Genomic DNA, 124,031 nt, shown 5'->3' on the forward strand with positions numbered 1-124,031 from the left:
TGTAAATGATGTCATCCATAGCACACACACACACGCATACACACACTCGCTCAAGGCCTCTGTCGTCTCTCGTGTCGAAAAGTCCTGTTAGTCAGACAGATGGAGAATTACAGCCCTGAAAACTGTGGTTTGCCTTCATTCTGCAAACAGTCACTCACATGAAAACGCGCTTTGACTCGAGTCGGACGAAGACGTTGTTTGGAGTCAAACACAGGGTGAGAAACTCCAAATACCTTTCCTCCATTCCTCTGTTCCTTCTATAATATTAGGAATTAGCTCTTTTCCATTACACCTTGTTCATGGTTTATTCATTAAGATGTTAATATTCACAGGTACTCCATCCAGCTTCCTCTTCCTCTGCAGGGAGGGTACATTTTTGATCAAAAAAAAAAAAAAAACCTGAGTGTGCAGTCTGGAGTGGGGGGAAATGTTGGCACCACTGCAGAAGAAGAAAGTGCCAACTCCACACAAACCACTTGGCCAGCAAAAATAACCAACCGATATTGTTATAAAGCTCAAAGAAGGGAGTTGGCGGCACGGAAAAACAACACCAGCCTCTTCTACGAGGCCCGCCGGGAGATAAACTCACACACTGCCAATGCATATATGAATTCAATCCTACTGTAAAAAAATGTCTCCTGAACAACCTGTTGGCTTAAGTGCTGGTGCAGACACACACAAGAGAGGACACATAATATAGAGAATGGAAAGCAAGCGTGATCAAGCACACGCACACACACACAGACACAGAAACGGGAGCAATCAGGCAGGCAGGCTCACCTTGCTGTGTACTCTGTGAATGAGATGTAAATGTGCTGCTCACCTTGCTACCCCAGGATCCCGCTGTGATCAAAGCGCTTTTTTAGAGACATGACGGCTCCGCTCGCTGCGAAAACCTGCTCGGGAGAATATCACCGCGGGTGGAGACACGGGCATTTAATGACATTGTTTGTGTCAATTATGAATGCGTTCGTGCGTGCATCTGGCGTGTTTCGCGTTGCGGCATTTTCCGCGAAGCACGCGTGTGTGTTCGTGCGCATACGTTAGCATGCTAAAGTGTGACTCCAGGCTGTCAGTGGTATCACAAAGAGGCAGGTGGATCACTTAGAAACATCTTTTTTTTTTTTTTGCAGTAGCAGCAGACACAGTGCTCAGAGGCTCAGCCACCTGCTGTTTACATTACAAGCCTGCAGACCGTAAAGCACGTCGCGCGGGTCTTTGTGTCAGCATATTTAACAATATTTCAGACTCCTCAAAATGCAGCATTTTGGCCCCTCTGACATATTTTGCAGTTCACCTTTGCAAATCCATTTGAGTGTGAAAGGTTGTGTGAAATAGATCTGGGCGGTGATGGATATTAGCAATTTCATAAATGGTTTATGACACAGACACAACAACAGTATATGAAGCCCATGACTCAGAGAGAGAGAGAGAAACTCTGCGGCGTCTTGAAGATAGTCAAACAATTTTCAAGACCAGCAACTTTCAAGTCTATAAAAATTGATCTGTTTGTCATGAGAGGAGACCCATTTGGGATTCCTCAGGCGTGAAATCTTCGTGAAATGGGTGTATCAATCAGAAAAACAGAGAGACAGAGATTGAAAGATGATAGAGGGAAAGAGGCAGAGATGAGAAAAGGAGGAGCGGGTGGAAGAGCCAGAGAGGGAAGAAAAAGAGACGATACCGCCTTAATTTAGTCGTTGTTCCAGCCTTCCTAAATCCTTTCAAGAAGAAAGGCGGTGTCTCTCTGAGCGGAGAGCAGCTGAATATCGCCGCTCTGCCACAGCAGATGTGACTCCGGCTCCATGTACAGGTGTATGATAGCTTGTATCTTCTTTATGTTCCTGATATCACTGTATTTTGCAGTGCTGGGCATGCCATCGTTTGGCATCCGATCGACTGGGACCAAAAGCAGCTCAACAAGCTTCTTCTCCTGCTTGCAAAGCTGTCAGATAACATTATTCAGCGATAAAGTCCCGTTTCTGACTCAAAGACACCGCCCTCCAAACTCTTTAAATACACAGTATCGCTCTTATTAGAGTCCCATGCACACGGCTTCAGCACGTGGAGACTTGCAACGCTTGATACCTGCTGCGCTGTGTTACGGATGCTAACCTGTAATTGGATAATTGCTGTTTGGGGCTGGGGCTCAGCGAACTGTCAATTACGAGGACTGGAGTAAGTGTGGCTTTTAAGTGCATCGTGGATTCCAACAACTTCATGACTTACGGGACAGAATGTGCAAAATCAGTGAACATTTCGAACCTGTGCTGCAGATGTGACGTTGTTGTTGAAGACAGCTCACCTAGAAGCAGCTTGAGATATGAGCAACTCATGATCCTCACTGTTAACCATCTGAATATTTTTGTCATGATTTTGAGTTTGTGGGTTTTGAATATCTGTTCATTGTTGTTTTTATACTGAATCTATGTTGATATTTGATATTTGAACTCTTTGTATTTGCACTCCTGCTTTGTACTGCCACTGCTGCACAACAATTTCCCCCCGGATAAATAAAGTTATATCTTAGCAATCAAATGTTAAGCACTTCTTTGTGCAGAATGAATATAAACCCTTTATTAACACAGTGATAAGTAATCTGCCAGTCTGTGGACACAGCTGCTGCGTTGAAGTTTATACTCATGCCATGCATTGTTGGAAAGATAAGATTCTGGATTCAGTTGATGGAAAGTGTTTCAAGATACAGTCACAACAGCAGGTAAAATCAACACCGACAACAAACAAACAAACGACTATAAAATTGAGACAACTCCCCGATGTTTCCGGTTACAGTGGCAAAAGGTCCAGATGATCCAAACCAGTCATATATTTTGATCAGAACACAATCATAATCCGCAGAAATCTGTTTTATCCTTTCAGTTTAGCAGCCATTAGCTGCTATTCTTCCATGTTGTCTCTGTTTTAACTCGGGTCAGCATGCACTGCGCTCTGACCTTTCAATTGAAACCTCGCAATTAGGAGCTTCCATTTCATCTACACAGCCGACAACAAGAGTTTACGATGAACGGAAGGGCCTCGCTCTCTTCTTTTGTGTAAAGATGCTGCTTCAGTGGGAAACTTTACAGTCAAAACAAGAAATTCAGTGCAAAGTGCGATATTACACAGGGCTGGAAATTATAAATATACTAACGGGCTTCATATAAACATACTGCATGGCATAAATATAAGTATAGATACCCAAATCTGAATATAAATTGCCTAAATATAGAATGGCTGAATAGAAATATAGATATGTATCTAGATAAATATGGCTTTTTTCTATAGAAGGTCTAGACATGCCATTAGAAAAACATATGTAAAACATTCATTTGCTGTGGTATAGTTATCAGATATCCAGTGTGAGGCCTCATGCTGTGGTCCTATTGTGTTTTCCACCTAATTAGGCCCAAAAAAAAAAAAAAAAGATTCACGCAGAAATAAAAACCTTCTACTTCAGTGTGCTCAGACTTCTATTACTCAAAGCCAGCAGCACTTACAGTGATTCTGACTGTTGGGGATAAAAGTTCAGAGTGTTACATTTCAAAAGAGACCAAAACCATGCATGTACTCCAAATGGTTGAAGAGCAGCTTTCAGCTGACTTTGGCTGTGCCTTGGAGAAGCGTTTTAGATTTTATAGGAGCAGGCAGGGAGTCTAAAAACCGCATTTCAACTTACTTTAACACATGCCATCTCTTTATCTGTCTGGTATAAGAACCTAAATACATAATGTTTGTCTCTTTGTTGTTGCTCTATGCACCAATTAGCACCTGTCACCACTCAAGACAAATACCTTTAGCAGAAGAAAGACATGGGACAACCTTAGAAAAGGCAACAGCTGTGGTAATTGTTTGAGATTTGAATGTGCTCTTGGTGTTGTATTGTTTGATGCAGGGAGGTGCTGCCATACTCTGGCAGGTAAACAGTGTGATTCATCCACTTTTGCTTTTCAAAGTGTGGCCAAACCCTGACAAACCCACACGGTGTAAGGCTGCGTGCATGTTCATATTTTGTGATGTGAGAGATCTTGTACCAAATGTGTTGTTCACACGATTCTCAATGCGCCGTGTTAATGGGTTCAGAAGTTTGACACCAGCAAACAACGTGGTTAGCGGGGGTTGTTATTCTGAAACGAATGACAGTGCTGGTCCTTTAAAGAAAGAATGTGCTGGATTTTGCTTGGCAGGTGCAGCATAATGCAATCCAACCTTAGTAGGAGAACAAGGAAGAGCAAAGTTCTCTTTTGAGCTGGAAACTGACTCGAAACAGGACTGACTGGAAACTCATTCCTTCATCAGCATGTTAGCTTTCAGATTTGCTCACCTCTTAAAGGAATCAAATACTTTCAACCACATCATTCAGACTCTGAAAGGCATTTTGTGCCAACAAACCTGAAAAAGCAGCCAGATGACCTGCATGAGGTGCAGCAAACCTGCTCTACAAAAACAGCGAGGCACTAAGTGCTTCATGAGGTCAGGTAAGACACTGAGGCACTATGGTGCTTTCAGGAGACATTTCGGACGGTTGGATTCTGGACTGATGATATCCAAAATCTTTCAACATATGTGTGTATGTCATTATCAAATCACACAGTATTTCCTGCAATTCAGGATTTTTACATCAGTCCATCAACGTATCATCATGCATACGCGGAGAAGGATGAAGACAGACAGGACAAGTATTGCCATTCCTGCATTCGATTGACACTCCTGCTTTACGCTATTCATGAGGACTGGCTGTGGCCTTCTGTGCTGCCACACGCTCTCTCAAGGTTGCGAATGCGTTGGCAGGATCAGCAGTGTGATGGTCACATCCTGCTTCTGTCCGAGAGGAACATTCAGCCAGTAACAACACATCCTCACTTGAAGCAGACAGCGAACTGCTGTAGACGTAATGAAAAGCCACAAGTTCCAGCCATTGTGGTCACAGAGAGCATGAGATCTTATAAACGTTCATGCAAAATGGGTTAAATGGACACATTGCCGCGAATTAAATGGTCAATTCACCCAAACTCCCACCATAAGCCTCAACACAAATACAACAGTGGTGAATGCTTTCATGTTTTGGGTGAACAGACCATTTAACTGGTCTGTTTGCAGGGACAGAGACAGTGACGGGGTCAGTCGCAGGCTGGCAAAGGTGCACAGCTCGACCGGAGAGAGACCTCTGAGGAATCAGAGTATGACCGGTCGCCCCGTCACTCTGAAATGTAGCCATTTACTGTGATTTGAGGAGCGAAGAGCCGCAGCTAGAGCCCTGCAAACTGCCAGTGCCTGTGGTCGGCGCCGCTCCCCCACCATAACATGAGCTCAAATGAAGCATGATCCCCCCCCACCCTTACTCAACGCCACCATCACGCCATCAGCACCTGCAGCTCTGCTCCTCTTCCTCCATTTGTCATCAGCCTAGAAGAACAGAGAGAGAGAGAGAGAGAGAGGGAGAGAGAGAGTACCTGAAAATGAGTGTGGTGGTAGAGATATAATTGCTTTCTTGTCTTTTTCGGTTCCCTCCCAAAAGGAGGAGGCATAGCTGTGAGTGACTGAGGTTATCTTCACCGCACTATCTGCTGAAGAAGCACATTAATGAATAGTGCATTAAAAGTTTGAGCCTGTGCTGCACGAAAGAAAAAAACACACACAGACACACACACACACTATCCTGCAACTACTGTAATTTAAAAACCACAATAGCCACTATACAATCTTGAAAATGAAAAATAAAGGCCTTCCGGCATTGTGAGCAGAATTTCTTTTTATTCAAACAAAGCCGAGAAAACGTAACATTCACCTATCTGTGGTTACAGCCTAATTGATTCATTTCACAGTTCTTAGGTTATTTCACGAGTACACACTTTCCTTCAGTGAAACACACCATATAAGCAAATACACCTTCGGGTAAACACGGAGATTACCATATGGGAGCGAGGCCTGAGAAAATAATTCAAACCACGCAGGGCTGCAGTGGGGATCCAGGTTAAACACATAAAAACATGAAAAAGAAATCCTAAAACTGTGAACAGAGGTGATGTGGCTCCGTGTACAGCACGTTGAACCTTGGGTGGAAACTGGTTGGATGGCTTTCTGAGCTAAAAACCCAATTACTGTAGCGTGAATGCTTGTTTAATTAGCCTTGTATGATGGGCTGCCCATCCATTACGTGGCTAATTGCCATCCTATCAGACCAAATAAAACACGCTATCACACTCCGGAGTCTGCATCATCGCGCCAGATGATATAATTTCCCTGTGAATCATCTGGATAGCGAAAGGAGAGTGACTGACTGAGCAGGGGACTAAATGTGAGCGTGTGTGCGCTTGTGCATGTGTAAGATGGACTGCAGCGGGAATCCAGAGCTATAACTCAAGGCCTCGAGCCGGTTTGACAAAGTAGCCATAGCAACGGCTAGCAAGAAGTGCTCATCTGTCTTGATTGAGGACGGCTTGTGTTTTCTGTGCGTGGCCTGGGTCCACACCAGAAGACCTCGCTCTCCTTTCTAGCCTCTCTGCGGCTGGTCGCGTTGATTTTAAGCTCATCTGAAGCTAAATCCGCACTGCACAAGCCCGTCGCACGCACACTCACTTCATCTCCGCTGCAGCCGCCGCTACCACTCAAAGAGAGGAACTGCACACTGTTCATTTAGCCTCACGTAGGTGCAAACCAAAGGCACCTGCCCTCGATTCAGTTTACGTCCCCTCCTTAAGCCCTGCAGTCATTTACTCCCATATTTGCTCTTTTGGGGTGCCACCGGTGTATTCTCCTGATGAAATTGAAGCAAAGAACGACTATGAGTAGATTTTCGCATTGGCCAGCCCATGTGAAGTAGAAGAGACTGTCATTATGCTGTTCAGTGGAGCAGTAATATCTCTAGCTGCTTGGGGACATTGGGTGCCTCAGCATAGCCGGCCTGCCCTCCTGCCTGTCTGCCTGCACACCTCCATCTGACTGTCTGCCTGTCTGCCTGCATGGTTGCATGTGTGTCTCTCTTTGCTTGTCAGATTATCTGTCTGTCTGTGTGTGTAGTTGTGTGATTTTACCTGCGTGTGTGTATGTGTAAGTGTGTGTGTGTGTGTGTGTGTGTGAAGAGCAGCACAAGCTGTACCCCAGGGATCGGGCTCTCTGCTCGGAGACAGCATGGCAGATAATAGCAGCTCCTGTGGAATATTACCGGGCCTTGTTCTGTCCCCATCAGCCTCTCAGTTGCTGCTAAGGTTGTCGAAGCAATTAAACCGGCTCCCTCTCTGTCATAGTGCCTGTCACCTTCTTTATTTTTATTTTTCCTTTGGCTCGCTCTCCATCTTTCTCCTCATCTTCTCGTGCTACTTCAGTTTTTTCATGTACTGTGTATAGGTTGGCAAAAGTTTCAGCCACTCGTCCTCCTCCTTCTCTTCATTCCTCATCATCCTCTCCTCTCTCCCCATCGCCTGATCCTTCTCCTTTATGTAAGACCTTCCTCATAGAGAAAGCTGCAGCTCTGACTTAGACAAATACAGATTCTGTCCAGTTCCATGATGCATTTTGTGGCAAAGACTTACTGCACAGAGGACCTGGTGAATGATCACTCTATGTGAGTGTGATTACTGGCTCTTGTGCTAATGTGCTGCTTCTGTATCTGCTTTGCAGGACTCTGTAAGAACAGTCTGCCTCACTTACAAGTAACATTAGAAAAAATATCATATCAGACATTATATTGCATGGATCACGTGACTAATTTCATGTGCAAGAGGTCACTCGTAGTGATGAACCCACATTTTCAGTTTTTCACCAGCCTCTACAGTTCCTGTCAGTTCTGCTTTATAGTGACTCTGCTTTGGTTTTCAGGTCCACGAATTCACTGTTGTAGTTCACTCTCACTTTCAAAGCTATTTTTAGCAAAAGGCTCTAAAAACAAACTGTGCGCGACCTGCCCAGCACCAGATGGCATACAGACAAAGTTAACAAGTAGCTGGTGGACATACAGTAGAGGAGCATTTGGCAGTTAAAGAGCCAGATATTTCCCTCAGGAAAAGGTAGAGAACAAAAACAAAGCTGAAAAGGAGAGTGAGTATCAGCGTTATATTCATTTGGCGGCCAGAAACATGAGTCCCAGTGAATGTTCATGTTGCTCTGTTTCTGCTGTATGTGTAAATAGCCAGCTAATTAGATAAGGAGTCTGACCGGTGTGTAGTCTAGTGGCGATGCTGCAGATTGCAACCAACTCACCTGAGCGTGTAGGAAACACGCTGAAAAATTTGTGAAACGTACTCTCCAGAGGCAATGTTAGGTTTGTCCATTCTGGGCTGCTGTAGAAACATGGCGGACCCTGTGGAGGGGACCTGCTAAAACTGTAGATAGAAGGAGTTCATTCTAAGGTAGCGAAAAAACAACAATTCTTATTTTAAGGTTTAAGTGCATTATTGTTGTTGTTGTTGTTGTTGTTGTGTTGTTATGGGAAATGTATGTCTTTGCTTTCTTGTCAGAAGTTTTATGAGAAGATTGACACCACTCTCAAGTCTGTACATTAACTGTGGAGCTGGGAGTTAATTAGCTTAGCTTAGCACAAAGACTGAAAGTAGAGGGAAACAGCTAGCCTGGCTCTGCTAAAATTCCAAAATATGCTATGTTGTATCTTATGTTTTAACCTGTATAAAATCAAAACAATAAAAGGTAAAAATGCTAAATTGTAGTTTAATGAGGAGTTACAGAACATGTTCGAACTATGTTTTGGTGACTAGCAGCCAAATCCAGGAAGCCACTCCACCCAGACCAGAACTTCAGAACTCATTGACTTGCAGGTTTTATGTTTCAGTTTGTGTGCAGGTTTGAACAAACGCGATATGTGTAAATTACTGAGCTTTAGAGACACTGGTAGGCAGTTTCCCCCTGCTTCCAGTCATTTTGCTGAGCTTAATGACTCCTGCCTTCAGCTTCACAGTTGATGTGCAGGCATGAGATGAATATCGATCTTGTCATCTAATTCTCATCAAGAAAGCTAATCAGCATATTTTCCAAATCCACATAAGTGTTTGAAATAATGTACAAGTACAACTGTAAGCATTATTACAAAAAAATATTTAACACTTCATTTTGAAGACAGTTTTATTGGTCTTTTTGCTTTTTTTAAATCTTTGCTGTGTTACAGTGAAAAGTCACGGCAAAATGCACAAACGAGCAAAGAAAAGAAAAATGTCACGACATATTAATTGGTGAAATGATGGATCAGCAAATCAATCATCCAAAAAAGTGGAATTAACTGTGCTGATCACTAAAAAGGATAATCGTATTACGTAGCGTCCTTTATTCTACCCAGACCTGTCAATGTCCCTTACTGTATATTAGAAACACTTAGTGAAATGAGGATTAACTAATGAAACCAAAATTATGGAAAATCTGCACCAGAGGCCTTCACAAAGTAAATTGTTTATCCACCAGGGCTGAGATTACATTTAAACGGATGAAGCGGTTTAAATACAGCTAATTGAGGTACTGTTAGTGAAATTAAAAACAGCTCTTTTTAAAACAGACTTAAACTCATAGTGAGTTTTTTTTTTTTTTTTTTTCCTCTACCCCTAGTGCTAATCCAGGCCCAGTGGTCCTCATCGTGACAGCCAATGAAATCGAGCCTGGCACCCACAGCCCAACGTTATTAGCAAATGCACAAGAAACTCTGCCTTTGCCTGCTGGGTCTGTCTCTCCCTCCATCTTACTCTCACTCAACACACCAGGGCTGCAATTCCCTCTGACAGCTTTCCAGCCCCGGCATGTGTGTGTGTGTGTGTGTGTGTGTGCGCGGAGGAGGGTCTGGGTGTCATGTGTGCCGTGATACTTAGAGCAGCTCTTTTGCTAATTGCAGCTATTAGGCCTCCAGAGACCGTCTCAGACTCTAGCATGTTTAACGAGGAGAGCACAGTGAGATAAATGAGACATTGTATATCTCATGCTGGAACAATGATTGAGTGACGTTGGATGTGCGGTCGAGGGGCACTTGGAGCAGTTATGTCGCTCGTGACCCTTGTCCCAGAAGCGTTGAAGAGGTATTGCTCAAAAAATGTTCCTGAATAGCAGTGATTAAGGTTATTATTTCCTTTTTGTTGGGCTCTGATTAGATCTTTGTCCTCTCGATGGCTCAGAGGCTACAGTGATATGTACAGTTGTTCCTTTTCATAGTTGCCACCGTCTCTTATGTATATCCATGGAAACTATATATGTGTGAATGTACACATATATGAGCGAGCTCTAAAATGTTCATTTTCAGGCAGAAAAATGATTTGTCTATCTTATGCTGAATGGACTTTTTGAGTTGACTTAGTGGGGTTTGAAAGAGTTGTTAAAGCCGAGATTTGTGAGATCTTAAAGCAGCGTATGATCCTTTACATAAATAGCGTCTGTGCAACCCGCTAAAGGTGTCCCCTGGTAGCAGCAGTGCGACAGAAGAGAGGATGACATGTCATTACGATGCTGAGTCGTGTTCTACATATTCACACGAGGACGGTATATTATTGGATCGTCTGTGCTGACATTAATGAATGAGCGGCCTTTTGAGGGTTCCCCTGGACGCGCCGGAGCTCTGCGGCAAATGAGTGGACTTCCTGTGACAAGGTGATCACGATGCTCGCTGTGCGAACACGCGGCAGAGTATGTATAGGTGCCGTGTGTCAGGGCGGTGCAGGAGTGGACGAGTATAGGTCTAATAAGCAGGGACATAGGCGGCTCCGGGCTGCTAGAATGCACAATTGAGCCCTTGGGAGCTGTTGGTGGTTTAATTCAATGGAACACGGTGCCAGTTTGATAGCCTCGTGACATGTCCGCTTCTTTAATCCCACATCCAAGTCAGTTCTCGACATGCAGTAGGGGCACATGAATAGACTGTGTGCTGCTATATACTGAGTTTTATCTCTAGCAGAAAGTGAAAGCCTGACAAACGTAGATTTAAATTCCAAGTGAAATTGGTGTAATATTGATAAGCCGCTGCAAATATTGTGCATAATTTTGCAAGTAAGTCAAAAAAAAAAAAACACCAAGAACACTATTTCATACCAAAAATGGATTTCAGTTTCAGCTAAATTTATTCCTTGCAGACATTTTTTTTTCTACTGCCATCACCTTCACCACTTTCTCCTAATCACAGTACAGACAGTATAAACAGCGTCGTCCCTCTGTCACACTACCTCAAACTACTGTTTACCAATAGAGAGGAAATAAGAGATTGTTGTCCAAAGGGGGCAGATGTGTACTTTCATCTGCGACTCACAGCCCCTCAAATGAAATGAGGAAATGGGACTGAGGTACTGACATCTCACAGTATATACTTACATTTATGCAAATTGCTGGATGTATAGAAATGCTTAAAATGCATTTCTGCATATGAGGGAAACTGTGACAAATTACCCTCTGGGGACCAATTTGCAATCAGCACTCGTATTACCCCTGTGCGACGGATGCTCTTCAACGATGGTTTCAGTGACGACGATAGCCGCATGGTGAGCCATTCATCCATGTCCCTATTGTCAGTCATAATGAAGCTGTGCTCTTTATTGTAACTGTGGAGATTGGCAAACATGAAAGATCTGCTCTTTGTTCCATCTCAGCTGTAGATGAATACATTCCTTCATTCCTCCTCAATCTGCTCCTTTTCTCTCTTGGCACTTCCTCTCTGTTCTGCATCTCTTTCAGGCGCAAATCTCTTTGCCGTCGTTCTCTGCTCGCTAATGTTCCTCTGACACTCGCCACCGTTTGGGATTTCCAGGACAAATCCGTCCTTCCCATCAAAGACCTTTTTCTTCTTCTTCTGCTTCTTCTTCTTCTTCTTCTTCTTCTTCTTCTCGCTGTCTTTTCAAGGCTTAATCAATACCTGGACGCAGCAGGATGTGAGGCTGCAACAGACAAAACTATTTGTATTTCTTAATTCCACTGAGAGGTCAGCGGACTGGAGGCTTGATTTTTCATCCTCTGGCCAAACAAACCGATCAGTTGAAAGGCTGGCGTGACAGACAGGGCTGCCGTTGATCAAAAGGCCTCATTAACATTTCAATCTGCCACTGCCCAGATAAGACAACGGCGGCCATTTTGAGATGGGCGCCGTCTGTCAGACGCGCTGGGTGGCTAATAATGATGGTGATATTTCATGTATGTTATCTCGATCTCCATGCGTCTATCTTTCAAATAACAGATGCCACAGGCTTAATGTGTCTTCCTTCCATTTTAATGAAAACATCGGTTACCGTGGAGGCCGTGTGATTTGCAAGCAAGCAAGCAAAGCTTTTTTTTTTTTGTGAATTCGGAAGATAAATTGAGCAATCAGTGCTTTGAAGTGAAGGTGAACATGCAAACATTAGCCCGGCTTTCACGGGCCTTTAAAATGTCGAATGCTCGTGGATTTGAGAAAACATAAATCATGAATGCACGTCAGCCCTCTGGACTTCCTTCCATCTGAGGATCAATAATCCGCATCCTGAGAGGAAAACCACCGAAAACATTTTTGCAGAGTTATGGCTTTTTGAATCTTTTTCCTTCACTGAAATATCTCCACTTGACAAGGTCAGGAGAAAAACAAGGCTATGAAGTTCAGTTTCATTCAAAGCCTCAGAGGAGTCAGTGAATATGCTGTCAGATTTGTGCGTTAAGGCGGTACTGTACGAGCCACATGTGGTCATTTCAGCAAGACGTTACTTCTGTTTCATCCACGAGGCTGTTCATTGAATATAGAGGCATACCAGGAGGCATGGACAGCATCCCTGCTGCAGCTGCTGACAGCCACATCCAATGAGTTACCGAGACCCTTTCAACACCAGATCACGCCCTCGTAATTGCGAGGATGGACAGGGGGCATGTCATAAAAGGCGAAAGAGAGAGAGAGAGAGGGCAGGATGTGGAGGAGAGGAAACAGAGGTGAGAGGTGTGTGAGGGAAAAAAAGAAGGCAGGGAGATGAAAAATGAAGAATAACCTGACAAAACAACACCTCAACGACTCAGCCCTGTGAGTAACAGAGATAGGATTTCACTGACATGTTAACCAATGCAATTATGAGCGTGTGTGTGCGCGCATGTTTGTGCTGGCTGGCTGCCGCTCAGCTAAAGTGAGCAAGTCTCACTCAACACAGTAAGAGCAGGCCGAGACGGCGCGCAGGGCAATTGATTGCAGCTCGACTGGTCGGACGAGCCGAGCCGTCCGTGGAGGTGATTCAGTGTCACCTTTCCGGGAATCACTTGAGAAAATGAGCAAAACATAATGGCGTCCGGCGGATCTGTTGTGGTGCGGGATGTCGTCCTGACATCATTTAGCTCTACGCAAAAAGACCAACAAGTTAGACTTTTATTGCCCCGTGGAAGAGAATGACCTGATGGGGGTCGATAAGGGCTGGTGATCAATACCGGTGACTCAATGATTGCTCAACCGCGAAGGCTAAAAAGCCTTTTTCATGAGCTCAAAAACGTTGCTGTGCACGGCGATACATCAGCCCCTAAACAAACACATCTGTTGAACTCCGCTTTAATAATCTTATTCCTGTCATCCGTGCTGCTTCTGTCCATCTTGTCAGAATTCCCGCCGATGACAACCATAATGGGTTGTAATGGGACACCGCACCATTATGAGCCTTTAGACCAGATTTGGCATCAGTTCTGCCGTCCTCTTGACTCTCACTGAAAGGAGTTTGGATCGCTCTTCCATTTTACTGTAAATCCTTCAGTTTTAACGTCCTGTTGACAGTTTTGGTGACAGAGGAAAATACCGTCTGTTCAAGCTGTCTGCTGTGATTATCTCACCAAAATTGAAGGCAATAATGAAAGAAATGAGTAAAAGTTATTATTATAGCTTTGTTTGATATTGTGTGTATTTTATGTTTTGACAGTGTTGTTCTCAACAGTCAGCTGGGAGAAATGTGCATCCCTCTGCAGTTAGAGCTGCAGATACAGCGTATGACCGAAGATGTTTGATGAAGGCAATGTAATTGGTTTAGTTTGGATGGGTGCATTTTAAGTTATTGAATTTTTCAAAATCTAGCTTTAACCAAACTCGCGTAAACACGTCAGCCCTGGAACTGGTCTTGATTGCCCCCCGTCACCACACAATCACTGAAATCAGTCCAATCACGCCAGTGTGCAGCAGTTAAGCAGGAAAGCCTGCATTTAGTGGGTTTTTTTCTCATTTAAATTATAGGAGCTGCTGTGGCGCTGTGAAGGCTTCACCATCAGATTCAGTCAGTGTAAGTCATTTCCAAGTGTGTGCCTACGTGGGTGGGGGTTCGTGCTCGCACGCACATGCGGCCGGCTCGCTCTTTTTCCAAACTGACATATCACACTGCTATATTTGGGAGACAGATTCTGGGAGATGCGAAGAAATCGACGTATATTTCAGCATGTGAGAGTTTTATTGATCTCTGTGGTGCTGCATTTCACGCTACAGGCAGGACTGTAAACCAGGCAGCTGAGCGCTGATATATTAGTCTCAGCAGATGTGGTGTCGTTGGTGGGGGCGAATTATGAGTGTCAGCATCAGGAACAACAGAAATACTAATTACTCCACAGCAAAACTGAGAGCTGCGCTTCTCTTTTCATTACTAAAAGTGCCTTTAAATAGAGCCTGTATTTAGGTATAGAAATACGAAATATGACAGTCTACAGATGAGAGGCTTTGTCTCATGATAAAATCTCGGCCCTCACACACCCCCCTGAACTGAACCCATCTGATTCTTGAATGTCGGCTTAATGGTGGTGACGGTTACCATCCAGCTGAGAACACACAACATGTAATTAAGACAACTCTGGAGTTCCCGGAGGCGGCATTTCTTCTCCAACCTCTGGCCTTACGCCAAGATATGCAGCACGCCTGTGAACGAGAAACCAAACTGATACCAAACCTCTATCAAACTCCTGGTGACATAACAAACACTGACAATTTAGAACTGTGCTGGAATTACTGAAATCAAATTGTAATCCTTTACACTGCTCTTTACTGAAAACTGTAATCACATTACTGTCACGTGTCACCACTGCCCAACACTGCATGAATGGATACCCTCAAGAGGGAGAAACAGAGCAATGGTGCACGCTAAATCATGGTGTAACAGTAACAGGAAGTAGTGCTTTCTTTAAAGGTCAGATCAGCCTAAAGTAGCTAACATTAGTCATCATAAGCTACTGGACAAAGTTAGCCTGCAGTGACAAAACTCCTGAGGATAATGAATTGACCAAGATCAACCTGAATTTCAGAAGTTACCTCGTCTCTCTTTAGATGTGCTTTGTAGCCTCTGTGTGTGTGTGTGTGTGTGTGTGTGTGTGTGTGTGTGAGCAGAGTTCAGGGGCTACAGTGTGTTTGTGGAGCTTACAAGTGATTGGATGCATCAACTAAATCAGCTCCTGTCCGTCCCATTTTCCCAATCAATCCCACTTTGGATACTGCAGCAGCCCTCCAGATATTTCCTCTGGCTGTGGATCAATAGTGCGATTGAATGATTGAAGACTACTAATCCAATTTACTTTTTTAGCCCCATTTGACCACGACCATTCAGAGGCCCTGAATTGTTTTCCCTTGCTTTCCTTAATTTCAAATGGACTGAATTACAGATAGAGACAGGGGGTATTAGTGTCTTTGGGCTTGATTGTTATCGCTGGCCACAGAGTACGTCTGCGCTTGGTTTGAATCTATCATTGTACACAGACTCTGTTTTTCAGTGGTATCCATTTAGGTGAGCGCTGTTACAAATCAGCTGGCCTTCCTTCGCATTTACCTCGGCACAGCATCCGCTGCTCTGAGACCTGCTGGACGCTGTAGGCGCTTCCTTTGAATTCAAGCCGCTTTGAAAGTCTGCGAGATGGAACACAACAGGGCCCTGAATCTATTATGTTCGACAAACAAGCAGCAAACACGAGCCCTGTCGACAACCGTGTCAACCTCATCCCTATTTTTCTGTGAGAGTCGTCCATATTTGGGCGGATGGAGAACGAGGCGCTGCGGTTGTTAGGTGCTACCGTTGATATTTTAACATTCAGAGAGACGTTGGTCTCCGTTGCATCACTTGGGATTTAAAAGAAGCGCTTAAATTTGTCTGTCCTTGTGCGACAGAGTCCAAGACCTTGGTGGCTCCCAGTAACCCATGTGAGCTGGCCTCGCTTCATCCTCTGCATTCTGAGTTTTCCACTTGCATTTTGTCGGCGACAAACCGTCGGCGGAAGGAAATGAGATGCGGCGGGAGGCCTGAGAGAAAGCTTTTTGCCGGTTTAAGATCAGCCACAGGTATTAAGCTGCTCTCAGGGCCCGACAAAGCTCCAGCAAAAAGCCCAGGCAGGCAGGTGGGAGCTCAGACAACAGGGAATCTGATAGAGAGGAATCATTGAGATACACTGAGGCTCTGTAATCTGGGGAAAACAGAGAGCTGAGGCTTTAATGCTTGTTTTGTGTTCAGAGGGAAATTAGCGTCGGGACGTTTTACCATTTGATGTCAGAATAAAGGATTTTTAGATGCTGATACTGAATTCATGTTCTCTCTGATACTACCATCATCATGTCTATCTCACAGCTTCATCTGACTCAATTCTCAGTCTGCACCTTTAATCCCACCTCCACCCCCTCCCACATGCCGCCCCGCATCTCACATACTTCAGAGGTTTTTTCCCTTTTTCTTTCTGGGAAACCGCTGGCAGGTGGCAGGAAACGAACCCTCTGCCATTTTCTTCCCCCGTGGCGTTTTGAGTTCGTCATCAGTCTAATGCAATCAAGGCCGGCCACCTGCCCTGGCCGCCGCGGCCCACCACCTATTACAACAGAGCTTTTGTCTTTACGCACAAAGACACAGAGCCTCTGTTTTTAGAAGGGCTGGGATGACACAGTGGAAGGAAAGAGAGACGGCAGGGAAGGTAGAGAGACAGAAACTGAACCCAGCGCGGGTTTGTGCGGCCTTTGTGTTCAACTGAATGGGATTAAGTAAAACATTATAAGCACGGCTAATTCACCAGAATTTCATTTCAAAGCTCTTTTACATTTTGCTGCTGTCATGTGAAAACCTTTCTTATGTTTTAAATTCAATTGAAGGATTACACGCCCTCCATTCGGCACCCTAGAGCACACGAGGCCGTTTCAAAGAGAAAATAACTGTTATCGCTGGGAGAAATTAACATTTTTTACAGGTGACATGCCCTGTGGGTTAACAGGATGAAGCCAAAGGTGTGCTCCTGAGCGGGTTGATCCATTAAGGGTAACAGCTCAATATCTACAACACGAGCAGAAGCAGCTTTAGTCACTGCAGTCTTGAGGGAAATAAGACAGGAGTGGTTTTGTGCAAAGCTGAATCAATATGTCCTTTGAACGGCAACACGGGTCTTGCATGCGCTGTACATTTGATCGCGTTAGCAGTAATAGAGTCTGATGTATATGTTTTATGAGGCAATAATACCTCAAGGTTTGCCAGACTGGTCGTATCCTCCTCCGCCTATGCTGCAGCGAATGTCATAAAGAAGAATACCGTAAAATCATAAAAACAATAAAATTATGGATGCACAAAGCACAGATATAAAGGCGTGCATGTTTCATGGCTCATATCACCCAGCATTAGGGAGTACACTGGAACATGTGGTTCATGTGGTGTCATTTTTTAACACACTTGCCGTCCCTAATGCATTTGCATGGTGAAAAAAAATCTGTTTGCTCGCCAAGGTTTGAGGAATGGATGAGGGTCAGACTTTATCGCCCGGCATTCGATGAGGAAAGTTGAGGAGAAACGTCCGCCCCTTCTTTCTGTCGCTCCCCCGTTCAATAAAGCGCCCATTGAGGGGAGGAAAAACAGCGGACGCGTCTTTTCTTTTCACCCTGAGGGAAAGTACCTCACATCGAGGCTATCACCGAAAGGTCAAGCCTCTCCCAATCTCATGGAAACTCCATTCAGGACACACGCTTCCTGTGCCACGCTGGGCTCCGTCCAGCTATCATCTCTGTTACAATAACATTTCCATGACCCGGCGGGGGGACGTGAGCTCCAGAGGTGTGGAGAATGTCAGAACAACACTCTGACCTTTTGATTTTCGTGAATATAGACGGGCATCTAACACTCTGTTGATGTCAGAAATGCAACCTGTGTCTTTTGCATTTACAGTGCCCTTTCACTCTGTCACTGCTCTGTGTGTCTCTTTAACATTTTCATATTTTTATTTTTTGTAGCAGCTCGGAAAGGCGGGATCACAAAGTGCCTGACGAAGCAAAAGGAGAAACAGCAATAAGGGTCAGCCATTATCAGGTCAGGGTTATTTAGCTTTATTTTGCGTAAACGGCGAGGGTTGGGCTACGCTCAAAAAGAAGTGCTTTGCACAATGTCTTGTCTGATTGTGTCGGAAATCAAGTGCATATTACGCCTGCTCCAAATGTGAGTGAGTGTTGCACTTGTTTGTTCACCGAAAAGTAGTGTCGCATGAAAAAAGAGAGCTTATTTTCTCACCTCTGCACAGCTGACCAAACTGGGTGAGTACAGAAATGGTCGAACACACACTTCTGCAATCCCGACATCAGAAACATGTCGGGGGCGGATGTTTTCCTGAAGCTGTTCGACCATCCGACAAGCAGCTCGGGCGGAGTATGCAGGCGGCTTTACACCTGGCTGTCGCTGCCAAGTCACTCCCTGCGTCTGTACACAGAACTGGTCCAGTGACCTTGTGAGTTACTGTAACAAAGAGGGCAATTCTCTCTGTTCTCACAAACTGGAGTTTCCTACAACAAAGCACTCTAACACAAAGTTTATCTTGATACAACTGCAAGCCAGCGAGCAGCCCACACAGATAAAAATGTTGGCAGTGACACAGACGTTTGAAAGAATGGTGCATTGTTGATCAATTCGTCACTGAGTGGCCGTTTGGTTGAATAGACCGTTAAAATGGATCATAAAAGAGGCTACAATATAAAAAAATTTTGTTAAGTGTTTGTATGGATTTTATAACCCAGAAGTGCAATAACTCGCTGGAACAACATCCTCAAAATACACTTTATACACCAAAATCTCCCTAACTGCAGTTTCGTGGCTTTGCGGTAGCTTTGCGGTTGCACGCTGCGTGTGAGTCTAAAGCCAGACTTGTACCTCCAGCAGAAAAACAACGACAAGTGCCTCTCTCGCCTCGTCTGTGGCTGCTTATCCTCCCACACAGTCATGCCCATGTGAGTGCGGGGCAGCGTTGCAAACTGGAGCCCACCACCTCTTACAGAGCTCATGTATATGCAGACATTTCGTGCGCTTCTGGCTGACAGTGATGGCACTTTGTTGACGCGCCGCAGCAGCAGCGAGGAGATGAGCGAGAGGGAGAGAAAAGCGGGGACGAGATACGAAAGTGAAAGAAGAGTTAAGAACGTAGTGAGAGGAGAGGGGCCCTGTGACAGGTGTGCAGTTGGGAGCGTTTTGAAAAGAGAGGAAGAAAAAGATGAGGTGGAGGCAAACTAAGAGGAGGGAAGCGGGAGGTGCAAAGTCAGCAGTGAGGAGACAGGTGCGTTTGCGTGAGAGCTCCTGGGTGATCTACAGAGAGCCGCTGGTATAGGCCAGTTAGCTAGTGCGTGCACGCATGCATGCGTGTGTGCACGTGTGTGCACTGTCCACTATGTGTAAAGATCCAGGGTTGAATAGGTCCATAAATCATTCTCTAATGGTGTTGGCCCTGAGTCAAATCTTTGAGATATCTCTTTTTCTTTCTCATTATTACTTAACGACTTCAGGATCTGTCTCCATTTAGCTCTATTTTAGCTCGGCTGTCATAACTGTTGAGATTTAGTGCAGAGCCATTCCTCCACTCCCACTGCATTTAGCAACCCAAACATGTCTCTGCTGAGCAGACAGCTGGATTAATAGTGAGATTTCAGTGTTTTCAAGCCATCAAGATGTTAATATCCTTTTCAGGTCTCAACAGGAGGCTTTGCTCTTGCGGCACAGCTTCTACTTGTGAAGGCAGTCTGCACTAAACCCATAAAATGTTCTAATATAAATGTTTTTGCGAGATAGTATCTTGAAAAGAGCCCATACAAAAGCAGAGAGGGAGCAAAAATTTGTTTAGCAAAAGAAGCATGTCACAAGATAAGAATGTTTTTGACTCAAACCATGATTACAGTGATTAATGCAAATATTTGCATGGAATTGAATATGTGGGCATATGGAAAAATAATGTTTAGAGAGAAAAGGCACAATCATAAGAGTGAGAGAGAAGCAGTTTAGCAGGGATGGGAGAAAGTACCTAAAAATGAAATGTAGCAGCACAGATCATTAGCTGAAAGTCTGAATCATATTTCAAATTAAACGGAGAGGAATTCATGCAAAAGTCTGCTTCGTAAAAGTTAGAAATTCCTCATTTAAAGTGTGCTAATTTTAAACAAAATGAGAAAAGCGTCACTCAAAGTAATGAAATTTTGTGCAGAAATTTTAGGTAAAAAAAAGTTCCACTTAAATTAATCACTGAAAGTTGGGCTGCAACTATTTACTATATTCAATATAGATTTATCTGCATGTATAAAGACAGATTTTAAAGTGAAAATTGCCCATTACATGTTGCCAAACCCCAGCTGAAATCTTCAGATTGCTTTTTTTGCCCAACCAACTCTTCAAAACCCTGAAGATATTCCACTTGTAATAATATACAAGTGAGAAAAGCAACAAATCCTGACATTTTAGGAACTGAAACCAGTGAATATATTGCAATGTTTAATAAATCACTAAAATGATGAAACTTAAAACACTGCTGACAACTTAGTTTCTGACACCTTTGTATTTTAGGGTTAATGTTTGGAAATAGATTAGAAGATCGATACCACTGTCATACCTGTCCATTAAATATGAAGCCACAGCCAGGAGACAGTTAGCTTAAACAGAGATGCTAGCTTATCTTAAAGCATAAAGATTCAGTTCAAGATACTTAATTTTTGCTTTAAGGGCAAGTTAGAGGGACTTTTTCAAACACACAAAATTGATTCACACAAACAGTAACACTTATAGCGTGAGATGAGGAAAACAATGCCACTCTCATGCTAGCATGCGAATTATGAAGCTGCAGTCAGGAGACTATTAACGTTAGCTTAGCCTAAAGACTGGAAACAGGGTAACAGCTAGCCAGGCTTAGTCCAAAGGTAAATAAAATAACCGCCTATTAGCACCTCTAAAGCTGTGTGATTAACGCATTACATTATTTAATCCGAACAAGTCTGTAGTCTTTTTTTACAGCAGGAAGCACATAATGCTTTTCACATTTTTTGTCAGGATTAAACAAACAAGATTGAAGTTGTATATTAGTGAGCTTTGTGAGTCTTTATGCTTTAAGCTAACTAGCTGCTGGCGGTAAACATTAGAGTGGTGTCAATCTTCTTATGTATCTCTCAGAAAGACAGCAAATATGCACGTTTTCCAACATGTTGAATTGCTCCTTGTCTCTTCATGATGCAGCATATTTTCAAAGGTTGGCCTCCAGGTCAGGGATCATCGCAGGCGATCAGAGTGAAAGTTACCGCGGATGACTGTTATTTGTCGAGGATCGGGCAGGGCGCTGAGGGTCGCGGCTATATCTGGACCTGAGCGGCGAGCGCCGTGCTGGGGAGGCCTGGCGGTCAGCGGAGCCACACTCTAAAATAAACACGCGCTCCAAAATGATCCAAACAGGAACATCATCCATCCAAGCCAGCCGTCATTAAAGTGGTCCGCCCAACCTCTAATTATAGGATTACAGGGCAGCCAGCAGGACAAACACAGCAAGGGCCTCTGGTTGGATGCAGCTGCCCCAAAACACACTGATCACTGTACCTAGTGACCCAGGTATCCACCCACAGGCACACATACACACACACACACTCCTGCGCAAACCCCAAACACTCATTTACACAGTGCTCGCCTTTCTCTCCCTCTCCACGGGACGCCGTACACACTCAGAGTTTGAATTAACGCACACAAGCCAAACAAGACATATACCTGGGTAAGTATAGTGCTGACCGTGTGCCTCCCAAACAGACTTAAAAATAACCCCAAGGTGGAGCAGCAAGGAGAGTCAGTGCCACAGTCTGATAGCAGAGGGAGGCAGACAGGGTCAGGAGATCTCTTCTCAATAACATCTTATTATAGCCACAGACAGTCTGGGCTTTTAAGATGTTTTAAGAGATGACCCTGGGGAGCCTGTATCACCACTTAAGAGTCCTGAATCGAGGGGGGAACATGCATCCTTTCCTTCCCCTCTTCCTCAATGTTCTGTATATTTTAGGCAGCTTTGCTGCACAGGACCACCTTCTGTTTCAGTTCCTTCATGTTTCTGGTCCTTCATTCATTCATTGGGTTAGAGAGGTAAATCACTTTCCTGGATGCTGATATGACAGAAATAAGGAAGTTATCGTACCTGGCCAGGCATGTGTCATGGCCAGGTTTGGAATGCCGTACAACTGGATGTCAAGCTCATAGGAACTGTCACCTCAGGTTAAATCAGTCTGGCTGGTGGCATGTCTGTGGGAATATCAATGGTGGTTCGTCAGTCCACCACTTTGGCCCAGGTCGCAGACATTCATGGTCCCCAGAGAATGAATCAGGGTGCCACCAGCTCCCAAAATGACTACTTTGGTGAGTAGTCGTAACTATTGGATGGACTAATGGATTTTGGTTTGGTACAGATATCCATGATCATCAGAGGGTACATCTGACTGACTGGTGGCACCATAAGGGTGACATTTGTGGTTTTGAGCATGAAAACTTGGATCAATTTCAGTTGCATTTAGAATATTCATATCCCTCTAAGGATGAATTTTAACAACTTTTAATCATCTGGTCTCAATTTCAATCTGTCCAAGACGTTGCTCTGTGACCAAATACCTGCTACCATCAGCCTCTGCTGCACTCTGTGTTTGTGCTTCAGTCAGTACTAATCTGCAAGTGTTAGCATGCTAACATATGAACCCCAAATAGTGAACATGATAAACATTATGCCTGCTTATCAACGGCATGCTAGTATTGTTGCATTGCTCAAAGCACCAGTATGCCTGAGTACTGCTTCATAGAGCTGCTAGCATAGCTGGACCGCAGACTTCTAGTCATGTTAATTGTGGGTTTCTGCATTTCATGATAGATTTCTTGACAGTTTATTTTTTTCACTGTCAGTTTCATCTTTACATTTTATGTATGGTACTTTTTTGTGTGAACTCGTCCACCATTTCTATTGTACTGACATAAGAAATGGCCTACAGGTAGCTTTAGTTGTCAACTCACTGATTGTGAAAATCCTAATGAGAACAAAACATCCCACTTTAATTTACTAATGATTATTCATGAAGGAATGGGTAGTATATTTTGTAGATACACTAATAGTGGTGTAGAGCTACTGATCTGTAACGAGCTGCCAAGACGTCTTTTTTTAAGGCCCCAGGCGTCATCTTGAGGAACAGTGGATTCTCTATGAATATTACATTTCTTCTAAATGAGATGCCAATTATTTTTATCAACAACTTCCATCCTTCTGTAAGTAAGAACAAAGTGATGATGACAAAGAGAACACACATCGCTCCCGCACATCCCTAATATGCAATCAAGCAGAATGTCAACCTTGCTTTGTGCTGACACCCACAAGTGATAATTGTGTAAACAAAAGGCGCATCCTTCATTCAAACATTATCAGGAAATAGATGAAAAGGGGTGACAAAAGAACACAACCAGCATCAAGAAGAGCCTAAGATAAAAGAGGGCGACAGCAATTCAGAAGCAAGTCTGTGATTTCAAAATGTCGCCAGGTCTCCTGTGATTGTGATTGTTTTTACAGCAGTGATTATCATGACAGCTTAAACGTGTCTGTGTTTACACATCTGGCTTCTGAACTGAGCAACTGTAAACGGAGCTGAGGAGGGGCTGAGAGAAGAGGAGCAGGAGGAGGAGGAGGGTCGAGGAGACGGAGGAGCGGCGAGAGCGGCGTGAGGCTTATTGGGGCCAACAGAGGGCATTGTTATCTGTAATATCCATTCAAATGTGCCGTATCAGATGCAGCGAGTGCGGCGCTGCTCAGGGATGGAAATTAGTCTTGTTCCCCACTCAGCCCTGGTCACGCCAAGGGCAAATTCAGACAAATGAATTTACTCAGACAATGCATATGGAACGCTGGCGATACAGAGGGATGTATGAATGGCAGAGAGAGCGGAGGGATGCGGGGCGGGGAGGTCCGTGCCTCAGTGCACCGTCCCACCTGCCCTCACTTTCTTTGCTTCCAATAATAAACAGGTCAGCGTTTTATTTCCACGCAGCTTCAGGGTGACTTTCACATTTCATTTCAACTTCACGAACGTTTGGAAAGCCTTTCACGATTTGCCTCATTGTTCCAACAAAAATCCTACAATCATTGTAACCGTCTGTTTAACAGCCGAAACCTGACGTGATAACAAAAAGAGAAGAAGAAAAACACACACTGTGCTCTCACAGCTTCCTGATTCTTCCAAATTAATAAACTGGGATGCAACCAAATCATAATAATTTAATCGAGGGGGCCATGAAGCAGCTGCTTCAGATGAAAAAACCCAGTGGATTGTATTTTGATATAGAGCTATGAAGGGACAACATTGCCATCCATTCATTTTGTACACTAAATCGAGGTATGTCCCGATATGAAATATCTGCTAACAGAATGAAAATGTCACTTTTCATACTGGCTTGAATCACAGCCTGCCTGAATCTGTTCTGCAGACTTTGTACAGCGGCAGACCTCACCCTTCACTCGTGCAGATAGGAACACGGATAGTGCTATCTTGCTATCCCCTGTGCTATCTCGCTCAGAGACACTGTGAGGTGTAGAGGACATAAATCTTGTGTATTTACGACCTGTGCTGTAGTCAGCTATCTGTTAGGATGCCCTCCTCCTCCTCCTCCTCCTGATCTTGTCTGTGCAAGGTCTGGCTGCTTTTAATACTGTTGTCACATGGGCTATCGGAGGATGGTGTTTCTCAATCAGGCCGTTATGTGCCCTCTGCTATATGTGAGATTGTGATCAGAAGGAGCTCTGTCGAAAAAAGCCTGATCGCAGAAAATATGAGCGCTGCAGACAAAAGGGAGAAATTTGACACTTGAAATCCCGGAGTTGGATCCTTTTGTCTGTGGATTTGTTGTTTTCTTGCACTGTCATGACAGCTTGCTTTTCTGCCCAGTAATAGAGTGAGATTATTAATTTGGAGTTGCAAATTGTCATCTCACAACAGTCCACTTCTATTACCAGATCTGAGCCACTAATGTCATTTGACAGCACGTAAAATGAGAGTAAAAAATAAATAATGTGTTGACAGCGAGCGAGCGAGCGAGGGAATCACGCAGACCGTCTGCTGATCCCTCATGAAAAAGCTCGGCTACGATTGCACAAGACAGGCCTTGTGAGGAGCCATTGACCCATCGACTGCTGTGATCCATGTCTGACTGACATCAATACACATTCATCTGTGCTTGTTTCCCCTCGGGCTGGTGGGCCACGGGCTACGGTGGCCGGTGTGAGATTTGGACGGGCAACAAGCATCACTTTGTCTTCCGCGCTCGCGCTATCACTGACATCAAACACCAGAGGAGGCGATCTGATGGACCTTTCTGCTTTGTTGGGAATTAGTCACTGTCAAAGGGCCCCAAAATGTCAGCGGTCAGTGTATCGTCTGCATGTAAACCCTCCATTACAGTCATTTAGAGGAACGGGCGGACTCTTCCTACGGTGACAACACAACAATCTTCCCTCTGTGTCTGACACAATAGACAATGTGTGGTTTCCTGGATGCATTGTGAGTCTCCTGACACCTGATGCTTCTCTCTGGAATGAACCAATGAGCCTACACAAACACGGACACAGACACACACGCACACACACACACACACACACACACACACACACACACACAAAATAATGTTTCCATCATTTTTGGGGGCACTACATCAACTTACATTCATTTCCTGGAAACTTACCCTGACTGTAACCATAACAACAACTTCATGAACCTTTAACCCAAATCTACGCCCCAAATATTAATTAATTACATTACAACAGCAATGATTAATCAATTAGATTGACAATTAGTTGTCAACTATTAAATCTATCACCAACTATTTTGATAATTAATTAATCCGTCTGAGTCATTTCTTAAGGAAAAACCCTCAAAACTCTCTGATTCCAGCTTCTTAAATGCGACTATTTTGTAGTTTCTTTACTCCTGTATGACACCAAGCTGAATATCTTTGGGTTGTGGACAAAACAAAACGTTTGAGGATGTCGTTTTGGGCTTTGGGAAACACAGATCGACGTTTCCCACCATTTGCTGACATTTCATAGAGCAAATCGATTGATTAATCGAGAAAACAACCTAATTTACTTGCGTTTTGTCCCTACAAGGATTTATGCCTCCACAATGAGAGCAATACACATCAACACACACACACACTCACACACACAGATGCAATTCAGTTGTGAGTTTCAGATTAGCAAAGATCTCACTGCTGCTGTTTTAATTTTGCCTCTATATCAACTTCATTAAGATTCACAACTAATGTTTTGTTCCATTGGGTAAATCCCCCCATAGAGCCTTCTTAAGCCGTCTCCACTCTTCTCATATGAATCTATTCTGTGCTGGTACGACCGGCATCTCCCTCCCTCCCTCTCTCTCTCTCTGGGCTCTTTTTAATTATAAACTAATCTAGAGAGGTAATCACAGACAGCATGATCACTTACTCATGCATATATGCCATACTATGAAATGCAGGCAGCTTATTACTCTCTCTCTCTCCTGCCTGTTTACAGCCAGTGGGATGCGAGGATGCAGCCATAACGCTGTGCCACTTAGCCGTAAAAAAGACACATTAGCGCACTGACTGGATATTGGAAATCTGGTGTGTGTGCTCCATGTGGCGTATATGGGTTAGAGGTCAGAGCAGCAGGAAAGCGTGCAGCCAGTTTATTTCTCCACTGTATGAGTCCTCTTTTTTTGTTGTTTCTTTTAAAAAGCACAGGGCTCAAGGGCGCTTTGTGGTTTTCATTTCATGCAGCCTTTCAACATTATTGAAGATGTGATTGCAGCTGAGTGGCAGCAGTGCAGGATGGAAGTGGATCCTCAGACTGATGAGCGGTCTAATAGGCCTGTCTAATGTATCATCGATGGATTGACTGCCGTCTCGGAGGAGACATTTCTGAGGGATTCCAGCAGATGAGTTTCAGAAGAGGAGAAAAAAAGTCTTCTCTGCTGCTGCGTGCGAGCCTCGGCTGAATATTGGCCTGTGGAAAGACGCCCTCTTCTTGCGCAGCTGGGATGTGCAGGGAGGATTTATTCCAAGTGGAACAGCAGTTATATGTCTCTCTCTCTCTCTCTCTCTCTCTCTCTCTCTCTCTCTCTCTCTCTCTCTCTCTCTCTCTCTCTCTCTCTTTCTCTCTCCTCAGCCAATCTGCTCACAGTGACGCTGCGCAAAGGCAGGATCTAGCCTTGGCTTCATCATCATACTTAACACACCCACCCAGACTCACACATGCTACAAGAGGTGCGTTCTGTTACCCCGTCGCGCTGCTCGAGGTCGCCTGGCCCTGCGGGAGGATCCCTGTCTCCTCTTACCTGCGCGATTTATTCCGCTGGCTCGCCTCGGGTGACTACTCGGGACTCGATGTGACAGATTTACGCGCTCCGGATCGCTGAGGTGGATGAGGGCGCACGCGTCGACTACTTTTCGGGGACTTTCCCTGACATAAAAAAAAACAAGAAAGCATTTAAATGTGAAGAGCTGCACTTCCCGTCCACTTTTTTCCTGAACTCCCGGCTCATCTGACCTGCTCTTCCCCGCGCACAGGATCGAGGCTGGATGGTGAGACCGATGCGCGCCCTCGAACCTCTTGGACACGCACGTTTAACGGATCGTTCCCCCCGCGTGTCGCCGCCGCTGTTGGATCTTACTCGCCCGCTGCTCTGCCTCCCTTCTGAAACATTTGGTGGTGGGCAGGAGAGGGGAGCGCGGCGGTGTGAAGAGGATGTGGCTTGCGCAAATCGACCGCTGGTCTGAGCCGACCCGACCTGCTTTACCTGGACGCTTGCGGATGATTTTGCGCCTCTGAAACCTCGCCAGGACACACCGCGCGGATAAAGCAGGACTCTGATGTTGAGAGTGCAAAAGGCTGAACACTGAATCCTTTACTCAAGACGGCAAGTGAAGATGGGTCCTACGTGTTTAATGTATATTTCATTAGATTGGCTTCCAGTCTAATAAACATCATCAGCGATGTAGTCAGCCTGTTCATCTGCGTGCTGATCATTTGCAGTAAATACTCACATCTGCTCAAAAGGGAGACCATGAAGATGATCCTCCTGCGCAAATTCCGGTTTTTGATCCTCATGGTGTTCCTCATTGCGTGCTCGATGCACATAATGATAGACTTGCTACCGAAGCTGGAGCGGCACAGCAACAGCGGCTGCTCCTGCTCGCACACGCCGAGCGAGGAGCCCCAGAGCTGGGGGAAGCAGGGCTGGCCTAACAAGCACACCCTGCGGATCCTCCAGGACTTCAGCAACGAGCCCAGCTCGAACGTGTCCTCCCACTCCCTGGAGAGGATCCCGGCGGCGGGCGACAAAGCGCAGGCGTTCAGGAGGCTGGAGCATCACGGCCAGCGCGGTGACAGGAAGAGGCAGTTCATCCAGGACGCCGCGGTGACCAAGAACATGCCGGTTAAAGGTTCAAGGTTGTCGGCTCTCTACGACCATCCCTTATATAAAAGATCCGTGCCGCCGCTGACAGACGAGGACACGCTGTTCAACGTCAACACGGACATCAGATTTGACCCCAAAGCAGCAGAGGATCAGGCATGGTAAAGTGTCTATAAATAAACATTTTATAATTACTCTCAAGATCACATTAAAGGGCTTATAGTTTGCTTCTGTGCAATCACATTATTGTGACTCTGCATCTGTGCTCATGGGCTGCTGCACAGCACCTGCCACTCTTTACATCAAAACCTGACCATCCTCTCTCTCCCTCTCCCACCCCCCTCCCTCCCCTCACCCAGGAATACTGAAGGCAACATGGACGAGTTCAGCCCAACGGGGGAGCTGACGGCCGACTCCTACCCCAACTGGCTCCGCTTCCACATTGGGATTAATCGATACGAGCTGTACTCCAGGCACAACCCGGTCATCGATGCTCTCCTGAAGGACCTGGTCACCCAGAGGATCACCAGCGTCGGTGAGTCATGAGACAGCAGAGGGACGGCAACAGCAGCCGGCGGGAGGGCCTCAGTGCGGGGGTGGAGGGTCAGGAACACACTTTACTCTGAAGAGTCCAAGCTGACACAGCAGAAAACTGTTTAGGCTTCGCTTAGGCTCACACAAGTCATCATAACGTGCATCTTCGGGCTGTGCTGAGGTTAAGGATGGAGGTGGAATTAGGGAGTCCAGGATCTTGATAAAAGACGCTTTGACAGGCTGCTTGTCCACCGATGACACACATATTGGTTGTATTTGTGGATTAAACCTGTGCCACTATTGGCTGGCTGTCTCTGTGTGCTGGACTGAGGTCGATCTCAATAACAATGCAACACAATCATTATGGGAATTTTTGGGTTTGTCCTGTCCTTGCGGTTGAACACAAGAGAAAAAACAAAAATAAAGCACTTTTATTAGTCTGAATAGATGAATAAATAGGGGTTGCAGCAATTCAAATCAAATGCCCACCCAGTGGATAACATTTTATTATATAGCAACAGTTATATGACCAGACGTGAGCTTTTACAAGGCTTCTGTCACAGAGCTGCGACTTTGTAGCTGATAACAAAGAAAGGAAAAGGAAAACTGAAATGACATTTGGTTTTGTTAGTCTGTCCAAATGGTACAAAAAGTAGCACAAATGATCACAAGCCACCAAAACAGATTTAATCCGTCCTGTCAAATACGAAGTGGGGTGGAAAACATCCCAATCTGGCAACACAGTGTCAGTCTAACAGGAACGTGTGCCTCTTATATACCTGGATCTACCTGTTAAGAGTGCTAGGCTATGGACAGTCGTGCTCCTCGCTCCCCCAGCCACTGACGATGTGAACACACACACACAAGTATGCACAGAGATGGAAGTCAGCTGCAGGCTCTCGCATGCCAGCGCTGAGCGTGATCAGCCTGCGCACTCCTGCCTTACAAGGTAGAAGGAATAATGAAACAGCTCAATCTCCTCTCCTGTGCCCCCATGAAGTGTCACAGCAGAGAGCATCAAGCCCGAGACAACACCTGACGTCTTCTCAGCCACACATCACGGTTTGATCCAAATCAAGCGCCGTGGCTCTGTTTTCGTTTGATTGACAAGCACGCACTGAATCTAGCTTTCTGCGCAAAGCCTTCACTGCAAATGCAAGTAGGTACCTGACAGGGGTGATAATCCACGCTGGGCCAGTTATATGGAGCCTATTTCTACTTTTTTTTCCCTTTTTTGGGGGTATTGTCTTTCTTTTTGGCTCCGTCCTGCTCCCACATTCCAAGAGTGCTTGTCGGCTCAAGGTCGCCCATCTTGCGCTCGCTGTACAAAGTGATTGCAGATTTCAGGTTCGCCTGCCAATGACAGAACTGTAACTGGCCTATAGCAACGATTAAATGCTTATCTGGGAGTGGGATTAGCTGTTTATAAAACTAGCATCCCTGCCCAGTCGCTGAAGGAAGAATTTCGGTCTTTCGTTTCCCTCTTTCTACTCCAGATGTTCTCTAATTTTCTCCCTCTTGCTTTCTCTCCTTTCTTTCTTTCTGTCTCTCAGGCTGGGTGGATAGAGGAAGCAGTTCTCAGCGTCTCTAGCCAGCTAAATACATGGTGGCTCAGTAATTACAGAGCCTTAACACAGGCCCAGAGCAGAATACCAATAGAAGCCAATAGCAGTCGGTTATTATCTAAACTTAAGGATAGGAGCTCTTGGATGCATTATACACCCTAACCTCTTTTGATCAGTCTTCATCAATGAAGACGTAGCGTGCAAAAGCAGCACATCAATGTTACTACAGATTGCAGTGAAAGTCTGTTATTTTGATGGCTGCAGCGCACAGCTCCATAAGAGACGGAGGTAAACACTTTCGCAACTGAAAGCCTGGACAAATACGGCTTGCTTGCTGTGAGTGGAGTGAAATGAAACGTTACATTCATGGTCCCTGTATACAGTCGCTCTGCATGCATGAGTTCCTAGTAATTACAGTTAGATGTACCCTGATTTAAAATGTCTCCAACTTCACACAGCAGCAGGTAAGGTCAGACGGACATTGGTCTTTTCACTTGTAGTTCTTTCTCTGTAAATGTTTTGCTTGTCCCCATGATCCCCGTATGTAAAAATAAATGAGAACATTGATTGAGGAGGCTGTTCTTTGGCAAAAGGCCACCAAAACACTGCTTTCAATCGATCAGTAGAAAAAAAAAGAAAAAAGAAGAAGACAAACAGGCACAGAGGCTGCTCTGCTCTTTTTTTATGTGAATTTCGTTGTATTTTAGCCCCGTATGTGCAAGCAACAGCACTGAGCCAAGTCCCACGAGTGCCTTTAGACTGCATTATCATGTACAAAAAAGGAGGAAACATGAAGGATAGGAGGATGAATAGAAACACAAAGAGACAGAGAGGGAGAGAGAGATGGACCCTCCAGAGAATACACAGAGAGAGTAAACAGCAGAGGAACAGAGAGCGGCGGGCGAGCACTGGCTGTCCTTCACCCCCCCCTCACTCTCCCTTCCCATCAAACAAACACTGTGACATCAGCACTCAAAGCACAAGCACACACACACACACACACACACGTGCACAAAGGCTCACAAACACAGGTCTACGCACACATGCAAGCGTGCATACACAACACCGCACCTCACCAACATGGCAGAGGGGAACTGATGGTTCAGGCTGCAGGTGCGCAGTGACGTGTCTCTGAAATCAGTGTCAGTCAGCGTTACATTGCAGTTCACATGAACAGAATATTGTCCTGTTTATCTCGTCTGCATGACTTAATGACTCATCTCTGACATTTGTGTATTTTTTTCTCCTTATATGACACTCTGACGCTGACCAATCGAAAACTAATGTGTTTGTGTGAATGAAGCAGTCCCTTAATGAACTCATCAACAGAAAAGTCATTAACAATTTGATTATTAATTAATGTCTGAGCCTTTAAGGCAACAGAGAAATATGTGTAAACAACTGATATTTGGTCTTATTTAATTTGCTAATTGTAACTAGTCCGCCCTCGCATCTGGTTCGTTAATATGCCGGATGTGTCTGTGCTTGTTTGTTAATTGTTTAGATGAAGCCATGGAGCGTGGTGAGCACACTGGTCTCTGAACATGCTTCACATGCTTAGCGTGTTGTTTCTTTTTTTTCTTACTGTGTTTCATTTGTATATTTGAGGGGGAAAGTTTTCCAGAAGACACTTGAAATGAAGAGTTTAATGAAGGACTGATCAACTCGGACATTTTCAAGAAGCAGACGGAGACACATGAACAATTATTTATAATTTAAGTCATTTGTGATTCAGGATTGTCAGACATTCACTTGTTTTAGGTTGTCAGATGTGAGGATTGGCAGGCTGTCTCAATTGTTGCACATGTAGCATTTTTTGGTTTATCACTGCTGATTGGGTAAAAAACTAACTGTTTTAAAAGATCACATTGGGTTTGGGGTCAAGTTTTACTATTTTCTGACATTTCATAATCATTAGCAGCCTGTCTTGTCTTGTTGATTTGTTGCAGGCTTGTGTTAGTTTTTTCTCAGCAGAGCTGTACTGGAGGTGGAATAAGCTAAGAGCTACAGTACAGTCAAACGCAAACTGGCTAGTTGCAAACTTGTTAGCATAACCTGAACATTGATAAAACACACTTGAAGGCAATGATAAATTTTATCCTGTTAGTTGACATGATGAAAACAGTCAGCAGCGACTCAATTAGCTTACTTGAACACGATGGTTTGGCTAGTTTGAATTTTGAAGGGCAGCTAGGCTAACTAGCTAACACCACCCGCTAATATCTAGCCCGCCAATCTTGGCTAATCTTTAGTGCAGCCTAGCTAAAACTTAATTCTAGTGGGTCAGTTTGTGTCAAATCACAGAATACTGTGAGACCATTACTAAACCTAATTTCTTTGGTGTAATTTATAGCTGCCTTCAGTTAATGTGTTGTTAATAGCTGTTTTGTCTGTTTTACTTCAACAGCGATGAAGTCTGGAGGCACCCAGCTGAAGCTGATCATGACCTTCCAGAACTACGGCCAGGCCCTCTTCAAACCCATGAAGTGAGTCCTTCTGCTTCTCGGCTCAAAAGCGTTGTACGTGTTGTATGAGCTCTTGGTTTTAGCCCTGTTGTCCCTGCAGCCAAACTGCCCTCTCATGTTCTCCTCCTCCGGCGCTCAGTGACGGGTCCACTCTCTTTAAGAAAAAGCAATCGCTTTCATATCGTGTTAAAGCTTGAGTGCCATTTCAGCATAAAACACCAACTATGCAGCTTTTCTGCCTCGACTGACTTCCTCTTCGCGTCCGACCACCTACTCATTCTCCTCACAACATCAATCTCATTTCCTCCTTCTCCTCTCTGGCTATATCAAATTGCTTTCATTTCAGCACAACCTTGATATTCGATTGAAGGCCGACATCATTCTGCTGTGTCAGAGCCAAACGTTGGGGAGGCGTTTCACCTCACGGGGCTGTCAGGTGACGCAGCACTATCCTTTAGTGGCCATTTTGGAGGTCCTCAGCCCTCAGGCTCAACACTGGCGCTGTCAGATTGATTCATCTGATCAATTTTCTGCGTTTTCACAATGTCAGATCATCTAGTCGGCTAAGTGTCACTGAGCTGTTGTCACAGTTTCAGTGTGGAAGTTTTTAGCCATATGTGGCTCTAGGGTTGTGTTGGTCTTTTGGTCTCTCCATCCACTACTTTGGTCTGGACTGAAATATCTCCTCCATTATTGGATTGATTGCCAGCAAATTCAAAATAAATATACCTGCTAGTGTGTTAGCATTGCCACTGGGAGCGTGTTAGCATGATTAGCATTTAGCTCAAAGCACAAGTACAACCTCACAGAGCCGCTAGCATGCCGGTAAACTCCTGAAATAATCGAACACGCACCTGAACTACCAGTTTGTGTTTGTGTTATCATGCAGTCCATTGTGACCTTTAATTTGACACCTTACTGTATCTATTTTTGGTTTAGTGGCCGGTTGTGGCTAAACGCAGCAGCCGCTCAGGTATCACTCTTGCTAACCCAGACGCTACATATTTTGTCATTATTTTTCTGAGCTAAGTCTCTATAATAGTGCCAGATATAATTGCTGGGAGCTTTGTCATCCAACCACTAAGCCCCTGTTCCTCGCCTCATCTCCTTCTGAATCCTACTCCAGCTGTGAGATGACAACGTCCAACCACTGAGCTACAGAATATCATTAACGTCTCATATAAAGTGGTGAAGACAAGCGAAAGCAACACTTTCCTGTCCTTTTGAACCTAAACTCACACCTTGTAATACACTTTGGCTTAACTCATGGAGGAGATAAGTCTACCCAAAACTGGTAGATACGGTGTAATGTTTGATTAATTCACATTTCCTTTATCCACGCTGTCATATTTAGACGATAACGCATCCCAAGAGAAGTGCTCTTTGCTCCTAATCCCCCCTCGATTGGTGGATTTAAATGTCACCCGTCCTTTGTTATGGTAATTGTAATTTAATTGTGGGTTAATGGTTTTCTACACACAAAACCGTTGTCTGGCCCCTACGTGTCAGCATGGAGAGCGGGGTTAAGCCTGTGGATGATAGGTAGCAAGGTTTTTCCGTGGGAGGAAAAGCTATTCAGAGACTGTTGTAATTACCGCTTCAATCGCACCACACTAAGTCAGGCCAGACGCAACAAGCCTGAAATCATCCTGACAGGCTGGGAAGAGGAGAGAGGAGAACGAGGTGAGAGGAGAGAAGAGATGGGAGATGAGAGGTGTGCGAGAGGAAGGAGGAGAGGCGAGGGGGCAAGGACTGGAGGAGACGAGGGGGCGAGGAAGAGAGGCGGATGAGGAGAGGTGGGCAGAGAGCGTTGTCAATACACGCACAGAGTCAAAATCCACAGATTATCTCGATGCGCTGCCTCGAATTTTAACCCAGACAGGGATGTGAAATGACGTTTTCTGAGAAAAGCACGGGATGATGGGGTTGGATGGAAATCTGTTGCTTGACAGTTGTAGTTGTCAGAGCCGCCGTGATGTTTGATAATCCTGAAGAGTGAAGGGGGGCTTCTTCATCCCCTCCCGCTTGAATGTGCTTGACTTTAACAAAATAGGGCAACACATGCCGGCATGTGTGTGCATGTGCTCATTTGGACTGCAATCAAGGTCTTGACAGATTTGCACAGTCATTCCCGCGATGTACATCATTTCCCTCGCAGAGATCACACTTGCACACGCGCCAGCATCCACACACACACACACTCACACACACACACAGACATCCACTTAACACCCAACATCATCTCCTAGTTCCCAAATCTGCTGGTGTGTTTCCACATGGTGCATCAAAGAGACAGAGGCTGAGAGATCAAAGACTTCTCCGGCTGTGCTCTTCTGCTCGGCTCCTCTCAACTCTAATGCAAATGTGTGCCAGGCAATCAGGCAGCGAAGGCAGGCAGGCAGGCATGCATGCGGTGTCTGGGTAACGATCGGCCCTCCAACCATCCATATCTGTGGAAACCTGCACTCTCGCTGCTCTGCTCTCCCTGTTTATCGGCCCCTCTGTGTCTTTCTCATTCTCAGTATTCTCCATCATTCTTTCCCCGGCTCTGCAGCCGTGCTCGCTGTTTGTTTTTCTCTCTCGCACGTTCTTTAATGAACGCCACAGATGAAGAAATCCATTAACAGGCTTGCCGTATTGATCCTTTAGGTATTCTCTTTTTTCTTTTTCCCTCAGTGAGAGAGAGAGAATGGTCAGATACTGTGGTCAGTGCCTCTGTTTTGTGGTGGCAGGGCTCCTCTTTATGTGGAGGTCAAGTTAAACACACCTTAGCGTGATTTCACTGTTTACATGACAGAGATTTAATGAGCTTCTGCTGTGTTGATACACCACAAAATGGCCAACAGTACCTGTCCACTATGATGTAAGATAGATGACTCAGCCCACAAATCTGCTGTCTGCGGTCCGGTTTTCCAGACATGGAATAAACCAACCCTTAACGAGTCTAATCTAACTCAAAGCTTGTTTTGCAATATTTGTGAAGACTACAGGTTTTGTGAAATCAGAGAGGCTTCAAGGGATAGCACTGAAAATCCCAGTTAATGATGCCCAGCCCTGCGTTGCTGAAGCAGACATATGAAAACGTCACAGTTGTACTCTCTGCCACAACAACTGCATTGTAACCTGAATAAAGCTGAGTCTGATGACTAAACTCAATTATCATCTCCGTCATCCTCTGCATGCTGTCATGCCCGTGGCCAGGACTGAAATAACCCTGAATTGCGGCATTTCCATAATTTCTGCCTTTGTTCCCGTAAACAAACAGTTGATGCTGTCAAGTAGGGAGTGTCTACCTAACATATGTGGGTAAAAAGTAAAAACATTTTCACATAGCCCTCAAAATATATAGCATATAGGTGCAGGGACTTAACCTGAAATTTCTACCTCAAATGGAAGAAATAAACATTGATGCATTGGCAGACCAAGAACAAAATAGTCCCAGTTGTCCCAATAGTTTAATCTTATGGTGCAGCTGTAGCTTGTAGGCTCAACAAGTGATAAGTTCATTGAACAATAATACTGCTGCTAAATCAAGTGGTTTGCTGAAACAACACGCTTTATTTAAAAATGAATAGCTACATGACTTTGACAATGGAAAAACAAAATCAAAACATATGCAACAACTTTGGTACATACTTGTGCAGCATAATTTAAGTGGGCGCTAACACAGTGAAGTCTGGGGTTCTGTAAACAAAAATAGCAATAAAACTATGAGAATGCTGTTTAATCACATACATTTACACTGTAATGAAACTGATCTTCATGCTGACACAGGTTGAACAAATCGAATAGGAATGTGGCCTTAGTTTCTAGTAGACAAGGGATATCACCCCATTTGCGATTTGGATGAAGTCGAGCATAAGTAAGACAGCCAAATGTGCTTTATTCTCCATAGCTACCGGAAGAAAGTAACTCCTGGACAGATAGATAACTGATCATTTATAGAAATGCTAAATGTAAAGGGTACCTACATTAGAACCCTGCGGGACACCGATACTCTGAAAACAGGGATGTTTTTCTTTAATTCTTGTACAGTGTGTTTAATTCTCATATGCTGAGTTGTGTTCCAGCTTGTAGTCTAACAGGTCTTACAGGTGTACCTGAGCAAAAAAATTGTCCTGCTGCTCATGAGACTGAATCATGATAAGAACTGTTCGAACATAACTCCCATTAGGTAACTTAATGCTACATTAATGCCACCAATTGTGACCATTTTGACCAGCAGCTATGAGAAAATGACTACAGCCTACAGCTAGAAAGTGGGCTGGTAGCTCATGGCTGCACTCTTTAGTGCTGTGAAAGAAAAAAGTGCTTTTTTTTACTCTTTGAAAAGGTACAGTCCCTTTGGGAGGGCTGCTCCAGCAACAACACATTTTCTATTGTTCCTTCAAAAGCTTACCTTCAAGTTCAGATAATACTAATACATATAATGTGCCTTTTGCTGTCAGAAATGTCCATGTACCTTTTAGTGCAATAAAAAGGTATGCATGTAATACCTTAAGGACCAGCAGGAACCTTTGTTACAGGTACCTCTGCATACCCAAAATAGACCTGTGCCGTACAATGTGTTTGGGTCCCAGCTGTAGTGTTGTATTTTACAGTACCTTGAAGCTAGGGTCTGGGTAGAGAACACTGGCAGCAAGAACAACAGTCTTTTATTTTTGGATTTTCTTTGTCTTTTCCTCTTTCTGTCATTATGACTTTGTACTGGAAGACATGTTTGCAATATTTACAGTGAAATTTGTCCAAGAGCACACAAAGCTCATTAGATTACGAGCGCAGATGATCAACGAAGGGAGGCGGAGGAAGGACTGATGATTGATATAATGACGGTCTGCCGTACCTTCTCACTTCCACTTAATTGTATTGCTTGTCAATCAGGCGACTGTTGGCTCAGTCGCACACAAATCAATTTGAGTATTCATAGAAGAGATATCTGCACTTTTCCGCTGCTCCTCCCCACTGAGCGATCTATATCTGTGCCGAGTTGGGTCCATGAGTAATTTTTGATTGACACATCGGGGAGACAAGAGATGGGAGCCACCTAATGTCACCTCGTTTGTGTCAATAACATATTGACAGCAGCACAAATAACAGCCTGGAGGAAATGTCTGTGTTAAATGTGAAATATTAGCGGGAAATTGGCTGCATATAAGAGTTGATGTTGTATCATCAAGCTGCATCAGCCGTGGGAGGTGAAAGAATAAGATTGAGGGAGCTTTGTCTGAAGATGGGGCGGGCATGTCTCAACACAAACCCTTATTATCCTCACATAAAGCTGCCCAGATTTGTCCTCGAACAAGGCAGCGACTGAGCACTGAGACGCTGATAACAGACAGGACAATTCTGCAATTGTTGCCCTACGTTGCCACATAAAAGCACGTCAAACAAGCCGCCTTCTCTGTGGACCCGACCTCCGTTTTCCCCATCGTTTCTTCTGCATATTTCATCGGCTTGGTTGTTTGCTTGTCGGCGCGCGTGCATGTGCGCTTATTTACTGTGTGACATTATATTCACAAGGTCTTCTGTGCCTGCGCTCTGACTTTGAGTCAGGAAATAAAGGGATGAACCGCCTCAGGACAAGTCATTCAGAACACAGATGATGAGCACAGCTCTGTTTGGGAATGGAGGAAACTCACAGAAGCACAGTGGCAACAATAAAGCTGAGAGATGGAAAGTATCCTGTTAACCCTCAAACTGCTGGCCCACATGTCTGGAAATGATGCAACACACGCTTCAGCAGCTGCAGTGAACCAAGACATAAATTTAAACATCAGAAGAGTAACTGAATATATGTACATATTGTAATTAATACTGTGCAAGCTTGTGGCATGCAATAGGTTGCACGTCAGTGAAACGCACTGTGAATGCATTTGCATGCATTACACGCTTTTAATTCAACTAAAGGTTATATCTGATGTAAGCAGTTTGTATACAGACTCAAACTATGATCCCAGTCATCCCTGTATGCACTAATAAACACCATATTCAGAATGTAGTGAAAAAGAAAAACTGCACTTGCATATCTTTGTGTCTCCCAGGTATCACATTCAAGTTTCTCATAATTGTGACGGCGGGTGCAGAGAGAGACCCAGGAGCGGAAACGGAGAAGGTTAACAAAAGTTTATTTTGCAACAACAGGCAATAACTGAAACAATCGCTGGCAGCGTGAGGTCCAAACAAAACACGAACTCAGAGAGGTCCAGAGAGTGCTGGGCTGTGTGGGCAAGGGAGGCACTGGAACAAAAAGAGAAGAGACAAACAATTAATCCAAAAAGTTCAGCAAGCTATCAAAACGTACTATACCACAGGAGACTGAGACCAACTGATACCACGGTACGTGGAAGTATACTCTGGCGTCGAGGAGTCACTCCGCAGAGGTTAAATAGGCGTCCTAATCTCCTGAAGTGAACTCAGGTGTGCCCAAACACTCCTCGACGCATCGGGGGGGAGGGGAGCCTCAGGAAAACAAAACGTAAAGTTACAGCCCACAAAACAGAACACAGGAAATGGACCTTCAAAATAACAGCACAGACAATACCAACCGCCACAGTACCCCCCCCTCAACGAACGCCTCCAGGCGTTCTACCCGGCTTGTCCGGGTGAGCGGCATAAAAGTCCCGAAGGAGAGAGTCATCCAGAATGAGTCCCCTGGAGACCCAGGAACGCTCCTCTGGACCGTAACCCTCCCAATCCACCAAGAACTGGAAACCACGGCCGCGTGGACGGACATCCAAGATCCGTGACACCGTGTAGGCGGGATGACCATCAATGAGGCGGGGGGGAGGTGGGGCGGCGGCCGGCGGGCTGAGCTCGCTGGAATGCACCGGCTTCAACAGGGAAACATGGAAGGTGGGGTGGACCTTCATAGAGTCTGGTAGCTTGAGCCTGACGGCAGACGGATTAATGATCTTCAACACCTCGAAAGGACCGACAAAACGGGGAGAGAGCTTACGTGACTCGACATCCAACGGAAGATCCCGTGACGACAACCACACCTGCTGACCCGGTCGGTACTCGGGGGCGGAGACGCGGCGAGCGTCGGCCAGCCGTCGGTTCCTCTCCGTGGAGCGGGTGAGAGCAGCTCTGGCAGACTGCCATACCTCCTTAATCCTCCGGAGGTGCTCCTTCACAGAAGGGACGGATACCGCAGTCTCCTGCTCGGGAAACAAGGGAGGTTGATAACCCAAACAGCACTGAAACGGTGACATACCTGTGGCCGAACAGGAGAGGGAGTTGTGGGCATATTCTATCCAAGGCAGGTGTGTACTCCAAGAGACGGGATGATGAGCAGCCACGCAGCGAAGAGCGGACTCCAGATGTTGGTTAGCTCGCTCTGTCTGGCCGTTACTCTGGGGATGGTAACCAGAGGACAGACTTGCCGTGGCCCCCACCGCCTTACAGAACTCCTGCCACACCTGGGAAGCGAACTGTGGACCCCGGTCCGAGACCACGTCGAGGGGAATCCCGTGAAGCTTGAACACATGAGTCACGAGTAGACTAGCAGTCTCGAGGGCAGAAGGCAGTTTAGGCAGGGGAACATAATGCACAGACTTGGAAAAGCGATCAATAATAGTTAAGATGACAGTGTTACCTTCAGATGGAGGAAGACCAGTAACAAAGTCCACGGCGATGTGAGACCATGGGCGGCTTGGGACGGGCAAGGGGTGCAGTAACCCCGCAGGGGGATGATGAGAAGCTTTTCCCCTGGCACAGACAGAGCAAGCGGCAATAAATGCACGTGTGTCGCGGTACATCCTCGGCCACCAGAAGCTCTGACGGAGGAACTGGAGGGTGCGGTGGAAACCAGGGTGACAGGTAAGTCTAGAGGAGTGAGCCCACTGGAGAACTTGCGACCGGACCGAATCCGGGACAAACTTGCGATCGGGGGGACCGGAACCAGGGTCCGGTTGTTGCTTCTGCGCCTGGAGCACGAGGGATTCGATCTCCCATGTAGCCATACCCACGATGCAAGCCGGCGGGAGGATGACATCCTGATGTTCCGAGTCCAGGGGAGGGGCATAGAGACGGGACAGGGCGTCGGGCTTAGTGTTACGGGAGCCGGGGCGATAGGAGAGGGTGAAATTGAACCGGCTCAAAAACAGAGCCCATCTGGCTTGGCGGGGATTAAGCCTCTTCGCGGTGCGTAAGTAGGCGAGGTTTTTATGATCAGTCCAGATCAAAAAGGGAACCGTAGCGCCCTCCAGCCAGTGCCTCCATTCTTGAAGCGCCCAAACCACAGCCAGCAACTCTCTATTCCCGACGTCGTAATTCCGCTCGGCCTGGGATAAGCGGCGGGAAAAGAAAGCACAGGGATGCAGTTTATGAGTCTGAGGGTCTCTCTGGGAGAGGATGGCACCAGCACCGGAGTCGGAAGCGTCCACCTCGACCACGAACTGACGAGTGGGATCGGGGTGTTTGAGCACCGGGGCAGAGGTAAACAGTGCTTTAAGCTGGGCGAAAGCCTGTTGGGAATCGGGAGACCACTGGAAGGGGATTTTCACAGAAGTAAGTCTAGTGAGGGGAAGAGCTACCTTACTGTAGTCACGGATAAATCTGCGGTAGAAGTTAGCGAAGCCGAGAAACCTCTGCAACTCCTTCCGGGTGGTGGGAACGGGCCAATCCGTGACAGCTTGGATCTTGGCAGGATCGGGTCTTAGCTGACCCTTGGCGATGATATAGCCGAGGAAACCCACTGAGTCAGAGTGAAACTCGCACTTCTCCGCTTTAACAAACAATTTATTCTCAAGAAGTCTCTGAAGCACTAGTCTTACATGCTGTCTATGTTCCTCTAGATCTCGAGAGAAAATCAATATGTCATCTAAATAAACGAAAACAAACCGGTTTAACATGTCTCTGAGGACATCGTTAATGAGAGCCTGGAAGACAGCGGGGGCGTTGGTGAGACCAAAAGGCATGACTAAATATTCGAAATGACCTAACGGTGTGTTGAAAGCTGTCTTCCACTCATCACCCTCCTTTATCCGGACGAGGTGATAAGCGTTACGCAGATCAAGCTTGGAGAAGATGGTGGCGGAGCAGAGTGGTTCGAAGGAGGGGTCGATGAGAGGGAGAGCGTACCTGTTCTTAACGGTGATGTCGTTAAGTCCACGGAAGTCGATGCAGGGGCGAAGGGAGGCGTCCTTCTTCTTAACAAAAAAGAAGCCAGCCCCTAACGGAGAGGATGAGGGGCGGATGAGTCCAGAGGCTAGAGAATCCTGGATGTATGTCTCCATGGCTTCCCTCTCGGGGCGTGACAGGTTATACAGCCGACTAGAAGGGAGAGGAGCACCAGGGAGGAGGTCTATGGAGCAATCGTAGGGGCGATGAGGAGGCAGGGACAGGGCTAACTCTTTACTGAACACAGGGGCTAGGTCATGGTACTCGGGAGGCACGGAGGTAAGGACAGGGGGCGTGGGAGGTGGTGGAGAAACACGGGAAGAAAAGGGGTTGGCCGAACGAAGACAGTGGGCATGACAGAATGGGCTCCAGGTGGAGATACTAGCTGTAGTCCAGTCTATCTGGGGGTTATGTTTAAGCAACCAGGGGAGGCCCAACACCAGGGGAATCTGAGGGGAAGGAATGACGAAGAATTGGATGTCTTCTCTATGATTCCCAGAGATTATGAGCGTGACCGGGACCGTACGTTGAGTGACCTGAGCTATACGTCGGCCGTCTAAGGCGGTTACATTTCTGGGCACCGGGAGGGATTCAAGGGGGAGCTTAAGCTGGGTGGCTAGTTCGGTGTGGATGAAGCTCTCGTCTGCCCCTGAGTCAATCAGAACCCTCATGGGAAGCGACTCACGACCCCAAAGCAGACAGGAGGGCACGGTAATACGGGAGGGAGAGCTGGGATTAGGGGATGTCTGACTCACCAGTGCGCTCTCCGTCACGGGTGAGCCTGCCCTTTTGGCGTCTGAGGGCAGTTAGCGAGAAAATGACCTCCCTGGCCACAGTAGATACAGAGCCGCTGGCTGAAACGTCGCTGCCGCTCGCTGGGGTGGAGACGGGTCCGACCCAACTGCATGGGCTCCGAAGGGTGAGAGGAGGACGTGGAGGGAGCAGCGGAGTGGCCGGAGGATCCGCCACTGGCTGAAGGGGGAGCGAGGGAAGCTGGCTCGTGAACATGAGAGAGGCGAGTCTGGGCTTTCTCTCTCTGTCTTTCTCTCAAGCGGTTATCTATGCGTATGGCGAGGGAGATTAATGACTCTAAGGAATCGGGTTCATCTCTGGAAGCTAATTCGTCCTTTAACTCACTAGAAAGACTCCGTAAGAAAACACCTCGTAGCTCTAACTCCCCCCACCCGCTCTCTGAAGCTGCGATACGGAAGTCAATAGAGTAATCTGCCACTGATCTCGCTCCCTGCGCCAAGGAGAATAGGCGTTTAGCAGTTTCCTGCCCCTGTCGTGAATGATCAAAAATACGACTAAGTTCCCTCGAGAAACTGTCGAAAGACGAGAGAATGGGGGAGTGCTGTTCCCATAACGCTGTAGCCCACTGCGCTGCCCTGCCCCGTAACAAATTAACTGTATAAGCTATCTTAGCTCTATCAGAAGGATAACTAAGGGGTTGTTGATCAAATACTAGTGAACAGCGCAAGATAAACCCCCCAGCATTACCAACTTCACCTGAAAAGGGTTCGGGGGCCGGCACATACGGCTCACGCTGAGAGACAGACAGAGAGGTAGATTGGGCTGCAGCGGTTGCCGGTGGGGGTGGCGCTGGTGTGGGACTTGGGGAGGAAGGAGAGCCACGGGTGTCCGTGCGGCTGAGGTAAGCGGTGAGGTCACGGACTTGGACGCTGAGACCTTGTACTGCCTCCATTACTCCCCGCAGCATGTCCTCGTGCTGGCCGAGACGTAGTCCTTGATGGGCGAGCGCCGCTCGAAAGGGGTCCGAATCCGCTGGGTCCATGTTTGGCCAGAGTATTCTGTGACGGCGGGTGCAGAGAGAGACCCAGGAGCGGAAACGGAGAAGGTTAACAAAAGTTTATTTTGCAACAACAGGCAATAACTGAAACAATCGCTGGCAGCGTGAGGTCCAAACAAAACACGAACTCAGAGAGGTCCAGAGAGTGCTGGGCTGTGTGGGCAAGGGAGGCACTGGAACAAAAAGAGAAGAGACAAACAATTAATCCAAAAAGTTCAGCAAGCTATCAAAACGTACTATACCACAGGAGACTGAGACCAACTGATACCACGGTACGTGGAAGTATACTCTGGCGTCGAGGAGTCACTCCGCAGAGGTTAAATAGGCGTCCTAATCTCCTGAAGTGAACTCAGGTGTGCCCAAACACTCCTCGACGCATCGGGGGGGAGGGGAGCCTCAGGAAAACAAAACGTAAAGTTACAGCCCACAAAACAGAACACAGGAAATGGACCTTCAAAATAACAGCACAGACAATACCAACCGCCACAATAATCAGAATATGAGTCTACCTGGACTGTAAATGCAATATGGCGCGCACTCTCCACATCTTAAACCGATCACTCGGGGATCATGAATAATAGCGGAATATTATAATCGCTTGTAAACGTACCGGCTGACCTCGGGAAATATCTCTGTTCTATTCATTTCTGCTGCAGCACCGGTTCTAGTACTCGAGAAAACAGTTGAATAATTAATCTAAAATTACAGCCACTGTGAGATGCGTGATTTAGCAGCACTTAAGGCTCTGCAATGCTCCCTGCTTAATGTTTTGACTGTTCCCCCTATGTTATAATTGTTTCACCGGGGTATTATTGTGCGCCGCGCAGTTTGTGCTGAAGTAGAAATTAAAAAGTATTTGTGGCAAAAATGTTTCGGAGGAACAACTCCTCAAGTGCTCAGTTTAATAGAAATAAGTACAGTACACACACACACACACACACCAGTCATCACATGTACTGTAGATAAAATTAGCGGTAGCTGAGCATATTCTTCAGAGTGCAGCGAAGCGGTACATATGATCAAATGGAGCCCTCAGGCTTGGTAATCTGACCCCCTTATCCCAGCAGACACTGTGACACGCTGCAGGCCATTGGTGCACCAGGATCATGTAGAGCACAGCCACACTGCGTTTTCCTTTATGTGTCTGTTCTTCGCACATAAAATAAAATCCATCCTACAAATCCTTTGAAACATAATGCTAATTAGTTTCACAGACGCTGGCTGGCCATACACCTGGGCGCACTAGCAGAGCATCCTTGCTCGAGCACGCCAAATCCATTTCAGAAAAATTACGCTGACGACGTAGAGTCAGATGAATAGAAATTAGCACAACTGAAATGATCAATGTTGCACAAGGCAGTGCTGTAGGGCATTGATGCAAACTGTGCTGCTCAGTTGTTCAGAAAATTGTTGCTTTTTAGTCAACCATAAGTCCCAAACCTGGCTTGTGTGTGTTTTCTTTAGAAATAAAGAGGAGTTGTGGACAGATTGTTTGTGTTCCAGTGCACATTGGTCAAAGACTGGCCTACATGGGAAGGCCTTTTAGCCCTCATCACTGACTCCTACAAAATTAACCACCTTACCTGCACATGAAGATCATACATATTTTTCACTCTAAAGGACAAAAATAACTCGCTCTTGTTTGCTGTGTGGAGTAAATTTTATGTTCTCGTGTAAATGTGTTTGAGGACCTATTTACCAAACAGGTGCAGCTGTTAAATACCCTGTAATTGAAGATAAAGGATAAACTCAGATAATAACTTCTTTAAAAGGGGCTGAAGTGGACAATAAGCAGCGCAGACCTATTCCCCGCCATGCTGTAGAAAAACATGCTATGAGCGCTCAATAACAGAAGCTTATGCAACTAATCTGCGATCTGGTGGGGATGGAAAAAAGCTGCACAAGAGCAAGTAGCCCACTGTAGTAATCTGTTAATGTACTGCTGGCACTCTGCCATCAGCAGTAATCAGCCGTCATGATTTATGTAGAATGTAGATATTATTAAACCAGTGATGTTTTCCCCGGTAATTTATTCTAACACACAGTGCCAGTTTTAATCACTGTAGTTGATTAGCATAATCGTTAACGTTGACACGTCTGTTAGACGCTAACGTCCGCTCCCTTTCCTCTCGTTTTACATGCTTTTTTCTGCACTTTCCAAAAACTCAACATCAGCATCCACTCTTCTCACAGCCTCGTCACTCTGCACCGCTGTCGCTGCAAGTGAGATCTCAGTGTGTGTGTGTGTGTGTGTGTGTGTGTGTGTGTGTGTGTGTGTGTCTCACTGTTTTACTGCCACGTACGACCACTTTGGACCTACAGCGTACCAAACTGTCACAGTATTCATACTGTATTTGCTTAGGAGACAGAAAGTGGTCATATTTTGTTGTCTTTGTGTGCTGATCGGTGTGTGTGTGTGCATTACACTCATGTGCGTGCCTGCGTATGTGAGCGCCACTCTGCAGTGATACTGTTATGGCAAATTCCACGCAGCCCTGGCTCAGGCCTTCCAGGAGCAGAAATGTCTTGACGATATTATCAGTCAACTGCCCCCTTCAGGTAAATGTTATCAGCTCTAATGTTGTGCTGAAGGAACGATAACACAGTGTTGCAGCCAGCAGAAATGACAAGCCAGCATCCAATCTGCATATCAAAGCCTCGGCTAAATTCCTCTGCCATCTGTGTGTGCACGCGCGTGCGCACGTTTGTGTGTGTGCCAGAGCTGCATACACACACACAGAGGGGCACACGTGCCTGCATTTTAAATGCGTGCTGCGCTGCCATTCCTCTGCAGTCTCAGAGGCAAGTTGTTCCTGGTCTGCCACAATCGCAGTTCACCCCCGATAAACTCACTCATTGTTTCTAAGAAATGATAAAAAGATGCTTAATCGCTCGCCCATAAACCTGATCCAGCTCCGTGTTTCTGTGGGAACGCGGGCTTTGATACCATCTGTCATCTTGCCTCCTTGCTTTGAAGGAGCTGTCACTCAGCGACAGGCTTTACTCTCTGTCTGGACACAGTACACCTCAGCAGCTGATGTGACAATCGCAGCAGACATTGATTCATCTGGCCTGCGCCCGGCCCGCCGCGCTGCCGTTCTTATTGAGGACCAGATGCTGAAAGCAGAGGCGCAGAGGCTGTTTCATGACTGGAAATGAGTCTTTTGTGTCTTTCCATGAATCAGTGAACAAAGGCAGAGAAGGAGAGTGTCATGTGTCCTGTAAAATGGAAACACAGGCATTTTTTTCGCTCAGATTAGAGAACTGAATATTCATATGGCTAAAAATGAACCTCATTAACGAAAACATATAAAGCCTAGATCGTTCTTTACACTTAATGGTGTGATCACATCATAAGCTGCTTTTTGCAGGACCAGTCCAGGTTTACTTACGTTTTTGTAATTGGGTTATTTAGTCTCTGGCTGCATGATTACAAGAAAGCCAGGTCTTATAAACAAAAGTCACACTGACTCACAGCTCACTGGTTGACTGGGCCGAGTTTTGGAAAGCTGTCATCTCACAAGGTTAGAGATTTTGGCAGCGGGATGAGTCTTAATCAATCTAACTTCCCTTTAACTTTAGCCCAGAGTCATGGACTCATTTACTTTCTGTGCTGTTTATACCGCTGAAGAGCATGTGAAGAAATAGCTGAGCGCGAGCATCACTCCTCACTGCAGTTTATTTTGCTCGGGCCGGCAGCTATCAAATGTCAACCTTGCATTTTTGGATGTTTCCTGCAGTTGGCCTAGATACACTTCTGAGAAAAAGCACCACATTTCTCTTGGAAGAAGCATTTCCACCTGTCTTGGGTCAGTTATTCAAACCTGAATGTTCTGGCCAACTAAACTTGTAAACGCTCCCAGAAGTTGATGAAACTGCTCCAAATGCAGTTTCATCAACGCGAAAGCGTCGTTAGTCTCATTAATTACAGAGGGAGAATGTGCTTTGATTTAGATAAAGAGAGGTTTTCCGAGCGGGGCCAAGATACCTACAAAAGAAGTGAGCCAAAAGCTCGATGCTTTAACGTTTTTTTGATCTGAGAGCTGCGATGGCCCGGAGAAACATCCCCGCTCTGTGGTTCGTATAAAACACACAGTATCTGTTCTCCTGCCACGGGGCGAGACAGCTCTAGTTTTACAGAAGTACCCAACGTTTTATAGCGTAGCGGAGCTTCATGTCTGGTGTGCAGAGCTCAAGGTTTCTCCTGTGATCTTCCTCCTTGCTTTCTGTCCTCACCTTCACTCGCCATTAAAGCTTCCCGTGTCTTCGCACCGTCCCGGCGGCAGAAACTTATCCCTTTTATAAGCTGTAGTTAGTGTCAGGGAAAACACCTTAGGGGGATCATTACACTGTAATGAAGCAGGAGGTAAAATACCATGTTCACCCGTCTCTCCAACATTCCTGATTGTCAGGTTTAATTATACCCCCGCAAGGTCTTTTGGGCGTCGCTGTTTTTTTTTTTTACTGCATTTATCTCTTTTCTGCAGCTCATCCTCCACCTCTCCCTTTCAGCAGATGGACTCTTGGTCTAATTAGGCTTTCTCTTCCCCACGAAGAGTGGCCCTCCGAGGGAGACGTGCAGGAGCGTGGCATTTTGAGAGCATGTTGTGATACGTAATTAGCAAACAGTAGAGCGGGGACTAAGGTTACGGTGGGAAAGAGGTTGTGTGAGCCACAGCTGTCAGCGCTCTGGCAACGTTATAGATGCGGCTTAAACAACATCTGTTTCGCACTGCTGCGTACTGTATGAGCTTGATTAAAGTAGTCTGCCCTTACAATTCAATATCTGCATATCCCCCCCCTCGAGCACCACCGCTGACGTCCTCTTCAGAGGAAAAGAAGGAGGCTGCGTAGTCAAAACAAGTGATGCAACCAGCCTCAGATGGGAAGATTAAAAAGCCATCCACAGCATCCAAGTTCCAACATGAATTGCTGCCTCACATGAAACAGGGTGGAAAGGGTTCATGTACTGTACCGTATCAGTCAGCCTCTCTCAAACTCAAACGGCTCTGGTTGTCTTGGAAATGAGCATAATTTAAAAGTGATGACAGCATGTAATTTGTTTCACTTGGGATGTGCTGCTTAAGCGGCACAATGATATACTCAGACTGAGTTGCCTGTTTTTTTTATTGGCACATTTTAATTTTAATTGTGTATAACAATTCAGTGTCATTACAGTTTATAGGTGTTTTATTTGCACGAAATGCAATAGCAAAGAATGGCAGCCATTATGTAACGTGACAGAAATGACAAATGCATATGGCACCTTCCTCACATCAGCTAAAAAAATATGTAAACTACTGAGGAATCTTAAGTATTCCTCTTTTACCTCGTCAGGTTCAAAGAAATAATACTGCTAAGATACGTGTCCAGATTGTTATTAAAGCAGTTTTAATTGATTCTTTTGGCCACTGGGGGGCAGTGAAACAAGCTGTAAACTCAACATTGAACTATTACCATCTTATACAGCAGATAGCGCTAACATGTTAGCAAACAGTAGCTTATTTACACAGCCAGCAGACAAGCAGCAACATTAGCATTCATTTTTAGTTTTTCTTCATGCCCACACTACAAATTTAACTGACAAATTGCATCAAAATTTCTGTTAGAAATAGCGTTCCTTCTCTGAGTCATAACTCAGTCAGAAAACCCCTGAACTAGGCTAACTAGCTGATCTATAGCATAGTATGACTAAATTGCAGCCAAACAGCCTCCAGCTTGACCAGCAGCTAAAACTACATCAAACCTACTATAACAGTTTCTTCTTTGGCCACTTGGGGGCAGCACAAACAATCTGTAAACGCAAAGCATATTCTGCCTTGTAAGTTGATACAGCAAACTCGTTATCAGTTGTTGAGTTACATATCCAGCAGATACAGAACAATGTTAACATTCATTTGGAGTGCGTTTAAGGTTACCAGATCGTTATTCACTCTTGGCTCAATTTTGGTCTCCACCGACTTTTGGTGCTTTTTGGTGCTCTGCTGGGAGTGTACAGTGGGATTTTTTTTTACTGAAAGACACTTAAACTGCAGCATTTAAACCATTAATATTACAAATGTTAAATGTTGCTCTGTTCATCGTGTAGAATCCTAGACCTTGATACGTTCCTCATAACTTGCACTAAAACATGGACATATCAATGATCTTTTAAACAATCCACTTTAATGAGAATGTCAGTTTAAGCTGTTTCAGAAGTATAAAAATGACAGTAGGATTATTCGAACATTGGGAGTGCTTCTGGCCCTACACCATTTCCCCAGTCCTACAGATTATTAATGTCAGTGGGGTGTGGATAAAGAAAGGATAAAGAAAAGACCATATGGTCGGGCTCACCACAGGATTATGATTTGTTGTTGTTCGCAAAAAAAAGAGAGAGAGGGAGGAGAAGTGACTTCAGCATTGTTAGGCCCGGCGAGGAGAAAGCAGCTTGGCAAAATGGCACGGATTAGCGTGCTGCGAGAGGGAGCGCCTTCCTACCAACTGGGATGCTGTGCTGCGTGTTCATTTAACTCAGTGCAGCGTTGGGGTGGGGAAGGGTGGTGGTGGTGGGGGAAATATGATGTTTGTCCAGCGCTTATTCAAATATGAGCTTTGGAGTCTCAGTTCTTGCCCAAGCACGAGCTAACTTCAGAGGGGGCGTGGCTGCCTCGTCATTCAGAGTAATGATCCGGCAAAATCAAAAGCCCAGCATCTGGAACAGGGCGGGGGCTTTCACCTTTTATTCCACATGTCCTCCCCTAATTCACTGCTCATGAACAACTCAAGCAGGCAGACCACTTAAACACGCAGCATGCTCTATCCAAAACACTCCCTCTCCTAAATATAAGAGTACAACTCATAATTTATTAGTCAGCCTGAAGAGGGGCTTTCGCATCTGTCATGGCGTGTAAGGAAACATTAAAAGCAGTTTGTTCGAGCTCTCAGCCAATATGCACTCCTTTACTCTGCAGCGCAGTAATGGAAGAGCTGCAGTTGAGTGCAGCAGACTTGAGAAAAGTCTATATTAAATACCCCTTTTACAACCGTTTCTTATTTCCCAAATTAAACGTGCATGCATCTGCCGTGGTGCGTGCATCACGAGTGACTGTTGCTAGCTGCGTTTTCAGCCCAGCTTTTCTCGAGGCAGAAGAGAAACTGGCATGTTACACGAGGATTTACTGCTCGGTTCCCTTGTTGGAAAAAGCGTGACAGCGCACGAGGAACTAAGCGGCCGTTTGAGCCTCGATGGCCAGTTGGCTGCTGCTTTTTTCTTCCCTCTTTACTCGCACAGCTTCTTCGCTAATGTAGGAGATGCACGGCGCTGCAACTGAGCTGCTTCACTGGACTACCTCTGCGTTCTTGGATTTCCTCAAAGGCTTCCATCTCGTTTGAAGGATAGGATCGCGATTTTCGCCATGTCTTCACGTTAGGAACAGTTTAAAGTGACCAGAACTGTTCAAATGAGCATGTGGGTATTAGAATAGACTGGGAAAAGGAAGTGTGAAGCATCCTTTCATATCTTTGGCACGGTAAAGCTGCCGGGATTGTCTTATATCTGCTCATACGATCACACTCCTTCTCTCATTCTTGCTTTTTATTTCCTCAGCCACCTCTCTGCTTCTCTTGTAACCCTCTCAAGGCCATTTCCTGTTTTTCTCTGTCCCTTTTCTCTCCCCGTCACTCCTCTTCACCGTCACTCCTTTCTCCTCCGGCCACACCTCTCAATCTCTGGTCTTGGGAGAATAGAAAGCGAGAGGAGAGCGCCGCTTTCCCTCCATGTAACACCACCTTCATTTTTCTCCCGATATGATATGAGTGATTCAGCTGGGAGCAACAGGCTCACTTGGCGCTGTCCCCTTTCCGTCCTCTCCTACTTCTTCCTCTACTCACGCCTGCAACCCCCGCATCCCTGGAAAATCTGAATCTGTCATTTATTGCCCCTCAAACTTGTTTTCCTGCTCATAAAACCTCCCAGACAGCCTTTAAAAATGCTTAACAAGGTCAGTTTTGGATTGTGCTTTCCAGCAGCGTCCAGCCACTGGGCTTCCTATTGTATTTGTGGGGTTATAATGGTGGTGAAATAAAAAAAAAGAGGCTGGTTCTTCTGTGGTTGGAGGAGTGGGATGCTCACTTTTCCCTTAGTTTACGGCTCTTGCATAACAGAAGAACTGACTCATGGTGTTGCTGAGATCTGATAAAGTTTATTGCTTGTATGTTTTGTAGTTAAATCTCCCGGATACCTTCCCTCATTCCGTCTGATTTGTGCTCTGTGTTTTTCTTTTTCCACTCCTTCTCCCTCTCATGGTTTATTTCTACCTCCCGCCATCCATCTTCCACCTCCATCTCTCTGCTGTCTTCCCCGGAATATTTTTGCAGCTCCGGCTCGGAGCCTCCCCTCCCTCCCTCTGCGCCCTTGCCATGCTAGTCCCATGGCTCCAGGGTTTCCCTATGTGTATTTATAGTGTATTTATAGGCGCTGAGCCCTGCTTTCTATCTGCTTATCAACAGCCACCGTGTACCCCACCCACCAATTTACCCGACACAGCCCTGGGATTTCAGGACACCACAGGCCCTGGCTGCAGTCACTCACAGCTCACCAGACCTTGTTGCCTGTCCTCCCCCTCTCTCATGCTTTTACTAAAGTGTTCCCGAATCCCTTGATTTGTGTCCTGCTGATTAATTTTTTTTTTCTTTCACCACCCAGCTTTTATTATTCCTTTCTTTCACCGCCTCTTCCTGCGGACCCACTTTTTGGGGTTTCTCTCCTGTCAGTGCTCCCCCTCGAAACGTTCGTAGGCCTTAGTGCCTCGCCGCCCCTCTGCGATTTTCCAGAGAAACAAAACGGTACCAGCTCAAACGCACTTCTCCTCTGTCCTCGTCATGCGTGTATTACTTTAGCTGTGAGGCGTGAACTGTGATCCGCGCAGATCCGTGTGTCATAAATCAGACACGCTAGTCGCCTGTCAGAGCGTGTTGCCAGATCACATCAGAGCACATTTTTACACGATCTCCGTGTTTGTGCTTTTGCAATAACATGTGAGTCGAAAGTGGAGACACACAGAAGCACACAAGTCGGATCCTGTTACAGTGGCATGCCACCGCCTTCTGAAGCAGCCAGCAAACAGTATAATTAGACTAATTGTCTCAGCAATAAATTTCAATCCAGACATGAAAGAATTTGGGGGGGTTTACGTTGCTAATTACTCACATAGTTTGCGGCCCATGTTCAGAGACGAGACACAGGTTTCGTGCCAGAGACTGGCAGCGGTGGATGGTGGGTAATTTGAAGCCAGGGTTTGTTAAAGTAAATCTCGCAAGTTGAGGCACAGTTAAATGAAAATGTGCACAGCGGCCACAAGATTAAGAATAAAAAGGGGTCTTGGTAGTTTGGAGTGTGGTGTGTGACTCAGAGATGAAGGGAGAGAGGGATAGAGACAACGTGGGAGGCGGACAGGAAGTAGCGCTGCCTGGCAGAATAGGACACTTCAGCTGGATTTAATGGGACGTTGCGAGCAGATGTATGAATGGTTTATCTGCTCGTGTCTAATTCAGCCCCGCTCTGTCCTCATTGTCAGCCAGTCTGAATGAGGCGAGGCACTACAGGCAAATACAGGAGAAAAGTCCTTTCATCCCCTCCTAATGACATTTAGAAATAGGTTAAAAGTAGTCACGTACTTGACGTGTTACCCATAATCAGATTAATGAATTGTTCAAATTTGTCAAGTTTGCATTTGGGAACACTTTATGGGTGCTTTTTTTCACTATAGTAAATATATTGCACAATACAAGAGTATTGCGCATATCAGTGATGTCAAAATTATGCAACTGGTGTTATTTGCTTTCTTGCTCAGACTCAGAGAGGACTGATACACCCTTGTGTCTCTTTGCTGAATATGACCCTAGAGCAAAGTGGCTATTAGCTTAGCCTATCTTAGTGTGACCTGTCCAAAAGAACAAAAACTGCAATTTTAAAGCTCTATGATAAACAAACCAAAATATGAATGCAGGTAATTCTGGTTTCACCTGAACTTGGGCTCCCACATTAAAACACAGTCAGCCGTGGTCTGAGATGGGCTGCTGTATTAAACATTTCTGACTTTAGTTTATGGTGATAAACAGATAGGCCCTTTAGTCTGTGAATTAGTGCTCTTAACAAATCACTACTCTTTCCATCAGCAGCATCTTTGTGATTTTTTTCTTTCTTTCAAGTCCAAAGCCACAGGAAATGAGGAAAATCCATTACCCCCCCCCATTCACTCTCTCTCACACACACACACACACAGTGTACATCAGTCCAGTGGAAGCGCAGTCCTGCCCTGTGGGCCTGTATGACAAGGGCAGAGGAAATGGCCAGGCATTAATGGCAGCTTTGATTACTCTCCTGTCACTAATGTAGCCAACATGAAAGACAAGAAGAGGAGAGCGATGACTTCAGCCCCAATCAGAGGCAATCTGATGGCATCTACATGCAGCCAGGCCACTGGGAGCACACAGACAGGCTCTGAGGGGGGGGGGGGGGGGGCACGGGTACACTGTTCAATCACCACATACCTCCAAGCACTCACCTCTCATCTGTATATCTGGATGATTAGTTACCGGGGAGATTACAGGCTCTTAGCTCTCATCTCTGTCCTTCATCTGCCCTCTGAAGCCGGGAAGGCTGCACGGCGCGATGCCGCACCGCTCGTAGTCACATTGGGTGTGGCAGCCCCTCGTACGACCTGCTCTAAGAGGTGGTGTAACGTTACAAAGCTGGAGAAAGAACGGGTGGGGTAGAATGTCGTGTGCATTGTGTTAAGAGTCTGGGCACGTTTGATTTTGTGAGTACGTGTGCTCACTTCTGAAAGAGTTTCCACTGTGTGCACCTGTGTTCATATCGCTTTTCTAAACAAGACAAGACAAGACACATGGGACAGGAAGTTGAGGCCATACTGGCTTGTGGAAAGAGAATATTTGACTCTATTTTAGGAGAAAAGTTGCTCATTTCTGATTGGATCTGCATCAAATATGAGCATTTTTTTCAACAGAGCATATGTATAGTGGCAGTTCTTTGCTTTCACCCATCTTATCTGGCTGATATGCATCAATAACACAATTTGATTATACTATACTGGCTGTCCAAGGCGAGCTAATACCGCTAACCCTAGCCTATAACTGAACATATCTCATGCAAACCAGCCACTATTATTATTATTATTTCAACAATTAATCACTTAAGTCATTTTTCAAGCAAAAAAGGCCAAACATTTGATGATTCCATGTTCTCAAATGTGTCTGTGTGACATCACCTTGGGCCCTAGGTGGTTTGTTTTATATGTTTTACAGACCAAAATAAAAGAAAATAATCGTTAGTTAAAGCCCTACATATACACCCTATCATGAATAAATGAAAAGTCTTTCCCACTAACGTTTTTCTGTTTGCCATTGGAGTTTTTTCTTTGCTGTCAGTTATGGACTCCACCGCTGTGGTGCCTTGGCTCTGTCCACTGAGGTTAGTCCCAGCCAGCGAGGTTAGCTCTGCCACCAGAGATGCTCTGGCTCCTTTTAAATGTTTGGATAACTAAATTTCCAATTTGCCGCATGCATGTCCCCAAGGGCATCGGTGTGTCATATAAAACCTGATCATGTGCTCAGAGTGCAGACATGTTGTTATCCATCCAGCTCACAATGGGAGTCTGTGCCCAGTGGAGCCGTCTGTGTGTCAACCTGAGGAGTAATGATGGCAGGCGGTACAGTGCCTGCCTGCACATGCATACATAGAGGTGCACATAAACTGCAGAGGTGGTGTTTTACCACTGAAACACTGAAGTTTTAAAGGGTTCAATTTCAAGGAAATGACTACATTTAAATTCAAATTGGTTTCACTCAGTCCATTTAAAAAAAAGTATATATATAAATAAAATAGCATATTTTGAACTTGATTTGTGTGTGAAAATATTCCCATCTCAACTGTCACAAATGTTGTCTGCAGTGGTGAAGAACACACTGTCCCCTTCTGATTGAGATGGTGCAATTTGCCCCATTTGCTCGATAAATAGATGCTGGGTCCTGAGCGCTGAGGAGTGAGAGCAAAGCACAAAGCCGTCTGCTAAACGGCAGCGAGCGAGCACTTTGCAGAGAGGACGCTGGACTCAGCAAAGATGTCCAAACCTGCTGTGAAGAGAATTTTTTCCTTTCGAGCTTGAGTCTAATTTTCATGCCAGCAGTCATTCTGTGATGAGCGGTATTTGGAAATTCTCGTTTTATACCAAATCTCCGGTGATTATAACACATGAGTGATTTTTTTGCACCTTCAATCTTTTCTTAATTAGATTTTTGTTATGATGGGATTGTCAGTGTTTTGAATCAAAACCCATTTAAGAAAGAGGCATTTTGAAGCCATATGTGCGGTGTAAATGCTTTTTAAATGACCTTAAGCACTTTATGACTAAGTTAATAATGTGAGACAGGACCCTGGGGCATTATAAACTATTAAAGCACATTGTGTCACGCTACTGAGCTGACTGACCCCGGTTTGAGGTTCTGTGCTGTGTATAGCAGCGTTCATCGGCCACGTCCAGCTGTTTCCAGATAATCAGACTGCTCTGGCTTCAGCCTCTCTCCTGGGGAAACACGCACTTTTCACAAGCATCACTGTACAAAGATGTGTGTGTGTGTGTGTGTGTGTGCGTGGAAGACAGCTGGTAGCCAGTGTGTGTGTGTCTGTACGATTTGAAATTCTACTTTTCCACCTGCTCGCTCAGCATCAGACCCTCACTGGAAACAGCATTGCCTGCAGTTTGCATCTCTGCTTCTCTTTCTCTCCTGCCTGCTCTCCAATCACAGATGTGGATGGTGGACTCCCCCCTGGGTGCTCTTACTCTGTGCCTGGGAGTTCATTTAGTGTCAGCCCCGGTCTTATTGACTGGAGTCTACACAATGGCTACAACACATGTCCACGAGAGCATCTCGCCTCCTCTGGAAACGAATCCGCTCTCAACAGAAACATCGCCGCCATTCTCTCCTCCTTTCACTCCCTCCTCATAATTCTATTAGTGCGTCCTATTCAGGAATGGCCTGATAAGTCCGCGACACAATGAGCGGCGCGATGGAGGGCTTCTCCTGGGGTTTGGATGGCGCTGGCCTGTGTGATGTTTCAGAGAGCCGTGGCTTTGTTCTCAGTAGCGTAGCAGCCAGTGCTGCTGGTACAGTAAGCTGCAGTCTATCAGCTCTGAGAGGCGCTTGATGAGCTTAGGAAAGGCCCGTGTCTTTGCCGCGGCTTTCATGCTCTGTTTCTGATGCCACAAATGGCACGACATCGCATCTTAAGTGTGTGAGTGCGTGTGTCACTGAGACGCACTTGCATACACATAAATGAGCAAACCTAGAGACATATGCAAATGCACTAGCACATCCGTGTTTCTGCTGCCTGAGGGAATATGTGCGTTTGTGCGTGCGTGCGTGTGTATGTGTGTGTGTGTGCGTTTGTGTGTGTGTGTGACTTGGCCACTCTCTCAAAGGAAGATTAATATTGCCGGTGCTCGTCTGCAGTGTGTGTTTGTGCCATTAAGCTGTGTCAAACAGAGAGCCATAATCTGGATTGAACAGTCTCTGGCATGGAGATACTCTGACTGGGTCATCATTAATGTTGCGGCTAGATGTAGAAAAGTCAGCTCAGTCACATGTATCATGAAAGTGTGTGATGTGTGTGTGTGTGTGTGTGTGTGTGTACAGTCAGGGGCTACACCCTTCACTCCCATGATGAGGGACGCATGCATTGAAGGTTTGATGGAAGGATGAATTGAGTGTGAGAGGAAAAGGCAAAAGATAAAGCTTTATTCATCTTATCGTGAAGCCTAGCATCATTAAAACAGACATGAGTCTGGTTGCAGGCACAGATGATGAAAAATAGATTTTAAAGAACACGCTTTTCTTTCCTGTCTCCTCTCATGAGTGTTGCTGTTGTGTTACCTCTGTCTGATCCACCTCTTCTCCAGGCTTCCCCCCCTCCACACCTCCCCGCCTTCCTGCACTGTGTCCGTCAGGATGTAAGCACGGTAACACCGGGCCTTCTTGGTAATACCGTCTAATAAATCCATTGCACGCTGCGAGAGCAAAAGGGCGGATGAGAGGATTGAGGGAAAGGAGAGGAGAAAGTGCGGCGAGGAGGGGGGGCGGGCATGAATAATGAAAAGCGCCAGAACTCGCGGTGTCCCATCAGGCCCGGCGACACCTCGGCATCCTCCTGTGCTGTTTTGGTTACAGGCAGATGAAGGATGTGTGTGCAGAGGGAGAGGGAGATAGGACCGGAGAAGAATGGCCTGAGAAGTGAGCGGATGGATGTGCGCTACGTGCTCCGAGTGCTAACAGCAGAAGCTGAGGAGGGCTGAGCAGCTGATAATTAGCAGTAAATGTTGTTCAGGGAGGGGGGAGAAAAAAGGCAATTGGTTTGGGTTTCATCTCAGGCGCTTCTCTGTTTAGGTCGGAGAGTTTCTCCTGTTCTCTGCTGTGTTTGCTTTAAATGATACTTCATTACATTTCATGTTATCCCTTTCCAGATTCTAAGATATTCCCTTTACTTTACATAATTTAAGATAAACAAATGCAGCAAATTATCACTGTTAACAAGCTGGAACCATCAAATGTTTGACATTTTTGCTTGAAAAATGACTCGTCCAATTACACGAAACTAATCATTTTAGTCATGTAGCCATTCATTCATTCAGTCATTCATTCTTTCATTCATAATATGCAAACTAAAGTAGCCTCCGGGGTGCAGTAGGCAGGGCTGTATGAGCAGCAGATCCAACGTGAAAGATGTGAAAGTGAAACAAACGTTACAGATGTGTTATTGCTCAGATTGCCAGGGAAATGACCTCTAAAATCAAATCATTTAAATCTTTGATCTCTGATGATTTAAATCAAGTCCTGAGGATTTGCTCCCGGGGGGGTTGCGACAGAAAAATACAGAGCTGCGCAGGGCTGTGGTGAGACACAGCCACACCTTCCTCATTTGGGTTATTACATCATGAGGACGAAAGAGACGAGAATTCATTCGAGCTCAGCCGCACGAATATAAAGCACTCATCCTGCCATGATGTTGCTCTGCTAATTGCTATGAGCTATGAACAGTCTCGTGTGTTTTAATATGATTAGCAGAGGTTTGCTATTGGTTAAAGTTACATATATGCCTTGAGTTCAAGATGAGTGATTACAAATATATTTTCTCTTTTTACAACAGCGTTAAAACTTGAAAGTGTAATTTTTTTCCACTATGTCTTGCTGTGAAATGCTATTAAATAATGCTTAATTTTACAGAAAATTGGAGGCAGCTAGATTGCTGTGCAAAGTGCAACCTGACAGCCAAACTTCCCGCAATGAACTTTGACATTCCTGCACAGCAACCAGCTCCCTTTGATTTGAATATTCATTTGCATTTCATAGCGGGATAGATGGATAGAAGATAGATGGATAGAAACAACGCAGCCTCAGAAAACACACATCTGACCAAAAGAAAAACGCCTTGTCATGCGAGGGGATGTTGTGACCTGACCTACGCTCCTGACGCCTGTGCGCCAAACACAGAGCTGTAAAAGCACACTTCCCCTCTGCACAGCTGACTGCCTCGCAGGAGAAAAGAGCGAGAGGCAGAGGAAAAAGAGATGCAGACATAAAGTGAGAGAAAGAACGGCCGTGACTGAGCTGTGAAGGAGCAGGCCTGTACGTAGTTACGTATAATGTAAGCTTTCGCTGCTGCACCCCGCAGAGGAAAGCTCAGGGTAGGAGAATGAGCTCAGAGATGATGGAGGAAGTTGCAGTGTTGACCAATAAAGGCTAGTTACACAAAGCACAGAGAGCTTACACTGAGCCTTGAAACTTAGGAGACTTCATTCCTCTCTTTTTAGGATTGCGCTTCTTAATGAGAATCCCTGTTCAATTATTCATTTTAAAATGTCACATTAAATCTATTTAAAAAGGAATCATTTAGAAATACATTTCGATAAAATATATCAAGCATCAAATAGCTCAAGTATCTTGTAGGGAATTGCATTTTTACTTGAAATATATACAGATAGAAAATATTCCATCCATCCTCACAATGGCGTGCAATGATTTTTTTTTTCCCATGAATATGGTGATGTCCTCTATAACTAACCTTTAACCCCCGAGCCATCTACCTGCAGCCCATTATTGCAGACAATAGCAGTGGTTGTCCTAACCCTGCCTACAGTTACATGGATGAGCTGCTCAATTTCAGTTACATTGAGGTGATTGCAACACTCACAAAGCCTACAAAGGCTGTTCAATGGCGCACGACCACACATACACACACATACACACACAATCACACACATTGGAGAGCAAGAGTGGCTGGCTATTGTTGACGCAAGGAGAATTCAGAGAGGCTACATCAATCTTGTCATCAAAAATCAACATGCTTGTTAGTCTGTGTCTGTGTGTTTGTGTGTCGCTGTTGTGTGTGTGTGTGTGTGAGCGTGTTAAGAAATGAGATTCACCTTTTGGTCTGAGCGAGGTTTTACTGGACTGTGGGTCGATAGATCAATGTTGAGTGGAAGGCACACACTCAGCAGAGCCAGAATAGCTCTGGAAAGGCCACAGCAATCAGTCTTAGCCAAGCCTGTCCCCTAATCATCCCGTGGAGATTCTCATTCTGAATGGAGGCTATTTTTACAAACTGGCACTTGAAGCACTTCCAATGAAGTCAAATATGCAGCAATTACAGATATGGATAATTGAATGTGATGACGCATTCACTGTCCATCTTAAATCAGGGTTGTTTATTGGGTGTTGCTGCCGTTTGGTACTCTTTGTGTAACCACAAAAAAGGAGCACAAGTTCGAATGTTATAGCAGCAGGTCAGACGTGAGGCTGAAGGCCGCAGATATAATCGCAGCGCTCGAGTTAAACCTAAATGGGCACAGCCAAAACCACAGATTGCTCGCTGGCAAGCTTGAATGGCAAATAAATAACCGTGATCAAAAATGGCTAGCATTCATCAAGAGAGCAGAGATTCATAATAACACTGTAGCTGCTTTTTCTCTGCCGTTGAGGTTGAACTCAACCAATGAAACTGTTCCTGCCACAGATAAAAGCTTGTTTAACCAATCTGCGTTATAGAAAGGTCTTACTTACTGTACTTCCTTTTCTACTGCAATAAAAATCAGTCATCTGTAATTGTTATTATTGTAGCTGTAACTCTAGTGTATTTTCATTTAGGAACTTTTAGGAAATTTTGGCTGGCGGTTAGTGTTACAAACTGCAGGAAGGACAATATTGGTCTGTCTGTTGGTCAGCTAGTTGGTCAGTCGGTCCAACACTTCCAGACTGAAATAAATATTGCTAATTAGCAAAAATACACTACCACTAACACTCTACACTAAGAGGGTTAACATGTTCCCCTCTTAGTATTCCTCATATAGTTTTCCACACATTTGTCCTTAACATCAGCATGCTAGCATGATTACTCTGAACATGCTAGCATGCTGACGTTTAGCTCAAAGTAATGCAATACAGCCTTAAAGAGCTGCTAGCATGGCTGTACACTCTTAGCCATGTTCACTAAAGGTAGATGCTAGGGCTAGCAACACCATATTTTAATCAGTCAGAATCCTGAGACTGCTTTTGTTTTTTTTCAAAAGACATATATTGGTAGCTGTTTCTTTAAAAGGAATTGGGGGTAGCATATATTTAACAAATACCGCTGTAACATCAGCATGTTAGCATTATCATTCTGAACATGTTAGCATGTTAGCGTTGACCTCAGAACCATGCAGTACAGCCTCACAGAACTGCTAACATTGCTGTACTCTCTTGTTTCCAGCTACGTTCGATAGATGCTAGAGCTACTAGCACCTTATTTTAATCATTCAAAATACTGAAAATGCATTTTAGTACACTAATACCTGTTTCTCTAAAAGGAGTGGGAGTAGAAATCTTTTGATCTTGACGGTTCACCTGCACGGTCAAACCTTTTAGTCAAATCACAGTAAAAATCTTTAATTTGCAAACCATAAAGACTGTATTCTCTTATTTTTTTCCCGTAGACACACTTTAAGTCCACAAAGTTGTGCCCATGTATAAAAATATATCTTTCAATTCAATTTGCCGTACGTTCACAGTACAATTTTGTAGCATAATGTGATTATTTGTTAAATATGCAGCCCCCTTGTGCTGTACTCGTGAGCAGCTCCGTGCGAACCGGCTGATGGTGGCACCGTCTCATTGATGTCGTTCGTTTGAAACTGAATGAACAGCGCAGATTAAAGATCATCTTTTATGCCATACGGGGAAATTCATCATCTCCCCTTCCCACTCACTGAGACACACGCATGTGTAATCCAGCCCTGCTTTAGAAATAGAGATTAGAAAAACAGTTCAGTTTTCCTCTTATATGGCTTATATGGGAATTCAATGATGCATGTTTACATTTCTGTTGAAAGGTTCGGTTTAAATCTTTTACATGTTTTATTGTGCCTTCATGTTTCATGTTTTGGTTTAGTGCATGGAAAATGGGATTTCCTGTGCCTGTGAAAAACTCGGAAATATTAAGAGAATTTTTCTTCTCTCTTTAACATCTATCTATCTATCTATCTATCTATCTATCTATCTATCTATCTATCTATCTATCTATGTGAATGTTATTCACTGTGTGTGTTTCTGTGCTTTTAAACCCTTCCTCAATCCATCCACACTTGACTCTGAAGCATCCATCCATCTCCATCCATCCATCAATCATTCATCCATACGTCCCCATCTCACTCTGCCCAGCCCTTCCACTCCAGCTTCCAGCGTGGAAGGAATAGCACCAGGCGTATTGCAGCGCTTGCGTTCCCAAACTAAATTTTTAATCCAAGGCAATTTAATTAACTTGGAGCCCTTCCTGATTTCCTGCTGGCTTTGATGCATTCAGAACGACAAGTGATTGGGTATTTCTTGTAATATTCCAGCACTGGAAGGATGACTCCTGGAAGCGTCCTGCCGGTTGCCTTCTCTCGTGCAGAGGAGCTCGGCTGTGTGCTCGTTCGCCCGGTCAAACCACGAGAAACACATCCTGAAAAAGTAAAAAAGCGTCAGGCCTGGGATGATTCTATTTTTTCAGATCCAGATGGAGAGAGGAGCTGACAGTCAGAGGTAGTAGGGTTGATGGGGGGTTGTCTCTCATAAAGAAAGACTTACACAGACAGTGAGGGCGCAGAGATGAGAGGCGGTGCTGTATTAGGATGTGTACCGTTGGGAGGATGGGTCCTGCTGTCAGAGGCGGCGGTATATCGGTGTAAGATTATGTTGAGGTGATGGCTGCATCTTTATGGCCTGTTTATCTGCTCAGGATATTTACAGGATGACGTGACAACAGCTCATTCATCCGTGAGAGGAAGCGGCGGCCGGGTGGAGCATTGTAGCTTCTGGGATGTTACTGTGTGTGTCTACATGCGTGTATGTCTGCCTTTCCATGAAGGATGAATGCAAACATAGTGCACATCCTTGTAGACTTAAACTAAACGCACACACATTTCACCTTTCTGTCCCTCGTCTCGTGCCGTCATCTAAAAAGCCTCTCAATAACAATCTAGCTGAACATCCTTCTTCCAGCGTCTCCCTCCTCCTCCTCCTCCTCCTCCTCCTCCTCCTCCTCCTCCCTCTCTCAGCTAACGCTCTTCATGGTGTCTTGCCACACGTTAAACCTCTAATAGCTGTGTTTTGCTCAGTGATTTTCATTTAGGACTATTCTTTGCTGAAGCACAGGCCTCTTTGAAGTGTCTCCAGATTGAAAAAAAAAAGCCCAATCTGTTGTGTTGTGAAGGAGTTGGCTATTTATTCAGGATGGCATCATTTACATGGCGCTGGCCCCCGAGGACTCAGAGGCTGAACTTGAAACAGGATGTTGTTTTTAACAAAAAATAAAAAAATCATCTCTGTTGCATAATTCATGAAATTGACATTATCTTTATTCATACGCATTGTGATGTGTGTGAATCATGGTTATGTCTATGAATTGGTCTCAGAAGGAGGGTGCATTTAACATGAATACATAGCTGCTTTCCATGGAGAATAGCTAATTTCTAGATAGGAGGCTGTAACGGTGTTTACTTTTTTGTTTTTTTTTTTGGCTTTTTTTGCAATGTGTGTGTGTGTGTGTGTGTGTTATCCTAGTTGTCAGTACACTAGCTTTCTATACTTTCATCACTTGCCAGTGTATGTGTGTGTGTGTGAGTGTGGGTATATATGCCTATTTGTGGCTCTCTCCCCTCCATCTATGTCTATCCGAATCTGTCTCCCCCAAATGTGTGTGTGCACGCACCTTCCTATGTGCATGTGTGTGTGTGTCAATGTGTCAGAGAGAGAGAGAGAGAGACAGATAGAGAGAGAGAGAGGGAGAGAGAGAGAGAGAGCTTTGCTGGAAGGAAACAGCTGTCTGTCTGTATGTCAGACCTAGGATCTGAAGGGGTAAGGAAGTAAAGGAGGAGGAGAAGGAGGAGGGAGGAGGATGAAGAGCACTGCAGTGCCTGAGGAGCTATGACAGCCATCACACTTATAAAACTGCAACACGCCCAAGCCACACACAAAGCCGTGGCACACACACACACACCTGGATCCCGTCAAGTGTTATAGCAGCGATGCCAGTAAACAGTAACGCGTATCGTCCACAATGATGCAAACACGCAGGTACGCTTGTCTCATTTGCTGGCGGAAGGCTTTATTCTCAATTTATCAAATGTCATTGCTCAAAAGGTCAGCCTTCACATGCGTTATGCTTGAGATAAAACAATGCACCGCCTCCTCTCATCTCCACTCTCCCTGCGGTGGTGATGGTGGGGATTTTTTGACCCTTAGATGGGATTCGCTATCTTGCCCTCTCATGCATTTAATGCTTACCTGCTTCCTTGCAGCTCAACACCTCCCTCTTGAGGTTTCAAAAACCGGGTTGTCTGTATGTGCATGTGCGTGTGCAGTGTGATCCTATACTTGTGTATGGGTATGCACTTCGCCGTGCCCGTGGGTTTGACGGATGATGTGTGACAAGTGTGTGGAGTCAGCCCTTTGGTGGGAAACCGCTGGGGCTGGAAGATGCCCTTGTCCTTTTATATTTTACAGCATATCTTTTTACTCCTCTGCTCCACTTCCCCTCTCCACTGTGGTCTACAACCATGGCTATAAGCTTATGGTGATCGATTGGCAGTTTGACTTTGAAACTACATAAAACATCCCCTCCATGCTACGCCCAAATGCACTGTAACACGGTGATACTCTGGGTATTATACATTACCTTGGATAAGATATTCAGTCTTTTGTGAAGTCAAAAGAAAGAACAGTTTGATCATATTTTGTTTCAATACTTCGGCTCCGTTTTGAAATAAAATACACATGAGCAAGGATTGTGCAAAAGTGAGCAGGTTGGACCGTGAAAAGCTTGAAAAGAGAAAGAAAATCCATTGTGCGTTCAGTTGTGTGGAAGTGAACTGCTTCATGCATAATGCTGAGCTGTCACAACTTTTGGATTCTTCATCATGAATAACTTGTAGCCACTGGGCTGCAACACTGATGTCTTCCAAACTAAAGGAGCATTTTGTACTTATGTATAATTTGTTACTGTTATGTGACATGGTTGCATTATGGGAAATGTAGGATCGGACCTGTTTGGAGCCTCCCCTTAACAAGGCAGTCGGAGTAGCTCTTCCCCCTCTGCTTCAGTTTTCACCATTCCTCGTTGTAAAATGTGTCTCCAAAGCTTCTCAGCTTTGTGGAGAAGAAATACTAAATCGCTGAAGTGACTGAACCTCGATACCCTGCAACAGTGTATCAGCCAGCTGCACACGCAGCCTCCTGCTACACGTCTGCCGTCTCCCTTTCAACTGATCGCTGAAGGCAGGAAAGGGACCAACACGAGAATTTTATTTGGAGCGAGTGAATCTGAAGTGTGTATTTTTATTTGCAGCTCGAGGCGAAAATACCTTTTTCCAACTTGATGTCGATAACAGGGCAAAAGGAAATGCCTCCTCCTTCTTTCCGCTCCGGCCTCTCTCTCCTGCTGGTGCTGCGCAGGTCAGCTGCATCCTGTATGCACAGGTAGATTTTCCAGATGCAGCGCTCCCATTCACCTTTATATTCTCACACGGCTGTGTGTTTGCTGCTAGACCTCCGCCGACCCTCTGGCTGCCGGGGGCCCCTCTTGAGCGGTGAGCAGAGCCAAGAAACTGTCTGGCCGGCCAGTGTAAACTATGTGTTTACAGCAAGGCCAGGGTCACACTGGGCGTGCTCAGCTCAGTACGTCTCACCTGCTGCGGATGATAAAAGATCTGATGGCGGTGTAGACAGCCAGTTATAGAGGCGCCACCAAATCCTGCTTAGAAAATAAACCGTTTCTGCCTTACAGAGCAGCGTTTGGCAGTTCTACTATGTCTTGCAGAGGAGGAAGAGAAATATTTGCTTCTTCTCAGCTTGCTGCAGGATATCTTCTTATCATTCAGGATTAATCCGCTCTGGATTTGTAAATATTTTAAAGGTTAAGCTCAACCAGGCAGTCCAAAGTGAAAGGGACGAGTGGCTCTTGAGCAACCAACGTCTGTGCCCTCCCCTCTGTTTTCTCTGAGCTCAGTGCGTACTGTGTACTCAAACATTTATAGACTTTATTACGTGGTCATGCATTTATGTATGTTTCGTCTGCGTTGCGTTGACGGCACAGCTTCCTTGAGACAACATGCCCCTAATGGGTTGCTTGATCAGAACACGCTCGGATTTGCCTGAACACAGGTGCTGCTGTTAGAGGAGTCAAACACAATGTTACGCAACGCCTAACAGCTGCGTGTTCGTTAGTTCAAAGAACACTACGAGACATCATCTTCTGTAGTTTGTCCTTTACACTGTCCCTGGTTATTCTCCCCATTTAGCTCCCCTGCCTTTATCACAGTTCATGTCTTCTCCTTTCTTTACTTCATCTCTGTCTTCAGTTGTCCTCTCGGTCGGGGGGGTGGGGGGGCATCGTGCCATGCTCTAAATAACTTTATTGACATTTGAATTGGATGTGGATCACAGTAATTATCCAGCCTTCCTGCTTCCTGGCTGGCACTCAGTGAGAGGAGAGCGTCGGTGCAGCCACATCTCAAGCCGGGCCACAGGCACAGAAATGAGTCTCAAACGCAAACACATGCTTGTATTCACATGCTGCTCACTCATATCAGCATTCACTCACTCACAGAGAAGCAGGGACAAAAAAGCATGCTCACCTCATCGAGCACAAAGCATGAAAAATGCAGCTCATTGTGGTATCTTCCCCTATAGAGACTGCAATGTAGTGGGACTGTGTGAAGTATGCCTGTGGGTTTCTTTAAGGCTGGATGACCATGAATCATAGCACTAGACTGTTTGCTAATCCTCCAAGAAATCCCCATGACTCCTAGCAGCATGGTCCTGAAATACTGGCAAGTTCAGACTCATTTGTCTGTGGTGCTGAAATGCAAAAAACTTTTTATCTTGTGAACGTGGCCAGATAGTCTTCATTTTACAATGCATGAGCATGTCAGGCAGTGCTAGAAAGGGTGGCTTACATAAGAATTTACATACCTTACTTATTTTGATGCTAGAATATCTATGGATGGATTAAAAACTGGAAAAATCAGGATTTCTGGCTGTTAGCGTTTGTGCTAACATGTTCCCCGAGAAATATATAGTTGCTGCATCATGTAGGGTCTTTGTAGGGTATTCAAGTTAATCAGGGGTTTCAGAAAAAGGCATGTTGAGCTCATGCTTTGGTCACCAGTTTGACTCACTGGATTCCAGCTGCATCAGTGTCGCTGTTTCTCTGCAGTAAATGGAAGATCTTTGGCATAAATAAGCTGTTTAAAGGTGTCATTTTTACGCTTCAGTTTTTGTATGGAGTAAACAAGCAAAATGTAACATGTTAATTAGTGAGCTTTAGATGTGTTGGTAGGCAGATTTGTTACCTTTGAATATGGCCAAGCTAGCTCTTTCCACTTGTTTCCAGTCCTTATGCTAAGCTAAGCTATCCGGCTGCAGATAGTTGCTTCATTTTAGCATGCAGACATTGGAGTGTGTCAAACATCTCTTCTCCCTCTTAGCAACTAACTGAATAAGTGTATTTCCAAAAATGTTCCGTTGTTAAGTTGCTATTGACCAGTGTTGCCAAGTGAACCAAAACGAACAGATCGGTATTTCTTATTTATTTTATGAAACATGTAGCTTTTATCCCATCATGCATTTCAACCAAATGACTTCCCTGGACTTCGGTTTTAGCCCTCACCTCACACTCACTCCACTTTCAAAACAGTTTATCCCAAACTTTATGTATTACAGCCTCCAAAAAACATCACTGATTTATTGCCTCAAGACTTCCTGACATAAATCCAGGACCTGACGTAGCACAACTGTCCCCATCGATAAAACAGTTGTAGTCGCCTCATATGCCGGACTGAATGATATTGTCTTGTTACGGGGCTGAGCAGCGCCGGTGTAAATGACGCCGCGCTCCGCTTTCAAAATCAGTATAATTTTTCCTTGATGTAGAGCGAGAGCTGCGTCCCTGAAGCAAGGCTACCAAGAAGAAGAGAGTGATACAATCAACAGAGGAGCGAGGGATGGAGGGATAGGTTAGCACGACATACTGCATATGCTCCATTTGGATGCTGATCATAGCAGCCTGCTGTGGGTATTTAAAGCTGTTATCACACAAAAAAATCAGACCACGTTGCCATTTTCTGTTTACTTTGGTCAAACTCGACCACCCGTCTGCATGTGGCTGCCTGTCAAACGCTCGCAGGGAGGTTCAGGAGGGAGAAAGATGAGAGGAAGACACAACGAGAGCGATAAAGAGAGGAGGAAATTGAGAATTTTTAGTGGATGAGTGTGTTTCTGGGCTCCATGTTGGGTTAGTTAATGACTGGTGCATATGTCAGCCACGCAGCTGTGGAGCTACAATCAGCCAGCCAGCTGAGGAAGGGAGCGACGGATGGAGCGGAGAGGGAGAGAGAGAGGCAGACAGATATAAAGTATTAAGCTGTGGACGTGGAGGGGGAAAAAAGCGAGAGAAAACAGTTCTGCGCGAGGGAGAGCGGCGAAGCAGAGGAGGTGAGATAGAGGATTTTGAGAGAAATAAACAGAGAGAGGCATCCGGAGGGAATAGAGAGAGAAGGAGAGAAAGAGGAGTTGCCAAGATAGTTTCCATTCTTCTCCTCCTCCCTCAGCTAGCTGAAGCAGAAATGGCAGAGGCTGCAGTCCAAATCATTACACTCAGCTGCCTTCCTGGAAAGTATTTACTGTTGTCAATAAAAAAGCATTGAGAAGGCAGCGTGTATGAAAGGAAGAAGAACTAAAATATGCAGCTCCTCTGCAGAAAGGCTTCAATTTGATGATGGACCGCTGGGCTCTCCTTTTTTTTCTTTTTTTTCAAAGACATTAACATATTTTCTATACCCAGCACCTTCTCAGGGAGTCTTTTCACCTCCACTTCCTTTGACTTCGCCTTTTTACCCCGGCTACCCATCCTGCCCCATCCTGGCCCGTGTTCCATCAGCTCTGGGATTTAAGCCTTTAAGAGCCTCTTTTCCCTCCAGTAAGAGCTTTAAGGCAGAATGTGTGTGGAAAGCAGTTTTTTGGGGGAGGATCAGAGCTGGACAGAAATAGGTACAGATCGAGAACAGGAGTGGATGCTTCAGGAGGAAGTCTCTGACCTTCAATTGTCCCCGCTTCTTGTTGCCCCACAAAACACCCGCAGCAGCTCCGAAGAAGGCCTCTTTGTGAGGCAAGGACACTAGTTTATTGTGCAGTGGTTATTGCTCACCAATGGTGTTGGCGGCATTAGGTACACGGGTGTAAAGCCAGAGTGTTTTATCACTGACTGGCTCCTCTGGAGTGAGACATCTGTGGAAGGGGGAAGTTGTGATGAAGATGTCTGAATAATGCATGGACGGATTTGAATCCAGTGCACCAATGTCAGTATGCAACACATCCAGCGAATACTGTTGTATTGAACTCCTGGTAGCATGCTGTCTCACATGCCTGCTACCTGGATTGTTTTGTGACGACCCACAATGAAATGAATCATATTTTGTCAGTTTACAATGAAACAGTTGGCGATTAATCATCAGAAAGCGACAGAAAATTAACTGAGTACTAATTTAAGTAATCTTTCAAGCAGAAATAGCAAAAAATCACTTATTCCAGTTTCTCAAATTTTCGTTTTTTTTAGTCTTATGAAATTACATCTAATATCTTCGTGTTTTGGACTGTCAGCCAGACAAAACAAATCATTTTGGGTCCTGCGATTCTGTAGACCAAACCATTAAATGGAGAAAATAAAGGTTAGTTGCACATTTAGTTTAAATTGTCAGGTTAACGCCAAGCCTTTTACTCATTGCTGACTGTCGAAACCTTGGCTTTGCATGACAGTTGTACCTGACCTCTAATCCTTTTTCCTTGTGTCTCTGCAGGCAGACCCGGGAGCAGGAGACCCCACCGGACTTCTTCTATTTCTCTGACTTTGAAAGACACAACGCTGAGATCGCTGCCTTTCATCTGGACAGGTCGGTCACCATTAGCCAGTCTCAGGGGTGTGTGTGTGTGTGTGTGTGTGTGTGGTCGCCTGTCTTCTTCGCTTCTCCTCCTGTAAAACAGTCTTTTCAGCTTCTTGGCGAGCTAGGCGGTATCTTATGGCGCCTGCAGCTGTAGGGGCGGCAAAGACGATGCACAGATTTTTGTAAATAGCTTCAGACACCCAATAATACCTTTAGAAGTGTGATTAAGTGAAACCACTGAGCCATAAAACACAGAAACAGCTTTGGTTAATGATAGAAATCAAGCATCAGTGGGAGATGTAAGCTGGGCTGCTTCGGGTTTTTGTTTTTTTGGATCTATCTGATAAACATTTTGCAGGTGAGACACACCTCCACAGTGCTGCTGTTGGTTAAAACTTATATATTTTAGCCCCCAATGATTCAGCATCGCACTCATAGAACACTGTCAGACTCACAATGGACAGTTTTTGAAAAAGGATCGAAATAGATGACCAGAGATGCTTTACTCCACACCCTCTCCCTCCTTGTCAAAGCCTATATTACCCTGAGGCGCAGCCCTTCGAGCCCAGGCACCTCTTTCCATCCATGAGGACAAGCATCCTGCAGCTTTCCTTCCTCCCTGATTGTTAATTTGATTCTCCTCGTGTCAGCTCATTAACCACCTGGAGGGAACAAAAACGTGCCCAACACCAGACCTGAGGGCCAGAAATGGATGCTTATGTTTTAGCAGTGAAGCTGTAAGATGTGTGTTTGTAACCCCCCCCCCCAAACATATAGCAATACAGGTGTGTGTGCATTTGGCAAACCCAGTTTCTCTGCTCGTACTTGTACGTTTGCTTCTCCTTTTCAGCGTCTCACTCCCTCAGAGCAAGTCTTTTTTGTTTTGTTTTGAGCCGGCCTCGTACAGTAGAGGCTGTGATCTCCGAGAGGCCATGAGTCATAGAGAATGAATGCCGCCCTCCCGCAGCTAGCATCTGACTGAACAATGACTGCAGCCTCCTTGCTTAGCTAACCACCATGCTCTCTGACTTCACTGCCTTTACAAGGGTAACACTTTATGGCCCGGCCCGCCAGAGAGACTTTAATGAAAAGAGAAAGCCTCACGAGGCTCCGTGATGGACCAGAGAACGCGTAGCGGCGGCGTTGCTATTAAAGTCCAGCTGACGTCACTGTGGCCGTATGGTATTATGAGCAGGCGGATTATGTTGTAGTGTGTGAATGCTGGTGATACAAGACGAGGCCGAGGTCACACACACACACCCACATGTCCGCTCACACACACACATACACACACACACACACACACACAAAGGGGCCATGGAGGGTGAGAGTGATGTTGAATCTGCTTTTCCTTGAGGCACGATGACACAGTTCAGCAGCAATTGCATTAGCAGCAGCTTTCTTTACCAGTCTGCTACACATCTGGTCCTTCACACACACACACACACACACACACACACACACACACGGAAATATGCTCACACACTCCCGGCATATGTGTGGGTTAAGGGGAAGAGGAGGAAACCAAAGGCATGAAAGGCCCTGTGCCCATTCTAAATATAAGCCAGGCAGGGTTTGCCAAAAGCAGCGCTTTATTTTTTTTCCTTATTTTGTCTGTTCTAAATTAGAGCCTGGCTGCAGAGCTGCTGCTGCTGCCGCTGCTGCTGGTGCAGAGACAGGGGCTACACTGCCTCCCAGGGGGCCCGCAGACATACACTTTTAAAAGCAGCATTCACACAGGCGCAAACACGCGCACACACACACACACACACAGCTGCTTGTCTTCTCCTATATAGGCTACGCCGCTATAAGCATCATTAATTATGTCATTGGATTTCAATGGGAAGTGCACTTGGCATTATTGCATCCGGTGAGCTAAAGCGAGCAAGATATAAAGACACACAAGGACCAATGTGATCTCAGGATATGACACCACGCAGCTCTAAATTCATGAGGCCCGGCTGGGAATATGCGAAGCGATGACTCCCGCTCTGTTGTTCATGGCCTCTCAATGCCACCCTGAATGTAACACAGGTTTAAAATGGCCACCATGGGAATACGGTTTATCGAAGGGACAAGGTTGGAAAAGAAAAAAAAAACAAAACACGAGTGATGAGCAGAGCTGTAGACGGCTCTAGCTGTTCCCTTAACATGGCAGCAGGCCGTGGCCCAGCAGGCCAGATGGTGCTGTCCGGTGCCTCATCCTGTGTCCGAGGGAAGAGTCACGGCTGTGGCACGCTGCTGGATGGCATCGTTTCTGCTCCTCTGTCTCCTCTTTTTTAGTTTTTTTCTCCACCAGGCATGTCTCTCTCCTCTCTCTCTCTCTCTCTTCCGGTGTCTCTCTGCCCTCAGGCCTTAGCCATTAGGTGTTGTCAGGGGTATCAATTTTTAAAGAGTCCGTGCCGGCGTTGTAGCCCGGGTGGTATTGACGACAGGGGCCACACATGCATAAAATAGGCATGTGGCACGCACAAGGGAAGACAGGCACGCCATCTCTCAGTAGAAGACAGCTTTATTAACCCTGTCTCTCTCCATCTGACATACATATGCAGAGACACTAATGCTAGTTTCCTGTTAAATGAAGCAACGACACAAAATCACGATGGCCTCACAAGATGGAATAGAGATATAGGTTCCCTACATCTCCAAATCTATTACATCAGACAGCTGTGTGCAAGTAAAAAATGTGTTTGATGTAGAATGATAGCCACATAAAAAACACAGGGAGGTTTACCACCATGTGGTCCAACTGGCAGGTCATCACTTATGCCACAGTGCCCCCTGTTGGCAGTGACGTCAAATTACATGAGCATTGTCCTCTGATGGCTGCCCCAGTGGCCTAATGGATAAGGCACTGGCCTCCTAAGCCAGGGATTGTGGGTTCGAGTCCCATCTGGGGTGGAATGTTTTCTTTTTTCCTTGTTGCTGCTCTCCACAGACAGTTGTTCAGTTCATGGACAGGTCATCAGGTGATGATGTAAAGCTGATTAGCCGACCGATGACTCAGTCGCCCTCTGCTTTTATGGCTGTGATGAACGTTCTATATCCACATGAATTCTTATATTCCAGCCCTGTTTTTGACCTATAATTTGTGCACATTTTGCCAAATTGTCACCAAAGTGTACCCATTGATGTACAGGCAGTTATCACTGGATTACTTTGATCTGGTTCTGGAGTTAAAAATCAGACTTTTTTATATGGTTTCTAAGCAGATTTATGGACGTTTATTTCATAGGGACATCCTGGGAAAGCCTGAATTGAAAAACATGACTAAGAAGGAATGCGATTTTTGACTCACATTGCAGCAAGTACATCAATTGCTTCTGTGAGCTGTGTGTCACAGCCACTCCTGCAACTGCTGGTTGTGTTGTCTACAGTATTACTTTTGTTTTTAGCATGTGGCCATCCCTTTTACCTCCTGCAGTACCTTTGATTCATATCTATCCCTTCATTTGTTTCTTCCACACCCCTCAGCGGAGGCGCACCTCACAGTGTGAAAACATCTACTATATTCTGAAGGCAGACTGTAACCCCTCAGTTTATGTGTCTGTCCTGTAGGGTCCTGGACTTTCGTCGTGTCCCTCCCGTGGCCGGCAGGCTTGTCAACATGACGAAGGAGATCCGAGACGTCACACGAGACAAAAAGCTCTGGAGGACCTTCTTCATTTCACCAGGTACACACTGAAAAAGGGCAGAGTTATTGGTTTTTACAGACACATCTAGAAGGAAAAAACTTCAACCAAGATACCATGAAATTGATTTTGCAGGTAATAAAAACAATGCACAAATTTCTTTTCTATTCTTTTTACTTCCTGTTATGTAGACCCCAAAACTGTGGGACACACACTGTTTCACAACCATCAGTCGAGCTTTCGTGATGATCTGCAGTTTTCAGCTATTTTTGTCATCATACAAAAGTTAATGCCAAGCAAAAATGAAGAGTTTCCTTCCCCATAATGTGGAGCAAAGCTCGTTCTGTGCCCTGAATTACTGCGATCTTCATTTGCATGGGATTAGTATTATCAGGGGACTTTAGCTTGCGTCTAAGCGCGACAGTTAATTAGTGATGCAACCTTTACTTTTCACATTATACACGTGGAAAATTTTTACTGGATTAAAATACTGACAGTCTCAGCATTAATTCAACTCACTGAATGTCCCCAGGTCATTTCAATCTTGAGAGAATGGTTCTTTAAATATATCTGTTGTGCACATAATGGACTGCAATAGAATACAGTCACTTCTTGGCTGTTATAAACAATGTTTTCACAAAGCGGCCACAACAATGTGTGGTCTTTTTCCGATTCTCAGCCAACAACGTGTGTTTCTACGGAGAGTGTTCCTACTACTGCTCCACTGAGCACGCTCTGTGCGGCAAACCGGACCAGATAGAAGGATCCCTGGCTGCCTTCCTCCCAGACCTGGCCCTCGCCAAACGCAAGACCTGGAGGAACCCGTGGAGACGCTCCTACCACAAGCGCAAGAAGGCGGAGTAAGAGATCGATCCTGCACTCACTGAATGAAGCAGACACTGAGGGATTCACTGTAGAGTCCTGTAGGTCCAGCTGCCAGAGGACATTTATCACACTCACTGTCAATTACCGGGAGCAGTAACTCGCGAGGTCTGTGGTGTGTGAGATATCACATCAACCATGCGTCAAAGCTGACCGACCTCCAGTTAGAATGAAACAAACTGTACTGATGGTGCCATGGAAGAAAACACGGAAATCTTGCTATAGGAAAATCCAAGTCTTAGTTTCCTAAAATCACCTCAAGACACAACAAACATCTTAAAAGATTAGATTTCAGCAAAGCAGATAAATTCTAGTAAAAGTGACATGAATGTAAACAATATGTCGTCTGTGTGTTATTTGAAACTCCTCAGGTGGGAGGTGGACCCGGACTACTGCGAGGAAGTCAAACAGACTCCACCATATGACAGTGGGACACGGCTGCTGGACATCATGGACATGACCATCTTTGACTTCCTCATGGGTGAGTTAGCACGGTGGTCTAAGCAGTGTTTCTGAGGTCAATATTGGACGAAACATTGTTTTATGCATACACACGCCTGCAGTGACGGTACATAACATGTATGCAGGTGCTCTTTCACTGTTGGCTGAATTGTTTACTCGTATTTCAATACAGGAAACATGGATCGACACCATTATGAGACGTTTGAAAAGTTTGGAAATGAGACCTTTATCATCCATCTGGACAATGGCAGAGGGTAAATCACTGAAATGCAGATAGTCAAACTACTTTCATGTTTCCACCTGTTGTTCAGCTGCAGTGTATTAGTCCATATTAGCCCATATGAATAACAACAATTGAGAGAATTACACAAACAAGGACACAATGTGTGGAATAATCTCTAAAATGGTCTTATCACATAAATATTTTAAAAAATGCCCAAAGAAGCATTTCCTGAAAGGACATATGGTTATTGGCATACTTTCAGATGACTTATAGTAAACTCATTAATCTTAATGTGTGAGAGTCACAGATGCAAAGAGAGTGAACAAGGGATTTAAAATAACATCATTAGGCTTTAGGGCATTACAGTAAATAATTGATAAACTCTCTCTCTGTATATACTGTATAATGATCTCATGTACAGCTGATCAGTGTGTAATACTGAGCTTTTTGAAATTATGCATGATGCAATGGCTCAGAAATAAAGTATTCAGTGGCTGTCTATGGGGATTGTCTTTGAATAATTAAAAGAACAAGTATAATAGTTAAAATCATGTTTTTCAGCTCATTACATTTTCAAATGCATGCCTTTTTTTATTAAAAGGCAGGAAGCTATGTAAAATTATACATGAGAAGACTGTGTAACTCAACAGAAGCGTATGAGCTGCTGCACGGCTATCACACCAATCAACAACTTCATTTTGCTTCTGTCTTTAACCCTAGCTTTGGAAAACACTCCCACGACGAGATGTCCATCCTGGTTCCGCTGACCCAGTGCTGCAGGTAAGGCTTCGCTGCTCGTGTTTTTATGCAAGAGGTGTGTGACGGCTGCATTGATCCCAGTGCAAGACTTTCTCATGTGTGTAGCTACCAGTATAACTGAGCATATGGGTATGTTGTCGCGAGTGTGCATGAAGCCGCACTGACCCTCCTCCCCCGGCTGCTCTCTCTCTGCAGGGTGAGGAAGTCGACCCACTTGCGTCTGCAGCTGCTGGCTAAGGAGGAATACAAGCTGTCCATGCTCATGGCGGAATCCCTGGTGAGAGACCGCCTCAGTCCCATCCTCATCCAGCCCCACCTGGAAGCCATGGACAGACGACTACGCCAGGTCAGTGCCACGCCGGCGCTGCTAGTGTGGATGGATTTAGGACTCACAAACTTTCAGCAGCTCTGTACTCGTTTTATACAGTGTGCCGCATTTATTTTTCTGAAAAGTCTTTAAAGGAATAGCTCAACGATATCACTCTCTTGCTGAGAGTTGGTGAGGAAATCGAAACCACTCATATGTGTGTCTCTTAGATGTTACGTTATAGCACGGAGATGGTTAGCTTAGCTTAGCATAAAGAATGAAAACAGAGGGAAACAGCTAGCCAGGCTCTGTCCAAAGGCAACAAAATCTCCCCTGTCTCCAGTCTTCATGCTAAGCTAAGCTAACAGGCTGTTGGCTATACCTTCTTATTTATCATAAAAACACGACACTGGTGTCAATCTTCTCATTGAACTCTTTGCGAGAAAGTGAATTTGCGTCTTACCCAGAAAGTTGAACTCCTTTAAGCATCCAGTAAAACCATCATACAGTGTCTTTTCAAAAGACCATTAAATATTTTGACCTTGTTTGACCTCTAATGGTGACCAAAAAAAGATAACAGCAGCGTTTCTCCTTCAGCAATTCACCCTTGTCTTGTGGCATTTCCTCATCTCCAGGTGCTGAATGTGCTGTCAGAATGCTTTGAAAAGGAGGGCTACAGCTACGTTGTCGAGGACGACCTCGGCCACCCAGGGACAGACCACGCCCACAGCGGCCCACGACGGAGGTAGCTGTCTGCGGGCGCCGGCAGCTGGACAGGACTGAATCCCTGGAGATAGGAGATCCAGTCTCTCTCTTAAAACTGGACTGGCATCCTGTGACACAGATGAGCTCCATCTGTACTGAACTTCTCAGAGGGCTTGGGGTTTGTTTTTTTTTGGCTGAACTCACAGGGAAGCCCACCTGCCTGAGGTCAGTATAAGCTGCGTGGAAGTGGAGGCCTGCTGGATAGGACTGGACTATGAATAACAGTGCAATGATGCAGGTGATGTCGAAGACTGCTGGATGGATCTGGGGTCGGGTCACAGACAGAACTGAATCACCCCCACATCACCCAGACTCCTTAAAATAACCAACCCTGACTCTAGTGTAGGATAGCGTCACCCAAACACCCGCCGGCCCACCGCAGCACTACCAAACCATGAAAGTCTTGCAAGAGACGCCTTCTCTGTCTTGTTCGGAACCCTGTTTTGAATTCAGTGAATTCTGAGGGACTTGTAAAGAACCGCCTGACCCCCCCCCCCCACTCCCACCACCCCCTCCCTCTCCTCACAAGATGAATTATGTGTTTCTACGTCTTGTTGGTATTGCAAGTGTTTCGGTTCAACATTCACAGCCGAGGAGGAGGCGGAGGATGACTTCCTGTTGTCTTAATTTTCAAAAATGATGTTTTATTGATTTGCTGGAAATTTTTTCAAAACAGTGTCTTTTTTATTTTTATTTCTGCTGAGCTGATTCAGCTTCTATCATTCGAGATGGAGATATTTTGATTGGAGTGCAGGTTTACTCCTGGATTTGTCCATTAATTTTGCCCATAAATGTTGCTTGTACTTGAGAGAGTATTTATTAAAATTCATATTTATTGTTTGAAATGAACACTAATCGGTAACATCACTCGTCTGTTCAAACAAACCATTGACTTCACGGAGGTGTACTTCCTCATTTGTCCAGAAGAGGGCAAACTGAGCATGTGCAAACAAAGCTGCCAGGTCGGTGCCTCTCAGTAAAGTTAACCCACTCCATATTTCACCCCATCCCAAGCATCAAGCTCGCTTTCCGATTGGTTTACAGCCGCCACGAGTTTTGGTCACATCCAACCGAGCCTGTGTTTACAACATTTAATCCAACTACTGCTTTTATTTCCTTCAGTGCAAACAGATATGAGGTTAGATCTATGGTACCAAAAGCCAAATGTGACACTAATAGTTTTATATTATTGTTTTCTTTGTAATATATTTGATGTCCAGATGTTGCTGTTGTGGAGAGATTATTTTTCAGGATGTATATTTCATTCATAACCAACAGCTGATAGCTTAACTGTTGGTGTCAACGATTCAGTCACTGGCTGAAAGTTAATATATACAGTAGGAAAATCTAGTGCCTGTGCAATGATAGAAATACTTGAATGTGTGGTTTCATAGCAGAAAGGTTTCAACTCCTCCCGGGTACGAGCTATAGATAAGAGGAGGTCTACATGTATCTGTGTGCTGACTCCATCTGATCCATAAGGGTTTTATCATACAGTCTAAGTTTCCATAGTCCTGTGTCAGGTCAGTACGGTGTGTATGGACGCATGGGTGGATCCACGGAGGACCTTTAGATGATGTGTTCTTAAAGTGAAAATGCTTCTTTTTTTTATTCAGCTCATTGTTTCTGTGGATTTCTTTTGTTCGTTTGTTTCATTTCTTTGCATCATGGTAAAAGTGCAATAAAACAAAATAAGCAGAATACAGTGAATCTGTGTTTCCTTCAGCTGTAGCAGCGTCAGTGTGTTTTAGATTAACGGGAATATTATTGAAGAGATGATTCATGTTCAGTCATTGTGGAAGGTGAATGTAATGTTGTTAAACAGGAGAGGGCATCTCAGGTGATGTGATGATCATAAAGCATGAATCGTGCTTTCATGAATTAACATATTCGACCTAAACTACTCGTATACAGTATTTGACTGAAGTAAAACGGAGCAGCAACACTCTGTACAAATACTTTGTTTCTAGTAGAAGTACTACATTCAAGATGTCACAAGTAAAGCACTAAAGTATGAACAGAAAAATGTAAAAGTATTAAAGTAAAAGTACTTGTTGGGCAGAATGAGCCCTTTCAGAGAGTCATATTATTATAGCATGATATTATTGGAGTACTACTACTGATGCTTTAACACACAGACAGCTGGTGGAGGTGGAGCACATTTTAACTGCTTCATCTTCTGTTCAGATTTTAGAATTTTTTGTATAAATCAGATGTTTTATTTGTAAAAAGTAAATACTAACTACAGCTGTCAGATAAAAGTAGTGGAGTAAAAGGAGAAATACTCAAGTAAATGTACGCTAAAATTGTATGCAAGTACAGTATTTGAGACAATGTACTACATACTTTCTACCAGCGAATACAAGTCACAGTGAACAACATATGAAAGACAAACTGACACATCAGAAGTAACACTAACAAACTGAAGACAACATTAGTGTTGGTAAGAGCCTGGCAAGCCACTAAATACTGCAATATACAGTTATATACTGCAGATATTTAATTAAACATCGAGCCTGGAAACAACCAGCCCGGCTCTGTGTGCCTGCCATCACCTTTAAAGCTCATACACTCTCACACTCTTTGAAGGAAAGCCAATAAGAACATCTCCCAAAGTGCTGAACTATTCCCTCAGTAATCATCGTAAACGAGTGTTTAAAGAGTCATTTGATGTCACGCAGGAGCTCAGATTGTTAAATTAACTCGTTCTTAGTGTAGAAATAGAAATCAAAGGGAAAAAAAGATGAACCTCAGATCAGTAACTGTATCCTGTTTACAACGTTTGGAACCGACAGCTCCTGAAAACCTGATAGCACGTCAACTTGATTACCATAACCATCCTTAGCACTGATGAATCCCAGCCCCTCCATCCAGCTGCAGCTGGGAGCTCCAGCCGAGATGAACACAGCTGACCTCCTGAGTCAGGCTTGTTGGTCCAGCGCAGGGCCCAGGTGGACGCGGGCCCGCTGTGGAGGTCTTATCTATGGCTCCCTGTGACTCGCTGTAATTTGACAGTGGGGATGGCTGCACAGTACAGTGCAAAGGAAAATGGCCCTCAGCCCCCAGCTCGTAAGCATGTTTACAGTTCCCAGTGCACTGCTGTGTTTTCATAACCTTTCCTCGCAGAACAGCCCCCGGAAAAGCTACTCGGTTGGTTTACATAAATGCATGTGCACATACACACACACACACACACACACACACACACACACACACACACACACACACAGGCAGACAGAGCTATGAATGGAGGAAGCGGAGTCCGAGACAACCATCAGAGGGACAGAGAGTGTCCAGAGGAGAACTAAGGGCTGTAATCACCGCGGCCGGCCGCAGACAGGACGCCAGAGGAAGCCTCGTCATGGGAGTGAACCGTGAGGTGCTTATCAGATGTCAGCTCAAACCGACCTGATACGGTGACCTCCTCGCCTCCTCTAGGCCGCCTCTCTCTGTTGGTCTTGCAGCTTTGTACGAAACAATCTGCTCGGCTGTGCGGGGCGAGCGGGCCCAGGCGACTGCGGACCGCTGAATGGGCTCATTTCGGTAGCTGCTTGTTTAATAGAGTCAGTTCTGTTGATTTTGTGGTGGAGCTGCAAGATCTTCACGATAACAGTCCCAGAAAACATCACGGTTTAAAGCATCATGATGGTATTACACACTCATTATTATTAAGATTATTATTATTATAATCAGGTACAATGATATGATATGATATATATGTACGATGATAAAGCAGATGTTTCATACTGCAAAGATGCTGAATTGAAAGAAAAAGACTTGTATTTAAAACGTTACATAAGTACTTAAAGTATTAAAAGTGAAAGTACTTAAGATTCAAGATTCAAGAGTCTTTATTGTCATTGAGCATGACATGTCAATGAAATTTTCATTGCAACCCCCATGTTAGAAACAGATAATAAGAAAGATAAGAAAGATTAGAAAGAATAAAATTAAGATAACTACAATAAAATAAACCAACATGCAATAAAAATGTTCGTAAATGCAATTAAAAATATACCAGAATACAGAACACTGCCCACTCTGACTGTTACATCATTGAATATTAGATTTTTATTGCTGATCCATCAATGTATAAGCAGCATTTTGCTGTTGCAGTTGGTCAATATGGAGCTAACCAATACATCATTTTTAAAAATATCTCTGTCTGTATTGTAAAAGAGTATTAAAAACCATGACAAAGTAATACTCAAATGGTACAGTGGGTAAATGCATTTATAAAAATGTATACATTTCTAACCCTGGCAGTACTGAAGAAAAAAACGACACATTACATCAAACATTAAATCATTTTTAGAAAATGATCATTTGAACATGAGGGTTTTGATTAATGTAGTGTAAAAAATGAACTAAATGAAAATCCTGCTGCATGCAGAGACACGTTGGTGTAGCTTATCTGATACCAAAAAGCTGATCAAGATTAAGATTAGAGGCATTAAAGACTCAAAGATGAATAAAACACAGAAGGACAGACATTTTTCAGAGAAAATAAAAAACATAATACAACGGTGGACAATTCTTCTTTTTATTCGGAAAAAGAAAAAAACAGGGACAAGCATATGATGCATATGTAGATGTGATGTGGAAAACTGTTCAGGTATATCACTTCCCAACAGGAAAGGCCAACATATGTTTAAACATAGTTATGTATTTATTCATGGGCTTAAAATGATAAAAACTGCAATCAGTTTATATTGTGGTTTTAACCGTAGAAGGTAAACGCCCCCTGAGGAAAAGAGCACCTGAGGGATGTATTTGACCCTAATGTCAAAACCACAGTTTCACGTAAAAGGAAGAAGACACAAACCCACTGATTCTTTTCTGCAGCTTCCTGCGAAGCCGCTTAAAAACAACGGCCCTGCACCTGTAACTGACTACAGCAACGACCTTTAGCTGCTTCATTAGCCTCTCAGAAATAAAGAGAAGATTGTTTCAGTGTCTGCGGGTCTGCCGACGCGGCGCCTGTAGGCCTCCCCTGCACCAGCGGGGCCACACACAGAGGCCCGGCAGACCCCGGGCTGTTTTCCCGGCCTCTGTCGCCTCACGGGAGACCTCCAATTGCCCCGTTAAGAGCCCTTCAAAATACACATCCCCCTGTTTTATAGACACGGAAACAATTTATGGCCATTATGGAGCATTATAGATAGCATCTACAAAACTTCCCGTTGTTGACTAAACGTCTGCCAGAGTGGACACACACACATACCCCAAAGAGTTAACGGAGAGAAAAAGAAAACAAAGATGCAAAGGATCTTGTTTGTTGGTTTGGGGTTGGCTGTTTTAAGTACAGTTAGAGAGATTAGGCTATAAAAAGAAGCAAAATAAAACATGTAGGCGGCCTGCAAGCTCGGCAGACCACCCAGGAGAGGAGCCGTTTGTCCAGCACGCTCACTCCGGGTTCAGGCTGCTGATGTGAGGCTCCCTGGACCGGACCAGCTGAGGCGAGTCCAGGTTAGAGGGGACTCCTCTGGTTTGACTTGTCAAAGTGTGTTTACAGGTCTCAGGGAGGGCCGCCGCGTGTGTGATAACAGTTGTATAAAGCCTTTCAAGGCTCCAGAGGTCGCTCTGATAACTCGCCTCAAGTGATGTCACTTGAGTCAGTGTGAGCTGGTGCTGAAGACGAGTTTGAACCACGGAAAAATGAAAGAAAAGACTTGAGCTCGCCAGGCCTCTGCAGCGTCCACGTCATGTCTGCTTGAGGCTGGCAGTTTGAGGCTACGTTCGCCGCTGCCAGCACGATACACCCGAACCTCTCGCCAAAGTGTCGGCGGTTGGGTTGCATTGTGGGTAACCTAGGCAAAGTGCAAAGAAGAAGAATGCATGGGGTGAACATCTGTGGTTCTGCTGCAGAGTTGCTCTATGCTGTTGAAAATACAAAAAAATAAAAAGGAACAAAGCCTCCTGCTCAGCCTCACAGCTAGAGCACTTAGCTGAAAGCAGTGTCGGGGAACTGAACTTCACTATTTCCTGTTTGCTGGACTTCTTACTCTGCACTTGAGAGAGAAAACATCCGTCTGATCCACTGAACTTATCTAACAGCTGTAGGAAGAATTAGGTTTTACTTGCAAAAACACAGACGATTAAGATAAAAACCAGAACCTGCACAGATACAGCATCTACAACATGTCAATAAATGTCCAAGACAATGATTTCAGCCTTTTTTGGTGTGTTTTAAGCATTTCTTTCATGTAAACATTTTTGTTTAAAGCGCTGTCTGCACTAAAATAGGTTAGTTTGAGAGATGAGGTGCAGCAGACCATCCTGGACATCCTCAAAAAAAGCCTGGTGACAAGACAAATCTGACATTCAAGTGGACGAGGCAAACACTTGAGCAGCTGCACGAGAGCAGACGAGGAGCCCAGAGAGCTCGGGGGAGGTGGTCCCGAGCCTCGAGACCTGCACCCGTTCCTGGAGAGCGGCTGGGACGAGGAGGGGGCAGAGGGGGGCTGCAGGCGGCCGTCAGCAGCACAGCTCAGAGCGAGCGTCAGCTGGCTGAGCAGAGCATGGTGGCAGAGCGGAGCGGCAGGACGGGCTGTTGCTGCTGGGCTTTGGCCAGGAGAGTCAGAGGAGCCGAACACTCCGGGTCACGCGTCCCACTCCTCGAGGTGCAGACATGTTCGACAGCTCCCACTACCCCTTCAACTGCTTCAACTACGATGGAGACGGATACCCTTCCTCCAGCACTGACGAGGAGAAGAAGATGTGCAGACCAGCGTACAGGTACGAACAGTTTCCTCACCTTCAGGAATTCAGTTTGACCTGCTGATATGTGGCCTTTAATGTCTGTTGATTCCTCATTTTTATTTTTCCTGTAAGAGTAAAATTTACTTTGTTTTCCTCATGATTTTTTTTTTCTTCTTCATTGTCAAGTTTGTCAGTTTGGGTGAAACAAAAATATTTCTAACAGCAACCTGGTTCAGTTTAACCTGCGTGCACAAAGTGTACGACAGCTTTTAAAATATACCATCAAAATGAACCTCACTTTTAGTTAGATATCGCTGCAGTTGACTCTCATGTTCAGGCAGCTGCATCATTTTTATGCATCATTTGTTGTTGATCATTTTCTGTTAAGATTCAGTTGATTTTCCTTTTTTTTTTTTCATAGACTTTTGTCACATTATTAGATGTTAAGAAATGTAAAGATATTCCAAACCTTCCGTTCCTTCCTCACTGAGGAGGAGAGACACACCTAACATTGTTTAACAGCTTTATACTTGATAATGTTTCCTAATTTTAGGATAACAGCTCTACATGCACATGAGACATTTCTGTCTTATTACAGTTTGTTCATAAGAGGTCTGATGTAGCGACATAGAACATAAAATATCTGATCATTTGCTGTAACGACGATGATTATGTTAACTTTTACATTCTGTCACCTGCATCATTGAAGTTCAGGGTGTAGCAAAGGGAAGAGATAACACTTCATTACTTTTCTGTATATTAGGTTTGAATCAGATGCAATTGTTAGTGTTTTCACACACACTGCAGTGTGGTCTGAGGGTGAAATAAGAGCATATCAACAAGGGCTGATCATCATGTGCTGTCGCCTGACTGAGGTGTGCGTCTGTGTGGCAGCTACATCGCTCTGATAGCCATGGCCATCCAGCAGAGCCCCGAGCAGCGGGTCACTCTGTCGGGCATCTACGAGTTCATCATGAAGAGGTTTCCTTACTACCGCTCCAACCAGAGAGCCTGGCAGAACTCCATCAGGCACAACCTGTCTCTGAACAGCTGCTTCATCAAGGTACAACACATTCTGTGCATTCAGACAGGTGTGAAGGTGCTTCACTGTGTCCCCTTTGGTCCTCTTTGTAGTAGAGTCTTCTTGGTTGTGTAATTGTTTTAATAATCATCATCATCAGGTATTTTTATATTCCTCGCAGGTTCCTCGGACAGAGGGCAACGAGAAAGGAAAAGGGAACTACTGGACTTTCGCCACCGGCTGTGAATCCATGCTCGACCTTTTTGAAAATGGAAATTTCCGGCGTCGCCGGCGCAGGAGGAACATGAAAATCGGTTTCCGTGATTCAGGAGAGATCCCTTTCCACCCTTTGGAGAGCCACAGCAATCAGCGCGTACCTGCAGCCCGCCGCCCTGAACCCGACTCCACCGTCTGCCCTTCGAACCCAGAGAGGCCAAGGCCGCGCCCCCAGCAAAACCACCTCGTCCCCAACGCCACCCAGCAGGGGAAACCGGAGTCAGAGATCAAGTTTAGCATTGACTACATCCTGTCCACCCCGGATCCGCCCCTGCCTGGGCTCAGATCCTCCCACGGGCCCGTTCACATAGGGCCCACGGGGCCGCCCGTACACGTTCTGGAGCCCCAGCACCTGAACCTGCACTTCTGGACTCTGTAAGAGGAGCTTAGAGCAGAGACTGAACTCCCTCCTTCATTGTTGTTCATGTCCAATGCTGGGAAGCACTGTGAGGACGTCCAAAGACAGAAGAGAAAGTCCACCAGAGGAGTCTTACTGACTTGAAAATGTAAAAGAGGAGCAAAGAACAGAGGTACAGTGCTGTGTGATGGATTCTAGATGCAAGAAAGTCAGGAACAGAGAGCGTCACGCCGTCGAAGAGTTCATCTAAAAGATAATATGTGAACAATACAGAACAGCAGAGTGAAGCATTCGTGTTGCCGTTATCCTGTATGTGCAGTGCTGACATAGACTAGGCTTACACTACTCTCTATATGTATATACACAGGAGGTGTGAGCGCACGTGTGACGTGGCTTTAAGAATCAAGTTAGGCCAAACAAGCCGGATTTATAAGATCAAATCAGAGGTTCAGGTGGTTTTCTTAGTGAAAGGAGGGTCGATTCAGAATCTTGTGGTTTCACCTTGTAATCTGTCATTCAGCCAGAAAATACAGCCTGTTCAACCTGAGCGTGATTTCTGATTGGTTTCTGATTAATGCCACATTTGGTTGTATTGCTTCTCCTCATTCTAGTGACTGTCAGGACAAACGTCAGAGTTCAGCTTTACAGTTTGGTAAAAACCTTTGATTTTTCAGGCTCCAGACATGTTTCATTTGTCTGACACAAAAGGAAGTTCAAATATTTTCGTGTCAGCTATCTTCAATTCTAAAATCACATTCATCCCTTCTCCCTCATTAAAAAACGCAGGATTAATGAATATGCAAATATTTTCATTTCTAAACTTTAACTCAAACAGCTGAGTAAAGAAACAATAAGGGAAACACATTTCTGAGAGGAGGCGGACTTTGACATTTGAACTTTTTGTGAACAACGTCAACAGAAAAAAAGATAATTACTGGCCTCGTTTCAGCTCGACATCCGTCTTTGTTTCAGTTGAAAAGACAAAATGCTAATTGTAAAGATTTTTTTTGCAACCCACACACACTCAGCGCGTGAACCGATCAGCAGATGATTAAAGCAGTTGTGTTTATGAGGTTTGATGGGACACCTGCATGTCTCCACAGGCCTTTTCACAGAGAAGAGTTTGACCTGTCACTGGAAGGAAAGTGCAGGTGTAAATAATAAAACGAATTACGGCTGAATTCCATTTCGCTGCTTCAGTTTCAGGGTCCTGTGCATGCTGGCTCACTGCCGACGTGTTCCACACCCATAAAACGTATTCATTCCATACAGTCTTAACAGTTAATATACTAAAAAAAATCCATACTATCTGTACATTGTCATATTATGCAGAATAAAATGGTACAATGTGGTACAACACAATATGTGCAATGCTGGAAGACAGTCTCACTGTGACTTTGTAATGCGTCACTGCAAGTTCCATTAAACAGAGAGCAGTTATTATTATGAAAAACAAAGCTTACTGATCTAAATGAATAGTACCTAATGTAAAATATATACCACTGCTAAGCAGGTTTGCACAAAGGTAAAATTAAGTTTAAGTCACACTTTGACTGCCCTTGCACAGAGCACGTCTTGCATCATTTCCTGTTTTCTTCCAGATTTCTTGTATACTAACTGCAAAAAACAATTATTCCTATATACGTTGGTAAATACTGTATAAAACAGCATGAAGCATGGAACTGCAACACAGTTAGTCCTTTTTTATAAGGTTTAATACCCTTTTTAATTAACTTTCTAAATCATTTTTTTTCCCTTAGCCGAGTAACTCCTCCACTTCCTTTGTGCACTGCATTGTGGGAGAACAGTGTCCATCAGTAGCATGATCGCTTGTATTTAGTGTGCATGCAAAAACTGCTTAGAATCAGTTTTCAGTGTGGAAAAGCCGGCATTGTCCTCTGAACAGAGCAGAGCCATCGTTTATTTTAGTACTAACACCGTTGCTTTTCCCTCTGCGGCTGCTGCGCTGTAGAAAAATGGTCCCCTCTGACTGAGCACCGTCGCTTCACACCCGCTTTCTGCCCACATCTGGCTAATTTTTTCATTGACCTTTTGAAATCCTGATTGACTGACACTTAAATTCTAATCCAGTCACTCCTTATCGTAACACATTGTATCCGCACACTTAGAGGAGGCCTAACGAAACAGAGGTGCGCCTAACATTTCCTGCCCGTACAAGGGAGATCAATCATGGCGCGTTGCTGTGCCGTTGAAGGGACATTTTTCAATTTAACCTTTATATTATGTCTTGACTACATCAGAGGAGGGTTTCAACGCACTTAACATGAGTGGCATTTAATATAGCATAACACTTGCAAGGTGAGGCCGAGATGTGACCCTATTTAAATACAGAGGCCCCTACCTCAGTCTCCCCCAGCACACACACACACACACACACACACGCACACACACATCCCCCTCCGTGACGCAATTATAATTAAACACACCTTATGCCTCCTTTGCAAATGCCCCTCATCGATCTGTGGGTTTTTAACATTCATATGTGAACTGCCCCCCAGCAAACGTCTGCGGCGGCACAAACGTTTATGGATCAGCAAGTTTCCATTAACAAAGTTGTTGATGTTGAATGGCGGGGGCCGCTGCCGCCGCTGCCATGACACCGCGGATATATTTGGGTAAATTAACTTAGCATAAAGTGCTCCGAGGCTCCGGGGGTCTTCTGAGGCAGCTAAAGAGAAAGCGCCACTCAGGCCCGAAAAGTCAATGCACATATTATGTTGTCAGTGAATATATGGAAGTGGAGCCACTGGCACGGTGTCCCAGTCAATGGCCTCTATTAAACGACGGCTCTAAATGCAGCCCCCCCTTTGTTCCAGTCACAGTTAATCCTTCTAACATCTTCGGCCAGTTGTTTATAATTACCTCCACAATGATATTTCTCATTTGCAGGTGTGTGAATTTGTTTGGGACTTCATTACGCGCGTGCTGCCGGGTAAAATGAGCAGCTCAGGGGCAGGAAGCAGCGGGATCGCAGGCAGCAGAAATTGGGAAACCGCTGATCTGCAACGTTAATATAAAGTAAATCATAAACACAAATAGGTCATTTGATCTTGAGTGCTTGTTTAGCGGTTGGACCTCGCTGAGGCTGTGGTGAGGATTACGGCGAGTGCAGATCTCTCCAGTGTGTGAGCGCAGTTTCTCTGATCTTAACTGTGTCCTGTTTCCAGTGTGTGACCTGCACTGGAAAGACAGCAGTAGCAGTATGAGCTACCAGCTAATGAAGATCAGTGAAATAGCCTGAGGACTTTGACACACACACACACACACACATCTGTGCCCTTTGCCAGCACTTTAAGGCTGGAATATGCTATTATTTTTAAATGGCTTAAAAGTGTGTGTGTGTGTATCAGTAATGAGAAAATCAACACAGCATGTCAATCAATGGCAGAGACGTGTTTACATTGGACCGTTAGAAGGACGTCCCTGCCAGGAGTGCGAGAGACGTGGCTGACTGGAGGTGACCAGAAGGGCCTTTGTTTTTTTTTTTCCCACAGAAAATGGAAAATAGGCAATTTAATAAAGGAAAGGGCTTGACATTCAAATGAAAATAGAAATCAGAAATCTGCCAGATATCTGTTTAAATGTGTCAGTTTGATAAACACTTCACCTGTGGTAACGTTTCAGGAAATGTTAAGTGTTTCATACACTACAGGGTCCCGATCTGACCCTCTGAACCCCGGCTCGATAGCAGCTGCAGCCAAAGCCTGCACAGAACTCTGAAGACATGAACTAAACAAACAACAGTAAGGCGTGCGATGTCGTGTAATATAAGAGGGGCACATGCTGCCATATTGGAGGTTTTAAGCTTAAAAATGGCGGCGGTGGAAGAAGTGCTCAGATCTCAGATCAGTACAGCAGAGTGTAAATACTCTGCTACAGGTAAAAGCCATGCATTCAAGCATTAACACCAAAATTTACTTAAAGTACAAAAAGTAAAAATACTCATGATGCAGAATAGTCCATTTCAAAATCCTTTTATTATATAACTGGATTATAATTAATGGTGTATTAATGTGTTCATCACTTGAAACCACTGGTGCTACATATACAGGTAAGAGCAACAAACACCTTACACTAGATAAAACAAAATATATTCTGATTGCTATTATGATTGAAGAAGTGTGACATATCTGCTCCTGATGCATCTGAAAAACTGGAATCCAAGGGAAAGTTAAACAGCTTCAGATGATCCATATCCAGACAGAATCTAATAAATGTAGGGATGCTCTGGTGGCCTTCACATTAAGAGAGGACATCTCTGGCTTGCATCTCTGGCTTGCATCTATTGACATCATTTCTATTCAGTACATAATAAATAGCTGTAATAATAATCTAAAAGCTGTAACAGTATGTGGGTGAACGTGTGTATTCCCTCATTCCACCAGTGATTACAGTTTTGATGTTACTGCGTGAGAACGCATTTGTTGAAGTGGTGAGTTGTTATTTGACCAAGTTCTGTGCTGCAAAGCAGATCCATTGCACTGCGTTATCTTCACATGCAATGCAACTACAATGCACCACAGCTCTGGGCGGCACGTCCACTCTCACTGGGCACATGTGGAGGAGGATCCAGGGGGTCCTGTGCAGGCTCTCGTTCTTGGACAGCAGGTTCACGCTGCTTTGCGCTGAAGATTCAAACTCGCTGAGGGCTTCGAGTGATCGGATGATGAATTTCTAATCCTTTTCCACTCAGTCTGACCTCTGACACGTGTGCCGTCAGCGCCGTAGTCCGGCCACCAGGGTGTGCTCACTGCGTGCCTGTGAGGAGGAGAGTCACAAACACCAGAGTGGATCCTTTATATTTCTGCTCCCCACAGAACCAACAGCTCAGTGCGCTCCAGCTGGGAGTGACGTGATGTGATGCTTGACAAAATATGACCTAAATAATGTGGTTAGTTTTGATTTGAAGGGGCAGTGCTGAGTCACTAATAACAAATACCTTCTAGGAGAAACTGTAGAAGCATGTTTTCACACAAACAGTAACATTGCACAATCTTACAACAACAAGCAGCACGTGGTACCTCAGCTAATGTTAGAAAAGGTTTCCTGAATCAGGACCATATCTGAACACTTGCAGTGACCTAAAACACATCCTGAAACAGCTGAACACAAGTGCACAAAGTAAAGACTGGCTTGAATCACATTTCCTCTCAGCTGCAACCCTGAAAACATAAAAGCGTTTACCTCTTTTAAGAGAAATCCCCTGTGAGGTGGCCACTCATTCAAAACCAGCACATGTTGAGTCAAACGTGGATCCTGTGTGCTGCCGCGTTGCAGTCCGCTGTCCGACAGACACACCCCTCTTTCTTTTTGACCGGGAAAAACGCTCCAGTGTCCGAGGCGCAACGTGAGGGGCCACGTTGCGGGATGAGGCGATCCCCGGCGACCAATGGGGAAGCCCCTGGTGTGGGGCCCACAGGCCTCCAGAGTGAGGAGGGGGTGGGTGGGTAAGGTTAATGGAAAGGGTTTACTACAGGTCAGCCGCAGCTTTTACCATCTGAGGATGGTCTGCCAAGGAGAGCACTGCAGCGGTGGTGGCATGTTGCAAATTATGGAAATATCTGATTCTAGGCGACAAAATGAAGACAGACGCGGACACACTGCTAATGTTTTATTAGAGTTCATGCAGAAGTCAAACAACACAAAGAGAAATGAGATGAGGCAACCCAGGAAAGTGGCATCCACACAGCACAGCCTCCCTTATCAGCATCTCCTCTCATATCACCCCGAGACGCACAAAGAAACGTATTGTTGCTCTGCAGAAACAGGTCTGACGTGCTTCAGGTGCACGTTGCCGATACACACCAGGCCGATCCAGGCCGCCATCAAACAGGGTAATGACATGGTTTCTTTTGAACATACATTTGGAGGCTATGTTTTTTTTTTCTTGCCCCCAATCAACTGAGATAAAACATTTCTGTGTTACAGAACAGCTGACACACACACGCACACACAAGTTGAACACTAAAACAAGGAACCAGGAGCAGAAATGAGGTTTCCCTTTCAAAATGTGCAATGTCGATGCTTTGTCTAAAGTGTCCAAAGTAAGTTAATGATGTCTGTTGCTGTCGTGTGCTAGTCAGTCCAGAAGATTAAGAGCGAACAAAACGTGTATCCTTCATGAGACAAATGGTGTGATTCTCTTCCAGCTACGACTGCCCTCACAAACCGCGTCCACGCTTTGAGCGCATGGACACGTTCAGCCAATGAGGATATCCAGATAACCGATAAACCTCGACAAATGAGATAACATTAGCCAGCAGCAATGTATAAAAGGGAAAGTTTGAACTCCATAAACAAAAGCCAGGAACGCTAAAACAGACACCATCATGAGGATTTCTCACTCTGTCCCTAAACATAGCTCATTTCCCATTTCCCCCACAATAAAATGATTTAAAATACTGATCTGAACAAAACAAAAACAGTGCTGAATAAATTAATTCTAGTCTCAAATATTTTCTGAACAGCTCTCATTAATTACATCAGGTTAAGTGTCAAGTGATTTACAGTACGAGTTGAAAGGTGACGCGGCTGCCAAAGTGCGTGCTCGTTTTAAGCTTGTTGTGATCGTGTAACGCGTTGCGTTTGTTATTGTCAGAGGAGCGAAATGTCTCATTTGTAGCGCTAACGTCTGCAGCCGGCTCATTTCTGAAAACAAATGTCACGGCGAAAAGGTCGGGCCTTTTAAGGCGTCGGCATGACGACGGGCGGTGGGGGGAAATGCACGGCGATAATGTGCAAGCGGCTTCTGCGGTGCGACGCCGAATTCTCATTACATCCCCGGACGCGAGGCTGCGGATTCTGGAGGAGCGGGTCATGTGCGAGCAACCCAATTATCCAGAATCTCTCACGTCTGGAGGAGAGAAGAAGAATTTGGTCCTCGGTTTCAGAGCAGGAATCATACAGCACGATCGACTCAAGGAAGGAGCTAAACGGCGTCTCTTCAGCGACCAGTAAGACCAGTTCTCACTGGGAAACAACATTAGGGCTCCCTGTGAACTCAACCCATGTAAATTCATTACACAAAAGGATTCAGTTTGAGGATGCTTCCATAAACGAGAGTAATTAGTATTTTTCAGCAGATGGAATTAAAACTACAACTAGACAGCAGCTTCAGGCGAATAAAATCCCAGCAAAATAATCTCTTGTGACCAACATATCATCAAAGTACTGCGATTAAGTCTGCCAAAGAGAAATGTACAGCATGTGACTCAGAGGAGGGTTTGTCGGTGCGGTGCGCAATTATGCCAATCACAAAAACTAAATGCCCTTCTTCTTCTCTGTAAATGATCAGATGTATAAGCGCTCCCTTCTCTAGTGAAAAACCCCAGTGAGGTACATCCCTGTCGTCAGAGCAGCTGCAAAGATAAACCCCTCTTCAAAAATCTACATTAAATCAACATCTCTTTCATACATATGTATCTTAAATATACACACGACCAATAAACTGACATTTGTCATTTACAGATTTACAACTCAGAGTGACTTGCAAAGGGACTGACACAAACAAATACCAAAACAAAGCAATGTCCTCGCCGCCTCTGCCTGCGGCGGCCGTTCCCGCAGTAACAACCCGAACGCTTTCTGCTGGGGGTTTCTTTAATTGTAAAAACTGAGATGGTCGAGCTCGGTGGCGTTAATGCATGCTTTAAGGGCTTGGGTAAGAAAACCGATTTGCTACAAATGCCAAGAACAGCAGGACGCCTCTTTTATAAAACTCTATTTTTAGGATTAGCTGCAACATGAAGCTCTGCAGTCCACGACAGGCGGAGGGAGACTCTTCACACGTGAAAGAAGAAGGTAAAAGCAGGCTGCCTCACAGTCTCTGACACTGGTCATCGTGCCGGTGAGATTCATCGTATCAAAACGGGCCATTTGTTTGGTTTTCCCTTTCTTGTGAGAAATGAACGGAAAACATGAATAATTCCCTTTTTACAAGGAGAGCATGTAGAAATCTCTGTAGTGTGAATCTGAGTAGTGTTGTGATGAGTAAGAGCGGAGGTGGATGTGTTTTAGTGTCAGGTCAGTCTGTCCTCGGGTGATGCTGCTCGGATGGTCGGGTCTTAGGCCGGGGATCTGAAGGGCGAAGGTGGGAGGTCTACATGGCGAGCAAAGCGTCCTCCGGCCGGTCCGGCTTCTTGCGGCCGGGGGTTCCCTGCGCTGCCCCCGGTTCGCCACTGGGGGGCGACGGTAGGCTGGGGGCCATCTCTGCAGCTTTGGCTCTCTCCTCCAGGAACTTGTCAAACTCTGGAAGCATCAGATCAAAGGAACGTGGAATCAGAGAGGAGGCGTGGTCAAAATGTGGCTGGAAAGTAAGGGGCAAAGGAGATTTATGTTTTCCTACCTTCGCTCGTCACGCCTTCCTCACCTTCATCTCCTTTCTGTTGGGAAAAAAAAAGGAAAACAATGTCACGCCTGGGAGTTGACTCTGCAAAACTGAATCCACTGCAAACAACAAGTCCAATTCAGATCCTGTGCAAACCACCCACAACAGCACCACGAGCATTCCTCACACACTCACTCACCACTGTTTTTATCACACAACAAGGAGCCACTTACCTCTCATCTCCACTCACCCACAATTGGGCAAATAACTTTGGATTTTATATATCATATCGTGCATTTCCACTGACAATAATTCTGATTGGGACGCTGCATAAAACCTATATAAAAATGGACTTGCAGCTGAACTGTGTTTACTGACAAAAGTGTCTGAATTTGCTTCAAACATGCTGCTGCATCAGCGTCAAAATAATCATATATTTACGAAAAATAAAAGAAGTAAAACATGAAATATATTGTTTTTGCAGTGTTTTCTATTAAGTATATGTCAAAAAGTTTTAGCAAATGATCACACTCTTTTTTATTCATGTGTTAGACAGCGTCCCAACTTCTTTGGAATCAGAGTTGTAGGAAATACTGTGAGCACCACAACAAATCCACCAGCTGTTTCCCAACCAAAACAGCTGGATATTACCAAGGCAACACAGCCTCATAAAGTTGTGCAAAATGAGCATGGAGTGTTGTAATGCTTTAACACAAAATTACACCCACTTTTCTCCCCTTTTCCAAAGAAAGAAAAAGTTAACTTATACAGGATTTGGTGAGTTATAGGTTTTGGTTATAATTTGGCTTAGATGGGGCAACAAAGGTACAGCTACAACTAAAAATCTCACACAGTAGAAGAAACTTTATCCCTGGCTGTCAGAGCTGAGGGCAGACAGGTGCAGCGATTTACAAACCAGAACATCCGCTGAGATGTTTTAGTTGCAGACTACAACCTGATCAGAGACAGCTGACAGTGTGTCCACTGCTGCTGAGAAAGCATGATCTCAAACTGTGTGCAGAAACACACATCTGCATTCAAAACCTCATGCCCATTTTACAGAATTTTGTCACAATACTGACAAAATTAGTTTGTCCCCACAGCACACTGTTAGTAACTTAAGGTGAACTATTAATATGTGATAGATCGGAAAGTGAGGAAACGTGAGAGAAATATGTGGTCTGGCTTTAAATGAGAAAAATGAGATATGAGATGAGGGGATAAAAGACAGCTGAAAAGGAAAGAGAAAGGGAGAGGGAAAGAGAACTGCAGGCAGAAATAAAAATCATGATGGGCTCACCACATCAGTACACAGCCACTCCTCTATGTCATCCATGACAGAGGACTGACCTCCGACACCCTACGGGGCAGCATCAAGACCGCCACAGGTGCCACAACAGAAAAAAAAACAAAAAATCCAGCCCCAAACAAAACAAAAATATAACTTAAATGAACTTCAGGGTCAACTCAAATGCAACTTAATACAGTATTTTGTGAGGGAAAAAAATAAAGAAATGGAAATCAATGTTTGTGGATGGCGTGGCAAACATCACACACACTGGTGCTAACCACAAGGGGTCGCATGAATATGCAGCAGAGCGCCGAGCACGCCGCACAGGCTGGTTAAAGTTAAGCTGGTGAAGGTGAACGCAGCAAGCAGCGTAATGTCTGACAGCACAGCGGGTCGCTTCAGCCAGTAACAGCTGGTCATCTTACACAGCCAACAGCCCACAGAGCACATTCACACCAGGCATGTTAGGAGTGCAGCTTTCAGACTCTTCAGCGTTCCTCTCTTTGGATGAGTGGGTCACATAAAACATGAAACAAACCTTTTAGAAACATCTGGCTGGCATTCATTCCCTGTCCTGCTTGACAGTTCAATAGTGTGAAAACAGGGTTCTAACAAGGCTCCACACAAACAACTCACACACAAAATGTATCAGTCTTGTTAGTAATGCGTGAAAAACAGCCAAGAATGGGCAGCGCTGAACACCTGAGACACTGCTGTTAAAACTGCAAACGCACAAACGCTTCAGGACAAGCTGGAAGCTGTTTCTGCTCTGCGCTGACTAACTGAGCGATTAGTAGCATCCAGCAGCACGGGTTAAAAAGCACAGGGGGAAAACGTCTGCATCGTCGCGGTGCAGCTCAACACACGCTCCAAAATGATCCGTACTGGACCTAAAAACTTACCGCTGCTGCAGCTGGCTGTAGGACATCCAGGGTGGGGGGGAGGCTGCCGGTGGCAGTGCTGTCATCTGCAGTAGAGCTGAGGCAAGACGTAGACATGAGTCTTTACACAGAGATACTGTTGGGTCGTCATTTTGCCTGTTTTTTTTTTTTAATTCAAAGTCTGACCAGAGCTGAAACGATTAGTCAATTCAGTGAAACAAAACAAGACTATCATTGACTCTTCATTAATCAAGCGTCCTCAAAACGACAGGAACGGTACATTTTGAAGCCTAAAGGTGAAGGTAGAGCAGAATCAACGAGGCATCCTTACATCCTGCGCGCTGGTTCAGGCAGAGCTCCGGTCCTGGTTTGAGCAAACACATCAAAGTCATCCTGGGAGGGAGGGGGCTTACAGCTAGACAGAGAGCTCAAGGTGCTGCTCACGCTGTCTGCACCCATGTCTAGAGGGGAAAAAACACACGTGAATGTCAGGTGGCCCTGCAACATGAAACAGAATTCTGCGTGAGCTGCAAAGCTGATGGAAAAGTGTCTATTTTCACATTTTCTACAGAGGCTTTGCAGGTATGTCAAAATCTTCAAGCAACTACTGGCAGAGCTGAGGTTTATAACAATCTGTAGTGGTGCAAGTGCACTGATTAAAGCAAGAGTTCAACTGTTTTGGAATGACTTATTCATTCTGCTGCCCTGAGGAGAAAATCAACACCACAATGATACCTGTGCATTAACTATGGGCCTCGAGTAGGGATTAGCTTAGCATACAGACTGGAAGCGTGGGGAAACATCTAGCCTGGCTATGTCTAAAGTTCAAACGCATGCATGCCAACTCCTCTAACGCTTAGCAATTACCAGGCTGTATCTCTGGATCTATTTCTTGGCAACCAGCAGCCAGGTGCACTTTTGTTTTCTCACAGTTGAACTTCGGACAGACCCCGGCTGGTTCTTTCTCCCTGTGTCCAGTCTTTATGCTAAACTAGGCTTCAGCTGACTACACACTAACACATAGGCATGAGAATTGTGATCGATCTTCTCATCTAACTCTTGGAAGAAAGCGGAACATGTGGAACTGTTCCTTTGATCCAGTAATGTAAGCGAATGCTCGTGACATAAACCGACCCCTCGAATCTGCCTTGTAATTGTATTTGCATGATGTTGCATCAGAAGAAGAACATGAAAACACTCAGCTAATGTCAGAGGTAGTGTGTGCATACCGAGACCAGCCAGGCGGGAGGCCAGGGTGGCCGGGGAGGAGGGCCTTCCCGCGGGGGCTGTGAGGACAGGGGGCAGGCTGGTTGGGGCTGCGTTCGGCATGTTGCTGACCACCGCCGGGGAGCCCGGGCCGAGGTCTATGAGGTTGTCCTCCGTAGCCTCGCTCAGGACCTGGCGAGAAAGAATTGAGGAGACGCGCTGAAGCTCTCGTTTCAGGCGGGAGCTGAGAGGAGGATTTAGGGTTTCTGGCTCATGAGCAGCAAAACAAATCCTTTTGTGGGAGGCTAAGGAAAGGCAGGGTTATAACAGTATATCGTTCCTTGACTGTGTATGACAAGTATGGAGGGGGAAAAGAAGAAAAAAACTTTGTGGTGGAAATAAAAAATGAAGGCACGGTGCATTCTAAGCGCGATCTTGTAAAACGTGTCGGTTAGCTTCAGGAGCGCATGAGAATGTCTGTAACTGAGGAGAGAAGGGAAATTAAAGTCACTTTCTGAAAAACTGTTTCTTAAGGGGTTTGCAAAGAATATTGCTCTACATCAGGCCCACATATTTAGATTTTAAAAGCATTCATCTAGAGGAAACAAACTTCACATCGATTTTGATAGTGTTGTCACTAACTATTAAAGCGCTACTTATCCAAAAAGACAAAACTATCCCCTTAAGAAGGTAGAAATACAACAAGGAGGGAGGAGGGGAGGCTGAGTCTTTGGGCTGGAGGAGTTCGTATATCAAGACAGTTTTGCAAATCCCAAACCGCTTGAGATAATGCAAACGGGTCATTGTCCGTCTACCTCTGGGTCCATCACATCACTGCCTGTTGGGGGCTGCATAGTCAAAACATGCCATATGGGGTGACAGCTACTGGTGGAGAAAGGGGCCCATATCATTTAGCCATGTTTCAAAAGCTGCTGTGTGGTGACACTGGTCATTTACGGAGGTGGACAATATTTTCATACTTGCCTGTCTCAGCTAGCCACAGAAACAGAAGAACAGAAAAGAACAGAAAGGAAGACACAGTGAATACCATTAACATGCCTGTGCAGGGACACAATGCAATGGCATGATAACTATGGAAGCTACATCATGCCTGAATAAAACTGGAAACCCAATGAAGAGGTAAGGATGTGCCAACTTTGCCTCACGTCAAACTGACGAAAAGGCATGAAGCAATAAAGGTCCCTACTGTAAGCAGCTGCAGGCATGTGATGCACAGTACATGGGCTTGTTAATACTGGATAAAAGCTGCTCTCAGCCTAGATTTGGATCTTCGGTTGTTTTTTGTTTTTGCCAGATAGATTTAAAACTCTGCAAGGCAGGAAATGTGTTTCAGCACAACTCTGACAAAGCAGGATCGATGGAAGCTGATGAGAAAACAGTGATATGATGGATAACAGATATTCAGAAGTAAAGAATAACCACGGCTTGCACATGTTGCTGAAAAGAGGCTTTCAACAATGCTCTCGGGTCTTTTGGCTGACGAATCGTAAAGCACCACCACTTGGCCCGCTCCACAGCTGTGACTGGATTGCTGATTGCATTTCATTCTGGCATTTACTTTTATTCATGTATTCAGTTTAATCCCTGGGGGACAGTGCCTATTAATAAACATCGCTGTAAATATGCCAGAATTAGCCGAAAGGGTCTGCAAACCCTGCCCAGGTGTGAAACTGGCAACTTCACAGCCGGCTCGAAATCAAGACAGAAGTTTAAAATAATAATCATGGACCACTAAATGCGAGCAGCTCAGTTCCAGTGCTTCCCAAAATGAAATGACTGACTACTGTATTGTCCCAGTCAGCATTTCCCCCTGCTGGACAGGACTTGAATGCAACAGGCCTGCTCTGACTGTGCGGAACAAAATGAACAAACAAAATTGTGAATAATGATGTTTGCTTTGCATCGTATGATGAAAGTAAATACAAACATGTCTTTGTTGGGTTTCAGTTTAATTAGGCATGTACATCTGGTAAATCACTGACACTTGAAACACACTGCAAAGCCTGACTGGCAATGTAACATGCGATCCACATTACTGACACTGAAAGGTGCCAACATCAGAGAATGAGAAAACACGAGCGCTGATGAAAACACTGGGCGTCTCACCACCTGAGTTAGTAACTGCTGACTCACCCCATTGTTGACGCTCTGAGCCGAGGACCTCCCAGACCTAAACCTCTCATACCTGAGCCAGAGATGTGAGAGAAATTAAAAAGAACTCATCATTAGTGTACCTAAGCAAATCTGTGCAAACATGCAACGACGTCGAGGTAAAGATGAGCTTGCACCTGCTTTTGTGTGTTTGTTTCTAACCTTTCGTAGCGTAGGAAAATGTTATTGAGGTCATCGTTGACGTGCAGCAGCTCCTCAGTCACCGTCTCATTGGACACACAGGAAATGAGCTCCACTATCCTCTGCTGCATGGCTCTGCAAGTCCTGTTCAGCTCCTAAACACACACATGCACACAGTACAAGCACATACACATATGCAGAGTGATGTCAGGCTTTCTTACTGCTTTGTCTGTGTAAGAATAAAAATACTCATCTTTTATATGGATTAATTCACACACACCCAGTGTACACACCCACACACACACAACCACACCCATAAACGGTTCCTTGCCTGTAATAACTCATAGTCTGAAGTATCCTCCTGTCCGGGGACCATCTCAGTCAACATCTCTGACATCACCTTAGTGTTTCCACGAACGATGTCCAACTCACTGCGCAGCCGGCAAATCTGTCAGAGTTAAAAAAACCCGCAGTTAGTTTATCAGTGGGAAAACTGGTGTTAAAAAAAACACATTTGCAGCCAATAGTATTACTTATAGGACAGTCATTCCCAACTGGGGCTACTTGTAGGGGGTACTTAGCGAAGGAAAGCTAAACTAATTGTTCAACTTAACTGAAAATTGTGATTTAAAGAATATATTTAAATTTTTAGGGTGTTAAAGAGGAAAATATTTAGCTAAAACAAGAAATACATTTTTGAAATGAGTTACAAGCAATGAAAAAACTGTTGAAATTGTTGGCAAAAAGTAATGAATAAATATTTGAAACTTTGCTAAAAGCATTGGATAAATAGTCATTTAAATAGTCCAGTTCCTAGTGGAACAACTCCAAGCTTAACCAAATCAACAGTTACACTGACAGTTCAAATGTATGAAAAAATATTGCATTGATATCCGTTTCTACATTATTAAAGGTGTTCACTAACATCCAGTTTGCAATCAATTAATTCGAAGGCATTAGCACCATGACTGGTGGTGTGGATGAAGGGGTTCTTGAGTTCATTTGACAGGATTGTGGGGGAACATCTGACAAAAACGGTGGAGTTGAGAACCATCGGCTTCTTTTAAAGGAAGTGCAGGTTGCTACAGGGTAAGTACACATTTCAACCAACCGTTCAGGTTCGGTGTGTTGGCGGGAGCAACAGCGTACCTGTTCAGGCGTAGGATTGATGGATCCAGAGGCATGAATGTTAGGGACCTGAGGGGTGGTGTAGGCTGGTGGGACAGCTTGTGGCGTGGGCTGAGTAGTGGTGGTGCTGTACTTATGCAGGGTGGAGTCGCCCTCTGGAGCAGATGCTGCCTGGAAGCAACAGAGAAAGAGAAAAAATACATAGTAGACAGCGACAGATTTCCTGGGAAGACAAACACGCTGTGCTTGGTCTTTGCACGGAAACACGTTTAAGCTGCTTAGCATGACGCCTCCCACCCGCTGAGGTGTGTGTATAGGTGACAGGGTGTCCAGCTCTGCATTGGGGAACTCGATGCCTTTCCTCTTCAGCTCCTCATAGATTTGGACCACGCCTGTAAGGTCAGGACTGCTCCTGAATGCATCAGCCCATGCCTGGAATAGGACGAGTGAGAAAAGAGTCAAAAGAAAGGAGATGGAGAGAGACTAAACAAAAAACAAAACAATGGGTAAAGGGAAGGCTGACACAGCAAACAAAGCAAGGACATCAGAATACTAACAGCGGCCTGTTCTCTGATCATTTCTGTTTGTCTGCCTTGAATACATTCAGTCAGCAAACCACAAAGCTCTTGGCTCCTCTCTCTCCGCAGCGGACCTGCTGAAGCTAAACTGGGCCATTACGACAGCTCAACCACATCACACACTTTTAGAAGACGAGCGGACAAGTACTTTGAGGGAGCGCTTGATCCAGAAGTGTTTTACACTTCAACCAGTTTGATCTGAGATGCATATTTCCAAAGTGGTTCCCTCACTTTGGTTGAAGTGTGTCTGAAAACAGCATAAAGCCAATGCAAAACCAATAGAATTAACTGACTATTAACTGAACACACATGCTCGCTTTCATCAACTACAAGGTACACACAAGGGAGATGAGACAGGTGGCTCTTATCCATCCTGCTGAAAGACATGTCAACAATGCTCTTGCTGTTGTGTGAAGGTAGTGTTCTTCAGTATGTTTTCCCACACAGTGTTCCCAGCTCACCCTCCTCTCACAAACTTGTTTGGCTAATGACTAAACAAATGAGAAGCAATTAGATTCTCCCCTCTCCCTCATAGATACTGGATGCCCGTCCCTCCCTGGATCCATGCTGTAAGCTTGAGTCACATGGTTTCCCTGGTGGAAATAAGAGCGGCCCACATGAGCCCTGAAGGGTTACCCGAGCTGTGCCAGGTAACTGGAGCTGCTCCTGGCTGAAGCCCTGGAGACACTGTGCTTTACCCGATGTTCTGCCTGGGGTGGACAGCACACCTTCTGGACTGTTGCACAGCCACACACACTTAAAAAAAACTACGCTGCAAACCCTCACACTGATATACAGCATTAAAACAGAAAATGTAAAAGGAGTACTTGCACTACCGCTATCTTACCTGAATCAGGGCGAGCACCTTATCTTGAACGATCGTAGGCGGGTTGTTTTTAGGGGAGATGACTTTAACAAGCACACCATCAACAAAGTCCCTGCTGGTGACCAAAGCATGAAAACGATGGCCGCAGTTCTTAACGCACGTCTCCAGGACCTGACGGATGCAGAGAAGAATTAATGTGAGGCAAACTCTGATGAAGGCACATTCAAGGTAGAGATGGAACGGGCATGATGCTTTGGATTGCAAATGCATGCATATTATGTGATACAATCAAGTGCCCACAAGTGTTTTGCTCGAAATAAGTTTACATTATGTGAGAGGTAAAAGGAAAACTAGACAACATGGATGCTTTTAATATTAAACAACTAAATACAGTGCAGCTGCCCTTCTCTTGCCCACTTCTGGCTCACCGTTAAAGCCAGCATCACTTCTCTATAGTTCCTGTTGCCATTCAGTCTCTTCTTCACTGCTCTAATGGCGTCCTTTGGCCTGCACACACATAAACACAAGTAAAAGCACACATTAAAGGATAACATTGTACACTATACACACCACCCTTAAATGGAGTGGCAAGTCATTCATAGCAGAACTAACACAATTACCAAGGACTTAATGACCGAGGGCTTGAAGGGGCCTTTTGAATGGCACTGACAGGATGATGGGCACAAGTGCAAAAACTGGGAGGAATACCAAGCGCAGGCACATGATTCCGTCAACGATTCTTTTACTTTTCACAATCTCTTCATTGACAATGTGACTCTAGAGACGTGATAAATTACTTTTGAATTCTTTGACGGCTACAGAAAGTCCAAATCAGCCTCACAGCAGTGGGCGTATGGCACCCATTGCATTCTCCAGAGAGAAGAAAAAAGTCTGACCTCTTTTTATAGCCTGCTGACACACAGTACACTGCAGTAGGCTAGACCCACCTGAGCCAGTTTACGACCGGCTAATCAAACAAGACCTGGACTTCACACACAGAGCTTGAATATACAGCACAAGGTTAATGGAGGGATGAGATAAGCAATGAGGCCTTGCATAAATCCACCTCACACAGCCAGAGCTAGGCTTCTTCTCTTAGTATGACACTGGGGAAGGAGAAATGGACTGATTACAATTGTGTGTGCCTTAACCTCATGTAAACAGCACAGGGAAAAGGAAGACAGAATTCAACTAATGCAAATAAGAGAGTTAATCAATGACAGATGTAGATATTGATTGATTTTCCTTGGGTACTCACCCATCCTCTGTTTCATTGATGATGTCACATATTTCCATGTTAAGGGTCCAGTCTTCACTTTGCAGAGAGCCATCAGTGGCTCTCTCTGCAAGACACGGGAGATTAGTTGAGAAAATTACCTAAGGTGGTCTCAGTAAAACACAGCAGACCGATTGCATGACGATGACCGATGGCTAGCTGACTGTTAGCTAACTTAGCTATTACTCATCATTTCAGATACAACTAATTATACTCATTAATGCTTTTCGCACTGACCTAAGAATTGGCAATGACAGAAAACCGACCTGTAGTTTGTTAACAATGTTGCTAGCACAATGACACTGAATGTTAACGTTACTACTAGTTAGCTAGGCGGCTAACGGTGGCTTTCCAGCTCTAGAGAACTCATTCAGAGACGTTAGCATGCTAACGGTAGCAAGCCCCTAAACGACTATCGCATAAAACAGATACATTTTCCCGACATTTACATCTATCTTCACGCGGTCTAGTTCACTAAACATCTGGTTACATACCAATGCAATGCCCCACAGGGGTACTGTAAGGATTTCCCAAAAGGAACTCCATCTTGCTCGACAACAAACAAGTCAGTCCATGGGATGGTGATGATACATGAAGTAAGTCCCGCCCATAGAGCAACGCAATTGGCCACGAAATCCTGACCTTTGGTATGATTGGACAACTAGATTATCCGTCAAGAAAGTCGGGCGATTGTAAATAAAAGGCACCAAAGGTTGCATCGATAAAACTCAGATGGCTATTTCATGACTGTAGCACTCATTCTCATTTATATGAGCCCATGCAGAATACGCTCATTTAGTTAATTATGACAGACGTAAATTGATTTTGCCTTGTTTGGGTTTTAATTCACAAATAACTTTGCTTACATATATTGCTTACAATAGATAGGACAAGAGACATGAATGCCGTTCTTTTAATTACTTTGATCAAGCTCAATTAAAAATAAACTCCAGATTTAGGCATGAACATTAGTACTGGATGAGGTTGCAGTCCACTTTCGTTAAAATTCTGCTTTTTTGGGGAAACAGAATTGTGGAGAGGAGATGATACTGAAGAGGCTTTCTGTGTGCAGCATTGAATATTACACCTAATTACCAAAGAAAATTTGAATTTACTATGTTTCAGCTCCTGCAAATGATTATTGTGTATATGCAGTGCATCATTACCAAACACCACACACAGCACAGTTAGTATGAATAGGGTGTTGTTAGGATAGCATTTGCACTTTTCCAGTATTCAAACATAGCACACAGAGAAAGCAGGCATGGAATTAACATTTCACCACCAAACAGACAACAACATTAGTCACCATTCTCTTTAAACCATACACAGTGTCCAAAATGTCACGGATGACTGAGAACTGCCTGGAAACTTGGTGAAGGGTGTCACACTTGGCAGCTGCCACATATAAACACTGCAGAAATACAGCCAATGTTTTACTGGAGTGAGATGACTCTATAACAGATCACAGACACAGCAGCTGTCACCGCTGACAACAACAAGTGTGCTGTGTTTGTCTGTACGCATGTCGAAACACGGATAAACAGAGGTGCTTGGGGTGTCTCTCAGTCTGAGGGCAGATTAGCTGTGTGCTCGCTAAGTTTGATGTTTGAGCTGCTCCTTCTCAGTCCTGCATAAGTTTGCTTTTGACAGAAGAACTCTCAGATGAGAGGTGAACAAAAAGAGTTCCAGCAGCAGTCCGTGCCCTCAGCTCATACATGTCATAGTCGTGGGCCCACTCCACGTTTCCCCAGCGCCGAATCTGTGCAGGAGAAAAAACATGTTAGAGGAATGAACAGAGAACAGCAAGACTGTCTGAAAGAAGAGCTGCAGGTCGACTTTGTGTTTCTTCATCGTTGGCCAGAAGGCATAACAAGCAGCAGCACAAGACTGAAAAATCATTTGTAAAATTTCTGTAAATAAGTAAGAGCAGGACACAGAAGAGCAAAGTCAGCATCTACACTGCATTGTACACTGTGTGCTACCCGGTTAGGTTTCATGGGAAATATTCTGAAAACAGAAGAGGGCGCTGTTCTTCCAGAGTGAACAAAGCAAACCTTTTTGAGCGCCTGGCAATTAAAGATTATGACCAAAAACAAACCACTCCCAATATGTTTTTTTTTCTTCTCCTCAATAAAGTGCCAATAAAAGTGTCACAAGCATCTTGACCATGGTCTCATTTGTTTATGGTTATTATAGGAAACAAACATGCTAACGCTATCTAAAAAAGTTGATGGGAAAACTTATTCTGCTACTCTAATACCTGGTATTCCTCTTCCAGTCTGGACAGCAGCACAGCCTGTTCCACACTCAGATGCCTGTCAATCATCCCCATCGACAGCACAACAGACTTCAGCTGGGTGATCACATACTCAAGACCTGCACAGGACAAAACCACATTACTGTCCATCTCTCCCCTACTACTATTACAGCTTCTTGCAATAGGTTTCCCCAAGCAATAGGATTAAATATCACACTACACATCTCACCTGTTTTTTTCCTAATTTTTTTAATTGTACAACTTACAGTTACCACACAACAAAAATAAAACAGGTACAGTAATTGCTTATGTTGGATTGGTTTGGAGATGTGTTACCTGTTAGGGACCAGAAGTTGTAAGAATGTAAGTGTTGCCGGAACGTGTCCTTGGTTGCCTCTGGGATCTCAGGACCCAAAATACTGGATGAGGAGCCAATAGTGACATTATATCTGAAATTGAATTGTGGGAGATAAACGCTATTAGGGAAAGAGCCAGCCAATGGGCCTTGACTATGGCAAAAGCTAATGCTGCTATTACCTGTTCTCAATCCAGTGCAGCACAGGGTCCCACTCATTCTTCTGTAGCTCAACCAAAGCGTAGGGCTCATCTACTCTGTAACTACACAAATCATAAACACCGTAAACATTGAAAGCCACAAGTGTGAGTAACTCACCTTTAACAACCTAACAACCAAACAACCGACAACATATTAACTCTAAGTCAGGGGTGGGGAACCTCCGGCCTGCATACGGCCTGTGAGTCGTTTGTTTGATCTGGCTTGCGAGGCAATTCATAAACACAAAACAGCAACTCATAAATACAAAAAATCTCTAGACAGCAAATACATTTCTTCAGTGATTAAATAAAATATCATAAAATAGTCAACTAACAAGTCCTTCCATGTCATCCTTGAATGCAGCACAGATATAGCGGCTGATATCAGGTCAATGCATCATGGAGACTATCCAGAAAACAAAAGTAGATGTGGAGGGGTTAGTGTGAGTTAGTTTGTGGGGACCAGCTTGCAGTGATGAATAAGGCTAATCTGAAGAATCATTACATCTACAAACATGCTAAACTGGCTGAGCTACTAGGACAAATTAGAAAACAATGCGCCTGGATAAAGTTAACGCTGTTCGGTGGAGTTTGAAGGCCCAAAAAGCAGCTTTCGCCAGCCCATATCCAGACAGAGACGGTGTTCTGCAAGCACGTTCTGTGATGAGTTAGCTAATTGCCAAGAAGCTAAAACCTCAGACAATAACAGACAAAGTAAAAGTGTTTGAAAGTGTCACTTTGTCTCGAAAAATTCACAGAGATTAAGGGAAACCTGATGTGGAAACTTAGTGTAAGGGATATATGTATTTCAATAATTTAGCATGGCTTGAAGGCTGTTGTAAAAACTGAAATGACCCCTTGACTGGAAAAAGGTTCCCCACTCCTGCTCTAAGTCAACAAGCTTGTCCAAATGCAGGACAGTATTTTTTCTGCAGCAATCAAGTTCAGGATAAAATGATGTGTCAGGTAATCAGTTAAATTCATCTTGTTGTCATTGTGTTGACTTTCTCTGTCTTTCACAAACACAAGTATTGCTTTCAACACATGTATTGATGTCTAAACAATTCATAACAGTAGTAAAGTGCCTGTTTTTAAAAGGATTAATTTGATAAAAGGTTACAGTCGATAAGTAATTAAGAATTATACCACACAGTATCTGTCTCCAGGAACTTCAGGGCAGCACTGATCATTTGGTCCTTGTTGCGTTGGGTGGGATTGTCCAGAGCTGTGTTGCACAGTGTAGTCTGCAGGAAGAGTGTACCAACAATTTCAATCAGTTACATTTTTAGTTAAACATCCTTGACTAGTGGAATGAAAAATCAAAAAAGCTTAAATGGTAAAAGTTATTTGAGTTACCATATGGCATATTGAAATGTAAATGAGTTCCACATGCACAGTATTGTGGATGTATAGTAAGTGAAACCACATTAAAAATATATCAGTTTAACTGTTTTAAAATTCTCTCAGGATCTCAACAATGGTATATTAAGCAACCTTAAATATATCCTGATCCCAAGGATAAGAAGCTCTGCTTTAAATGCAGTTCCTGCTCAAAAGGCCATACCAGGTGCATAGTGTAGAACTTTAGTGTGTCCCTTTGAGCATCCCACTCTGTTGCCACAGCAATGGCCAGGGCTTCATTTGGCACTGTGAACAGCTTCCCTCCAGGAGTTTTCAGTTTCCTTCGGTCTAGGTTTATCTCATATACACCACCTACAGCAGAAGAGTTACACAAATATGGAGAAGGAACAATTCGTTAAGTTGTTACCATTCAGGTTCACCACTTTGTGAACACATGATTGTATAAAAAAAATGATACTACATGGGATCAGGAACTGGAATCGGGGTTGTATTACTTGTGACATTTGACACATACCTTCACCTTGGGATATACTGACATCTTGATAAAACCTTTTTCTTTCTGGAAACAGCAGAAAACGTTAGACCAGTCAACATTCGTACAGCAAGGTTTAATATACAAATATATTTGTATTTGAGTTTTATCCACATTGATTATATCTCTTACCTGCTGCGGCTGTGGAGTATTTCAGTGTAGACCGAAAGTTCTGACTTGTTGGGGACACTTTACTGAGTGAACGGATATTTCCCAACGGACCCTGAAGTCTAACAAGGTTCCTTAACATAGTGGCAGCTATTTGAAGATATGATGTTTTGAAGAAATGCTAGCTGAAAAGCTAGCTACCTGTTTTAGCTAAGCTATCTAGTTATGACCACAGTTCATTAGTTAATTAGATGCAGCATACTATACGAGTGGTTGCTTTCCATAATAGCATAAATTATCATTTATATTGTACGTGCTGACGGTATAAAGTCGCTATGTCTCTATTCAGTGCTGCACAACTCTTCTTCAGCTGTCACATAGGAGCTCCGGCGTCCAAAAGCACGCGTGTGACCTTCTGTAAATGGCCGAGAGCGTCGCAAATGCTTTCACTATTTGGGAAATGTAGTTTTATAAGTGCCTCTTCGTATCATTACACAACAGGAAAAAACTACACCCAAAGATTCCCATAAAGCCTTCCGCAAGTCCAACCAATGAGCGTCGAGGATCTTAGCAAAGTGAACTCAGTTGGCCAATGAGAAGGGAGGATTCTGCTGCCTACACCGCCGCGTCGAAGTCTACTTACTTTTCTGGGAGCTTGGTGCCCGGTAAACTAACCCGTGGAGGAACCCGGGGGGGAATTGAATGTTGGTGGACCTCTTTCGTCCTCCCCCTCCTCGTCGTAGACGCCGACAGAGTCCATCGCCCATACGGCAATTGCCCGCGGTCGGTGCCCAGCCAGCGAAGCGGGAGCCATGCCTGTCCCCGCTGGATACATCAGCGACTCCACTGCCGCGGCCTTCGCATCCTCGGCCTCGCTTATCCCGCCGCCGCCGATAAACACCCATCAGCCCGGTGTTGTCACATCGCTGCTGTACAGCGGCTCCAAGTTCAGGGGCCACCAGAAGAGCAAAGGGAACTCGTACGACGTGGAGGTTGTTTTGCAGGTGGGACTGTGAGGCGGACATTTCACTGTTCAGGCGAGCTGTCAGGGGTATTTGGTGATCTGTCACACGGGCGGTGTGATGATTGACAGCTGGAAAATCAATGAGCGCTGGCCTGTCGCCGAGTAACTCGCCTAGCTAGCTGTGGGTGTAGCAGTGCCTGCCACTGTTTACCAGCAACCCTTCTCAATTAATAAGGGGACTTTTTATTTAATGTTATCAAAAATTAAACTCAACAGAGGTTTTATCATTTTGTGCTTCAACGTTTGGAGGAAGGCTCTTAAACAACCTGCACGTTTATGGCTATTTATATAGAGAGAATATTAGATAGTAAATCATAGTATCATATCACAGCATTCCCACTTTCTGTCACTTCAATGAATAAGAAACTAGGTAACACTTATGAGATAAATGTCGTTTCTTCTGTTTTATTTTTAAGCATGTCACCATGGAGGATTCCTACTTGTGTGGCTACCTGAAGATAAAAGGACTGACTGAGGTGAGCGATTCACTTTATTAAGCCACAAACATAAATAATTGAGGCCGCTTCTGGCCACTGCTCATTGTGTTTGCGTCCTTTTTAAGGGACTGGCACAGTCTAGCTCCTGGCTTTCCCATTCTAGAGGATGTCGTGTTGTGTTAACACAGATCCAAGCACAGTAGAGCCAACACACAAACCGGCAAACACACAGAACATGACAGAAAACCTTTTCTGTATCACAGGTGTGCAGTGGAAAATTAAACATGCATGTAACAGCATGGCTCAGTAACATTTCAACTTTTTAAGCAAGACTCTATTTCCGCGCTGACCAGAATTTGCACAATATGTTGCGGAGAGTCATCACGTAGATGAAATCACATTGGACTGCAGAGTAGATGTCAAAATGAAACCGTTAAGTAATTCTGTGGGAAATATTGACTTTGTTGTCTGTTGGGTTCATTCAAAGTTTTGAAAATGCCTAATTTATCCATTATGTTTTAAAGGTTAGTAATATGTTTGAATTTGAATATGTACCTTGAAAAATGCTTTATTTTTCAACATGATCTGATGTTTCATGCACAGAATCAGTCAAGCAAAAAAAAAAAATACATACTTGAAATGAAGCGGGCCCGTCGTCGTATTTGTTTGTCATCTCTTGGTGTGTTCAATCGTCATTCATAGCTAAAAAAAAGTCCTCTGTTGATCCCTGAGTGTGGAGATTAATAAGCATTAAATAATCACGTTCAAAGCATACAACCAAAATTAATATGAATGGCTTGTAAAATAACGTGACAATATACATTGATTGGTGTGCGTCTACAAGAAATCTGCAGACTTATTTTTTGCAATTGCATTTATAGTGATACAAAGGCTTTTACTGTCAGGAAATCGTTACATTTGGTACCTTGAAAGTTCTTGAAGTGCTTGAATTGTACTGTATGAACCCTGTGTCTATATATATTCCTACTGAACAAATCTATCGTAATTTGCAGTATCCCACAGTCTGACCACAGTGATTGAAAATAACCTGTGAACATCCGTCAGAAGTCATTTGTTCTGGAATGAAAACATTGAATTGACATACTTGCTGCTGGGTGTGACATTTTTTCGCTCACAAAGAAAAGGCAATGCAGCTTGTACCAGGTCGGCTGCACCTCAGCAAACAAAACGTCACTGTTTCTCTGTTGCGTTCGCTCTCGTAGGAATACCCAACTCTGACCACATTCTTCGCTGGAGAGATCATCAGCAGGAAGCGGCCATTTCTCACCCGGAAATGGGATGCAGATGAGGATGTGGATCGTAAGCACTGGGTAAGCGCGCTCATTCGTAATCTACACAAGTGCTCTACCGCAGGCTGCTTTACTGTGAAATAATCCTTTTACTTTTTTGTGTCAAGGGCAAGTTCCAGGCCTTCTACCAGTACGCAAAGACGTTCAACTCCGATGATTTCGATTACGAGGATCTGAAGAACTCTGACTATATTTTCATGAGGTGGAAGGTAAGGTGCTGCCTAAACTGAGCCTGGCCATTTGTTGTTGTAAGTCACCTCTGAACTGCAGCTGCTGCCATTTCTCTCCCTGCCCGTCGCCCTCAGGAGCAGTTTCTGGTCCCTGACCACACAATCAAAGACATCAGCGGAGCTTCCTTTGCTGGATTCTACTACATCTGCTTCCAGAAATCCACGGCGACGATCGAGGGCTACTACTACCACAGGAGCTCTGAATGGTAACGCAGCACAACACTGGTTACTGTGAGGGGGAGTTGAGTCATTTTCGCGCATCAGCAGGCTTGCAAGTGAAAGGCTGCTGGATCAAATCCCAGACCGGCTTGAAGACATTTCCAGCTTTCTAACAGCTTCTGTCAAGGTGCCCTGAATTCTTAATTTCTCCATGGGAGCTTCTCTGATGATTAGTAGATGAATGCGGCTTTTCCCAACAGCTCAGGCTGCGTGCAACCTTATACGGATGAAGCACAACAGTCCAACCCGCAGCTTGTTGCATTTGATTTATATGGTCACACCGCCTGGTTATGAGCAAACCACGGCCAGATTGTGCTCTATCTTTAGTGTTTTCATTTTTATTTGACATTCTTTGGCATTTCTTTCAACCCCCTTTGCACATAATGGTTTCACTATTGTTACAGACGCCCTCTGATTTCATTCCGTTGAGTTTTTTTCTCTCCTTCTCTGACCAAATACTTGGAAGCTGTTTTGTTTTCCTCTCCGATCGCAGAATATCTCCACTACTTTATGCTATTTTTCAGAAGTGAAAAAACAACCAGCGCCTCTGTAATACTTACCATAACATTAGTGTTCAGCATTATTGTGAGGACAGAGAACAGTTTTCACTGCAAACTGAATGTTGTTAAGGACTTTTAAGTAGTTTGTTCATAGGATCAGCACTGTGCTCTTTGCTGCCTTTTACCACCTCTGGTGTGAACTCTGCCGACCACACATGAGGAAAAAGCTGAATATGAGCATCAGTCCAAACTGTGGTTTGACCTCAATTCATCCTCAGCTATAATTAACTATTGGCTTTCAGATGTCAGCATCCATCTTTTTTATTCTAGTTAGACCTTTCATTTTGGGGTTGTTTTTAACAAACCAGACTTCATGCAACTCAGTTAAAACCATGTAGCCCCTCTTTTGGTGATTTAGATTTTTCTTTTTCAGAGATTATTTCTAGCATTAAATACGACCATTTACTCACCCAGACAACTTTGGTGGCATTTGGAGTCGTTTTGAAGAAATTAGCCCCAGAGGAGCGGCGCTTATATCCATATAATGCGAGTACTCAGGGCATCCATGCGCAGCCTCTATATGCTGGTGCTAATGATATGCTGGTGCTATTCCCCTCTGAGCCGGCGGTCGGCTAGTTTAGCTGTAGTTTGGCACAGCTATGGTTCGTTATTGCGTATTCGTAGCCGACCACCGCAGAGTTAGCCGTAATGACATCATCCATGTCAGAGGTAGTTGTCTAGAGACGCCAGATGTTGATAACATGCCACCACGGGCTCAGAGGGGATTAGCACCAGCATATCATAACAAAATATTGGAATATGAATGAGTTTCGCCGCAGATTATGCGTTTATAGAGGCTGCGCATGGATGCCCCGAGTACTCGCATTATACGGATATACGCGCCGCTCCTCTGGGCTAATTTCTCCAAAACGACCACCAAATTGCCACCAAAGTTGTCTGGGTGTCTAAATGGTCGTATTTAATGCTAGAAATAAGGTCCAGGTTGTAAAAAACGAAAGTTATCCTTTAAGTTGTAAGCCTGAAGATTTCAGTCCTGTGTCGCAACAGCAAGTGCAGTAACATCCAGCTACAGAAATACAACTGAAGAGCAGCTGGTGTATCTGTTTACTGTGCAGCCCAACGAGCTCACGTTGTTTTAAGAAATGTGTCAGTCAGTGCTCTGCCTTGTTCCATCTTCCTATGTGCGTGATCTGATCTCATGCTGCATGTGGGGCAAGTCACACAGCAGCAGGGCGCATAAGAGTTGGGTGCCTCACCTGAGGAGTTTGAGGTGTGCATCCTCTCAACTGAAAAAAGTGCTGACCATAAATAGTATAAAAAAGGGGTTGATTTCATTAAATGATGTTATATGTTGGATTATCTGAAAACATGTTATTTTAGCTCATGAAAAGTTGATGTTGTGGAGATGCATGGTTTTCACAGGACAGCGACTTCATGCAGCCTTGATGAATGGGGCCTATACATGATGTGCATGCTTTTCCACATGAATATTTCATAAAGTAGAGAGCTTGCAGTTACACGTGACGAGTTTATGACAAGGTTGCCCTGTGCGCCCTTGTTTATTCACGTATCTCATCCACTTCCAACATACAGTATATACGTTCCCTAACATGCGCTGTGTTGACCCTGCAGGTACCAGTCTCTAAACCTCACCCACGTTCCCGAGCACAGCGCAGCCATCTATGAGTTCCGGTGACATCGGCCAGCATCGTGGATCTTTTTTTGTTGATGGACAGAGACTTCAAGCAAAGCAGAGGTCTGCGGATGCTGCTGAGGAGGACAGGGAGAACGACTCGGCGTGAGAATTTGGGCTTTGGAGAAGTGCAAACTCTTACATGTTCCCAGTAAGTGGGCGGACAGCTGATTGACCAGTGGACGGGATATTGGACAAATGAATGTACGCACGAGATGAGAAGAAAGGAAGGCAGAAAGCGCAGCTCTGCTCCCAGGCTGGAGCTTGTAAAGTTCAAACCAGCAGCTGAGACTGGGTGTGGCTCGTACAGTGTACCCCTCTCTTCATTTGTTTTCATAACGCTTGGCGCAGCATCTCGAGACAATTTCTAAGTTGAGCGGGGAGTTCCCCTTCCCCCTGTCTTGCAAATGTTTCCAGCTTTCATCCAGCCGATGAGCAGCATAAACACATTTGACTGCGTGTTGGACAAGGATTCCTCTGAGGCGTCTGCTCTTGTAAACACAAACTCTAAAGAAGTAGAACACCAAGTCTGTGTGGACGAAAAGCAAGAGAGTCTGGGCTCATGATTGATTGGAGCTTTAATCAGCCCATAAGCTAGAATGACAGTATTTTTTTTTTTTTTTAAAGCTAAGCTGGTTCTTTGTTTGCCCGCCAAGAGGATATTTTGCTATTTCAGCATAAATGATGGACGCAGAGTGGCACTTTTAAAGGCTGCAATGTGAGTGACACACAAAACGAGCTTTTCCCCTGTGTTCATGCAGCTGCTTGGGAGATTATTATCACATGTGATTGCTGTGGATCTTGTTCTATTGAGTTACATTTGCACAAAGATGGACTTTATGTTACTAATGCTTGCAGTCAGGATTTTACACTCACATGCCCTAGTATCAGCATCAACGTGGCGCGTCAAGCTTTTTGACTGGGTTTGACTGTGTGTGTGGGGGGTTTAGAGCCAAAACAATCACATAAAAGTATTCAAAAAGAGAGTATTTTTACCTTGCACTCTGCGTTAAACTAAGAGCTTTTTACTCCCTCATGTGTCATTTTAAATTAAGACCCATCCCCCCCAACACCGTCCCTACATTTATGTCTCCTCGACTATGCAACACTTTCAACATAGCACTCTCCAAACATAAATCCTTCAGTTATCAGAGACAGAATTTTATTCTATCCTTAGAGTATATGAAAAAAAAAAAAAAGATTCTATCTTCGTTAAAGGAAATATTTTTGTTAAAATGCCTACGAAAACACTCCCCAAATCATGTTCCCTTCCCACGTGTGATGGTGCCATGTTTCTAAAGCTTATCAGAGTTGTATTATAACAGGTCAGAAGTGTGTTTGTTTGAGAATAAGCCTGGATTTGATTGATGGTGTGACTGTAAAGAATGGATTATGGATTTTAAAAAAATCATATCGAAACACCTTTCACTGTGTCTTGCCTGTTTGACCAATATACCACATTATGTCTTTAATATTTTCATACCACAACTCGCATGAATTATCAAGGTATTTGCTTGTTTTAAAGACTTAAACTCTTGAGTTGTGTACAGTTAAATCAAAAAAATCTAAAATTTCCTCAAATAATAAACTTGTATTTCCATGCTCAGGCAGCTGGTCCTGGCTGAACATTTGAAACGTCACTTTTTGCCCTGCACTGCCCTCTGGTGTGTTTAAACATTTCATACACTCTTCTGCTGCTCTTGGCATAAAGAGTTATCAGAATAAGATTATTACTGCTGTTTCTAACATGGGAATATGCAGAAGAAGCATGCACTAACACCATTTAAAGTACTGTTTACCTTTCGTAACTAAGCAAAAAAACTATGATTCTTACCATTTTTAAATCTTGTGTTTTTGCAGTAATTAGGGTTGTACAGCAATGAAGTACAGCATGAAGCAGGACTGGCAGGAGCACAGCAGGTGCAGCAATATCAAAATGTTGGCCTTTGAACAAATCATATTTGAAAGCCCACTGAGCAAAGCTGTTGAGGACATAATCAAACCTAAGAGTCTGCAGCCATGCTTGCAGCCTTGTGAGGCCTAGCTAGTTACTTAATAAGCTAAATGCTAACGTCATCATGTTAGCATGCTGATGTTAGCAGGCACAACATTTACAATGTTCACCATCATAGTGTGTCAGTATGCTAACATTTGCTAATCACAGGAGGTGGAGCGGGTTGTTCACTAATCAGAAGGTTGGGTTCGATTCCCCCAGCTCCTCCAGGCCGCGTGTTGGGCAGGATACTGAATTGCTGTGAAGCCATTTGATTGGTTGGCAGGTTAAAAAAGCATTATATAAATGCAGTCAATTTACCATTACTGTTCAAATTTAAATTTTGGCCTGATGATTGTGCTAGATAAAAAGTCTGGGGATTAGTGATTTCACTTCTGAGAAGAACATGAACATGCTAAGCAGAATTCTTGACTATCCATCCAATAGTTGTTGAGACATTCACTCAAAACCACATATGTCAACCCCATGGTGACAGTACAGGAAAGGCCAGGTCATCACCAAAGTCCAGTAGATGGTGAGATATTAAGCACAATAAATATTTTCCTAATAGAGGAAAAATCAGGGAGTTGTTAGGATTGATCCTGGAGGCATTATGCTGAATATAATGCCGAATATAACATTGTGAAATTTCCGTCTCAATCAGATCTTTTCCTCTTTCACAATCAAAATGCTGGACTGCAGACTGTAGCTATCTTTGCTCTATGTTTTAGTATAGGTTAATTAAGACTAAACTTATCAGTCTACATTGTTTGACTTGTCCTAATTTTTCCAGGCTTGGTCAGACTTGTGAAAGCAGGTGCACCTGATAAACCTAACAGCAGCCTAACAATACATTACAGTGATTATTATATCAGATTCAACAGTATTAATACACGAGACCAAAGATAAGACTCTAATGCTGCCATTGCACTCATTTCAGATAATTCAAGATAAGAGTGTAAACTGAAAGCTTTAATAGGTCAAATCATCTGTGATGACACCGCAGGTGCATTTGCCAAACCTGCATCATTACCGGTCAAAAGGAATGACATGGGATTGAACACCAGTACCCATAATTGGAAACTGCTATTAAAACATTCTTTCAGCCTAACCACAAGCGACTCTGTGCTTTTGTGCATGTGCCTATTAATAGCTGCGGTATACTGGCAGATCCTTTCCTTCCTCGAACCATGGAGGATGTTCCTGTATCTGCACAACCTCTCATCTTACAACCCCAATTTCAAACAATTTGGGACGCTGTGTAAAACCTAAATAAAAATCATTTACAACCATTTACAAATGAGATGTGTTTACTGTCAGCAGTGTTACGAAGTGTTCCTGAGCCCACGTGGTAACATCCTTTATCCAATCATGTGTTCTCAAAGTGGTGAAGCTCACTTCATCCTTGATTATGAATGAATGAGCCTTTCCAGGATGCTCCTTTCGTACCCAATCATGATACTCCCACCTGTTACCAATCAACATGTTTACCTGTGGAATGATCCAAACAGGTGTTTTTGGAGCGTTCCACAACTTTCATTTGTCGCGAATGTTTGCATGCTAGCGTGCCAAACAAAGATACCCGCCTGACATCATCTGAGCATTGTCATTGTGAGAATGTTGCCACGCTAAAGTTAGCACTGAGCTAAGCAGCCTCACATGCATGCTAGCATGGCTGTACAGTCTTGTTACTGGTTTTACTTCACAGTTTTTCCCAGAAGAACTTCATGTGCACTATAATTAGATAAAATAATACATTCTAACTTTTTGCATTTAGAACGTGTTGCATCATTTCACTACCCAGCTGTGACCCAGTTTAGTCAATGAAACCAAAGGGCTGGGCTGAAAGTTCCACTAGAGCAGGTTAATTCCCACTGAGTGGTAGGAAGTATTGCAAAGTGCACGTCTGTCGGTTGTACAAATAAAGTGACTCATCGATGCCTTCCGTGTGACATCACACATTTGTGTCACCCTTCAACTCTACGTGTTGTTAAAACGTTTAAATGTGCATGTTATCTCATAGAGGTAAAATATCACAGGGTGATTAAAAGCCTCATCTTTTTAAAGCAGCGCTCATGAACATCAGCTCCCTTTTCCAGAGGAAAATCCTTTATAAATGACTAAACATACCAAACTATGCCTAAAAAGTAAAAGAAAATGACAAAATATGAAGGCACAGTAAGACCTGTTTAGAGCAATCAGGTTTTACTTCTGGTTGGCTTGAGTTTGTGGTTTGAAATCAGTTTGAGGTGTGGTCAGTGATGGATGTGTGTGAAGAAGAAAACAGCTCACATCAGCTTGTACTGGTTTTAGCTGTTTTGAAACTGGGCCAGTTTAGTCAGACTAGTCATAAAATAATATTACAAATGATGTCATCAGTGGGTCATCATGTACTGTTTAGTCTACACCAGGCTTCTCACTTCTTATAAGTGCTTATATATTTTTCCCAATAACTTTTTCCATATAAACCCACCCTGTGATTAACTCTAAAATGTTGTTTTATTGTTTTCAAAATTAAGACTAAATCAGCATATAAACCTGTTTTACATCCACAATAGTTAATTCCTGAAATGCATCCCACATGTTAATTTGATTTTTGCTAATGTGTTTTATGCAGAATTAAGATCCTGCAGTGAGTTATAAAGTTGAATTTTGTTAATATTACATATGTTTTCTGTTTAAATTTGTAAAACCATGTACCACAAAAATTGACTCATAAATTTGTCAAAGCCTGACGCTTCCAGTGTTAAAGCGCTGAAGGAACTGAATGTAACCCTGCATGGGAGATGGGAATTTGCATTTTGTGAGTGAACTCTTCACTCAGCTTCATACATGTTGATGTGTGAAACCAGGCTCTGAAATGAAATTTTGTTGCACTCATTGATGAATGAATGGCTCCCTATACGTCAGCTTAATCTTGAAAAGCACTGCTATTTGTCATGTGCTGAAACTTAAGTTCTAACAGAACGCCACCCTTATCGAAATACACTGAAAACTTTGCATATAAAAAAAGTGATTTTGTGGGAAAATGTAAACTAATTGTTCTTTAAATATAATTTTTGGTGAATACTTGGAAATGTTTTTGTCGATGAATTTGATCCACTATAATCTTTACAGAAATAAATTCAAATGGAAGACACAATGGCACTAACATGCAGTCTTTCTACACTGGACAAAGGTCTGATCTGATGCTTCATATGTGTTTCATGTATGAGCTCAAGTCTCACAAACCTGTGGAAGAGAGCAAATAATACTAGTTTTTCATGAAAGTACATGTCTCTGTAATAATGCAACAACTAAACAAAGGGAACTAAACAAAGGCAAAAACAAAGGGCGCAGAGGTTTTCCAAAAATACAACTAAAGACGCTAAGCTTAACAAAAATACAAAAGACAGAGGCACGAATACAAGGACTGGTAACAGGACTGGGTACAGAGAGCACAAGACGTACGAGACAATCTAGCACAGGACAAAGGGGGACATGGACTATATATACATGAGGTAACAATGAACAGGTGGGGACAATCAGGGCGGGGAAGACAATCAGACAGGTGGGAAACACATCAGGGAGTCAGGGTCTGGAACGAAAGGTTAGGGTAAGAGATAAGACAGGAAGTGCATGACAAGACCTGACGCTGTGGACAGACACATCAACAGACACGACATGTGACATGTTCTTTGCTTTGTTCATTTTTTATTCATATAATTAAGTACATGAAATACATTAACCTTTGCTACTATGTAGATCTTGTCTGTCATGTAGTCTTGTCACGATCATCACAACCAGCCTGACCCAGCTAAAGTGCATGCACACAGCCATCCCAGCCTGACCAGCTTACCTGCCCAGCTGAGGTGTCTGAAACCCCTCTGAACCACCTAACCAGCCAGGTCAGACCACCTGAGAGGTTGCACAACACACAAAAAAAACAATGGCCTGGCAGAAGATGCCAGAATATGCTCGTCTCAGTAAGCCTCTCAAGACTCTCATACCAGAGGACAGAAATATGGTAAAAATAAAACAAAGAAAATGTTGGTCAAACATCCTCATGTGAGTCACATGAGAAATTTCAGCACAGTCTATTATGCTTTGGGTGACTCGTGCTCCTCCCAGGGTGTATCAGGTGTAAGCAGTGCAAACAAAGGTGTTGTTGTGCACGTGCGACAGAAACAAGATTTACTGGCACAGGCTGTAAAATTACGCTCACTGGTTTGTTAACGGCTGCACAGCTTCGCTCTACTACTGACTCCACTTTCCTCTGTGCAGGCTAGTGGACAACCTTCAGTCTGGTTCTCAAGAAGGACGTGGCCATGGAAGTATCACTGTGAAGAAATTAATATTTACCAAAATGACACCAATGAACAGTTTTTATATCAGCAGCATTGCATTTAGTCTAAACTTCCTTGTAGTAGAGTTATTATGTCGTGTTTATGGCTTAATAACACTGTCTTAAAGCCAGAAATCTCTAATGTGAATGACATCATCAGTATTCCCTCGGCTAGAGGTCAAGCTGTGCCACAACCTGATTCTGTTCTGGTATTTAGAGATACATCTGTCTGTTTCATGGCAGATTGACTATGATATGGATATATGATATGAAATCAAGAGTTTCATCCTTTTAAAGATTGAAGATCTTTAAAAGGTATGTGTCAGACCCCAGCTGTCATCCTGAAGATCCGTTTCCAGTGTCACACCCTCTCGCTCACGGTCTTTGTCAGGTGCTGTGCCAAAAGCCATGAGCCGTGCTTCATGTCACGTCCTCACCTTGTTCATGGGGTTTTCCCCTTTGTCGTTTTCCAGTGCAGTGCAATAAAGCACACAGATGTATTGCTTCCAGATATGTATAAAAAACAACACAAATGACTTACTTGCTCATTACATAAAAAGGTGACTGGATGACATCTTTGTTTTCTCCTCTCTCTCTCTAAGGTCAGGGCACCTCACCTGGAGGTTTTTGCTATTCACATTCGTGCAGATACAAAGGAGCCCGTCAGCGCTCATGTGCATGTTTTCGTTTCCAGTCTATGAAATCTGCAACATGGTAACACTCATATTCCTGTAAATGTTCAGTAGAGACAGAGGGAAATGAAAGATATGAGCCACGCACCTGGATAATTTCGCTGACATTTCCATTGTCAGTGTCAAGGCAACCCAAACAAAGACGTGATTGTGAAGCCAGTCCAAATCTAACACAATGATGCTCTGTGGTGCCATGTGGAAAACCCTGGTGAAAATATGTAGTTTCTAACACCAGGAAGGAAAGTCTGCGTGACAGAAGGCGTTATTAATCCCAGCTATGAAATTATTGGCACACAGAGATCTGCACACGTGCAACGAACAGATGACGGAGGACCTGTCAGCATGCAGGGAAATCTGTCATTTCTTACGGGTTTTAAGGACGTATTAATGTTCTTTTCATATATGGAATTTTCACAACTATCCTGGGAGAGTTTTTTTTTTTTTTGGGGGGGGGGCTTGATCAATATCAATTAGATGTGTCTTTTTAATAGGCTAACAAATGGAGTATGTGTGCTCTTGTGATGAGCCTTTGTGTTTTGTCCCCTCTTGATACCACGTTACAATACCCGCCATGTTGCGCAGCCTGCAAGTATGTAAATGTAATGTGTTTTGCTTTTTATATAAACAGCTTTTCCACCATAACATGTTTAACAAGTATCATTACAGCCCAAAATTATGACTGTGTGTTGAAGTGTTCCAGAGTAATAGTCGTTTTATCCCAGGTCTGTGGCTCAATGTAGGAAATAACGTCTGTTTCAACATCACCTTCTCAACTACTGTTCATTGTTCTGAGGAAGCGTCGCTGTTGTCACTTTGTGGCATAAATTCAGTCAAAACAGGTTAAATTCTTTACGTCTTTTTTTTTTCCTTATTTAAGAAAACTAGACCTGCACATTTGAAAAAGATAATACAACAGTACAAATCATGAATAATGATCATATTAGATTATTACTCTAAAGTATGTTTCGTATTTTAATAATTTAAACCATGTTCCCATTAATTGATATATAAAATCATTAGGTTTGATTTAGAATCTGGTAGTGTATTCTCACATCACCAAATATTCTTAATCTATCTTTTAAAGATTCCAAATATTCACACCTCATATTTAGATAAACTACTTTAATATGTATTATCTGAACATCATTTGAAACACAGAAAGAATTTGAGGTGTGGGCAGTTTCAGAGCTTTGAAACCAGGCTTATTAACCACTCATGACCAGACTTATTTAGATTTTATTTTGTGGGAAAACTCTGGTGCCCTGATGCCATCCAGCAGTCTTGACCAGCAGAATGCACACTTTTCTCAGCCAGACTCTGAGATCAAATCATCATCACTCTTGGCATCATCATGCCATACAGCCCATATGCTCCCTCCTACATTTTATTTGGCTCATGCACTTCTTTTAATGTGCTACCACACTATGCTTAGAGAGAAATGTGTGTGTAAACCAGTAGCTGTTTTGGGACTGAACAGCTGCATTTTGTATGTATTTTAGCGTGTTGTGCCCTCGTACAGCACATGTTATGCATTGCTGTCTGTGTCTCTCCCAGCTCGAGATGCCCAAATAGTCCAGAGTCACGGTCCTCGTGCTCAGTGTGGGAAACCTCGTGTGGCTTTACTGTCAGGTGTTGACATCTCCTCAGGTCGTACACAAAGCTGGACAGTCCTGACCTTTTACACCACAGCGCTGTGTGTGTGTGTGTGTGTGTGTGTTTGTGTGTGTGTGTGTGTTTGTGTGATAGAATGCTGGCATCACTTCACACGAGGACTCCACACCCACGTGCATGCGATGAGCGGCTGGGATAACCCCCTCCGACTGTGGCCCTCTCATGCAATCCTCACTTTGAAGAAACACCTGCTCCCCCCCCAGACACACACATGCGCACCCCTCACCCATTTAGTCAGTCTCAACAGACACACACATGCACATGCAGCTCTCCACACTAGTTCCTGATAAGGGATATTGCTGTCGGATGACAAGTGTCAAGTGACGGCACGTGCAAAAAAGTTTTAATTATGGGGGTCGAGGATGCAAGAGATGGCAGGAAGCGATTGAGGGAGACAGGAGAGGAGCGGCTGATGTTGTAATAACGTCTTTAGAAAATAACACGTTTGTTCGCTTCAAAGAAATAGCTACGTTTTAAACTGCTGCGTCAAAATGAACAGTTGAAAAATGCACCTGTGTTGTGAGAAACAAAAATCAGCTCATGTAAAAGGAACTGCCAGCGTTCTGGGAAAGGTGCTCATTTGCTGTCTTGCCAAGAGTTATGTGAGAAGAATGATACCAATCTCACGTGCACGCTAAAAATGCAGCTATACAGCCAGTGGACCATTAGCGTAGCTTAGCATAAAGACTGGAAACAGAGGAGACAGCTAGCCCGGGTCTTTCCATCCAAACAAAACGACATCCATCTACCAGGACAGTTAACATGCTCCCTTTCTGTCCTACCACACCTTGCACAAAGTTTGTTACCTTTGAACAGACTGTTGCCCCCTGTTTCCACTCTTTGTGCTAAGCTAAGCTAACAATCTCCTGGCTGCACATTAGATAAGACTTTATTTATGCCTCACTGGGGAAATTCAGCTGTCAGCAGCAGAATAAAAGGAGAGGCACAAAAGAGAACAAACAGAACAAAGTAGACAATCTCTAAGCATTCTCTTTTAGCAAGATGGTTAATTATCATATTTTCCAAAATGTCTAACTATTCCTTTATTGACACTGATACTGATACTGACTCTTTGGCAGAAATATGTCTTCTAATGGGTTTAAGTCAATCAAGTTTTGTAAAAACAAAATTATTAGGCTACATCATCAATAAGTGACAGGAAAACTGTCAAAACTGATGATGTAATAAAGCTATTGACAAACATAACTCAAACTAATGGCTCTTCTTATTTATTTCTAAACTACATCATCGTTATTAATTGCTATTAGTCCATAAAAGTCT

At 44.4% G+C, this 124,031-nt stretch overlaps 5 protein-coding genes and 1 non-coding gene across 7 annotated transcripts; 4 read left to right on the forward strand and 2 right to left on the reverse strand.

Annotated features, from left to right (window-relative positions):
* Positions 1–27,433: 27,433 nt before the first annotated feature.
* On the forward strand, positions 27,434–79,317 carry fam20cb (FAM20C golgi associated secretory pathway kinase b). The gene is made up of 11 exons (XM_041962383.1): positions 27,434–28,746; positions 28,945–29,120; positions 33,092–33,170; positions 70,503–70,595; positions 74,145–74,260; positions 74,898–75,078; positions 75,472–75,581; positions 75,735–75,816; positions 76,506–76,565; positions 76,740–76,890; positions 77,487–79,317. Exons 1-11 carry the CDS (start codon positions 28,235–28,237, stop codon positions 77,598–77,600), a joined length of 1,674 nt encoding a protein of 557 aa, XP_041818317.1. The 5' UTR covers positions 27,434–28,234; the 3' UTR covers positions 77,601–79,317.
* Positions 73,415–73,487, forward strand: trnar-ccu. Its single transcript has one exon. It is a non-coding gene; the product is annotated as a tRNA-Arg (tRNA).
* A 4,761-nt stretch (positions 79,318–84,078) lies between the features above and the next one.
* foxl3 (forkhead box L3) lies at positions 84,079–87,332 on the forward strand. Its single transcript, XM_041963111.1, has 3 exons — positions 84,079–84,354; positions 85,213–85,381; positions 85,521–87,332. The coding sequence occupies exons 1-3, from the start codon at positions 84,248–84,250 to the stop codon at positions 85,992–85,994; spliced, it is 750 nt and encodes a 249-aa protein (XP_041819045.1). The 5' UTR covers positions 84,079–84,247; the 3' UTR covers positions 85,995–87,332.
* Positions 87,333–91,598: 4,266 nt separating this feature from the next.
* Positions 91,599–104,395, reverse strand: tom1l2 (target of myb1 like 2 membrane trafficking protein). 2 transcript variants are annotated; one of them, XM_041962504.1, is made up of 15 exons: positions 104,314–104,395; positions 103,802–103,886; positions 102,972–103,050; positions 102,565–102,714; positions 101,437–101,571; positions 101,161–101,310; positions 100,343–100,459; positions 100,033–100,166; positions 99,853–99,904; positions 97,722–97,890; positions 96,824–96,953; positions 96,514–96,589; positions 95,621–95,680; positions 94,339–94,375; positions 91,599–94,241 (listed from the first exon to the last, which is right to left on the reverse strand). In XM_041962504.1, exons 1-15 carry the CDS (start codon positions 104,363–104,365, stop codon positions 94,093–94,095), a joined length of 1,575 nt encoding a protein of 524 aa, XP_041818438.1. In that variant the 5' UTR covers positions 104,366–104,395; the 3' UTR covers positions 91,599–94,092. The 2 variants fall into 2 exon arrangements, with proteins under 2 accessions (XP_041818438.1, XP_041818440.1); XM_041962506.1 differs by lacking the exon at positions 95,621–95,680.
* A 256-nt stretch (positions 104,396–104,651) lies between these two features.
* atpaf2 (ATP synthase mitochondrial F1 complex assembly factor 2) lies at positions 104,652–109,299 on the reverse strand. The gene is made up of 8 exons (XM_041963154.1): positions 108,661–109,299; positions 108,511–108,555; positions 108,199–108,347; positions 107,781–107,878; positions 106,617–106,697; positions 106,416–106,528; positions 106,083–106,198; positions 104,652–105,581 (listed from the first exon to the last, which is right to left on the reverse strand). The coding sequence occupies exons 1-8, from the start codon at positions 108,776–108,778 to the stop codon at positions 105,444–105,446; spliced, it is 858 nt and encodes a 285-aa protein (XP_041819088.1). The 5' UTR covers positions 108,779–109,299; the 3' UTR covers positions 104,652–105,443.
* Positions 109,249–115,493, forward strand: LOC121625102 (glucose-induced degradation protein 4 homolog). The gene is made up of 6 exons (XM_041963155.1): positions 109,249–109,640; positions 110,077–110,136; positions 111,321–111,428; positions 111,515–111,616; positions 111,713–111,843; positions 114,010–115,493. The coding sequence occupies exons 1-6, from the start codon at positions 109,449–109,451 to the stop codon at positions 114,071–114,073; spliced, it is 657 nt and encodes a 218-aa protein (XP_041819089.1). The 5' UTR covers positions 109,249–109,448; the 3' UTR covers positions 114,074–115,493.
* Positions 115,494–124,031: the final 8,538 nt, after the last annotated feature.

This window comes from Chelmon rostratus, chromosome 21 (genome assembly GCF_017976325.1).
Source record: "Chelmon rostratus isolate fCheRos1 chromosome 21, fCheRos1.pri, whole genome shotgun sequence".
Lineage (NCBI taxonomy): Eukaryota > Metazoa > Chordata > Actinopteri > Chaetodontiformes > Chaetodontidae > Chelmon > Chelmon rostratus.

Excerpts from the sequence above, each read along its gene's own strand:
- fam20cb (XM_041962383.1), top strand. The coding sequence starts at position 28,235 with ATGAAGATGATCCTCCTGCGCAAATTCCGGTTTTTGATCCTCATGGTG. Across the intron at positions 28,747-28,944 it reads GCAGCAGAGGATCAGGCATG|GAATACTGAAGGCAACATGG; the intron begins GTAAAGTGTCTA and ends CCCCTCACCCAG. Across the intron at positions 76,566-76,739 it reads CCGCTGACCCAGTGCTGCAG|GGTGAGGAAGTCGACCCACT; the intron begins GTAAGGCTTCGC and ends CTCTCTCTGCAG.
- foxl3 (XM_041963111.1), top strand. The coding sequence starts at position 84,248 with ATGTTCGACAGCTCCCACTACCCCTTCAACTGCTTCAACTACGATGGA. Across the intron at positions 84,355-85,212 it reads ATGTGCAGACCAGCGTACAG|CTACATCGCTCTGATAGCCA; the intron begins GTACGAACAGTT and ends TCTGTGTGGCAG. Across the intron at positions 85,382-85,520 it reads TGAACAGCTGCTTCATCAAG|GTTCCTCGGACAGAGGGCAA; the intron begins GTACAACACATT and ends TATTCCTCGCAG.
- tom1l2 (XM_041962504.1), bottom strand. The coding sequence starts at position 104,365 with ATGGAGTTCCTTTTGGGAAATCCTTACAGTACCCCTGTGGGGCATTGC. Across the intron at positions 102,715-102,971 it reads AAGTGATGCTGGCTTTAACG|GTCCTGGAGACGTGCGTTAA; the intron begins GTGAGCCAGAAG and ends TGCATCCGTCAG. Across the intron at positions 94,242-94,338 it reads GGAAGGCGTGACGAGCGAAG|AGTTTGACAAGTTCCTGGAG; the intron begins GTAGGAAAACAT and ends TGATGCTTCCAG.
- atpaf2 (XM_041963154.1), bottom strand. The coding sequence starts at position 108,778 with ATGTTAAGGAACCTTGTTAGACTTCAGGGTCCGTTGGGAAATATCCGT. Across the intron at positions 107,879-108,198 it reads AGTTCTACACTATGCACCTG|ACTACACTGTGCAACACAGC; the intron begins GTATGGCCTTTT and ends CTCTTCCTGCAG. Across the intron at positions 105,582-106,082 it reads GACTGGAAGAGGAATACCAG|ATTCGGCGCTGGGGAAACGT; the intron begins GTATTAGAGTAG and ends TCTCCTGCACAG.
- LOC121625102 (XM_041963155.1), top strand. The coding sequence starts at position 109,449 with ATGCCTGTCCCCGCTGGATACATCAGCGACTCCACTGCCGCGGCCTTC. Across the intron at positions 109,641-110,076 it reads ACGTGGAGGTTGTTTTGCAG|CATGTCACCATGGAGGATTC; the intron begins GTGGGACTGTGA and ends TTTATTTTTAAG. Across the intron at positions 110,137-111,320 it reads AGATAAAAGGACTGACTGAG|GAATACCCAACTCTGACCAC; the intron begins GTGAGCGATTCA and ends TCGCTCTCGTAG.